The 118026-nt window shown below is 41.6% G+C and overlaps 6 protein-coding genes across 7 annotated transcripts; 4 read left to right on the top strand and 2 right to left on the bottom strand.

Moving 5' to 3' along the window:
* Window positions 1-1191: 1191 nt before the first annotated feature.
* Window positions 1192-37217, top strand: LOC139455240 (pre-piRNA 3'-exonuclease trimmer-like). The gene is made up of 22 exons (XM_071236786.1): window positions 1192-1314; window positions 1864-1915; window positions 2631-2704; window positions 3323-3359; window positions 4431-4506; window positions 5814-5861; window positions 7222-7316; window positions 11783-11883; window positions 12765-12853; window positions 13539-13615; window positions 24698-24758; window positions 25365-25434; window positions 26068-26153; window positions 27232-27296; window positions 28421-28488; window positions 29863-29916; window positions 31476-31518; window positions 32644-32743; window positions 33354-33443; window positions 34061-34149; window positions 34890-34988; window positions 35609-37217. The coding sequence occupies exons 1-22, from the start codon at window positions 1236-1238 to the stop codon at window positions 35673-35675; spliced, it is 1620 nt and encodes a 539-aa protein (XP_071092887.1). The 5' UTR covers window positions 1192-1235; the 3' UTR covers window positions 35676-37217.
* A 6998-nt stretch (window positions 37218-44215) lies between these two features.
* On the top strand, window positions 44216-63266 carry LOC139455238 (uncharacterized). 2 transcript variants are annotated; one of them, XM_071236785.1, is made up of 7 exons: window positions 44216-44348; window positions 48333-48369; window positions 48822-48971; window positions 60098-60214; window positions 61387-61539; window positions 62659-62775; window positions 63071-63266. In XM_071236785.1, exons 1-7 carry the CDS (start codon window positions 44322-44324, stop codon window positions 63082-63084), a joined length of 615 nt encoding a protein of 204 aa, XP_071092886.1. In that variant the 5' UTR covers window positions 44216-44321; the 3' UTR covers window positions 63085-63266. The 2 variants fall into 2 exon arrangements, with proteins under 2 accessions (XP_071092886.1, XP_071092885.1); XM_071236784.1 differs by having other exon boundaries at window positions 48333-48375.
* Window positions 63267-67130: 3864 nt separating this feature from the next.
* Window positions 67131-71841, top strand: LOC139455237 (uncharacterized). Its single transcript, XM_071236783.1, has 6 exons — window positions 67131-67226; window positions 67971-68124; window positions 68274-68390; window positions 69547-69705; window positions 70843-70959; window positions 71797-71841. Exons 1-6 carry the CDS (start codon window positions 67203-67205, stop codon window positions 71808-71810), a joined length of 585 nt encoding a protein of 194 aa, XP_071092884.1. The 5' UTR covers window positions 67131-67202; the 3' UTR covers window positions 71811-71841.
* A 2052-nt stretch (window positions 71842-73893) lies between these two features.
* Window positions 73894-79745, bottom strand: LOC139455236 (uncharacterized). Its single transcript, XM_071236782.1, has 6 exons — window positions 79701-79745; window positions 78449-78554; window positions 76514-76654; window positions 75633-75737; window positions 75018-75131; window positions 73894-73938 (listed from the first exon to the last, which is right to left on the bottom strand). Exons 1-6 carry the CDS (start codon window positions 79743-79745, stop codon window positions 73919-73921), a joined length of 531 nt encoding a protein of 176 aa, XP_071092883.1. The 3' UTR covers window positions 73894-73918.
* Window positions 79746-82986: 3241 nt separating this feature from the next.
* On the top strand, window positions 82987-92200 carry LOC139455235 (U1-hexatoxin-Iw1c-like). Its single transcript, XM_071236781.1, has 4 exons — window positions 82987-83067; window positions 84735-84885; window positions 87624-87740; window positions 92018-92200. The coding sequence occupies exons 1-4, from the start codon at window positions 83008-83010 to the stop codon at window positions 92128-92130; spliced, it is 441 nt and encodes a 146-aa protein (XP_071092882.1). The 5' UTR covers window positions 82987-83007; the 3' UTR covers window positions 92131-92200.
* Window positions 92201-92734: 534 nt separating this feature from the next.
* On the bottom strand, window positions 92735-107976 carry LOC139456107 (pescadillo-like). Its single transcript, XM_071237638.1, has 17 exons — window positions 107871-107976; window positions 107442-107521; window positions 106207-106360; window positions 104443-104552; window positions 104189-104316; window positions 103250-103293; window positions 102408-102497; window positions 101185-101304; window positions 100160-100231; window positions 99278-99364; window positions 98503-98636; window positions 97912-98037; window positions 96872-97056; window positions 95499-95699; window positions 95004-95053; window positions 93693-93863; window positions 92735-93295 (listed from the first exon to the last, which is right to left on the bottom strand). The coding sequence occupies exons 1-17, from the start codon at window positions 107889-107891 to the stop codon at window positions 93215-93217; spliced, it is 1854 nt and encodes a 617-aa protein (XP_071093739.1). The 5' UTR covers window positions 107892-107976; the 3' UTR covers window positions 92735-93214.
* Between the last annotated feature and the right edge of the window lie 10050 nt (window positions 107977-118026).

The following is a 118026-nucleotide window of genomic DNA, read 5'->3' as shown; positions in this document are numbered from 1 at the left end:
GGGTTAAGGAACTGGGGATATGAAACTGGGGTTGTGAAACGGGTTATGGAACTGGGGTTGTGAAACTGGGGTTATGGAACTGGGGTTATGGAACTGGGGATATGAAACTGGGGTTATGGAACTGGGGATATGAAACTGGGGTTATGGAACTGGGGTTATGGAACTGGGGATATGAAACTGGGGTTATGAAACTGTGTTTGTGAAACTGGGGTTATGGAACTGGGAATATGAAACTGGGGTTATGGAACTGGGGATTGGAAACTGGGGTTATGAAACTGGGGTTATGGAGCTGGGGGTATGAAACTGGGATTGTGACTGGGGTTATGGAACTGGGGATATGAAACTGGGGTTGTGAAACGGATTATGGAACTGGGGATATGAAACTGGGGTTGTGAAACTGGGGTTATGGAACTGGGGTTGTGAAACTGGGGTTATGGAACTGGGGTTGTGAAAATGGGGTTATGGAACTGGGGATAGGAAACTGGGATTGTGAAACTGGGGTTATGGAACTGGGGATATGCAACTGAGGTTGTGAAACGGGTTATGGAACTGGGGTTGTGAAACTGGGGTTATAGAAATGTGGTTGTGAAACTGGGGTTATAAAACTGGGATGCACATTCCTGACATTCCAAACCTCCTTGGAAGGAAAAATGTTACATGCATTTAATTTTGAGGGTGGCAAGAAACAAATGTTACATAAATTTTGGGGTGTGGGGCGGGATATCTGCAAAATATGATACAGTCCCAGGGTTAATTTCTATTTGAAATTCCCATTACAAATTTCCTTTCTGCTATTACTTTGACTGCCTGTTAATAACACACACATTGTACTATATAGAATTAAATGGCTTCTTTGTTTACCATGTTACTTCCCGATTATCTCATGAAATGTAGCTTGAGAAAAGTCTGAGAAAGTACGATTTTCTCAATTCACATTATCCTTCGATCATGCCACAGGAACTCATTATTGGTCAGTAAAAAGAAATATATACCCGCTATATGTAAGTAGAGACTTATATATAGGGGATATATATTTTTATTTAACGACCAATGACGAGTTCCTGTGGATCATACTCCTATCTACACATGTGCTGAAATATTATTGTCCGGATTTTAAATTGCGGGGTTGTCCAATCAGAAACAGTGTTACAAAATAGCAACAGCGCCCTCTGTAAACATGTGCTTGTAATTTCCCCGGTGTTTTTGAGAATTTATCCAAATTTAAATCTGTCAAAATGTGTGAAGTGACGAAAAGCAACTTTGAAAATTATTTGCCTCTTATAGAGAAGTCTGTAAAGCAAGCAGATTTCATTGGTATGAGTTTTTTTTGTGGAAAACGCCAAAGTAATACTCAACAGAAGCATGATGTTTATTTCAGCAATCGTATCTTGGTATCAAGCTAAACCACATTGTTTACAAATATGCAGACATACTAAGGCAAATGAAGAAACATCGCTCACAGTGACATATATACTAGAACACAGACCATAAACTGTTTCACACCCAATTCGCAAGAAATATTTACTCGTCAGACATATATGTAAAATATAACCTTCTCAATTCTTAGACAACAATACCAGAATAGCCAACAAATTATTAGGGTGGCGCTGGGGTGTGAGGATTTGTCTTAGGACTGTATCATATGTTGATGACACCCCTCCCCTCCTCATTTTATGTAACCAGTTTTCATGGCTCCTCCCGAAATACATGTAACATTTCCTCCATACCTACCTATTAAATTTAATTTATAATTGTTTTATTTGGAAGAATAGAACAGTGTCATGTTATCATGCCCACCTATATTATACCATAGCATTGATATACAGCTGTCTTTGTGTGATCAAGTTATGTCTTCCACTTCAGCTATTGACACAGAATTCACAGGCTTGACTGTGAATGACAGCATGAAATACAGGTATGTCTTCACCTTGTCCTCCTCCCAGGCTAGTCACGCCCTGCAACTCATGCTTGTTCCAGTAGAAAGACCATGTGACTATAATAAATGTCACTAACCCACACAACACAGAGACCACAAGTGGGGATTCAGTGGTCACAATGGTGGCTCAATATGGAAAATACTTGGCTCGTCTTGGCTGGACAAAAACCCAACATTAGCCTGCGAGTGTGTGAATGTCGTTTTAAGCCAAATCAGAAATATTAGTCTGGACCACAAAATCTAGTGACAGTATGGATCCTCGCCATTTCTGTCCGTCGACATGTAAACATCCAAGCCCACCCAGTCCCCGTTCTTGCCAACTCTTATAAGTGAGTGAGTGAGTATGGTTTTACGCCGCTTTATTCATTTAACCTAGTGGTTAAAGCATTTGCTCGTCATGCCGAAAACCCGGTTTCGATTCCCGACATTGGTGCAATGTGTGAGGCCCATTTCTGGTGTCCCCTGCCATGATGTTGCTGGAATATTGCTAAAAGCCTCGTAAAATCGAACTCACTCACTTACTCGCTCAAAGCGAACTTTTTACTGGAAAGACAGTATGTTAAGTTTTCAATAGATATTTTTAAAATTTATCATATTTCATCCGTGGAATAATGTAAGTGGTACAAGTTGTGCAAGGTTATGATTCTTATGTTGAAACTGGTTTCTGAATGATCTTTGTATTTGGTTATTTCAGTTTGTTTGACAGCGGAGGAGACAGATACAGGAAGCTGAGAAGTAGCATCTCCCAGTTGACTGTGTGTCAGATAGGTAGGTACATAGTAGCATCACCCAGTTGACTGTGTGTCAGATAGGTAGGTACATAGTAGCATCACCCAGTTGACTGTGTGTCAGATAGGTGGGTACATAGTAGCATCTCCCAGTTGACTGTGTGTCAGATAGGTGGGTACATAGTAGCATCTCCCAGTTGACTGTGTGTCAGATAGGTAGGTACATAGTAGCATCTCCCAGTTGACTGTGTGTCAGATAGGTGGGTACAGAGTAGCATCTCCCAGTTGACTGTGTGTCAGATATGTAGGTGCCTAGTAGCATATCCCAGTTGACTGTGTGTCAGATAGGTGGGTACATAGTAGCATCTCCCAGTTGACTGTGTGTCAGATAGGTAGGTACATAGTAGCATCTCCCAGTTGACTGTGTGTCAGATAGGTGGGTACATAGTGTGTATGTTTGGAGTCACTGAGATTCTGTTCCATTGTTTCAAATAAATACACACTCAGACACAGTATTTCGAGCACCAGACAAAGTAATAACAAGTACTATCTCTTAACGTCTTTTGGTATGACGCAGCCAGGAATTGAACCCCGATCTTATGCTCTCTGAGCATCGTGACACCTGCTCCAGTTGCTCATCAGTGTTTTCATATTGCAGGTGTGTCCGCCTTTGTGAAGCAGGGCACAGAGAACAGGTGAGGATATCATGCAGCCATGGGGGCACACGAGGTGTCAGGGCACACGAGGTGTCAGGGCACACGAGGTGTCAGGTCACACAAGGTGTCAGGGCACACAAGGTTTCAGGGAACATGAGGTGTCAGGTCACACGAGGTATCAGGTCACACGAGGTGTCAGGGTACACAAGGTGTCAGGTCACACGAGGTGTCAGGTCACACGAGGTGTCAGGGTACACAAGGTGTAAGGGCACACAAGGTGTTAGGGCACATGAGGTGTCAGGTCACACGAGGTGTCAGGTCACACGAGGTATCAGGTCACACAAGGTGTCAGGGCACACGAGGTGTCAGGTCACACAAGGTGTCAGGGTACACAAGGTGTCAGGGCACACGAGGTGTCAGGGCATACAAGGTGTCAGGGAACACGAGCTGTCAGGGCATACAAGCTGTCAGGGAACACAAGCTGTCAGGGAACACAAGCTGTCAGGGCATACAAGGTGTCAGGGAACACGAGCTGTCAGGGCATACAAGCTGTCAGGGAACACAAGCTGTCAGGGAACACAAGCTGTCAGGGCATACAAGGTGTCAGGGCATACAAGGTGTCAGGGAACACGAGCTGTTGGGGAACACCGGCTGTCGGGGAACACGAGCTGTCAGGGCACACAAGGTGTCAGGTCACACAAGGAAGCACTCAGAAAACGAACTTAATGACCAGTTCCTAATTAAATAATTTAAGGCAGCACCATTCTATTTTAGTCGCAATGTCGATTCTGACAACCATGCCTTTTCCATCCAAGAGGTAGTTCCGTCGAAGAAATGTTTGTGTAATCTGTGTTGTTATCTTTTGTTGAAACTATAAATTGTAGTCAAAGTGGTGAAGGAATGAAGGCAAATCATTTTAGAAAGCTGACATCTGATTGGCTCAAGAACTCATGCAGCCTTCATTTACTTTTGGCAGTCGGTGTTTGCTTGGGTTCCCCTGATCCCCAGTTCAGGGAGGGGCTGTCAGATTGTCATGCTGAGAGGTATTGTGTCGGAGTGAATGAGTTGATGAGATGGAAATTGACAAATGTTTTATTTTGTTCTCACTAGGTACTCCGTTCGCACATTCAACTTCCATCTGTTTCCCCGATCGTTTGGGCCTCACGATCCTCGCTTCCTGATCCAAGTAAGACGGTTTGCTGAGGTCTTTGTGTGTTTACTTGATTCATAGAATTGTAGCTCTCCTGAGCTTTCATACGTTTCATGGTGTCCAAACTGTTACATTTTCTACATCTCTGATGACCCGTTAAAAACCGGGTAAGCATGGTAAGAATAGGTCTTCAGCATCCCATTGCCTTACCAGGCAACTATGCTTGTTGTAAGAGGCGACTAGCCGGATCGGGTGGTCAGGCTCACTGACTTGGTTGATGCATGTCATCGTATCCCAATTGCATAGATCAATGCTCATGATAACAATCACTGGATTGTCTGGTCCAGACTTGATTTGCAGACCACTGTCACATAGCTGGAACATTGCTGAGTGCGGCGTTAAAAAACAAACAAACAAACAAACAAACAAACAACATCTCTACCATGAAGCTGATGTGCCAGCTGTGTGACAACTAAAGCTTGTTTCGTGATGCTTTCCAGTGTAAACATGTATAAGTTAATATCTCAAGACGGACACTTCTATCATTGAGTGGTGAAGTGGTCTTTTCTTGGGGATTACTGCATTAAACCAGTGTTCCCGCAGAGTGTGAAACTACCAGTCCTGGTGGACTGGCAACTCTACATTTTAGTCAGTCCCAACTTTCAACAAATAAAAAAACGCATGAAAAATACCTGGTTTTAATTCTTTCAACATGTTCAATGCCATGAGGTCATCTAAGAAGTAACTGAAGTTAGATCTACACGTCATACACACAAAGTTCAGTCACAAGTTTCTTTTATTTCTGAATATTTCGAGGGTAAGTCACTACAAATATTTATTTAACCTCGAAGCAAAGCAAAATGCTACTTCCTTGCACTAAAAATAGACAAGGGGAACCCTGATGAATTCAGACAAGTTCAGACTTTGTTTGAAACATATAATATCGCCAAGGTTTTGTTCAACAACACAGATTTATAAGGTACTTTATTTGCCAGTCGCAGGGACTGGCAGTCACATGAATTACCAGTCCAAGCCTAAATTGCCTAGATTTTCTGGTAAAAAACTGGTAATTACCTGTAAACGGGAACACTGCAGTAAACTGGGAACGCAATAATATAACCTCACACTATATATCCTCACACCCACGGGAACTGGAACTGGTCATAAGAGGCGACTTATTGGATCAGGTGGTCTGACTCGGTGACTTGGCATGGATCGTTGCTCATAACGTCAGTCACAGTCTTGCCGAGTTAAACATTAAGCAGCTACAAACAAACTGTAACTGACCCCAGTTGTCTCCCTTCGGCTTGTCTTCAGTTGATATGTTTTTCTTTCTTTTTCAGTCATCATGTGTTGAATTTTTATGCAGATACAACTTTGACTTTCAAGCCGTGAGTGTTATTGTTCTTGTGTACAGGGAATGAGTGCGTATGGTTTTACGCCGCTTTTAGCAATATTCCAGCAATATCACGGCGGGGGGCACCAGAAATGGGCTTTACACATTGTACCCATGTCGGGAATCGAACCCGGTGTGATGAGCTAACGCTTTACAACCCTAAAAACCTTGTACATCATCTTGGGGGGATGTACAATACTATTCAACCTTGTTCCCCACAGATGATGTACAAGGTTGTATAGTGTTGTATGTTCCCACAGATGATGTACAAGGGTGTATAGTGTTGTATATCCCCCCAGATGATGTACAAGGTTGTATAGTGTTGTATATCCCCCCAGATGATGTACAAGGTTGTATGGTGTTGTATGTTTCTCTAGATGATGTACAAGGTTGTACAGTGTTGTATATCCCCCCAGATGATGTACAAGGTTGTATAGTGTTGTATGTTCCCCCAGATGATGTACAAGGTTGTATAGTGTTGTATATCCTCACAGATGATGTACAAGGTTATATAGTGTTGTATATCCCCCCAGATGATTACAAGGTTGTATAGTGTTGTATGTTCCCCCAGATGATGTACAAGGTTGTATAGTGTTGTATATCCCCCAGTTGATGTACAAGGTTGTATAGTGTTGTATGTTTCTCCAGATGATGTACAAGGTTGTATAATGCTGTATATTTCAACCAGATGATGTACAAGGTTGTATAATTCTGTATATTTCAACCAGATGATGTACAAGGTTGTATAGTGTTGTATGTTTCTCCAGATGATGTACAAGGTTGTATAATGTTGTATGTTTCTCCAGATGATGTACAAGGTTGTATAATGCTGTATATTTCAACCAGATGATGAACAAGGTTATATAGTGTTGTATATCCCCCCAGATGATGTACAAGGTTGTATAGTGTTGTATGTTCCCCCAGATGATGTACAAGGTTGTATAGTGTTGTATATCCCCCAGATGATGTACAAGGTTGTATAGTGTTGTATGTCCCCCCAGATGATGTACAAGGTTGTATAATGTTGTATGTTTCTCCAGATGATGTACAAGGTTGTATAATGTTGTATGTTTCTCCAGATGATGTACAAGGTTGTATAATGTTGTATGTTTCTCCAGATGATGTACAAGGTTGTATAATGTTGTATGTTTCTCCAGATGATGTACAAGGTTGTATAATGCTGTATATATCAACCAGATGATGTACAAGGTTGTATAATGCTGTATATTTCAACCAGATGATGTACAAGGTTGTATAGTGTTGTATGTTTCTCCAGATGATGTACAAGGTTGTATAATGTTGTATGTTTCTCCAGATGATGTACAAGGTTGTATAATGCTGTATATTTCAACCAGATGATGTACAAGGGTGTGTCATTCCTGAATAACAGCCAGGAGGACCTGATCAGGGAACATCTCAGCAAGAAGCTGTTGTTCCAGGGACTCAGTAGGTAGGTAGCCTCCTCACGCAGCATGGCACTCTAGGGGTTCCTTGTTCCAGGGACTCAGTAGGTAGGTAGCCACCTCATCCAGCATGGCACTCTAGGGGTTCCTTGTTCCAGGGACTCAGTAGGTAGGTAGCCCTCTCATGCAGCATGGCACTCTAGGGGTTCCTTGTTCCAGGGACTCAGTAGGTAGGTAGCTTCCTCATGCAGCATGGCACTCTAGGGGTTCCTTGTTCCAGGGACTCAGTAGGTAGGTAGCCACCTCATGCAGCATGGCACTCTAGGGGTTCCTTGTTCCAGGGACTCAGTAGGTAGGTAGCCTCCGCATGCAGCATGGCACTCTAGGGGTTCCTTGTTCCAGGGACCCAGTAGGTAGGTAGCCACCTCATGCAGCATGGCACTCTAGGGGTTCCTTGTTCCAGGGACTCAGTAGGTAGGTAGCCTCCGCATGCAGCATGGCACTCTAGGGGTTCCTTGTTCCAGGGACTCAGTATGTAGGTAGCCTCCTCATGCAGCATTGCACTCTAGGGGTTCCTTGTTCCAGGGACTCTGTAGGTAGGTAGTCACCTCATGTAGCATGGCACTCTAGGGGTTCCTTGTTCCAGGGACTCTGTAGGTAGGTAGCCCTCTCATGCAGCATGGCACTCTAGGGGTTCCTTGTTCCAGGGACTCAGTAGGTAGGTAGCCACCTCATGCAGCATGGCACTCTGGGGGTTCCTTGTTCCAGGGACTCAGTAGGTAGGTAGCCTCCTCATGTAGCAAGGCACTCTGGGGGTTCCTTGTTCCAGGGACTCAGTAGGTAGGTAGCCCTCTCATGCAGCATGGCGCTCTAGGGGTTCCTTGTTCCAGGGACTCAGTAGGTAGGTAGCCACCTCATGCAGCATGGCACTCTAGGGGTTCCTTGTTCCAGGGACTCAGTAGGTAGGTAGCCTCCTCATGCAGCATGGCACTCTAGGGGTTCCTTGTTCCAGGGACTCAGTAGGTAGGTAGCCCTCTCATGCAGCATGGCACTCTAGGGGTTCCTTGTTCCAGGGACTCAGTAGGTAGGTAGCCACCTCATGCAGCATGGCACTCTAGGGGTTCCTTGTTCCAGGGACTCAGTAGGTAGGTAGCCTCCGCATGCAGCATGGCACTCTAGGGGTTCCTTGTTCCAGGGACTCAGTAGGTAGGTAGCTTCCTCATGCAGCATGGCACTCTAGGGGTTCCTTGTTCCAGGGACTCAGTAGGTAGGTAGCCACCTCATGCAGCATGGCACTCTAGGGGTTCCTTGTTCCAGGGACTCAGTAGGTAGGTAGGTAGCCTCCTCATGCAGCATGGCACTCTAGGGGTTCCTTGTTCCAGGGACTCAGTAGGTAGGTAGGTAGCCTCCTCATGCAGCATGGCACTCTAGGGGTTCCTTGTTCCAGGGACTCAGTAGGTAGGTAGCCACCTCATGCAGCATGGCACTCTAGGGGTTCCTTGTTCCAGGGACTCAGTAGGTAGGTAGCCTCCTCATGCAGCATGGCACTCTAGGGGTTCCTTGTTCCAGGGACTCAGTAGGTAGGTAGCCCTCTCATGCAGCATGGCACTCTAGGGGTTCCTTGTTCCAGGGACTCAGTAGGTAGGTAGCCACCTCATGCAGCATGGCACTCTAGGGGTTCCTTGTTCCAGGGACTCAGTAGGTAGGTAGCCTCCGCATGCAGCATGGCACTCTAGGGGTTCCTTGTTCCAGGGACTCAGTAGGTAGGTAGCTTCCTCATGCAGCATGGCACTCTAGGGGTTCCTTGTTCCAGGGACTCAGTAGGTAGGTAGCCACCTCATGCAGCATGGCACTCTAGGGGTTCCTTGTTCCAGGGACTCAGTAGGTAGGTAGGTAGCCTCCTCATGCAGCATGGCACTCTAGGGGTTCCTTGTTCCAGGGACTCAGTAGGTAGGTAGCCCTCTCACGCACCATGGCACTCTAGGGGTTCCTTGTTCCAGGGACTCAGTAGGTAGGTAGGTAGCCTCCTCATGCAGCATGGCACTCTAGGGGTTCCTTGTTCCAGGGACTCAGTAGGTAGGTAGCCACCTCATGCAGCATGGCACTCTAGGGGTTCCTTGTTCCAGGGACTCAGTAGGTAGGTAGGTAGCCTCCTCATGCAGCATGGCACTCTAGGGGTTCCTTGTTCCAGGGACTCAGTAGGTAGGTAGCCACCTCATGCAGCATGGCACTCTAGGGGTTCCTTGTTCCAGGGACTCAGTAGGTAGGTAGCCCTCTCACGCAGCATGGCACTCTAGGGGTTTCTTGTTCCAGGGACTCAGTAGGTAGGTAGCCTCCTCATGCAGCATGGCACTCTAGGGGTTCCTTGTTCCAGGGACTCAGTAGGTAGGTAGCCTCCTCATGCAGCATGGCACTCTAGGGGTTCCTTGTTCCAGGGACTCAGTAGGTAGGTAGCCCTCTCATGCAGCATGGCACTCTAGGGGTTCCTTGTTCCAGGGACTCAGTAGGTAGGTAGGTAGCCACCTCATGCAGCATGGCACTCTAGGGGTTCCTTGTTCCAGGGACTCAGTAGGTAGGTAGCCCTCTCACGCACCATGGCACTCTAGGGGTTCCTTGTTCCAGGGACTCAGTAGGTAGGTAGCCACCTCATGCACCATGGCACTCTAGGGGTTCCTTGTTCCAGGGACTCAGTAGGTAGGTAGCCTCCTGATGCACCAAGGCACTCTAGGGGTTCCTTGTTCCAGGGACTCAGTAGGTAGGTAGCCTCCTCATGCAGCATGGCACTCTAGGGGTTCCTTGTTCCAGGGACTCAGTAGGTAGGTAGGTAGCCTCCTCATGCAGCATGGCACTCTAGGGGTTCCTTGTTCCAGGGACTCAGTAGGTAGGTAGCCACCTCATGCAGCATGGCACTCTAGGGGTTCCTTGTTCCAGGGACTCAGTAGGTAGGTAGCCCTCTCACGCAGCATGGCACTCTAGGGGTTTCTTGTTCCAGGGACTCAGTAGGTAGGTAGCCTCCTCATGCAGCATGGCACTCTAGGGGTTCCTTGTTCCAGGGACTCAGTAGGTAGGTAGCCTCCTCATGCAGCATGGCACTCTAGGGGTTCCTTGTTCCAGGGACTCAGTAGGTAGGTAGCCCTCTCATGCAGCATGGCACTCTAGGGGTTCCTTGTTCCAGGGACTCAGTAGGTAGGTAGGTAGCCACCTCATGCAGCATGGCACTCTAGGGGTTCCTTGTTCCAGGGACTCAGTAGGTAGGTAGCCCTCTCACGCACCATGGCACTCTAGGGGTTCCTTGTTCCAGGGACTCAGTAGGTAGGTAGCCACCTCATGCACCATGGCACTCTAGGGGTTCCTTGTTCCAGGGACTCAGTAGGTAGGTAGCCTCCTGATGCACCAAGGCACTCTAGGGGTTCCTTGTTCCAGGGACTCAGTAGGTAGGTAGCCTCCTCATGCAGCATGGCACTCTAGGGGTTCCTTGTTCCAGGGACTCAGTAGGTAGGTAGCCCTCTCACGCAGCATGGCACTCTAGGGGTTCCTTGTTCCAGGGACTTAGTAGGTAGGTAGCCTCCTCATGCAGCATGGCACTCTAGGGGTTCCTTGTTCCAGGGACTCAGTAGGTAGGTAGCCTCCTCATGCAGCATGGCACTCTAGGGGTTCCTTGTTCCAGGGACTCAGTAGGTAGGTAGCCTCCTCATGCAGCATGGCACTCTAGGGGTTCCTTGTTCCAGGGACTCAGTAGGTAGGTAGCCTCCTCATGCAGCATGGCACTCTAGGGGTTCCTCTCTTGAGTTCCGCGCCGCATTGAACAATATTTCAGTAATGTTTATTCAATTCTGAAGTGCCGGTATAGGTGATGTGACTTTACACAGTGAATTGTAGCACCTTACATGACTGGGCCACCTGCCAGTCCAAATTCTGCGGTAAACTTGACCAAATTCTGCAGTAAATTTACCAAATTTCTGCAGCTAAAATTAAAACATTCTGAAGTAAAATTTTAACCATACCCCCAAAATGATAATACAAACTCTTAATGCAAACTAAATTTTTTCATTAAAATTTTTAATCTCTTGCATTTCAAGACATTAAATTATGCAAATACATATGCATTCATGTAGGATATCTATTTATGGTTCAGAGCTCAAGATAAGCTGCATATCTGCGTAAAATACGCATCAGAAATGCAGAAATATGCAGTAAAATAAATTCAAAGCGTATCAAATACGCAAAGAACATTATAGATATGCTACAAAAATAAAACTTGTGCGTATCATCAAAATATTGTGAAGTAACCCTGCATTTTTGATTAGCAAATCAGCAACTTATTTTGAAATTATAAATGGGCATTCCCTCAACCTTGCCAAACTCCATGATGACAGTTACATCGTGATCATTTGCCATCACATTTTCTTGTGGAAGTATCATGGTATTTTTGAGTCCTATAAAGCTCTAAAACCCACACGACACCAGTTTGCAGGGACTGGATGAATAGTGTTTTTTTATGTTGATTGTAAAGGGAGGTTGATGAGAGGGTTCTTCAGCAACTCTGTTCACAAGTGGCGGAGAAGTTTGTCACAGCGAAGGAGGGCGACATGTTCGTGGTCCACAAAACTGAAGGTGAGCAGGGAGGGCTCATTGTTTAGAAATTGATGTATTCAGAGGTGAGTTGGGAGGGCTTATTGTTTAGAAAATCATGTACTCGGGGGTGAGCAGGGAGGTCTCATTGTTTGGAAAATCATGTACTCGGGTGTGAGCAGGGAGGTCTCATTGGCTCATTGAAATATGGAGAGACTACTGTTTACTGCTAGATATTATAAATGTGCATGTCTGACTAATCCAATTGAACTCACAGATTGTTGCTTTATCAGACAAATTTGCAGACTACAGTATTAGAGGAAATGTAATCATTGCAATCACAGAAAATACAGAATTGGTTTTCCAAGCTTTTACATTCCATGTCAAATGCTGCGACTTGAGAATATGGATATTTGTCAGACACATGTGTACAGCGCACGGGTCATGATGTCTGAACCAAAGTAGTGTGATGACATCACTTGAGTTGACCTGCTCCTGTTTGTGGGGCTTGTGGTTGTGTGTACAGCGCACGGGTCACAAATCAGGGAAAGTTAAGTAGTGTTGGTCACGGAGAGTCCTTGGATGGGTGACCGTGTTTCGGCAGCTTGGCTCCTGAGAATTTCTAGGGCTTCGGTCCTGCCCCACACTGAAGCACATGTACCACATGTGGTGTCTCCTTGGGCAAGTGACTTTGTTCGAAATGTGTCTCTGTTCACCTAGCAGTGAATGGGTACCGGGTAGGATGAGATGACTATGTGGTTGTTAACATTCTAGAGCTTAAGAGGCAGCTTAGGTTGTATTCTCCCCAGGGAGCTGAGAAAGATTCTCGAGTGCACACTGATCCAGTAATAATAGCAATTTGAGAATGCCGCTGAGTGGTGTGGAAATATGGGCCAAATGAATGGTCTATTGTTATTCCCCAGAGGTCCAGAGTATCAGCGACTATGTTCTCCACAACGAGATCCGAAGCCGCTTCCCTGCAGTGTGGACCTCCACCGACTCCATGGGTAATGTACGTACCCTGTTACGAGATTATTTTCAAATTGAAATGCAGAAGTTAACTCAGAATTCACACAGCACTACATTGTGAAATCCTCAAATGCTACCAAGAGTACAATAAGGGTATCATACGTTGGCAAGGAGCTTGCTATGTCCATGTGCAAGGGCAGATAACTCTAATTCTCGTACAAAACCATTATGGTAAGCTCAACCCACTGCTATTGGCTGCACCTCAACTCAGGCCATGACAGCTTTTGATATGATTTATCAGTAGATGAATCATTTGCTACCACAGACAATTACTACATATAATTACCATGATTACATCAGTGTCTGCCTCCACTAGTGTTACTGCCTTATGCTTGTCGTAAGAGGCGACTATGCTTGTCGTAAGAGGCGACTATGCTTGTCGTAAGAGGCGACTATGCTTGTCGTAAGAGGCGACTATGCTTGGCGTAAGAGGCGACTATGCTTGGCGTAAGAGGCGACTATGCTTGTCGTAAGAGGCGACTATGCTTGTCGTAAGAGGCGACTATGCTTGTTGTAAGAGGCGACTATGCTTGTTGTAAGAGGCGACTATGCTTGCCGTAAGTGGTGACTAACAGGATCCGGTGGTCATGTGAGAGAAGAGGCACCAGGGTCAACTGGTCTTTGCCTGTGTCCTGTGTTTGAAGATAATAGTGTTGTTGATGTTGCAGTTGGTGGTGGAGGTGGTGACGTCAGAGAAGCGGCGCCAACTAGATGAGGACAACCAGGAGAGTCGAGAACAGCAGCAGTAGGTGACTGGGTTAAACTCCAGGGCCCCGTTCCACAAAGTGATCTTAGCGCTAAGTTGATCGTAACTCCCATTCTTTAACACTGACTTACTACAGTCGTGGTGCTAAGATCGCTTTGTGGAACGGGGCCCTGGATGTTATATGTATGTCATAGGGCTGGGACAGGTAACTCGGGTACTCGGGTCGGGTGGGTACTGAGTAGGACCCAGATACCCACAGGACTTCCCGGACCCGTGGTTAGTCACGTGATATATTGTTTAATGACAAAAATTATCTGGAACTTGATGGTTACACTACAAGTCACTAATATTCGCATTTCTTTCTGACTATGCACCCATTCCTTCTGACTTTTCATATGGTTGAATAAAGATATATCTTAAGTCAACTTCAGTGTATGAATGACCAGTTTGTTTAATACATGTATCTAAATACATTTTGCCAGGGCTATGGTAAAAAAATGCCCAATCGGACATTTTGTACCTATCTCTTGAGACCTACTTTGGGTAATAGGGGGGTGGGTACCCGGGTAGTATATTCGGACTCGTCCCAGCTGTAGTATGTTAGTGCTGGACAGGCTTGCATCTTAAACACTGGTAGATATCAGAGATTATTACCCAAGTGTGTTTGTATCATCAATAATATTAGGAATAAAAATTGTATTATGCAAGTTTTTTGTGAGCATAATACATGTTTGTTTGTGACACTGTATGATCCTTATGATATGTAAGGACACAAGGGTAAACATCTGATATCATTCAGCGTCATTCTGAAAGTTAAATTGACGTTTAAGACATATTTTCATTCTATGAAGTAGCTTCAGAAATTGTGTATGAATACAATGCCTGCGTGAACTGCCCCATTCATCATATAGTTCCATATAATCGGCAGCCATGTTTGTTTTTTTATTCAGCGTCATTCTGAAAGTAAAATTGACGTTTAAGACATATTTTCATTCTATGAAGTAGCTTCAGAAATTGTGTATGAATACAATGCCTGCGTGAACTGCCCCATTCATCATATAGTTCCATATAATCGGCAGCCATGTTTGTTTGTTTTTTTATTCAGCATCATTCTGAAAGTAAAATTGACGTTTAAGACATATTTTCATTCTATGAAGTAGCTTCAGAAACTGTGTATGAATACAATGCCTGCGTGAACTGCCCCATTCATCATATAGTTCCATATAATCGGCAGCCATGTTTGTTTGTTTTTTTATTCAGCGTCATTCTGAAAGTAAAATTGACGTTTAAGACATATTTTCATTCTATGAAGTAGCTTCAGAAATTGTGTATGAATACAATGCCTGCGTGAACTGCCCCATTCATCATACAGTTCCATATAATCGGCAGCCATGTTTGTTTGTTTTTTTATTCAGCGTCATTCTGAAAGTAAAATTGACGTTTAAGACATATTTTCATTCTATGAATTAGCTTCAGAAACTGTGTATGAATACAATGCCTGCGTGAACTGCCCCATTCATCATATAGTTCCATATAATCGGCAGCCATGTTTGTTTGTTTTTTTATTCAGCGTCATTCTGAAAGTAAAATTGACGTTTAAGACATATTTTCATTCTATGAATTAGCTTCAGAAACTGTGTATGAATACAATGCCTGCGTGAACTGCCCCATTCATCATATAGTTCCATATAATCGGCAGCCATGTTTGTTTGTTTTTTTATTCAGCGTCATTCTGAAAGTAAAATTGACGTTTAAGACATATTTTCATTCTATGAAGTAGCTTCAGAAACTGTGTATGAATACAATGCCTGCGTGAACTGCCCCATTCATCATATAGTTCCATATAATCGGCAGCCATGTTTGTTTGTTTTTTTATTCAGCGTCATTCTGAAAGTAAAATTGACGTTTAAGACATATTTTCATTCTATGAAGTAGCTTCAGAAACTGTGTATGAATACAATGCCTGCGTGAACTGCCCCATTCATCATATAGTTCCATATAATCGGCAGCCATGTTTGTTTGTTTTTTTTATTCAGCGTCATTCTGAAAGTAAAATTGACGTTTAAGACATATTTTCATTCTATGAAGTAGCTTCAGAAACTGTGTATGAATACAATGCCTGCGTGAACTGCCCCATTCATCATACAGTTCCATATAATCGGCAGCCATGTTTGTTTGTTTTTTTATTCAGCGTCATTCTGAAAGTAAAATTGACGTTTAAGACATATTTTCATTCTATGAAGTAGCTTCAGAAACTGTGTATGAATACAATGCCTGCGTGAACTGCCCCATTCATCATACAGTTCCATATAATCGGCAGCCATGTTTGTTTGTTTTTTTATTCAGCGTCATTCTGAAAGTAAAATTGACGTTTAAGACATATTTTCATTCTATGAATTAGCTTCAGAAACTGTGTATGAATACAATGCCTGCGTGAACTGCCCCATTCATCATACAGTTCCATATAATCGGCAGCCATGTTTGTTTGTTTTTTTATTCAGCGTCATTCTGAAAGTAAAATTGACGTTTAAGACATATTTTCATTCTATGAAGTAGCTTCAGAAACTGTGTATGAATACAATGCCTGCGTGAACTGCCCCATTCATCATATAGTTCCATATAATCGGCAGCCATGTTTGTTTGTTTTTTTTATTCAGCGTCATTCTGAAAGTAAAATTGACGTTTAAGACATATTTTCATTCTATGAAGTAGCTTCAGAAACTGTGTATGAATACAATGCCTGCGTGAACTGCCCCATTCATCATACAGTTCCATATAATCGGCAGCCATGTTTGTTTGTTTTTTTATTCAGCGTCATTCTGAAAGTAAAATTGACGTTTAAGACATATTTTCATTCTATGAAGTAGCTTCAGAAACTGTGTATGAATACAATGCCTGCGTGAACTGCCCCATTCATCATACAGTTCCATATAATCGGCAGCCATGTTTGTTTGTTTTTTTATTCAGCGTCATTCTGAAAGTAAAATTGACGTTTAAGACATATTTTCATTCTATGAATTAGCTTCAGAAACTGTGTATGAATACAATGCCTGCGTGAACTGCCCCATTCATCATACAGTTCCATATAATCGGCAGCCATGTTTGTTTGTTTTTTTATTCAGCGTCATTCTGAAAGTAAAATTGACGTTTAAGACATATTTTCATTCTATGAAGTAGCTTCAGAAATTGTGTATGAATACAATGCCTGCGTGAACTGCCCCATTCATCATATAGTTCCATATAATCGGCAGCCATGTTTGTTTGTTTTTTTATTCAGCGTCATTCTGAAAGTAAAATTGACGTTTAAGACATATTTTCATTCTATGAATTAGCTTCAGAAACTGTGTATGAATACAATGCCTGCGTGAACTGCCCCATTCATCATATAGTTCCATATAATCGGCAGCCATGTTTGTTTGTTTTTTTATTCAGCGTCATTCTGAAAGTAAAATTGACGTTTAAGACATATTTTCATTCTATGAATTAGCTTCAGAAACTGTGTATGAATACAATGCCTGCGTGAACTGCCCCATTCATCATACAGTTCCATATAATCGGCAGCCATGTTTGTTTGTTTTTTTATTCAGCGTCATTCTGAAAGTAAAATTGACGTTTAAGACATATTTTCATTCTATGAAGTAGCTTCAGAAACTGTGTATGAATACAATGCCTGCGTGAACTGCCCCATTCATCATATAGTTCCATATAATCGGCAGCCATGTTTGTTTGTTTTTTTATTCAGCGTCATTCTGAAAGTAAAATGGACGTTTAAGACATATTTTCATTCTATGAATTAGCTTCAGAAACTGTGTATGAATACAATGCCTGCGTGAACTGCCCCATTCATCATATAGTTCCATATAATCGGCAGCCATGTTTGTTTGTTTTTTTATTCAGCGTCATTCTGAAAGTAAAATTGACGTTTAAGACATATTTTCATTCTATGAAGTAGCTTCAGAAACTGTGTATGAATACAATGCCTGCGTGAACTGCCCCATTCATCATACAGTTCCATATAATCGGCAGCCATGTTTGTTTGTTTTTTTATTCAGCGTCATTCTGAAAGTAAAATTGACGTTTAAGACATATTTTCATTCTATGAATTAGCTTCAGAAACTGTGTATGAATACAATGCCTGCGTGAACTGCCCCATTCATCATATAGTTCCATATAATCGGCAGCCATGTTTGTTTGTTTTTTTATTCAGCGTCATTCTGAAAGTAAAATTGACGTTTAAGACATATTTTCATTCTATGAAGTAGCTTCAGAAACTGTGTATGAATACAATGCCTGCGTGAACTGCCCCATTCATCATATAGTTCCATATAATCGGCAGCCATGTTTGTTTGTTTTTTTATTCAGCGTCATTCTGAAAGTAAAATTGACGTTTAAGACATATTTTCATTCTATGAAGTAGCTTCAGAAACTGTGTATGAATACAATGCCTGCGTGAACTGCCCCATTCATCATATAGTTCCATATAATCGGCAGCCATGTTTGTTTGTTTTTTTATTCAGCGTCATTCTGAAAGTAAAATTGACGTTTAAGACATATTTTCATTCTATGAAGTAGCTTCAGAAACTGTGTATGAATACAATGCCTGCGTGAACTGCCCCATTCATCATATAGTTCCATATAATCGGCAGCCATGTTTGTTTGTTTTTTTATTCAGCGTCATTCTGAAAGTAAAATGGACGTTTAAGACATATTTTCATTCTATGAATTAGCTTCAGAAACTGTGTATGAATACAATGCCTGCGTGAACTGCCCCATTCATCATATAGTTCCATATAATCGGCAGCCATGTTTGTTTGTTTTTTTATTCAGCGTCATTCTGAAAGTAAAATTGACGTTTAAGACATATTTTCATTCTATGAAGTAGCTTCAGAAACTGTGTATGAATACAATGCCTGCGTGAACTGCCCCATTCATCATACAGTTCCATATAATCGGCAGCCATGTTTGTTTGTTTTTTTATTCAGCGTCATTCTGAAAGTAAAATTGACGTTTAAGACATATTTTCATTCTATGAATTAGCTTCAGAAACTGTGTATGAATACAATGCCTGCGTGAACTGCCCCATTCATCATATAGTTCCATATAATCGGCAGCCATGTTTGTTTGTTTTTTTATTCAGCGTCATTCTGAAAGTAAAATTGACGTTTAAGACATATTTTCATTCTATGAAGTAGCTTCAGAAACTGTGTATGAATACAATGCCTGCGTGAACTGCCCCATTCATCATATAGTTCCATATAATCGGCAGCCATGTTTGTTTGTTTTTTTATTCAGCGTCATTCTGAAAGTAAAATTGACGTTTAAGACATATTTTCATTCTATGAAGTAGCTTCAGAAACTGTGTATGAATACAATGCCTGCGTGAACTGCCCCATTCATCATATAGTTCCATATAATCGGCAGCCATGTTTGTTTGTTTTTTTATTCAGCGTCATTCTGAAAGTAAAATTGACGTTTAAGACATATTTTCATTCTATGAAGTAGCTTCAGAAACTGTGTATGAATACAATGCCTGCGTGAACTGCCCCATTCATCATATAGTTCCATATAATCGGCAGCCATGTTTTTTGTTTTTTTTTATTCAGCGTCATTCTGAAAGTAAAATTGACGTTTAAGACATATTTTCATTCTATGAAGTAGCTTCAGAAACTGTGTATGAATACAATGCCTGCGTGAACTGCCCCATTCATCATACAGTTCCATATAATCGGCAGCCATGTTTGTTTGTTTTTTTATTCAGCGTCATTCTGAAAGTAAAATTGACGTTTAAGACATATTTTCATTCTATGAAGTAGCTTCAGAAACTGTGTATGAATACAATGCCTGCGTGAACTGCCCCATTCATCATACAGTTCCATATAATCGGCAGCCATGTTTGTTTGTTTTTTTATTCAGCGTCATTCTGAAAGTAAAATTGACGTTTAAGACATATTTTCATTCTATGAATTAGCTTCAGAAACTGTGTATGAATACAATGCCTGCGTGAACTGCCCCATTCATCATACAGTTCCATATAATCGGCAGCCATGTTTGTTTGTTTTTTTATTCAGCGTCATTCTGAAAGTAAAATTGACGTTTAAGACATATTTTCATTCTATGAAGTAGCTTCAGAAATTGTGTATGAATACAATGCCTGCGTGAACTGCCCCATTCATCATATAGTTCCATATAATCGGCAGCCATGTTTGTTTGTTTTTTTATTCAGCGTCATTCTGAAAGTAAAATTGACGTTTAAGACATATTTTCATTCTATGAATTAGCTTCAGAAACTGTGTATGAATACAATGCCTGCGTGAACTGCCCCATTCATCATATAGTTCCATATAATCGGCAGCCATGTTTGTTTGTTTTTTTATTCAGCGTCATTCTGAAAGTAAAATTGACGTTTAAGACATATTTTCATTCTATGAATTAGCTTCAGAAACTGTGTATGAATACAATGCCTGCGTGAACTGCCCCATTCATCATACAGTTCCATATAATCGGCAGCCATGTTTGTTTGTTTTTTTATTCAGCGTCATTCTGAAAGTAAAATTGACGTTTAAGACATATTTTCATTCTATGAAGTAGCTTCAGAAACTGTGTATGAATACAATGCCTGCGTGAACTGCCCCATTCATCATATAGTTCCATATAATCGGCAGCCATGTTTGTTTGTTTTTTTATTCAGCGTCATTCTGAAAGTAAAATTGACGTTTAAGACATATTTTCATTCTATGAAGTAGCTTCAGAAACTGTGTATGAATACAATGCCTGCGTGAACTGCCCCATTCATCATATAGTTCCATATAATCGGCAGCCATGTTTGTTTGTTTTTTTATTCAGCGTCATTCTGAAAGTAAAATTGACGTTTAAGACATATTTTCATTCTATGAAGTAGCTTCAGAAACTGTGTATGAATACAATGCCTGCGTGAACTGCCCCATTCATCATATAGTTCCATATAATCGGCAGCCATGTTTGTTTGTTTTTTTATTCAGCGTCATTCTGAAAGTAAAATTGACGTTTAAGACATATTTTCATTCTATGAAGTAGCTTCAGAAATTGTGTATGAATACAATGCCTGCGTGAACTGCCCCATTCATCATACAGTTCCATATAATCGGCAGCCATGTTTGTTTGTTTTTTTATTCAGCGTCATTCTGAAAGTAAAATTGACGTTTAAGACATATTTTCATTCTATGAATTAGCTTCAGAAACTGTGTATGAATACAATGCCTGCGTGAACTGCCCCATTCATCATATAGTTCCATATAATCGGCAGCCATGTTTGTTTGTTTTTTTATTCAGCGTCATTCTGAAAGTAAAATTGACGTTTAAGACATATTTTCATTCTATGAAGTAGCTTCAGAAACTGTGTATGAATACAATGCCTGCGTGAACTGCCCCATTCATCATATAGTTCCATATAATCGGCAGCCATGTTTGTTTGTTTTTTTATTCAGCGTCATTCTGAAAGTAAAATTGACGTTTAAGACATATTTTCATTCTATGAAGTAGCTTCAGAAACTGTGTATGAATACAATGCCTGCGTGAACTGCCCCATTCATCATATAGTTCCATATAATCGGCAGCCATGTTTGTTTGTTTTTTTATTCAGCGTCATTCTGAAAGTAAAATTGACGTTTAAGACATATTTTCATTCTATGAAGTAGCTTCAGAAACTGTGTATGAATACAATGCCTGCGTGAACTGCCCCATTCATCATACAGTTCCATATAATCGGCAGCCATGTTTGTTTGTTTTTTTATTCAGCGTCATTCTGAAAGTAAAATTGACGTTTAAGACATATTTTCATTCTATGAATTAGCTTCAGAAACTGTGTATGAATACAATGCCTGCGTGAACTGCCCCATTCATCATACAGTTCCATATAATCGGCAGCCATGTTGGTTTGTTTTTTTATTCAGCGTCATTCTGAAAGTAAAATTGACGTTTAAGACATATTTTCATTCTATGAAGTAGCTTCAGAAATTGTGTATGAATACAATGCCTGCGTGAACTGCCCCATTCATCATATAGTTCCATATAATCGGCAGCCATGTTTGTTTGTTTTTTTATTCAGCGTCATTCTGAAAGTAAAATTGACGTTTAAGACATATTTTCATTCTATGAATTAGCTTCAGAAACTGTGTATGAATACAATGCCTGCGTGAACTGCCCCATTCATCATATAGTTCCATATAATCGGCAGCCATGTTTGTTTGTTTTTTTATTCAGCGTCATTCTGAAAGTAAAATTGACGTTTAAGACATATTTTCATTCTATGAATTAGCTTCAGAAACTGTGTATGAATACAATGCCTGCGTGAACTGCCCCATTCATCATACAGTTCCATATAATCGGCAGCCATGTTTGTTTGTTTTTTTATTCAGCGTCATTCTGAAAGTAAAATTGACGTTTAAGACATATTTTCATTCTATGAAGTAGCTTCAGAAACTGTGTATGAATACAATGCCTGCGTGAACTGCCCCATTCATCATATAGTTCCATATAATCGGCAGCCATGTTTGTTTGTTTTTTTATTCAGCGTCATTCTGAAAGTAAAATTGACGTTTAAGACATATTTTCATTCTATGAAGTAGCTTCAGAAACTGTGTATGAATACAATGCCTGCGTGAACTGCCCCATTCATCATATAGTTCCATATAATCGGCAGCCATGTTTGTTTGTTTTTTTATTCAGCGTCATTCTGAAAGTAAAATTGACGTTTAAGACATATTTTCATTCTATGAAGTAGCTTCAGAAATTGTGTATGAATACAATGCCTGCGTGAACTGCCCCATTCATCATACAGTTCCATATAATCGGCAGCCATGTTTGTTTGTTTTTTTATTCAGCGTCATTCTGAAAGTAAAATTGACGTTTAAGACATATTTTCATTCTATGAATTAGCTTCAGAAACTGTGTATGAATACAATGCCTGCGTGAACTGCCCCATTCATCATATAGTTCCATATAATCGGCAGCCATGTTTGTTTGTTTTTTTATTCAGCGTCATTCTGAAAGTAAAATTGACGTTTAAGACATATTTTCATTCTATGAAGTAGCTTCAGAAACTGTGTATGAATACAATGCCTGCGTGAACTGCCCCATTCATCATATAGTTCCATATAATCGGCAGCCATGTTTGTTTGTTTTTTTATTCAGCGTCATTCTGAAAGTAAAATTGACGTTTAAGACATATTTTCATTCTATGAAGTAGCTTCAGAAACTGTGTATGAATACAATGCCTGCGTGAACTGCCCCATTCATCATATAGTTCCATATAATCGGCAGCCATGTTTGTTTGTTTTTTTATTCAGCGTCATTCTGAAAGTAAAATTGACGTTTAAGACATATTTTCATTCTATGAAGTAGCTTCAGAAACTGTGTATGAATACAATGCCTGCGTGAACTGCCCCATTCATCATATAGTTCCATATAATCGGCAGCCATGTTTTTTTTTTTTTTTTATTCAGCGTCATTCTGAAAGTAAAATTGACGTTTAAGACATATTTTCATTCTATGAAGTAGCTTCAGAAACTGTGTATGAATACAATGCCTGCGTGAACTGCCCCATTCATCATACAGTTCCATATAATCGGCAGCCATGTTTGTTTGTTTTTTTATTCAGCGTCATTCTGAAAGTAAAATTGACGTTTAAGACATATTTTCATTCTATGAAGTAGCTTCAGAAACTGTGTATGAATACAATGCCTGCGTGAACTGCCCCATTCATCATACAGTTCCATATAATCGGCAGCCATGTTTGTTTGTTTTTTTATTCAGCGTCATTCTGAAAGTAAAATTGACGTTTAAGACATATTTTCATTCTATGAATTAGCTTCAGAAACTGTGTATGAATACAATGCCTGCGTGAACTGCCCCATTCATCATACAGTTCCATATAATCGGCAGCCATGTTTGTTTGTTTTTTTATTCAGCGTCATTCTGAAAGTAAAATTGACGTTTAAGACATATTTTCATTCTATGAAGTAGCTTCAGAAATTGTGTATGAATACAATGCCTGCGTGAACTGCCCCATTCATCATATAGTTCCATATAATCGGCAGCCATGTTTGTTTGTTTTTTTATTCAGCGTCATTCTGAAAGTAAAATTGACGTTTAAGACATATTTTCATTCTATGAATTAGCTTCAGAAACTGTGAATGAATACAATGCCTGCGTGAACTGCCCCATTCATCATACAGTTCCATATAATCGGCAGCCATGTTTGTTTGTTTTTTTATTCAGCGTCATTCTGAAAGTAAAATTGACGTTTAAGACATATTTTCATTCTATGAAGTAGCTTCAGAAACTGTGTATGAATACAATGCCTGCGTGAACTGCCCCATTCATCATATAGTTCCATATAATCGGCAGCCATGTTTGTTTGTTTTTTTATTCAGCGTCATTCTGAAAGTAAAATTGACGTTTAAGACATATTTTCATTCTATGAAGTAGCTTCAGAAACTGTGTATGAATACAATGCCTGCGTGAACTGCCCCATTCATCATATAGTTCCATATAATCGGCAGCCATGTTTGTTTGTTTTTTTATTCAGCGTCATTCTGAAAGTAAAATTGACGTTTAAGACATATTTTCATTCTATGAAGTAGCTTCAGAAACTGTGTATGAATACAATGCCTGCGTGAACTGCCCCATTCATTATACAGTTCCAAATAATCGGCAGCCATGTTTGTTTATTTAAGCCCTGAGGACCTCTACCTAAACATTTTGGGAACATAAGTCTGTAGATTTTAAACAAGTAGGCATCGCATTGAAGTACGGGACTTGTCGGGGATCAAATATCAGTTTGCTGCATACCTTCTACTACTGATATACGTTGTCTATTCGTTGTATTGAGGTTGTTGTATACTTACATTTCATGTGAAAATATATAGGAGATAAATAAGGGATTTTGTAACATATCCGTCTGTTTGCTCTATCAGCGATAGAAACTGGCACTAGTCCGATTCCGTTCTCTCCCAGTTCTACTGTATGTCAGTACTGCTGACTCAGCACCATTCACTCGCCCATCATCCTGCTCCAGATTCATCTTCTCCATCTCCATCCATTCATTCACCTCAGACAGTGGTGTTAATGGCACTTTTGTTTCAGGTTGTTAAAGACACTTCTTGGGTTTACGCGAGTCTTCAGGGTTTTGACTGAGTACAAAAAGGTAGATGTGAAATTGTTTTTAGAACTTATGCCTAAAATATTATCAGGGTAGTGATATTTGGGTACAGCAAATTATAAATACTGGTAAAAATATAAATTGGCTTAAGGGAGCTCAACACAAGAAAAATAGTTGTTCACTGGGCGTCCTGGAGGTGCTGACAAGTAATGTTTTGTGAAATATCACAAAAAAATTGTTAGGCTTCTTTCAGAGAAATATATTATGTGCCTTGAAGCAGTGAATGAAAATATGTTCTGTCGTTAACAAATATACCAGGCCACCACAAAGAGTATTACATTGTCGGTGTTTAATGTTGATCCTTAACTTCCTGTAAACTATGACAATAATCGTGCAGAGTTATACCCCTTTGATGGGCCAGGATGTACTGGTCATTGAAATATATCCCAGATTTTCCCTGATTAAGTTCATTGTTATATCAGCCATCTTGTAAGTTGTTACGCCAAAGTGACAAATGACTACGATAATGTCACACTGACCTCAAGTCACGGCATTTGTGAAATAGTGTTCAAGGCACTTACCCCACTCACTCACTCACTCACTCACTCACTCACTCACTCACTCACTCACTCACTCACTCTGTGTTGGCAGCCGCTGGTAGGACACAACATGTTGATGGACCTGATGTTTATGTATGACAAGTTCTTCCAGCCCTTACCACGTGAGTCTGCATGTACAGCGATAGAAACTAACATTTTCAGTCCACTCATACTTGTAATATCAAGGGCAAATTTCTACTAGTCCTTATGATACCTTAACTATTGGGCAGTTTGGCAAGGACTACAGGACAAATGCCAATTTCTAACACTGATGTACACTAAGTGAAACACTGCACAGTTTTGTCTACGTTTCCATACCAAGGGTCCTTAGGCACATTGGAAAAAATCAATGTTTTGTTCAAAATCAGGATTGTATTTTTGAAGTTCTTATTTTCCTAAATTCAGAGGTATTTTAACATTGTACTTGACATTGCATACAGTGCAATATTGTAAAACTAAGCTTTAAGCCCTTTCCTCCATATTGGTCCTGTTGGTAGTGATATACAAGTCACCTCTACAATGCCAAGACATTGCTAATAACTATAACAGCAGGAACTGGGAAATGTTTAATTCCTGTGTGGGAATTGTTACTGTCATTTGCTGCAGCCTTGGGTCCAAAAATAGCTAAATCTAAAAAGCTAAAGCCCAACTAACTCACTCAACCTTTAAGAGCACTGGTCTGGATCAACCTCGAGGTGCGAAGTGTGGATATGTTTAATATCTAAATACATCAGCAGCGACATTGTCCATTGCAGCCAAATACCAGGATTTCAAGAACAGCTTACATCAGCTTTTTCCTCAGATCTATGACACTAAACATTTGGCCTTCGTTTTGAGAAAGGTAAGCTTATGTTTCTTTGTTTTTGTTTGTTGTTTAATGGCCCACTTAACAATATTCCAGCTATATGATGGTGGTCTGTAAATAATGGAGTCTGGACCCAGTGATTGACATCATGAACATTGATCCAATGACATGCATCAACCAAGTCAGCGAGCCTTACCACTCGATCCTGTTAGTTGCCTCTTATGACAAGCATGGGTTGCTGAAGACCTATTCGAACCCGGATCTTCACGGTTTGGTAACATTATGACATTATGAGTAAGTGGTAATTGTTAAACTATACATCAGTAATCTTGTTTGTGGTGATGTGACAGAAATGTATGTCTGCCTTGCTATTTTTCTGAAACAATTGTCAAACATTGTGGTTACCAGAGCGAGAGTTTTGTAAATCCAATATGGCACACATGCAATATGATAATTATCAACACTTCATATAGTGAAGGTGGAATACACGTAGAGGAAAGTGTTTTGTATGTTGAAGATATTGTTAAAAGTGGCATCAAACTAGACCCACTCATTCACTCTTTCTGCATATACTTATGGCCAAAAGAAAAACTTACCATGGAAACATATAGAGAAGTATATATGTTAAGAAGAGATGTTTCCAATGTGTACCACTTAATGACAAAACTGACAATCAAGTGTTACCACAGTGTCTTTATTCTGATCATGATATCCTGCATGTAACTTCCAAACTTTACACGCTAATTCTGCATGAGACAAATGATGCATCTCGAGTCATGGATCTATTACATCACGTGATACGTTCATGAGCATCAGTTCACACAACATACCCGTACGTTCGTTGTACATTGAATAGCTCTTGAATGTAAGCAAGTCTTCACCTATTAACCAACATGTACGGTATTCGTGTTTCCTTCGACGGTGAGTACATATTCAGTGCTGGACACGTACCAATGTAGGGAATAGAACCCAGGCCTTCAGTGGGAAGAGTCAACGCTTTAACCACTAGACTATCCCATCAAACGATGTTACTTACACATGTTTGACCTTGTGTGTTCTTCCAGGACGGCCTCTTTGAAATAAATCATCACTATTAAATTTCTGTTTGTTTCAGACGTTGGAAGACAAAACTTTGGTTGAATCAACCTCGCTGCAAAGTCTGTACACTGCCCTAGACAGGTACGTACTCTATGTGTTATATATGCAAGGGTACATGATGTTTTATGAGTCCTGCATTACGTTTTATACCACGAGCGGGACGCAAGTGGAGTTTAACCTAACGAGGGATACATAAAACCCCATTTACCCCGAGTGATCCTGCTACAATGAATTTGTCTTACCGAAATGTTGAAATCTGCTGTTGTGAAAGAATAAAACAAATTCAAAATTGATAGAAAATAGCTGTTCGATTGTGCTGAGGTTAACTTGTGCTGTGTCACATGACTTTCATTGACTCGGAAAAAGCATGCAGCTTTTTGTTTTGGGTAAGGGATTTTTTCTTCCACTGAGAAATCCACATGCCGCCTGTTTTCTTACTGGCGGGGTATAAGGGATTTATTCTCCACACAAGCAGGATAATCATATTTTATCAAGATCCCATGAATCAATCAGATCATTCTGACATGGAGGCATGATAAATGTGTTTGTTGAGGGTTGGAATGTGACTGAATTTGATTGATTTGGTGACTGATGTGATCGATATGGTGAGAGATGTGATCGATATGGTGAGAGATGTGATCGATCTGGTGAGAGATGTGATCGATCTGGTGAGAGATGTGATCGATCTGGTGAGAGATGTGATCGATATGGTGAGAGATGTGATCGATATGGTGAGAGATGTGATCGATATGCTGAGAGATGTAATCGATATGGTGAGAGATGTGATCGATCTGGTGATTGCTTTGGCTGCAGATGGATCTGATGTGGTGAACGATTTGGTGTTCGATGTTACCAATGTGACAAGTAGCTTCCTGTTTTTCCAAGTGTAATATGTACTCTGAATTTGGAGACGAAACACTTGATCTGTCAGTGGGCTCCTACACAGACAATGTGACTGTAAACTAGTCTTTGTTCAATACCGATGACACATAAAAAAGGAGAAAGTTTTCTGAAATGTCATGGAAATGTTTTGTTTGAATATCATCATTTGATAAAGTTTGTCATCCAGATAATCGTATATTTGTTTAGGGATGTTTTACTTCATAGAGTTATGACAATTGTAATACTGAGGTCACCTAGTGATATGGAGACCTGATTCCAGAAACAAACAATTCCACTGTAACTGTTGTGTTTGTTTCCAACAGCACTCAAGGCAAGCAAAAGGTTCTCTACTCTCCAGAAATAGAACACGGCGCTGGATATGACCGATATCGTGAGTTGACATGATCATTCATTTGGGCAACATCTTTACCGTATTCGTCATCAATAATAGTTACTTGGTAATTATATACACCTCTTTGCAAAACAAAAAATATCATCTGAAATAATACATAGTTTTGGTCTTAGGAGGGAGTGCTTAAGAAGATTACTTACAGATTGGCCTAGAAGTTGGTTGGGAGGCGCTTAATACGGTGAATATGGTACTGTTACCTAATCTCCAAGACCCAAGTAGAAAGGTCCCCAGCACTTTGACACTTATTGCAGTAGGCGACTCAAGGGGATGGGGTGGTCAGGTTCATTTACTAGGTTGATAACAGGCAGGCAGGGTAATAACAAGTACCATCTTTTTAACATGTTTTGGTATTGCGCGGCCAGGGATCAAACCTTGTACCCTCTGCTCACCTGACAGACGCTCTACCAATAGACCACAGAGCTGGTCTTACCACAAACAAACGTAATCTCCATGGTGATGTCCGCTTCAGCTACGTTCAGTGTAACCGTAATTGATACAGACAGAGATCATCCATGCACTCTTCCTGTTACCATGACAACATCCCTGTGTGGATTCTTGGTTAGAAGCAGTCCCCAGGTTGTGGTTTCACCCTACCTTATAGTGAAACAATACAGTAGTCGGCATATGAAATGAATTCAATGACAGCGGGAGAGAGAAAGACCATGTGCAGCATGCAGACAACTGAAGTCATGACATGTAAGATTGAACATCCTCCATCACCTGCCGGTTTGGCTCAGTGGGAAGACAGTGGGGAAACTAAACGTGATATTTCAGGTTGCAGGTTTGATTCACCTCATGGAATTTTCATGTGAAAGATATTCTGACTTTTAAGAATCAACATTAGAAGCATATTAAATGGATGTTTATACAGTGCAACCATTCAAATGTAAAACCTCATGGCAGGTCTAATTGGAAAGTAGTTCCTCTCACAAGGCTAGTCTGAGCAAGATAACTTCTATAAAGGTAACACTAGTTTTCAGGGCATTATCATTTACAGAAGCAATTTACTGAAACATTTTACATTTGAAACATTTACTGCAATCAACACACAACAAATGTCACTGACCCACTTTTACAAATTTGGAAATGTCATTGAACAAACCAGATGAACATCAGTATGACGTCACCTAACAACTGGCGTGATAATGTTCCGTCGTCAAGCAATATGAGGGCATTATCAAGTTACAGTGGCCCGCTCATTTCTGATAAGATGTGGGCGGTTTAATGATAGTCCTGTGTGAGGTAAATAGACGGGGAATACCACAGAGGCTGTTGTGTATGAATATTGTTTACAGTGTTACAGGTAGTTTGATGGCCTGTTTGTCCCAACTGATGTGTGATGGTCTGTTCCAGGTGGTCAGTTTGTGCCCCACGAAGCAGGATTTGATGCCTACCAGTGTGGATATGGTGAGTTGGATATAGATGTGTCTCTTAGTTCACCTTGACCAGTGTGGATATGGTGAGTTGGATATAGATGTGTCTCCTAGTTCACCTTGACCAGTGTGGATACGGCGAGTTGGATATAGATGTGTCTCCTTGTTCACCTTGACCAGTGTTGATATGGTGAGTTGGATATAGATACATCTCGTAGTTCACCTTGACCAGATTGGATATGGTGAGTTGGATATAGATACATCTCCTAGTTCACCTTGTCCAGTGTGGATATGGTGAGTTGGATGTAGATACATCTCCTAGTTCACCTTGACCAGTGTGGATATGGTGAGTTGGATGTAGATGTGTCTCCTAGTTCACCTTGACCAGTGTGTATATGGTGAGTTGGATATAGATGTGTCTCCTAGTTAACCTTGTCCAGTGTGGATATGGTGAGTTGGATATAGATGTGTCTCCTAGTTCACCTTGTCCAGTGTGGATATGGTGAGTTGGATATAGATACATCTAGTTCACCTTGACCAGTGTGGATATGGTGAGTTGGATATAGATACATCTCCTAGTTCACCTTGACAAGTGTGGATATGGTGAGATGGATATAGATGTGTCTCTTAGTTCACCTTGACCAATGTGGATATGGTGAGTTGGATATAGATGTGTCTCTTAGTTCACCTTGACCAGTGTGGATATGGTGAGTTAGATATAGATACATCTCCTAGTTCACCTTGACCAGTGTGGATATGGTGAGTTGGATATAGATACATCTCCTAGTTCACCTTGACCAGTGTGGATATGGTGAGATGGATATAGATGTGTCTCTTAGTTCACCTTGACCAGTGTGGATATGGTGAGTTGGATGTAGATGTGTCTCTTAGTTCACCTTGACCAGTGTGGATATGGTGAGTTGGATATAGATGTGTCTCCTAGTTCACCTTGACCAGTGTGGATATGGTGAGTTGGTGTAGATACATCTCCTAGGTCTCCTTTATCATCAGGTAAAATGCATATATAAAATATCAGTAGTTTCAGTTATAGCTTTTTAGATAGATGCTCGCCTAAGGCAATGGGAGCGCATCTATCTAAAAAGCTATAACTGAAACTACTGATATTTTATATATGCATTTTACCTGATGATAAATATTACTTGCTAAACTATAATTATATGAAATGATGTATAAATATTACACCATGATAACTCATAAAAGCACTTGATGTGGATCTAATTATTATAGGATAACTTAGTATAAATGTTATACCATGATAGAATGAACAAATTGTACAACTTTAGAAATCAGCGATAGATCGAGTCTAAACTCTAAGCACCATTGTGTCAAATAGAGACCAAACAGGACTTGTAGAATGTTTTTAGTGCTGGTACTTTGGACCACTGACAAATTTTGGTCAGTGGTGTAGATCCTTGCTTTCAGTCATTGGTTTGCCTAGACCAGACTAGTTTACTTTAAAGTTGCCATGATATAGTTGGAATATTGCCCACAAACAGTATTCACTCTTCTACTCTCAAATAAGCTGTTAGTGACAATGTACTCGGAGTGTATCTGGATATCTTTTTCTTTCAGTGTTCCTGAGATTAACTCACATAATTACACTTAAAGAAGTCAGGTGAGCTAATTTTGAAGTGGAAGTTTACTTATTATTTAGCCTTATTACATGAAGTTTTGCATCGTTTAAAGTCTCCTTGTCAATTTTTTACTTATATTCTTATAGAAATATAGAGGGGGGGGGGGGGCGGGGGGGCAAAGGTGGCCCAGTTGTCTAATGCGCTGTGATTCGCTGTGCAGAGTTGCGTCCCTTGGGCACACCAGAAACCTATGATTGTGGGTTCAAATCCTGGTTCGCTCCTATTATGTTTCTAGGTTTGTCAGCACCATACCCATGCTCGTGGGTTTCACCGAAGTGGTAAACGTCCAAGACCTGCATCACTTCGGGCTTTCCTCCCACATTAAGCTGACACACCGTGATATAACTGTAATACTGTTAAAAGCGGCGTTAAACCCAACTCACTCTCACACTCACTCACACTATAGAAATAAATTTCATCTTCACACTCAATTAACTTTAGATTTCGTAATGACTACAGAGAATGGTGATTATTATTTCAAATCCTACTACCCTCATTACATAGATTCTCATGTTCACTGCCAAACTTGTGCTGGTCGTAAGATGTAGTGGACTCAGCGACCTGACTGTCATTGTACCCCAACAGCCAGGATCACTGCTCACGATGTGAGTCACTGGTTTGTCTGGTCCAGACTGGATGATTTACAGGCCTCTGCCATACAGCTGGAACAGAGTGGTGTTTAACAACAAACAAACAAAACCAAAGTTGTTCAAAATGTCACATGCAACCCTTATACAGACTTGTACCTGCCTAAAACATCTAAGGATTAAATTTGAGTGCCCTCAGTTAAGATTTGTTAAATCTCTTTTTCTTTTTCTGTAACCGCCCACTGTAACGAACTTGAATTGGAGGTTTTTATTAGGGTTTTGTTTACATTTATCTTTAGAGATTTTAATATCTGACTTGGAAATGCATAGAGACATGTCTGTAATCATGGGCGGATACAGCTTTTTTGAAAAGGGGGGTGCACAGTTAAGATCTATTTATTGTCTTTGGTGGAAATTTATACAGAAATAAAGATTTTTTTTCAAAATAAAAAGGGCGGGTGCTCACCCCCCTCTGTATCCGCCCATGGTAATACATGTTTGTTTCTTTGTTTGTCCCAGGTCGACGGAGGCGGGGCCTTGTTCCTTCACACAGTACACGTTTGCCTTGAAGAACTGTGTCAACCGAGTCAATGTGATCCGGGGCGCCCTGTTGCACATTGTCAGTTTATTGTTTGGTTATCTCTAGCATCTGAAAAGTTAGTCATAAGATATGGTGAAAAGCTCCTCCGAATCCAAAATTAATCCCACATAACAGTAGTTTTTTGGTCATTTCTGCTGCTTGTCACATGTCATGCATCTATACCTCTCATCACTTGGTTGTTTTCACTCCAGCTTGATAACGGTGTAAGACCCATGAAGATCCGGGTAGAATAGGTCTTCAGCAACCCATGCTTGCCGTAAAAGGTGACTATGCTTGTCGTAACAGGCGACTAATGGGATTGGGTGGTCAGGCTCGCTGACTTGATGGTGCATATCATAGATTCCAATTGTGTGGATCGATGTTCATGATATCAGTCACTGGATTATCTGGTCCAGACTCAATTATTTACAGACCGCTGTCATATAGCTGGAATATTGCTGAATACGGCGTTAACTAACAAACAAACAACATTGATAATGGTGAAAGGATCTTCATCGAAACGTCAAAATAAAACAGAAGTTCTTATCCATAAAGTTGTACGTTTTTCTTCTACTTGTTTGAGAGTGGTCCTGTGATTCCGACACGGCCTACAGTACAGTGAACCTTGGGTTTCCTCCCTCTGTTCCAGAGACTTGATGGTGCCGACCCTCCACCGAGGAACCCCGAGCTCCTGTACGTGAAGTCCCGCAGGATAGGCCACAGTCTCAGTGCAGCACAGGTGATAAATACCAGGAAGAGATATGTTGTAGAGACCTTTGAAGATCAGGGGTAGAATAGGTCTTTAGCAACCCATGTTTGCTGTAAAAGGCGACTGTATTTGTCGTAAGAGGCGACTAACAGAATTGGGCGGTCAGACTCGTTGACTTAGTTGATGCATGTCATCGTATCCCAATTGTGTGGATTGATGATCGTGATGTCAATCACTGGATTGTCTGGTCCTGACTCAATTATTTACAGACCACCATCATAATGCTGAAATATTGCTGATTGTGGCATTAAACAACAAACAAACATTTTTTGTAGATGTTTATTACTGTAACATCTTGAAGCATTTTAGTTTTTGATTCATATGATTCCTTGTTTTATGGATCTGCCAACATTAAACAAATCTTGAAGAAAAAATGAGTAATGTAAAAAACTTCAGATGATCAAAAGTGGAAGCTCAGAAACTCTTGTGGTTTGACCAACATACAATTCCTAAGAAATCTGTATTAAAAAAATGTTTTTGTTTCTATTTGTACATGAACCACCAACCCTTGTTTCAGGGGATTCACAATAAGAAGCCTTTGAACTTTAAGTAGCTAGATTGTGTAACAGATGATTGTTTTCTGCCAGCTGGCCCAATGGTTCTCTCCTTATGGTTCCGTGGACGTCAGGATGATGAGTGCACAGCGTGGGCTGGTTGCCACGGGAAACTACAGATGGTGAGTGACTGACAGAGTGGGCTGGTTGCTACGGGAAACTACAGATGGTGAGTGACTGACAGAGTGGGCTGGTTGCCACGGGAAACTACAGATGGTGAGTGACTGACAGAGTGGGCTGGTTGCTACGGGAAACTACAGATGATGAGTGACTGACAGAGTGGGCTGGTTGCCACAGGAAACTACAGATGGTGAGTGACTGACAGAGTGGGCTGGTTGCTACGGGAAACTACAGATGGTGAGTGACTGACAGAGTGGGCTGGTTGCCACGGGAAACTACAGATGGTGAGTGACTGCACAGCGTGGGCTGGTTGCTACGGGAAACTACAGATGGTGAGTGATAAGTGCACAGCATGGGCTGGTTGCCAGGGGAAACTACAGATGGTGAGTGACTGCACAGGGTGGGCTGGTTGCTATGGGAAACTACAGATGGTGAGTGAATGCACAGCGTGGGCTGGTTACCATGGAAAACTACAGATGGTGAGTGATAAGTGCATAGTGTGGGCTGGTTGCCACGGGAAACTACAGATGGTGAGTGATAAGTGCATAGTGTGGGCTGGTTGCCACGGGAAACTACAGATGGTGAGTAAGTGGATGTTAGGCTGAAGAGCACCAAATAGCTTGAATATTGCAGATTGCGATGTTAAACATCTGTCGCACAAACACTTCCCAGATGACAAGGGACACTTCATGTTTTGGTGTTTCTGCATTACGGACGACTAACTCATTTATGCATGTTTCAGTGCCAAAGATATCCTGGAGAATTTCAAGAAGCATGACAAGATCCGTGTGTGTTACTACAGTGTGTGGAGACATTCTCGGGTAGTCAGGGGGGCATTGTGGTAAGTACACCGAGTTACGAGGTTTCAAGATTCTTCAGCAATATTCTAGCATGATTGGGACCCCAGGCACCTCCGTATTGTTTAATGTAATCATGATATTTGTTACGTCTTTTGTTTAATGCCACTCTATATTCCAGCTCTATGGTGGCGATCTGTTACTATTCAACTCAGGACCAGACAGTTATTGACATCATGAGCATCAATCCATACGATTGGGATACAATGGCACGATGACATGCAGTCAACCAAGTCACAGAGACTAATCACCTGATTTAAATTGTTGCTTTTGTTAAAAATTTAAGAGCATGAATAACAGTTAAGCTGTTGGGTGTCCCCATGGTGCTGTTATGCTAACTTGATACCAATATACTTTGTGGCCACCCGAGTATGAAGAAAGCAACCCAAGGCCATGGTGACCACTGCTTTTGATTCCCCTCCAAATCTCACACATTGTTTGACATCTGCAAAAACTTGGGATCTGGTTCAAACGCAAAATTTGACTTGAAAAAAAGTTCTTTCATAACAGTGGTTAAAAATAATGAAAAACACTGAGAAATCTTAAATGTATTGAGCAATGGTTGCACAGCATGGGCTGGCATTGAGCAATGGTTATATTGCAGGACCAGTGTCGTGGTGTCCAGTGGCATCTGCTTGTGGGTGCTGTACTCCAGCAGCAGGAAGACATGACAAAGGATCACACATAGTGAACATCAGTCACAAGGACGATAGTATTATAGTCAGTGGCTGTGCAACTCTGCCCAGAATGGAATGGTCATCGACTGATTGAATAGATTGTTTTATTGTAGGAATAATATGAAATTTCATCTCTTAAACCTGGGGTGATGCAATATTAAAGTGAAGTTTTCAGAAACACCAGATCATTATCTGCATAGACAAACAATTTTCTCATTAAATCGCAAATTAATCCTTTCCCCACATTATTTGTGAAACCTATATACATGTATATACATGTCGTACTTAGTACGAAGCCAAGAAACAGCAGAAATGGGAAACATGTAATTCCTCGAGTTGAAAAAAATGCTAAAAGAAATTGGTTTCCCAAATAATATTTGAGGTCCCACTAAGCACATTTTTTTCATTCTCTCAAGGACCCTATTTTCGGGAAACAAAACATTTGTTTGTTTGTTTTTTAACATCGCACTCAGCAATATTCCAGCTATATGATGACGGTCTGTAAATAATCCAGTCTGGAGCAAACAATCCAGTGATTGATGTCATGAGTATCAATCCATGCAATTGGGATAAGATGACATGTATCAACAAAGTCAGCGAGCCTGACCACCTGATCCCGTTAGTCGTCTTACGACAAGCATAGTCGCCTTTTACTAGAGCATTGGTTGCTGAAGACCTACTCTAACCTGGATCTTCGGAAACAAAACGTTTCCAAATTGAAAGCAGTTCTGAAAATGCAGGAAATGATCTATGCCTCTGTACATTCAGATTCATTATGCCAAACTTGTCATGATTGTATTGTAATTATTTTAGCATGGAGAATCTAATTGATGGAAACAGTTAATCTTCATCAAGCTTTCAAATGGAGTATGTAAGGTTTCTCCAACACCAAGGACGTATACAGTTGCATTTCCTCGATGCCAAATGGTAATTGGCTCAAATCTCAAGCATGAACTTTGTGAAATGTCAATTGTCTAGATTCTTGTCTTATCAGTTAATTAAGCTGATGTGGTGCTCAGCAATATTCACTCTCACAGTTGATTAAAAATAACTGAAAATTGAATAATAAATATCTTGATGTATTCTACCTATGGAAGGTTTGAGAGGCATCTCTTCAGACTGTTTAATGATGACTCCATGCCCTACTACACTTGTAAGAGACAAAATAAGATGGTTTGATTTTGGGGGGTTTGGTTGTTTTTTTTACGCCACACTCAGCAATATTCCAGCTATATTACGGCGGTCTGTAAATATTTGAGTCTGGACCAGACAATCCAGTTTTTAACATCATGAGCATCGATCCACGCAGTTGGGATCGATGACATGCATCAACAAAGTCAGCGAGCCTGACCACCTGATCCCGTTAAGTCGCCTTTTACGGCAAGCATGGGTTGCTGAAGACCTATTCTACCCCGGATCACAAAATAAAATGAGGATCTGGTTAAAATTGGAATGTGCTCCAGAAGCGATTAGGTTCGGCAATCTGGATACTGATGAAATATTGCTAATTAAGTGAGTGAGTTAAAAGTTCATATTGCATTGGGGGCGGTCGGGTAGCCTAGTGGTTAAAGCGTTCGCTCGTCACGCCGAAGACCCAGGTTCGATTCCCGACATGGGTACAATGTGTGAAGCCCATTTCTGGTGTCCCCCGCCGTGATATTGCTGGAATATTGCTAAAAGCGGCGTAAAACCATACTCACTCACTCACTCACTCATATTGCATTGCAGAGCTCCAGATAACTCTTTGAGCAATTGAGTTTTTACTCAAAGGTTTCTATTTTAATTGGGTTATAACATTTTTCATTGGGTAACCAATATTTCTGCACTCATCTTTTCATCATTCTTTGGGGGTTTTGCCAAAATGAGTAAACATTTTGAGATTTAAAAAACAAGTAAAATAATGTTTTAGATGTAAGGGTTCTAACTATAGGCTTGACTCGGAAAGTAAACTAGCTTGTAATTGTGTTTTCAGAAATTAGCTCCATGGTATGCATGCTGGAAAAGCTTTATTGGGTATTTATGCATGCCTTTTTATTCATTTAATGCATGTGTTTCTGTATGTAAGTTAATTGAAAGTAATTGGGTTTTGAATTTTTTTTATTGGTGGGGGGGGGGGAGAGATATTTTACGCCTATACTCAGTTTATCTGTAGCTCTGGCAATGAGAGTATTGCAGCCATATATAGCGATGGCTAACTGTGCCAAACAAGGATATGAGTTTGAGCACAATAAATACATGGAAAATTGTGAAGCGGGCAACATTTGCTATTTTTAAACAGTCTGTTGAAGCCATGTAGCACCTATATGTGGATTCTTTTTCATAATGTAATTTCTCTGGCTGCAGAGATATATGTAACAGGTATACAGAAATAAAGATCAATTACAAAACAAAATAGTTTGCTTTTTAACACTGCACTCAGCTATATTCAAGCATGATGGCAGTCTGTAAATAAAGTCTGGACCAGACAATTCAGTGATTGTCATTATGAGCATCGATCTATGCAATTGGGATACGATGACATGCATCAACCAATTCTAACACATGCTAACCAACACGATCCTACTTGTTGCCTCTTACGGTAAAACAAATTTCCTTTAAGGGGGCAATACAATGATGGGGAGTAGGCTGTTTAAAGTGAAATTGGATGCAGAGCGAATGTGTTTGTTTCTTTCTTCATCAGTCTTATATATAAAGGAAGTGTATAATCATGCCAAGTTTTTAATGACAAAATAATCCACAATCAATGACGGCAGTGGTAGAAACTAACATTTTCTACTAGTCTTTATGATACCTTAACAATCGGGCAGTTTGGCAAGGAAAATAATGGTATGAAAACCAAGGGGTGTAGTCTTTAAGATATGCGATTCTTGCAAAGTTTATGCCAGTCGGGGAACAATCGAATCCTGTCAATCCAGTCGTTGCAAGGATTTACACGTAGTCAACTGATCATCATCGTGCCAACAACCGTCTCTGTGGTCTAGTGGTAGAGCGGAAGGTCCGGAGTTCAATCCCCCGTCATACCAAAAGTCGTTAAAAGATAGTACTTGTAACCCTGTCCGGCACTCTGCATTAAGGGGCTAAAACAAGGACTGGTCGCCTCAGAGTCAGTATACTGTGTCTGAGTGGGGTATTCATGTTAATGGTATCTCAGTGAGCTCGCACTAGTACAAGCAGCCACACTCACACACACACACGTGCATGCACGTCGCTATATACGTACAGTTATCTTGGACGCGACGTTAAACCCCATTTCACCTCACCTCACCTCATCGTGCCAACACACAATTCGCCGACTAATCCACAAACCCCTTTTCAGTAAATAGTTTATGGCAGAATCACATCAGACAAAGAGTTTAATTCATGGGTCATGGCTTGCACGACAGTACATGCCTCCCCTCACATTCGCCTTTAATCATCACGTGTGATGCCATAAGCAAGCTGGTCGTCAAGCCACCATGACGCTATTCGGATTGAAAACTAATGGTCACCGACGCGTTCGTTTTCCCGCCTCATGGCAGTCAAAAAACGCATTTGTCTCAGTTTGAAAGCATCTTCATTACAGCTGAACATAGCATGCCAACAACCAGCTGTAGAAAGAGATGCATGCGGGGTGTTTTGGGGTGTATGTTAAGACCATGTGCGTGTGTACGGAGAGAAAGACAGACGAGAAAAAGTGAAAGGAAACGACCTGACAACCGGCACTTCATTTAATGTCGTTAACGATGTGGCGACAACAAATTTGTATTATTTTGTAATTATAAGGATGATAGAAATAAAAACACGTGGTCCTTACGCATCGTAACCAAATAGTATACTGCATATATGTAGACGCCAGAGAGGCGGTATATTACGACAACTATGTGAAACTGGTACCGTAGCTCGAGTGCGTGGTCGCTGGCTAGACGGAAACCAGGTCTCTAAGTTCGGATGGCAGGTCGGAGAGAATCAGCGAGGGTCAAGCACACATTAGGGATAGCATATAGTATTAATAAGAATGTTTTCGTTTATCACAAAATGTTTTTTGCGCCTAACATCGATATTAACTCTAGAAAAATACATTAAGTCAGAATGCACATAGGAAGACTGGTATTAGTCACAGAGACTGTGAACTTGTCAATTGTAGGAAATGTAAACATTTATATTGTAACGCATGAACTAACACGTTTTTATGAAGAAAATAACACTATCAGACACAAAGTAATTAGCAGATTATTTGCATTCATTTTGCCTTGATGTTGACTTGTTCACCAAATTCGGCCCTTCTGATAAGAAGCTGTATGTGCTCTTTGTGCGTGAATGTTTTTTCGATTAAGAACTATACACTAGGAAAAGGTGAAGCAACCCCCTGAGATAATGAACTCGTCAGCTTTACTGGCAATAATGATTATGGTAAGAACATTACATCGTAAGAATGTGCCCGTTCATGTTTGCCCCTTCTTTTTATTATGCAGTATTTTCAGGCATCAATATTATTTATTTATATACGCTGCCTGTGAACATGGCACTAGGGACGATATCAGAGGTGGAAGATGGCAAGTACTCCAAATGCATTCCATGGGATTGTCCTTCCAAGCTATCGGGCGTCAACTCGGCCATCTACCAAGGCAAGAATGGAGACTAAATTTAGCCGGATCACTCGGGGTACATGAGGGTGTTATGCGGCTTTTCGCTTTGAAGCGGGATATAAAGGATTTATTCTGCCTCTCAGAAATCCACGTGCAGCCTGACTTGCCCGTGGCGGGGTATGAAAGATGTATTTCCCCGCTAAGAAATTTATTCCCCTCCAAGGAGGGATACAGAGTATGTTATCAAGTTCACGTGGACTAATCAGATCTCATCATTCTGCCATGGAGGTATGATAATACACTTTGATATGTGCTCGTGGACACTTGCATCGGGAAGAAGCAACTATGCTACACAGCTCAGTCATCAACCGTGGCTCCTTGTTTTTTGTATTATTGTGATACATAACGTACGTGTAAAAGTTTGGAAATAATACAGTGTTCGATCAATCATTGACCAGCCGTCAAGTGAGAAGTGAATGTTCACATTACTGACATCGCATTATTATTGTATGTTAAATAAGACAAAAAGATGGACGGAAACCATTGATTATTTTAGATAGGGTGTATCACGTGATTGCTTTGATTAATAACATGAAATGATTTTGAAAATACTTGATGATCTAAGTGTATTTTGAGCAACAAATAACCTAAAGATTAATGGTGACAAAACAAATGTTGGTGATAAAAAAATACTAGTTACGGATAGATATAATTTCTTAGGAATTACATTTGAAGCAAATGGTAAACTTAAAAATATTGCTAAACCTCTCCTGAAAAAGGCCATATGGCCTACCACAAGCTTCAGTCTCCATTTTTAACCAAGATATACCAACAGCTCTTTATCAAGACATTATTCTAGCCTGTAATCCTATATAATAGCGAAATCTGGGGTATAGAATCGATCCTCCTGAACAACTCTGATTCATTCATTCTCGAGAAACTGCAGCTCAGATTTTGTAAATCCATGACTGAAGGATTTACGAAGCATGTGTACCGCCATTTGGTTGTCGACAGATATTTTGCAAATCTCTTCATGTTCTTAATTTAGGTGCTCAAGTGATTTGATGCACTTCGCGTGGTAAGACCCGTACACTCATACATGTACAGCAGTCGTGGTGAACAGGTAACTCTGCTTATACACTGACATGCATATGCTGCTCCCCCTTGCGTCGGTATGTCTCTGACAGTTCTCACGGTTCCTTTTCAATGTTACGTAGTGCATCCCACATCTCCAATACTATACCTTTAGATTGCCGTTTGTATACATGACACCACCTCGAGGCGTGGGAAGAAATTTCGAATGTGATGCACATAACTTCAGCAAATATATGTCCAAATTAGAATATAGCTGTAAGCAGCAATGGCAGATTCCAAATGACGCGCGTACAAAAAAATATTCGGCCATATTCAAATCCTCAAATGGTTTGCTGGTACCAACGTCGTCAATAGTAAGGCACCACTTGCAGTACATCGCTGCTATGAAATTCGCGTATGCCGGAGTGTTCCAGGGTATTTATATCCATTCCCGACCTCGTCCATAGTCGAATCCTCAAATGGTTTGCTTGTACCAACGTCGTCGAAATGTCAGGCACCGCTTGCGCTGGCATCGCCGCTACGAAACTGGCGTGAGCCGGAGCATCCCCAGGTGTCTTAACCCATTTCAGACCTCGCCCATATTCAAGAAACTTCAAAGAGCACCGCGATTCGCCTTCATGCTAATACCTAAAATTAAAGAGACGTCGCCTACGTGCAAAAAAACCCCACCATACAACACGTGGCTGTAAAGGTCTTGGATAACGTTAGCGCTTTGGGAACAAGATGACGCCCTAGTGTCAAGCTATTCGGCTCTGATTGGTTAAATGGCTCCCGGTCGGATCTATGTATTATCAATCAGATCGTCTTGACTTGACGCCGCCATTTTGATTAACACAATTGCAAGTGGTATGAGAGATGGAATCTGATTGGACAATAGGAGGGACATTGAAGGGACATAACTCGTAAAAGCCATTGGTGGCGCTACGATCGAGTCTGGAAATTCCAGCCTAGTTTGGCAAGGGTGGAAACTGGACTTTTACAGTCAGTTAACTCCCTTGCCTACGGAAAATGTGAAAAAACCCATAATACTTCAGAATGCTTTTGCTGAAAGTACATCTTTGGTGAATAAAGGATAGTATGGGTATACACTTGGCTACATAGGTCCGTGGGTAAACCAACTCAATCTATTCTTAGAATAAAACAACAATATTATAAGTAATTCAGATTTCCTATTACCAACATTCAAAAAGACAATAAAGTCTAAATTAGACTCTCACTTCACACCTTCCCGAGGCAAGTGAGTTAACTGACTATAAAAGTCCAGTTTCCAACCTTGCCGAGCTAGGCTGGTATTATGGAGTAACATTTTGGCTGGACTAACGAGTCTATGCATAGTCCAATCAAAATCGCGCACCGAAATCGAATCCAGTTCGTGAAATTTCGTGCAGATTTCGGTCGATTGCAGGATTTGCAAAGCATGTGCACCGCTAACTCGATGTCAGCAGATATTTTCCAAATCTCTTCATGTTTTTAATCAAGGTGCTCACGTGATTTGATGCATTTCGCGATGTAAGCCCCGTTTTATCACAATATAGACCTTGATTATCGATCAGATTGCACTGACTGGCCGCCACCATTTTGGGTGAAGCAAACGCAAGTGATACGCGAGGTGGAGTCTCATTGGTCGATAGGAGAGTCTTAGAGGGGACATAACTGGTAATAGCCACTGATGGCGCTACGATCGAGCCCAGTAATTCCAGCCAAGTTCGGCAAGGGTGGAAACTGAACTCTCTTGCTTCGGGAAGATGCTCACTTCAAGGAAACTCTTCAGATGCTAATGCAACTAAAGGCACAGGAAACAAACTTAGGACATACAGGGCATTTAAAAATGAGATAAAATTAGAACCTCATCTCAGTCACTGTAAAATACGGAAATATCGATTGCACTTTTCTAAATTAAGATTAAGTAACCATACATTAACTACAGGACTTGGAAGACATACAAAACCTCCCTCCCCACTACATCAGAGGCCGTGCTCTACATGTTCAACCAACGGGTCAAGCAATGGGGAAAGCCTTGTTTGTATATAGTAGTAACCTGACACATTCTGTGACTAGTTCCATACTGAGAGGAATTTCTGAAGGTGGGATGTGTCATACAAATTACTGGATAACACTTTTACTGCTTTACCTCACGCTTCAGGCCGTTCCGTCATGCACGACAACACTCGAATATTTTCTAAGTCATCATCATTGTATCTGTAAAAGTACCTTTTTATTAGGCTAATCACAGTACCAGTTAGGATAGGCTAGATTAGATAGATTTGCGGTTTTTTTATATGTATGCTATTTTCATAGCTCCATTATTCTGTTTATTAGATGAAGCCAGAAAAGAATTTTTCTAGCATTTCCATCAGTACTTTACTCGCCTCTTACGACAAGCATATTATTTCTGAAGACCAATTCTGACCCGGATCTCCACGGGTACTCTCTAATGATGTAGGTCACAGTGCCGCTAGCACACACATTACATGTCAGGTAAAATCCTAATGACAAGTTGTTGACGAAGTCGCGCTATCCATGACCCTCCCCTGTTGACAGAAGCTTTTCCACATTACGCCGACATTTGTTGGGGACAGTCTCTATTTGAACAGCAAATAAGCAGTGATTCTTTGACAATTCACAGATTATAAATTGTGACATTTATCATAAGGTAGGGGGGATGAGTGTGTGTGTGTGTGTGTGTGTGTGTGTGTGTGTGTGTCCTCAATGGTTCACCAGATTGATTTTTTTTAAAAGTTTTTTTGTAAACGGGGCGCTAACAAGGCAAGACGACATACACAACAATTCACCTGAAAAGTTAAGATTGCCTTAGCCGTGAAATCACCCAACCGTTAAGCCCGACCCGGACAGACCATTTGATTGGCACGCTACCTGCATATACTCATTTCTGATTGGTTGACCTCTTATTGAAGTCCGCTAAATAGCCACCGGCGCAAAAGTCACCTGTATATTCCCCACTGTAACAGGCTCCACCACAATGCTGTTGTTGCCAGTTATTTCGCTGGTGAGTTTTTTCATTGTATTCTATAACACCTACCTCCCTTCTCGCTCGTATTGTAAACTGTTACATTGTTAACCGTTATAATAGTTCATGTGTTTTGGACATTAGTGTTAGAGTACAAGAATATAGAGAAATGAGGATGTGAGCAATGGATGTCAACACAATTAACTAATACGTTTACATGGTACAGTTACCTGGAAGCTAAGCATTACACAAACCGGTATTGTCCGTATTTAAGCCACGGGAAATACCACTATTTAATGTTCTATCCGAAATTAAGCCCAGGGATTAAACTCGAAAAGGTGAGGTGAGGTGAAATTGGGTTTAACGTCGCGTCCAAGATTATTATATAGCGACGGGCATGCACGTGTGTGCGTGTGGCTGCTTGTACTAGTCCGGACTGATGCCGATTTATAGTGCTAGCCCACTGAGATACCATGCCGCAGTTTAACATGAATACCCCGTTCAGACACAGTATACTGACTCCGAGCCGACTAGTCCTTGTTTTAGCCCCTTAATGCCAAGCGCCAGACAGGGTAACAACAAGTACCAACTCTTAACGTCTTTTTGTATGACGCGGCCGGGGATCGAACCCCGGACCTTCCGCTCTCCGGGCGGACGCTCTACCACAAGACCACGGAGGCGGTCAAACTCGAAAAGGAGGACTCAAGATACCAACATTAAACGTTAACAAGGAACGAAGCCATAAAGCTGACATCACAGCGACATAGTAACTTCGTACTCGTTTTAATCTTTATACTTCTCTACAATGCATCATAGTACATCATGATATCGGATTTCTTGTTTTGAATAAGATAATTATGTTACAAACTTCTTCACGTGCAGAATATTTCTATAAAGTAATCTGATTGTTTTCCGTTATCACGCCCATGGTCTTAATTTCGGATGGGCCTAAATACGGGAACCCCACGTAGCTGCATCAATTCTCCCAGCTACAGGCTGTGGAATCCGGGATGAAGTCAAAAACAGAGATCACATGCAACATTTTCTAGCGAAGCTTAATCCACAGAAGCCTGAAGTGCAAACAAACTGTTCCTGATCTTCAGTTCCTAAAATAAAAATTAGGTTGTGTTAATTGTGTAAATATAAAGACCACCTGCAATCACAGCTGTTGTCAATCTACATTTGACACAGTTTCTATTGATTATTACCTGCGAAACACATTTCAATTCGTCATCGCCAAAACCTTTTGTATTGTTAATTTTATCGTATATGCTGTGGTCCTCTAAAACTCAGTCTGTAGCTTCATCTGTCGGTCTAGCTGTCCATGCCTCGATATCTCGAACGTTCGGATATAACGAATGTCCGGATATCTCGAAGTTACAACCCTCTAGGTTCGCGATTTCGTAGATATATATTTATTGGTGTGATGCTTAGGTGTCATTGGTTGTAAAATGTTTATTGTCAGTGAAGTATTTATGAATTGTCAGGCTTAAGAAATACGAAGAAATACATTTACTTGTCAATGAGAGGAATAAGTCTTACTTTTCATCAGACGACTAATAACGATCGGTTGATTGAAAAGTGTTGCGATGACGTGGATGTTTTGGACAGTTGCTCATGAGATCAACCACTATTATTTGGCCTTGTCGAAACTTGATTACAAGAATACTGCTGATTACGTTTTAAAACAAAACTGGTTGGCTGGCTGGCTGATTCACTGACACACTGACAGATACACACACCTCAGTGAACTAAGGCAGCTAGTTATTCTGTACAGCCGAAACAACTAAAGATGACTATGTACAGTCTTTGTCCGTTTCACATCTACGCGATGTAAATCACGAAACTGAGACGCACTGTCTGTGATATAAAATGGTATGCTGAAAAGAAACCCCTAGATTGATATATACTCTGCCAAAAAAGAAACGCAAAAGTAATAAAGTCGTAAATATCCGACAGAGTGTTGCCGAAATCCATACATACCGAACACCAACAATGAATAGGTCATTTCTGCATGGATTGGGATTGATTTGTGTTGAAAGAATGAGGATTTTGCAGAAGTTTGGCGAAAAGAGGGGAAAATCGCAAAAAACACAACCACGTGAGAACCTGGCGCCGAAATACACCAACATGACTTGGCTATAAAAAAATGTTGATCGACCAAGCCATCGACCAAGCACCATTACAAGACTGTGGAACCGTTTTCAGACACACGGGACAGCACGGGACATCACTTGGTTGATGCATGTCATCGTATCCCAATTGCGTGGATCGATGCCCATGATGTCAGTCACTGGATTGTCTGGTCAAGACTGGATTATTTACAGACACCCGCCATATAGCTGGACTACTGCTGAGTTCGGCGTTAAACAACAAACAGTATTTCCAAAACAACATGAAAATATGTAGAAAACTGTCACTCAGGAGCCCATTTATTAAGGTTTCATACTGATACGTGTTTACGTTTCTACCAGTTACTCTCGCTGATAACACCTTTACTGGAGCTTGAGCCATCCACCTAAGTACTCTATAAACATAAACTACGTATTTAATTCATGTAGAAAATGTATTTATTTTATTATACAGCTACATTTTAATGTTTCGTGGTTTTAATATAATTTATGTTTTAATCATGTTTTAAGAGGTTTCTGGTAAACCTTTACCAGGCTGGATATTGTACATTGTATTGCTCAAATAACATGTTATATTTTTATTATGTACAATATGTGACACCGTGATAAAATATATCTATCTCTTCTCTGTTATATTCGAAACATTCCTTTAACGAATATACCGTGCGACTTTGACGGTAATGCGCGTCGCCATTATCTTGATACAATATACCTCGACAACATGTCTCATTATATACAGAACCACATTGCTTTCGATCTAATTATAACCGTACGAGCAAGGGTGCGGATACATTCGGGCGCGTAAACACACAAATGTCGTACTATAGCGTCTACACCCGACCGCGTTCTTTTCTCTTATTATTAGCTTGGGCTGAGATTGGTGACACGGTTACTGTGGACACCACGTATAACATCGTGAGAGGCGCCGGGTCTTCGTAACCTCATTCACAAAATTCAAGATGGAGGGGTGGTCAAGGGGGCTGCAGGTGTGTGTGTATGAGGGGGGTGGGGGGGGTGGGGGGGGGGGGGGGGTGGGGGGCTCCAGGTGGATGTTGATGTTGATGACACATAACAGAGATAACAGAAAAGGGGGATCAAAAGGGGGACCACAGTGTCTGTATTCTTATCACAATATGCTGTACGCGATTTTTTCATAACACGTGTGATAAGGGATGTCAAATGTAACAAATGTTATATTTGGGATAACACTTTCTGAGTAAAGTACAGATTCTCGTACTTTTTGGGGTTTAGTCTTGTTTGAACCCATACTGCCACAGTGAGGCACCTAATCGCCAGCACACAAAGTCGGCGATCTAACCCACTCAGCCACCGAGGCTTCTACAAAAATGAAAGTCCGACAACTGGTAGTCTAGATCACGTACTTTGTGTACCCCTCTGACAAGTGTAAATTGGCACGGCTCCCATGGCCGAAAGCTATGAATACACAATGCCATTTAGAAAGTGGTCAAATATAACTAATGTTATTTTGGTAAAATGTATAATTTCATGAACTCCTACCCCTGCCTTCATATAGCTGGACTATTCCTGAGTGCGGCGTTAAACAACAAACAAACACAAACACCTCCCTACTGTACAGATTTAATCATGTATGTCGCTAAAAATGAACAATCAGCATCTTACTTTTCAGGTAAGAAGAAGAAAGCTGTAGAACTGTATGCCAAAGGTGAACACACACGCATACCCACACACTAGTCGCTATATAAATACAATAAACTTCAAAGTGCACCGCGATTCGCCTTCCTGCGAGTACCCAACACTAAAAAGTCTCCTTTTAGCAAAGACACCGTATGCGGCTCTGTACCCCGGTATAAGGCTATGAACGGGCAACCTCCTATAACGCTTATAATGACCGTTCTGTTGTCTATTTCAGCTTCTGGTCGTGTCAATCACCGAGGTCGAGCTGCTGTGTAAGTGTGAGTGGAACATTTAATTAAACATGTTGTTTGTATGACAGTATTCTTTTATTTTGGTAATTTCAATTACTTGCTCGTTTTTACGAGGGATTTTATCTCTCTCGTAATTTCGATTATTTTCTCGTTATTTCAAATACTAGAAATTTCGATTATTTCTCTTCGCTTCGATTATTTTCTTGCATTTTCATTTATTTTCTCGTTATATCAAGTTTATTTAAAAAACTCGAAATTCCAAGCTTTCTCGAAATTATGACTTTTTCTCGTTACTTAGATTAATTTCTCGTTATTTCATGTTTATTTACAAAAAAATAGAATTTTTACGAAAATAATTAAAATAACTAGAAATGTCGATTTATTAAGAAAATTAATGCAACCAACGTGGCACCATTAGACATTCGTAGAGAGCACATTGTGACACTATAACGAGGTATCACTGCATGTTATAGCGAAACCAGAGAGAACTACCCGATGCAGATTAGGCTCCGACTGTGACGTAGACGAGTGCTGCGTTAGCACAGTCCCGCAAATCGGCAGGAAGAAGAGATCCTTATTCTCCCGTGGGGGAGTTTGTCAACACCTCCAGACAGTTGGCCAAGGTGAGTGTTTATAATAAACTGTGTACTGACGTTATAACGGGGTTTCATTGTTTCTCGCACACATGTGAGAAACACATTTGAGGTGACTGGTATTGAACGTGTGTGAGATCGAATTCCAATCCTGTGATTTGCTACTCTATGGTGATGACCTGGAGTCAAATAATGACGGACAAATGTCCTGATGGTAAGTCATTCATAACTTACTCATGTTTCAGTCGAATGTTCACCTACGTCTGTGTTGATCGTTATGTTTTTTTAGAGTGTAACAGCGACATACATATGTCCCTCCTCTTCAACCCTCATGCACTTCGTCGAATAAAATTCAAAATACATGAGGCAAGGGCGTTAACTGACTTTTAAAGTCCAGTTTCCGACCCTGCCGAACTAGGCTGGAATTCCTGGGCTCGACCGTATCGCCACCAGTGCTTATTACGAGTTATGTCCCTTCTAAGCCCCTCATATGGACCAGTCAGATTCCACCTCTCGTATCACTTCCATTTGTTTCAAACAAAACGGCGGCGCCCAGTCAAGACGATCTGATCGATAATGAAGATCTATATTGTGATAAAACGGGTCTCACATAGCGAAGTGAATCACGTGACCGGCATGCCCCCATCATCTTGCTAAGCTGCCTGACCACAAGAGCTAGATCGTTGAACTCTGATTTCTTAGGGGGGTAAGTTCATTTTCAAAAGCCGTATCCCCTTATCTAAGCAATATCTAAATGGCATTGAGTAAATATAACATTTGTTACACTTGACCACTTTCTAAATGGCACTGCGGTCGGGTAGCCTAGTGGTTAAAGCGTTCGCTCGTCACGCCGAAGACCCGGGTTCGATTCCCGACATGGGTACAATGTATGAAGCCGATTTCTGGTGTCCCCCGCCGTGATATTGCTGGAATATTGCTAAAAGCGGCGTAAAACCATACTCGCTCACACACTCACTCACTTGCCTCGGGAAGATGTTATTGGATAGCGTTCACAAAAAAAACACGTTTCACGTAGGCCGGTTATGAGACATCTATTGCATCACGTATATTTACAGCTCAGCTGCGATAAATGCATCACCGAATTCTTCATACATTTTAGAATTAAATGACAAATGGTCTTTGTCACCAATGTAATGCATATGAAATCAAGCGATTTCAGAAATGCTTTTGAAAACATTTTCTTCACGTGAATTTGTATGGTTTAGAAACGTTTAAGGAACAAATTCTGAAAAAAACTAAAGAAGGTATTAAAAAATATATATATCCAACTGAGACAATATTTAAGTTAAAATAACGTTTCTCAGTATTCTAACAATAATATATTTGTAGGTGTTTGGTGGAAACATATTTTAATATTCATTCAGGGGTAGATAAATGATTGTGGTAACTATAATAGCATAACACTATCATGCATCACATTCAATACAAAAAGTGGTACACCAGGAACACCCCAACCCACTTAACTGTCAGTGGCTGAGTGCAGATACAAATCCAATTTTTAGCAATAATTTAAAGCCAAAAAAAACACAAAAGGATATTTGATCTAGTAGCTCATGGTATTTAACAACAGTTTCTGCACTTACGTTTGCATCATTCACAGCTCCTGGTGTATTTGGTGTATTCCTCAATACATCCAACATTTCCGTGTGTATCTCCTAGAATGCTGTTGCCCCTGGCTGCAGTGAAAACAACAATGTTTCACATTATGACAAAGTTATAACTTGAACTATATTCAATAAGCATTATATTGTTAATCCAAAGATGAAATATATTATAAATAGATTCAATACATGTACATCAGCCTACAGATTAGTAACGTATAAAGCAAGTACCATAATCAAGAAAAAAAGATCTAACATCTTTTTTCCACATCCCACTCCTAGTGGTCTGTAAATAATGGAGCCTGGGCGAGTCAAACCAGTGACTGACAGTGAGAAACGTCCTATGAACTCAACGCACAAAGACACACAATCAACCTAGCCATTTTGTCACCTATTACGATAAACATGGATTAGGGTCTGGAGACATTCTAAACCAAAATCCAAAGGGGAATAGATGTATGAAACACGCGTTGTAACCTAGCTACGAATCATGCCATCATCGTGGAAAGTTATTAGCTCGACAGCAGTTTCGTAGCATTATAACCAGCTGGTAACCAGATTCGTTCAGTCTTTGATATATTTTTTCCTATCATTGTCAAAAAGCGTGAACCAAGTATATGAACTTTATTTGGTCCAACATTTATTGAACAGTGCCAAAATTAAGTTCAATATAATTCAACACGTCCCTTTTTAATTCTGGAAACCCATTTGTCTAGAAACTCTCCATGCTGTGGCAAGTCTAGGTCATTTACAAAATTCAACATGCTGTGTTCATGTGTACATACTAAGGAAGAAAAAATAATGTTTCGAAAACTCAAAATTTAAACTATATGCCCATGGGCCTGCCCATACACATACAGGCTGACATCGGCTTCGAAAACTAAATATCAAGTGGTGTGAACGTCCATGCGCAGCTACATGTTTTATCATAGTTGTTTACGCCAGGGCTGTTATGCATTGTGAACTTCATTTCAATGCCACATTTAATAATGTGACTATTACTAACAATGGATTGCAACGACAGATCATGTTTGAAAAGAAGTTGGTATCAAACAAACCATGACATTAACATTACCAGGCTGTGAGAAACACCTGGTTGTATTCCCCAACTTAAGTACAACAGTGTCCGTTACACAATGTGATAAGCCACATATTTCTGCATTCAACACTAATGTTGATGTGAATTTGATGATTGTTCAAGTACAAAAAGGAAAATATTTTCCGCATATGCACATTTAACTTTTCACTTCGTATTGTGTAGGTTGGTGTCTGGTGCAGTTGTTAGGCCTTCAGGACTGTAATTTTCTAACCACTTCAGACTGACAACTGGTAGTCTAGGGGCACGTTGCAAGTCACGGTTAGCTTAGAGAAAGCAAATTAATCGCTCATCCCGGGGTCTGCAAAACAGTTTGAAGTGCATGTGCACGCTTCCAAAATGGTGGCGCAGCTAGCGCTTGGTTGCTTTGAAGTAGAAGAACGTAATAAAAGAGGCTCTATGACGAGCTGGAGAAATTTATGACTACTTTGAAGATGTGGAGCAGACTGAGGATGATGGGGTGTAAACAACCTTCACTCATTTCTTCATTGATCCAGTCAAGAATTTCTTGTTCCGCTGTCAGCTGCTATTTTGGTTTTTAACCAAAGCAAACTCAGCCAGTGATTTTTTCGATTGCAAGCAGCTGATAGTTTGCACACTGTTGTAAGGCATCGCTGTACATCGCTTGCAAGCGATTCACGCTTTGCAACACGCCCCTAGATCACATACTTTGTGTAAATTGGCAAGACTCCCATGTCCAAAAGCTATGAGTGAGTGACTGAGTATGGTTTTACGACGCTTTTAGCAATATTCCAGCAATATCACCGCGGGGGACACCAGAAATGGGCTTTACACATTGTACCCATGTCGGGAATCGAACCCGGTCTTCGGCATGACAAGCGAATGCTTTAACCACTAGGCTACCCGACCGCCCCCCGAAAGCTATGAATACCCAGTGCCATGTAGAAAGTGGTAAAGTGTAAGAAATGTTATATTTACTCATTGCCATTTAGGTACTGCTTAGATAAGGGGATACTACTTTTGAAAAGGAACTTACCCCCTAAGAGTTCAACGATCTAGCTCTTGTGGTCAGGCAGCTTAGCAAGATGATGGGGACATGCCGGATAAAAGCACCCAAATTTTCCACGTGCCCTCCATTACCATAGGTTTCAATTTTTTATGGGAGCCACTTCATCAAGATGGCGGATGGCGGCCAACTTGGATTAAAAAATGGCCGCCATGTAACATCTATAAGTGCCAATTTCTCGTCTTCCTAACCCATTAGAGGGTCAATATTGGTGTCAAAATATACATTTTCTGGGGGAAGGAATGCAACAAAACTATTTAGTATGTCACTAGATGACTATTTATGCCAATAATCAATCAATATCTTTTAGATATATGTCTGTTTAGCAACTTGGGTATTATGCATTGTATGACGACAGCCTACTGCTGAAGCACACTGATGCCCTTTAAATGAACCTGGAACTGAAGACAGATCTGAGCCATATAAATCCTTCCTGGACAATGTGCATGCTTTGGGGAGCTAAATAAATTGCCAGCACCACTCACTTTTGGAAAAGACATTGATGTGGACAAGTTCGTCAGGCATCAAGCACAGTGGCATAAATCTTGTCACAAAAGAGGGAGAGAGCTGGAACTACCGAGAGCAGTGCTGCAGATATGAAACGACATCGACATCGCGAGTCCCTGGAGAAGAACACCTGTATTTTATGTAGAAAACCTGATGGACATCTTCATGAGTTCATAACTCTAAAGGAAGATAGCAATGTCAGGGTTATGACCACAGACCTGCAAGAAACTGAGTTATTGAGCAGAATTGAGGGTGGTGACCTCATTGCAATAGATGCAAAATACCACTTGTTCAGCTGCGAAAAAGGCTCTTCATCATGAGTGCCTTGGACAAGCTTGATCATAACCCATCAAGTACCACAGCCATATGGTCTGGCATCAGTCTCTTTCAGTTCCCCTCCAAGGCCCCGTTCCACAAAGCGATCTTAGCGCTAAGTCGATCGTAACTCCCATTCTTTAACACTGACTTACGACAATCGTAGCGCCAAGAACGCTTTGAGGAACGGGGCCCAAGTCCACTGTGGGACACTTCCAGGATGGAATATGCATGCCCTCTCCAGAAACGAAGAAGAATCATCGGTTGCCTGACAACTTCACCATTGTGCTGGCAGTTGCACTCAAGAAGGCCAATGTGGCTGTTCCAAATACACCCAATCCGATCAAAGCTGTGGATGGACACCTGGGGGGAGCACAAGGGGGACATTGTGGCCTGGTCAGCCTACCACCCTTCTCTACAAGGCGTATCAGATGATGTACTGACTGCTCTCACACAACTCTTGCCACTGTTCTTTGAGGAGGCTGCTACAACTTCCATGATCAAGCATTGGATGGATTACAGCGCGAAGCCACGCAGTTTCTGAATCCTGGATAGATCCCAATAATTGCTGTGGATGCACCACAGTACGCACTGGCCAAGTTTGTTCAGTGGAACTGGTCTCAAACACATGATGAAGATAATCATGTTTGGTGGTCTCCCTTCTGAAATGACCAATGTGGAACACATATGGGGAATACTTGGAAGCCTTTGGATGGACCATTGCACCGACTGAGGCCAGTATCGCATCCTCTGGCACAGCTGATTCCTTCCTTAAAGCGTCGCACCTCACTAGGACAAGTCATGCCCACAAAGTGAGCGCTCTGGTATTGACCAAGCTGCAGCAGGATGCCTTCTTGGACATGGTGACTGAGGGACCACATGATGAGAAGACCAAAGAAGCTTGGAGACAAGATATGATCACCAAGAGTCCAACATTCCAGTACTGGGATACTATCCTGAACATGGTTGGTTGGTTGGTTTGTTGTTTAGCACCGCACTCAGCAATATTCCAGCTATATGACGGCGGTTCCTGAACATGGAAATGCTGGGTCAGATATTTGTGCAGGCCCACAGAAAACAGGATTTCCCCCTGATGTGGAGTTACTGAGGGCTATCGTCCCATGGTTCTTCGCCCTTGGTCACCAGAACTATGCCAGATGGCTTCCTATTCACATCCGTGACATGGAAACCCCACTCGTGTCCATTCAGGAGGAATTTGAAGAACATGGTCATTGGGTTGTTCCCAAGACCACAAACAGATTCTCAAACATACCGATAGATCTGGCTCACATAAATACCATCTGCCATGCTCTGGGCAAAGATAAGTCCATTGCACTTCCCATGTGCCACTGTTACATAGGCTGTGACACAACCTCGTCATTCTGTGGGAAGGGGAAGAATTCGGCATGGGAGGCTTTGAATTCCTACCCCGAGGTCACCCAGGCTTTCAACTGCATGGCAGCGAATCCGCACACTCCTGTGACAAAAGATGCCCACCACTATCAGTGCTACACAATTATCCTTTACGACACGACAGGTGATCTGGAATCTGTCAGTGAAGCACGGAGACAGTTGTTCTGCCAAAAGAACAACACGATGGAACACATTCGACGGACTCAAGAAACCCTGCTGCACCATTCGAGCAAGTTGCCTATCAGACTGGGATCTGGGTGACATCGGAACTGGCACAGCAGTTGACACCCAGTCAAGAAGGATGTGGGTGGACATTGGATAGAGAAAACCGGGTCTGGCTTCCTGTGTGGAACATTCTGCCGATGGCTTTGAAAGCCTGCAGTGAACTGGTTAAGTGCGGTTGCAAAAGCTCGAGTGGCTGTGGTGCAAGGTGCTCATGCAAGAAAGCACACTGCAAATGCACAGAGCTTTGTAGTTGCAAATGTGAAAGATAACTTGATTAAACATGTGTGTAGGAACTGCATTACTTGTTGTATTGTATTATTTCATACAGATACATTTTGGAATCTAATATGTGTGGACACTTAAGAACAGAGTTGAAAATTATGTGGACACATTGACAGAATTAACATTATTGGCACAAATAACCATCTAGTGCCATTCTAAATTGCTTCATTGCATTGCTTGCCCCAGAAAATGTTTAATTTGAAGCCAATATTGACCTTCTAAGTGGTTTTAATTTTACATGGCGGCCATTTTTGAAATCAAAGATGGCCGTCATCCGCCATCTTGAGGAAGTGGCTCCCATAAAAATTGAAACCTATGGTAATTGAGAGCATGTGAAAAAGAATTGGTGCTTTTATCCGGCATGACCTCATCCTTCTCAAATCTGGTCCTAAGCTGCCGGAATATTGCTGCACAATGTCATTTGGATGTTGAGTAAACTTGAACTGATGATGGCGGGTGCAAAATATGACGTCATACTGTGTGTTAAAATGTTATATTAATGCGTTATCCCCAACGTTATGAAAAAGGAGTTTGCTAGCTGTTGAACTTGTGTTCAACTTTAAGCCGTTGGGGTCGTATTCGGTACTTGCTGATAACTAGCATAACATTTCTGCAATGTGTTGAAAACATTGCAATAACTGGTTATGAAACAGTATCGCCTATGTCATAGCATTATGTTCTTGAATAACGTTTTGAAAACATTTCAATAACATTTCATAAATAGTTTCTGGCATAACATTTCTGCAACGTGTTGAAAACATCGTAACAACATGTTATGAAATAATTTCGCCTGTGTTATTGGTCATGTTCTTGAAAAAAAGGGCGCACGGGTGGCCCAGTCGTCTAAGGCGCCGCGATTCGCTGTGCAGAGTTGCGTCCCTTGGGCACGCCAGAAACCTATGATTGTGGGTTCGAATCACGGTTCGCCCCGATTATGTTTCTAGGTTTGTCAGCACCACACCCGTGCTCGAGTGTTTCACTGAAGTGGTAAACGTCTGAGACCTGCATCACTTCGGGGTTTCCTCCCACATTAAGCTGACACGCCGTGATATGACTGGAATACTGTTAAAAGCGGCGTTAAACCCAACTCACTCACTCACTCTTGAAAAATACATTTTACAAACATTTCAATAACATTTTGAATAATTATAAAACAATTACACCTTATTCGGATGATTTTACATATGTGTACACAATGTTTTTAAAACATGATGATAACATTTCATTAAATATGTTCTGGCATAACATTTCTGCAACGTGTTCAAAACATTGTAATAACATGTTATGAAATAGTTTCGCCTATGTTGTAGCATCATGTTCTTGAATAACATTTTGAAAACATTTCAATAACATTTTGAATAGATCTAAAACATTTCTAAATGTTGATAAAATGTTTTGACGAAAATGTTTTTGAAAAACTACGATGAAACCTTTTGAAAATGTTTTGAAAATGTTATGTGTCAGCTGCATTTCTGACTAATTCTCTTGGTTGCATTAGAAAACATATGAACAATTAACAGTATGCAGATTGTTTCTGATTACTTACATGACACATTTATGTATTATACTTCCCCTCAATCAACGAAAATCCTCCTCTGAAAAATCCCGCGTACTGTTGTCAGTGATCACGCCATTTTGTAAAAGTCGGTCACCGGTAGATCGAGATCTAGATCTAGTGATGTCATGCGGAAGTAAACATTGTTGTACATATTTGTTCTTTGCGTTGTGTTTCATTATATATTTTGATGCGCCACTGCGATCATGAGAATAGACAAGATGAATCGATTCGATGCTAAAAAGCTGCGATTTTTGGGGGTGTAAGAAACAGATTACTGCACTCGTGCCTGTCAAATACCATTTATCTTACAACTCGATGTTTCAAAGCAAGGTTTTAAATCAACTCGTTGTGAGATAAATGGTATCTGACAGACACTCGTGTAGTTATCTCTATGTGTTAAATAGTGAACGGGTCAATCATTCGAGGCGTTCATGAGTTTTATACATAGATAATCATAATGCTTACTTCGGAGGAGCCAACATCCTCGTGTATCCAGGGTATCATGTAATATACATGTTAAGATTATTTTATTATTACTAAATATATACATATATATATATAATGGGTACTTTTCTCGACAGGATAAAACCAATGGATAAAAACGTTGTTTACCGCACAATGAAACACTGTACCTTTTTGTACGATAAACGACCAAGATATAGCTTATTCAATTATTACTAAATATATATGTTGTCATTGTTTATCGCACAATGAAACACTGTACTTTTCTCGACAGGATAAAAGCAACGGATAAAAAACGTTGTCGTTGTTTATCGCACAATAAAACACTGTAATTCTTTTGTACGATAAACGACCAAGATTAAGTATATGATGGGTACGTTTCTCGAAATACACTCTCTCAAAAAAGAAACGCAACCCCTTTATTTTCAAGATGTTTATCTCAATATTCAAGTTATTATAACACATTTATTGTTGAAGACAACAACATGAAATTTGGCATGGTGGCAGTACAGTTATGCAAGTTTAAGTCCAGGCTTCGACAGTTCTCTCACTAAGATTGACTTGACGCAAGGGGGCGTCTTTCTCAGTACCTCGTATGAGCGCCACGAGCTACGATCACAGCATTGCACCTCCTTGGAACAGAACGGATTAGACGCCGGATTCTTTCCTGAGGGATTGCTCTCCACTCCTCCTGCAGTGCAACGGCTAGTGCATCCAACGTCTCGCGCGGCGGTGTACGTGCACGTACTCGTCGATCCAGATAATCCCAAAGATGTTCGATTGGGTTGATGTCTGGTGATCGGGAGGGCCATGGTAAAACGTTGACGTTAGAATTCTGTAGAAAATTCACTGTAGCATGAACAGTGTGCGGCTGGGCGTTGTCGTGTTGATAGAGCTCCCTCTGTTGGTCGATAATCGGCAGAAGATGAGGCTGTAAAACGTCATTGATATAGCGCTGGGCTGTCAAATTGCCACAAATGATCACCAAGTCTGATCTTTGGTTGTAAGACACGGCTCCCCACACCATGACGCTCCCTCCACCAAATCTGTCGACCTGCCGAACACATTTCGGGGCAAAACGTTAGTTTCCTCTTCTATAGACACGCTGTCTTCCGTCACGGCGTTGTAAGCGAAAACGTGATTCGTCACTAATCCAGACGCGCCTCCAGTTTCTGAGGGTCCATATCCGAACGTTGGTGCACCACCTGAGTCGTTGGCGTCGATGTTCGTGGCGTAAAACAGGTCCAATAAGTGGTCTTCTTGCACGTAGACCGGCCTCTCGTAGACGGTTCCTAATTGTTTGTGCGGACACTCTTCTCAAACCTGGCACCTGTGTTGCAGTGACGGTAGGTGTGGCTAGCCGATTACGTAGGTGGGTGACCCGGATGAATCGATCCTGAGGTGGTGTGGTAACACTTGGCCTACCACTTCTGGGGCGATCTTCAGTTGCATGACACTGGGTGTATTGGCTTCAAAGTAGGGAATCGTTGTTTTATGAATATTGAGGTGCCAGGCAACGTTTCCAAAGCTTTGTCCGGCCTCAATACGACAAATTGCGATATTTCGATCTGCAGCACTCAACCGTGGCATATTCGACCTTGTCTTTCGGTGAAAATGATAGAGTGAATTGCCAATCAACACGTGCTTTTATAAACCCATACTTCTACTGCTCTTTCCATGAATTGCACGTGCATGAGGCTTTTGGCATGGGCCACGTGATAATTTTGCTCACTATGATAAAAGTAACAATAGAATGCCCTTGTGCACGAACATTAATGTGTTTAGGCGCTTACGTTAATAAACAGTGTACATGGTATCCGTGCATATCAGAAAAACTGTATTTAAAATCAACATTTTTCTTTTGGGGACTTTCTAACATTTTCAGACTGGGGTTGCGTTTCTCTCTCTCTCTCTCTCTCTCTCTCTCTCTCTCTCTCTCTCTCTGAAGGTCTTGTAGGGTCGACTTTCAGTGTTTACAAACAAACATGGCGTCGCACTTGTCATTCGGCGATCGCGTCAGAATGAACCATCGGGAATCTAGAGAATCTACTGGGATAATTGCTATCATTATTCAGAAGAATATTCAATATACCAAATACCAGTGTCTAACTGGGGCGTAGCTAAGGCACTTAACAGGTTTGGGCGACTTTGGAGATAGAAATTGCGAAATAAGGACACAGGCCTAGTGGGATCAGTTCCATATCTGCGCCTGTAGACCTCTGCAGGTTGGAACCTTTTCCCCAAACAGAAACAGTTGGATTTTGTCCGAATTGTTATCCCACTAGCGCACACACCGATGGATACAATAATTGTGTAGGCTATTGTAATTTTGCGTATACATTTATGTTGTTACGCCACTGTATAAGAAACAGATTTCAGTTAGAACTATATTGACTGTTGTCACTGTCCGACTGACACATCACTTACCTTCTAACGTTATATATATTAATGCGCACATTCCAGGAAAACTTGCAATGTTAAGGTAATGTTTGTGACAGATGGGAAGAAATTTTCAAGCACAGAATTGAAGAATGTCATTATATGAACAAGAGATTATGACACGTGTGTTTTTGGGGATGGTACAAAGCCTTGTTTAGAATATATTGAACTTGTGTATCATGTAAAGCAACTTAATTGTCTGTGTTACAGGATGTTTGACGAAGTATGACTCGGGTCAACCGAATGACATTGTTTCCCAGTGTCCTTGTGAAGCTAACCTTGAATGTGTCGGAAACGGTCTTTTCGTCGTACCACAGGGTGAAACAGGTGAGGTACAGACCGACAGAATATTTTATTATCACCTAATGCATACTCTTGCATTTTCATTACATATAACATAGTATTTGGTTTACAGCCATATGCCGGCGGTCTGTAAATAATCGAGTCTGGACCAGACAACCCACACAATTGGGATACGATGACATGCATCAACCAGGACAGTGAGTCTGACCACCCGATCCCGTTAGTCGGCTCTTACGACAAGCATGCATGTCGGAAGAGAAGACCTGTTCTTACCAGGGTATTCACGGGGCATATTTTTGGGTAATGCATAAGTCGTTCCTCGAGGAATTCTGGGAGTGTTTTGTTAATCAGACATATATACAATGATATGTTGTACACCATTAGCAATACAACAGGTTGCTAGGCCTGTAATGTGTAAAAACAGGTGTTGGCAGGTGTGTTACAGGTAGTGTCATATTGAACACGTGTGTGACATACACACCTGGCAGTTCTCAGTTCCATGGGATGTGAGTTACGTTAAACGCTGAAATAGTTACAATCTAGAAATCGAACACACAACCAGCGGGTCACTGCTTTTAACATTTTGTCAAAAAATAGTAAAAGAGTTGCTGCCAACGGCTGATGTTACTGAACTTAATATTTATTATATAAACATATATTTGCAGACCGCCTCCGTGGTCTAGTGGTAGAACGTTGGCCCGGAGAGCGGAAGGTCCGGTGTTCGATCCCCGACTTTATCATACCAAAAGACGTTTAAAGATGGTACTTGTTAACGTTGTTACCCTGTCTGGTGCTCGGCATTAAGGGGCTTAACAAGGACTGGTCGGCTCGGAGTCAGTATACTGTGTCTGAATGGGGTATTCATGTTAAACTGCGGCATGGTATCTCAGTGGGCTAGCACTATAACATCGGCATTAGCCCGGCCTAGTACAAGCAGTATGTCGCTACATAAGTGCAATAATCTTGAACGCGACGTGAAACACCATTTCACCGCACTTATATTTCGTGCGATAAATGTCAGGGGACAGGCGCGGATGAAATATATGCCAAAATGTTTATCAAATGATTGGTTGAATGGAAATTATGCAAATTATTAAAACGTCATTATGTCAAAGATTGAGTGCTCTGAAATAATGCTTGTCTCTTCAATTTTGAACGAATAATTGGAAATATACTTTTATTATTACATCTCACAGGCACCTGTCAAGCCAAGGAAGTAACGTGCAAATCTGGTGCCGACTGCGGCCCTGGCGAGTGTTGTAAAGGTAACGATCAGGTGAAGGGCAGGAAGAAGAGGCAGATTGGTGGCAGCGTCGGTGTCTGTACACCTCTCCAGACCAGTGGAGGAAGTGAGTATAGGGAGGGTGACAGCGTCGGTGTCTGTACACCTCTCCAGACCAGTGGAGGAAGTGAGTATAGGGGTGGCAGTGATGGTGTCTGTACACCTCTCCAGACCAGTGGAGGAAGTGAGTATAGGGAGGGTGACAGCGTCGGTGTCTGTACACCTCTCCAGACCAGTGGAGGAAGTTAGTGTAGGGAGGGTGGCAGCATAACACAGATGGAAAGCGGTCTTGAAACCATGCGTAAATACAAACCTGTAACGTCATGGTTGGTTGCACGTCCCCCGTCATTTTACAAACACATTGCTTTTGTAATAATTTGTTTTTAATGTGTATAGTTTCATAAGGTCGTCCAAATATGATTTTGTCATTTCACAGTAATGAGTGCCCCATGGGCACCCTCGCTTTTCAAGGAGCCTCTGCATAAAGCATATTGCTGTAGCGTCTGCCCGGAGTGCGGAAGGTCGGTGGTTCGATCCCCTGGCCGCGTCATACCAAAAAGCCGTCATATGATGGTGCTTGTTCTTACGGCATAAAACAAGGACTGGCCATCTCGGTATTCATGTTATCCTGCGGCATGATCTATCAGTGGCCTAATACTAAGTGAAATAATGTTCAACGCGAAGTTAAACCCCATTTGACCTCCCCATGTTGCTAGTAGGGATGGGTATTGGAAATTTAAAGTGTATGACAATAGTTTGCGATGCACAAGACTGTATTGCGATACGTATCACCATATAGTGTAAAATTCTAAATTGTGAATTCAGAAGCAGTCTGTTACATTAGGGTATGAATTGAAGTTCATAAATGGTCCAAACAAGATGCTGGTAGAACATAATGTTTACTTAGTTAATAAATACGCAGCTATCTTGTGGCCCCGGAAGCATGCTCCGAGGCAGCGAAGGCATTTGCCAAGTTGTTTGTTGTTTGTTTGTTTGTTTGTTTGTTTGTTTGTTGTATATAACATTTAACTTATGATAAAAATCGCTATTTGAAATCTCCCGATATATCGAGCATGAAAAAATGACATTGTGATACGTATCGCGGAAAGAATGAACCTCAATTTACCGATATACCGATAATACCGAACAGCCTTAGTTGCTAAAGTCTATATCTCCCTATCTCAAGGTTGTCTGACGCAATATGGTTCCGGCAAGCCAAGCTCAATTGTCCCAAGGTGCCCGTGTGTGACGTCCCTCACGTGCCAGTCAACGGGGGTGATCACAGTGCCCCTGGGGGAAGAAGGTAAGCTGCGGTCCGTCTCCCTCTGGGGAGGGGGTAGGGGGTGGTGTGACATTAATTGGGTAGTGTTCTCTTGGTTGTGATAATATGACGGCATGGCATGGTAGCAGAATGATGTGGTGGTAGTGTGGTGTTGAAGTAGTAGGATGGTGTAGTGTGGAAGTAGAAGGATGGTAGGAAGGTGGTGCGGAGGGTTGGTGGGGTGGTAGCAGGGTAATGGATTGATAGGATTGTTTAACTCATTTGTTTGCTTAAATCTATTTTCGCATAAATATCTCTATTTGTTTGTGTTGGACAGGTACCTGCGCCTGATCACTTTCCAACCAGAGTCCTCCGCCAAACAGCAGCAGTTACATACATTCAAGATGTTCCCTGTGTTTCTCAACGTTTCTCAAATTTCAAGCTTAAGATAAAAAAATATATATCTCTATGACCGTCCCGAGTGTTTCTGAATATCAGTTTCCAGTGTAGTATAAATGAATAAAAAAAGTCTGTCAGCAAAGTTTTTTTATGAACTCTATTACGTGTTTAACATTTCATTGAGCAAATATTTCATCCATATTACGTCGAACTGTAAATGATCGAGTCTGAACCAGTGATTGATATTATGAGCATCTTGATACGCCGTCGGGGAACCATGACACATTATCAACCAAATCAGCCAGCCTGACTACCGATGCATATGGTCGCCTCTTACAACATACGTTGGTTGGAACCTGTTCCACCCCGGAATCGCCACGATTTCCTCATTTCGGTTATTCGTTCAGGTATTATTTCAGGATCTCCGGCTGTTGCCATGGTGATTCCGGGTTAGAGTATGCCTCGAATGCCTCCTTTTGTTTTGTTTGTGTGTTTGTTTGTTTGTTGTTTAACGCCGCACTCAGCAATATTCCAGCTTGATGACGGCGGTCTGTAAATAATCGAGTCTGGACCAGAAAATCCAGTGATTGACATCACGAGCATGGATCCACGCAATTGGGATACGCGGACATGCATCAACAAAGTCAGCGAGCCTGACCACCCGATCCCGTTTGTCGCCTCTTAAAACAAGCATAGTCGCCTTTTACGGCAAGCATGGGTTGCTGAAGACTAATCCCTGGTGTTCACGGGTCCGAATGCCTCCTGCTTGTTGAAAGACTAAAAGTAGTATTAGGTATTGACAGAGTATGACGCTCTGTGTCGTCCGAAGGAGTGGATGTTTGGAGTGTCGGTCCAGATTCGAGTATTGACAATATTCTTTTCTCGCTATTCCGATTTGTCGGTCGGAGGGAGTGTGGGTTTACGGCCGCTTTGAACAGTATCATAGTTACATGACGGGGTGTCAGATTAACGTTGGAGGTAACCCTGACGTAATTCAGGTCGTATTATATCTCTGATAAAACCTAGGAGCACGGGTCAATTGCTGACAACCAGCGAATCTGAGATTCGAACAGACTACCCATTCGTGACCAACGTGTTATTCCGGGACAAGCCGAATAGCGACTCGTGCCCCTCTCATTCATTCGTGACCAACTCGTGTTATTCCGGGACAAGCCGAATAGCGACTCGTGCCCCTCTCATTCATTCGTGACCAACGTGTTATTCCGGGACAAGCCGAATAGCGACTCGTGCCCCTCTCATGCATTCGTGACCAACTCGTGTTATTCCGGGACAAGCCGAATAGCGACTCGTGCCCCTCTCATGCATTCGTGACCAACTCGTGTTATTCCGGGACAAGCCGAATAGCGACTCGTGCCCCTCTCATTGCTATTTTTGCGACCGGGTACCGTCTTAGCGCAAACAGGCATACCTAAAACAATTGTCAAGTCGTTGCGTGATGGATCACATATATTTCTCCATATATTATATATATTTCAGATGCAATAGGACATCGGGACATGCGGAATAATACAGTATGATTGAAGACATGTGTAAAATCAAAAATTATTTCTGAGGGATTCTTTGACGAAGAACTTAAAATCATACGCACATTCTGATTGGCGTGTCGTATTTTCGCACATGGCATTCATCGATAGGGGGGACGAGTCTTCTTGCAGGTTACGGAAAGGGGCGAGTGGTGACGATTGCAGACAACCATCAATTCCTGCCACGCTCAAAGGGACGCAACTCTGCATATCGAATTGTGACTTTGGTCAACATGTGCAATAAGCATACACTGATGAACTCCAGGTCAGCTTCTGATTTCAAATAATGGAGAGAGTCCAGTACTTTCAGGGCACATATACTGATACTGATGGACCGAGAGATGAATTAGATAAAAAAATATGAAAATAAATTTAATTATTTAATAAAGTGTACATCTACACTGGGCCAAATTTACACCACAAAGCACGCTTAAAGCGCCACATCATTATTCCGGTCAATGAATGAGTGTACACTCGATTTACATTCTCAGCTCCTTAGGGAGTATACAACCAGAGCTACATGTGTACCTGTGAGGCGCTAGAAGGATAACAGTCACATTTACAACATCATCTTACCGGGTACCCATTACGATGCCCTAGAAACTCTCAGGACTCAAGCTTGACCCCATTGAGGACAGAACGATGTCCTAGAAACTCTCAGGACTCAAGCTTGACCCCATTGAGGACAGAACGATGTCCTAGAAACTCTCAGGACTCAAGCTTGACCCCATTGAGGACAGAACGATGTCCTAGAAACTCTCAGGACTAAAGCTTGACCCCAGTGTGGGGCAGAACCGATGTCCTAGAAACTCTCAGGACTCAAGCTTGACCCCATTGAGGACAGAACGATGTCCTAGAAACTCCCAGGACTCAAGCTTGACCCCATTGGGGACAGAACGATGTCCCAGAAACTCTCAGGACTAAAGCTTGACCCCAGTGTGGGGCAGAACCGATGTCCTAGAAACTCTCAGGACTCAAGCTTGACTCCATTGAGGACAGAACGATGTCCTAGAAACTCTCAGGACTCAAGCTTGACCCCATTGAGGACAGAACGATGTCCTAGAAACTCTCAGGACTAAAGCTTGACCCCAGTGTGGGACAGAACCGATGTCCTAGAAACTCTCAGGACTCAAGCTTGACCCCATTGAGGACAGAACGATGTCCTAGAAACTCTCAGGAGTCAAGCTTGACCCCAGTGTGGGACAGAACGATGTCCTAGAAACTCTCAGGACTCAAGCTTGACCCCAGTGTGGAGCAGAACGATGTCCTAGAAACTCTCAGGACTCAAGCTTGACCCCAGTGTGGAGCAGAACGATGTCCTAGAAACTCTCAGGACTCAAGCTTGACCCCAGTGTGGAACAGAACGATGTCCTAGAAACTCTCAGGACTCAAGCTTGACCCCAGTGTGGAGCAGACCGATGTCCTAGAAACTCTCAGGACTCAGGCTTGACCCCAGCGTGGGACAGAACCGATGTCCTAGAAACTCCCAGGAGTCAAGCTTGACCCCAGTGTGGAGCAGAACGATGTCCTAGAAACTCTCAGGACTCAAGCTTGACCCCAGTGTGGAGCAGAACGATGTCCCAGAAACTCTCAGGACTCAAGCTTGACCCCAGTGTGGAGCAGAACGATGTCCTAGAAACTCTCAGGACTCAAGCTTGACCCCAGTGTGGGACAGAACGATGTCCTAGAAACTCTCAGGAATCAAGCTTGACCCCAGTGTGGAGCAGAACGATGTCCTAGAAACTCTCAGGACTCAAGCTTGACCCCAGTGTGGGACAGAACCGATGTCCCAGAAACTCTCAGGACTCAAGCTTGACCCCAGTGTGGGACAGAACCGATGTCCTAGAAACTCTCAGGACTCAAGCTTGACCCCATTGGGGACAGAACGATGTCCTAGAAACTCTTAGGAGTCAAGCTTGACCCCAGTGTGGAGCAGAACCGATGTCCTAGAAACTCTCAGGACTCAAGCTTGACCCCAGTGTGGAGCAGAACGATGACCCAGAAACTCTCAGGACTCAAGCTTGACCCCAGTGTGGAGCAGAACGATGTCCTAGAAACTCTCAGGACTCAAGCTTGACCCCAGTGTGGGACAGAACTGATGTCCTAGAAACTCCCAGGACCAAGCTTCGCCCCTGGTCACCCATCCACCTACTCGCCTCCACGACCTGTGACCTGTACCTGTGACCTGTACACAGGACAACGTGTAACCACGCCCACAAATCAATGTCACTAAAGTACGCATCAGTTACATCATTTGACGTTAAATTTTGGAAGTGAAATGAAATATTGGCAAAGTTTAACGTCAAATGATGTATCTTACAATACAAATATGTCAGGACGCTACACATGTTCATTTTTTTCGTTCAGCTTTATATCTTGTATCAGTGTGTCCTGGATTCCGGTCTGACGCTTGTGAGAACCGCCATGTTGACGTGTGATAAGGCCGCACCCGAGTTATCGGCCCTGATTTACAAACTGAAATAGACAATCAGGTTTCATTCATTTCATCACAACCTTTGACAAAGCATGTTACTCTTCGTTGGACTCATGGTAAATCTTAATTTTTCAATGTATTCCTTAGTGAATTATTCACAATTACATGACTTGGGGCGTCCGCCCTGAGAGCGGAAGGTCCGGGGTTCGATCCCCATTAAGGGGCTAAAACAAGGACTGGTCGCTCGGAGTCAGTATACTGTGTCTGAGTTGGGAATTCATATTAAACTGCGGCATGGTATTTCAGTGAGCTAGCACTATAAATCGGCATGCACGTCGCTATGTAAGTGCAAAAATGATGGCCTCGACGTTAAACCTCATTTCACCTCACCTCACCGCTGAAGGGGCGTCAGGTAGCCCAGTGGCTAGAGCATGTGCTCGTCATACGGAAAGCTCGGGTTCAGTTCCCATGTTTGGTACACTGTAGGAATCCGCTTAATTGGTGGACTAGTTCTTAAACGTTAATCCACCCTCACTCGCTTCACAGTCTCTAACACAAGACTGTATGTTGATCCTTGGTTTGACATAAATTAGATTAAAACAAATACCAGAATAACTATATTTGCAATTGACGTAACACTTTCAACGGAATTTCTACAAAAAGACCGCTAACATGGCTAAGGCCTTGTATCTAGGAGAATATAACCTCTACATGCAGTTAAAAATATATACTAAAATATATCGACATGGAGCCAGCACAATACCGAGAGCGGAGGCAATCTAGACTTGCCAAAGGAGACTTGAGTTGGTTAATTTCCTAATCTTGTCATGATTTTCTGACTCTTGAGTTACCTCCCGTAGATTGTGGGCGTGGCCGAGGCTGCTGTGGGCACGAGCTGTAGGTCTGAGAGCGACTGTGGGACTGATGAGTGCTGCATGGCTGTTGTCCCCATGAAGGGGAAACGAGCAACCTCGGGGCAGTGCCACCCAAAAGGGACGGAGGCCTCCAAGTCACGTGAGTAGACTCAACTGTGCCGAAATAAGTCACGAATATATATATTTTTCTGGAGCAAGAACTATGTTAAATATGTTGAAGTGATGCATTAGGAAATATACATATAAATTCCATACTCTTGATTAAACTTTCGGTTTGATTTGTTCCAGGGTGTTATGTTGAGAACCGCTTCTACGAGAATGGCGTTTACACAAATAAGTGTCCATGTGCCTCTGGACAGAAGTGCGAGTCTCTGGGATTCATGGATATGCCCATGGGAACCGTCGGTAGGAACACTCACGCCTCTTTGTCCTTGTGGCCCTCACTTGTAGTGATAAACAACTTGATAGGGGATACATCGACGTGGCACAATGCTCAGCAATACATGGGGGTGCACTGGTTAGCGCATTGTTTGTATATATATTAATATGTGAGTTGTGAGTGGTAATGTGTCAGAAGGTCACATTTGTGGGTGATACTCCAATTTATCACACTACTACTACCACTACTGTTACTACTACTACTACTACTACTACTACTACTACTACTGTTACTGCTACTACTACGTCTATTACTACTACTACGTCTACTACTACTACTACTACTACTACTACTACTGTTACTACTACTACTACTACTGTTACTACTACTACTACTGTTACTGCTACTACTACGTCTACTACTACTACGTCTACTACTACTACTACTACTACTACTACCACTACTGTTACTACTACTACTACTACTACAACTGTTACTACTACTACCACCTCGTCTTCTACTACGTCTACTACTACTACGTCAACTACTACTACCACCACTACTACTGCAACTACTCCAACTACTACTACTACTACCACTACAACTACTACCACTACTACTACCACTACCACCACTACTACTACTACTACCACTACTGCTACTACTACCTCTACTGCTACTACGACTACCACTACTTCTACTACTACTAATACTACGTCAACTACGTCAACTACTACTACCACCACTACTACTGCAACTACTACAATTACTGCTACTACCACTAGTACAACTACAACTACTACCACTACTACTACCACTACCACCACTACTACTACTGCTACTACTACTGCTACATCCACTACAACTACCACTACGACTACCACTACTACTACCACTACCACTACTGCTACTACTACTACTCAATATATTAATGATGCTCTAGATTCCCAACACAAGGGCATCCTCAAAGCGACACAAAGCGTTACCCCGGACAATGCATCAATGTACTCTAGAATGTCATTCTCAGTTCCCTGGGGAAAGTAATGTATCACAATATGGACAACACACCGAAGTTGCAACTCGATGAATCGTTTGTCCATCACATATAGATGAATAGTCAGATCTACAAATTAAATGTGACGGTTAAAATGATGAAGCAATACATTCCGTGTATTTCTACAGGCGCCTGTCGCCAGGCAACAAAGCTTGCGACCCCAACTTCCTGTCAGAGCGGCGCGGACTGTGGCCCTGACGAGTGCTGCAGATCCAGAATGAGGCCCCTTGGCCGGAGACAGCTTGGGGGTGGGGGAGTGTGCGAACCCCTCGGGACAACAGGCTCCAGTGAGTACGACACATTGTATTAACAAAAGCGAATGAGAACAGTGAGCCCTCGTTAATCCGGACGTTATGTTCCCGGTACAATTATCTACATTTACACATTTCTAGATTAACGAATCATCGGAACAGCAAGTGCAAATTATGAATTCGATAAATGTATACATCTAATTATTTAACCAGTGCAAGATTGGATTACAATTTGAAAATTTCGAGTACTGTTTCTCCGATTTATATTCGGTCCTAATGCATTGTGGAACATGGCGACAAAGATATTTCGAGATCCGTTTGTTCAGGAAATATCAAGTGTTGTGTTCACTGCAGTGTAATACCAAGTGTTGTGTTCACTGCAGTGAAATATCAAGTGTTGTGTTCACTGTAGTGTAATATCAAGTGTTGTGTTCACTGTATATGATTATATACAAAATCAACTTTTTATATTCTTGAAAGCTACGAGACCACTGTTGGAAGCTAAGGACTACACGCTGGTCAAATAAAAACACCGGTGCCTTGGAAAACGAACAGTCTAGATTGACGAGTTAAATGAGATGTTTACAGTTTATTACGAAACATTTTCAAGAAAATAACAAACGGCAAGAAGCGATATTAACTCCATAAATGACCATCTGTCATTATTTTGCCTTGTTAACATGGAACTTACTTAGAAAGAAAGTCAACAGTTTGTGTTCGGGTCAGCCACTTACGATAAAGGGAGACAATTTGCGGGGAGGTAACTCTTGTATGACAAAAGTTCCGCCAAGTGTAATGTTCAGTGAAATATCAAGTGTTATGTTCAGTGAAATATCAAGTGTTATGTTCAGTGAAATATCAAGTGTTATGTTCCGTGCAATGAAATATCAAGTGTCATGTTCACTGCAGTGAAATATCAAGTGTCATGTTCACTGCAGTGAAATATCAAGTGTTATGTTTACCTCAGTGAAATATCAAGTGTTATGTTCACTGCAGTGAAATATCAAGTGTTATGTTTACCTCAGTGAAATATCAAGTGTTATGTTTACCTCACTGAAATTTTAAGTGTTATGTTCACTTCAATGGAAATATCACTTTTCTCGTCTTCAGAAATCACAGTCTCTCACACAGAAGTATATAAATGAAAGGAAATACTTCATTGTTTTCGTCTAGGCTGCTTGGCGAGCTACCCATCAGGAAAACCTAAAGGTATGGCCTTCACCTGTCCATGCAAGACCGGCATGACCTGCTCGCCCAACGGACAGTTCGACATACCCCTGGGGGCGATGGGTACGTAAGACAGTATATGACGAATTATCATGTTGTTTAACGCCGCACTCCCCAATGTCCATGTCATGTGACGGCGGGCTGTCAATAGTCGAATCTGGACCAGACAGACTAATGATTGATATTATGAGCAACGATCCCCACCGTCGTAGCACACTGCCACTATGTCACAGAGCCTTACCCCGTCAATGTAGTCGCCTCTTACACGCAAAGTTACTGGGATCTATTCTAAACCTGAATCCCCATCAGGCGAATTATTGGACGATCTCTTCGGAACGAGTTTACACAAAATGTGAAATTATCATAGTAATATTATCACATTGTCGTTTTAGAATGTTAAGTATATTGTAGTGTATTTAAAGGGACAAACGTATATGAAATGGCGAGTTTGAAAATCAGTATAATTTAACTTCAGAGAAATGAGTTATGTTTACTGTTAGACACGTTCGGGTCGAAAACAGGCCATGGTTGACACTGTCGCCTAAAATCGCCACAATTCTTCTTCTTTTTTTAAAGTTGGGTACTTTAGACGTGTTGGGATCGGCCTCCAAGATCGTCCTGATTTTGACTTGGGTGATCCTTGGGTTACACCAATGTGGTCAACGACAATAAGATTACATTATTTGTGTTTAATAGAATGAGTGAATCTTGTTTTACACCGCAGTCAGTATATGTTCGAGTCTGGGCCGCAGAAACCAGTGTTTGATAGCATGAGCAACGATTGACATTGGAGTATGGTGACACTCAATCAGCCAGGTCATCTCTTGTGTACTCGAAATATACATCTTTTGACTTAAAACATTCACTGCTGATTTTAATATCAATCTGTTTCTTTTTCAGGTAACTGCAAGTAAATTGATCTCAACAAATAAACTTCTTTCTAAATCCACGCCTCTGCCTTGTCTATAATGGGGCTCACATTAACAAACGAGAAACCACTATTTAATGTGTGTGTATCGAGACAACGCCTCGTTATTACGCTAAGATAGCAAGGTTTTGCCTGTTAGTCAACGTGTATCGACCGTCTTCGTGACATCTTCGCGAGGCAAGGGAGTTAACTGACTATAAAAGTCCAGTTTCCACCCTTGCCGAGCTAGGCTGGTATTATGGAGTTCGAGTTTGGCTGGACTAACGAGTCTATGCATAGTCTATGCAAAATCGCGCAACGAAATCGAAATCCGGTTTGTAAACTGTCATGCAGATTTCTGTCGATTGCAGGATTTGCAAAGCATGTACACTGCTAACTCGTTGTCAGCAGATATTTTCAAACTCTTTTCATGTTTTTAATCAAGGTGCTCGCGTGATTTGATGTATTTCGCGATGTAAGACCCGTTTTATCACAATTTAGTCCTTGATTATCGAGCAGATCGTCCTGACTTGGCGCCGCCATTTTGTTTGAAGCAAATGCAAGTGATACGAGAGGTGGAATCTGTTTGCTTCTTAGGAGAGGCTTAGAAGCGACATAACTGGTAATAGCCACTGGTGGCGCTACGATCGAACCCAGGAATTCCAGCCTAGTTCGGCAAGGGTGGAAACTGGACTTTTAAAATCAGTTAACTCTCTTGCCTCGGGAAGATGCCTTCGTGATGTAGTGGATGGAGCGTCTGTTCGGAGAGAGAAAGGTCCGGGGTTCGATCCCCGGCCCCGTTCTACCAATAGATGTTAAGGAATGGTACCTAATGTTACCCTGCCTGGCACTAGGCCTTAAGCGGATAAAACAAGGACTGGTCTTCTCGGCGTCAGTATACTGTGTCTGAGTGGGGTATTCATGATAAACTGCAGCATGGTATCTCAGTGGGCTAGCACTATGAAACCGGCACTAGTACAAACAGACTGACGCACACACAGACACACATACACACGTGCAAGGTGATGTTAAACCCCATTTCACCTCCACTGGACTCACTCTACGGCATGGGCAGAGAAAATAAATGAAATGCTCATGTAGAACATGCACCCATGTGGTGTATTTCCGTCTTCTCGGGATCTTGGGTCTCCTTTCACGTCTTTAATGAAATTGCCAATGTTTGAAAATACGATATGAGAGCTGAGGTACGTATTATTTTCGAGACGTTGTGGACATTCCATATGATGAACATACACCCTCGTTGAATTAAACAACAAACTCTATATGTTAATAACCTACAGTGGCTGAAAAAATCCAAGTTTAACTATACCAAGGCTGAACCAAACACACAACCAGACAGCATGTTCCTGCAGGCGTGATTATAGGTATTCTCTCATGGCGACTATGGACAAAGTTCGCTACCGCGCTGTCATCCAGTATCTGCCACCGTTAGAGGTGGGGAGCGGGGTACAAGAGTGGAGGTGAGAGACTGGAAGATGGTCCAAGAGCTGGATGACTTTCAACTGCCACCACGAAGGCAAATGTTGATAAAATACATATTTTCTCAGAAAGTCCACTTCTCGAAATGGAACTTGGCACTGCACCTCTCCTTTTGGTATAGAAATCGTACCCCCAATTGGAAAATAATCCATAAAGTATTTTTTAAGTTATACGTCGCACAAATTTAAAGTTAATATATATTCTAAGTTCAAAACATGAAAATCATATATTTTCAGAAAACCCGCATATCAAAATTTAACTTTGCGCTTCATCTCTTCTGTTAGTATGGAAACTGTTCCCTAAATCTGAAAATAATCCATGAAGTAGTTTTCTAGTTATAGGTCGCTCAAGTGTTTCAGTGAAAAGATTCGAAGAAAAAACATAAAATATAGCTGTATATTTTCAGAAAATCCAAATATTGAAAACAAACTTAGCACATCACCAAAATTAACAATTGCTAGATATGCATGTGGTCCTTGCTGGGTTGTGTGCCGTAGGTGGAAATATGTTACATTCATGATGCCATAGCCGTAAATTAATAACAGACAAACAAGAGACAAGTGTGATGTGCATGATTTATTACAGGATGGGGTGTATAATGGTCGACAACAGTCTCTATGTGGGGCACCTTCCATCTGAAAATAAAATAAAAAAACATTAGGAAAGTAATCAAGCTTGAAGTGAACATCGATTGTTCCATACACAAGAGAGGGTGAACTCCCAAGTTTCGTGTATATGGACACATTTGGACCCTTGTGTTTGTGTACATATATAGACATTATCACACGAGCATGTGTGTCATACTGATATAACAAAACGAGTGTCAAAATCATGTATTTCTCGAGCGAGAGCTAGGGTATAGTTGATTTAGTATGACGCACATGCGAGTGTAATAATTTCTTTAGTACCCATTATTTCTGAATCCTTTTGAGCTCCCCTAAAGAAAAATGAACTAATGACGACCGCCGTTTAACAAAACCACAACTGTCGAATGTCCAATAACGGCGTTTGTGATCAGTGAATTTTTCCTAAGGGGAGCTCAAAAGGATAAAGAAATAATGGGTAATTTCGTAAATTCAGTATGACACACATGCTCTTGTAATAATCTCTATGTATTTACAAAGGTATGCAAAAGTGCTCATTAAAAGGTTTAACGTACATACGTATAATTACTAATTATTTAAATTTCAGGCGGTAGTGTAAAGGTATATTTCCACGTATGCATGTTTGTTTTAACTTTTGTAATATAAACGCAAAGTATTTCTGCAAAGTATTTCGATGTAGATTCTTACACCGTTAAACGCAAAGTATTTCTGCATACGTGATAATATACAAGGTAGTTACCATTAGAGAAGGATATTTACTGTAAAGAGTATTCTTCGTGTATACGGTGTGTGGTCTCCTGTAGTGATGTTTATCTAGTACATGTAGTATATCTTGTATATCTGGTGTATATCTAGTACATGTAGTATATCTTGTATATCTGGTTTATATCTGGTGTATATCTAGTACATGTAGTATATCTTGTATATCTGGTTTATATCTGGTGTATATCTAGTACATGTAGTATATCTTGTATATCTGGTTTATATCTGGTGTATATCTAGTACATGTAGTATATCTTGTATATCTTGTATATCTTGTATATCTGGTGTATATCTAGTACATGTAGTATATCTTGTATATCTTGTATATCTGGTGTATATCTACTCACAAGTGCCGGAGGGCGTGGTACAGACGGAATGGTCGCCAAATGCGGTACAACACTTCTTCTTGGGGCAATCACTGTGAGAGCGACATCCGTGAGTCAATGGAGACACGCACGTTCCTGAAATAATGCATGACATCAACAGGTTATGCATCTGTTATAATATATGTCTGTCTGTCTGATAACATATGTATACTTGTATAAAAATTCAATATTCAGTGTTCCATAATCAATTATGAATGTTCCATGGGCATTCTAGAAGTTGATGAGTAAATAAGTAAAATAAGTTTATGATAACAACTTCTTGTTTATTGCATACAGCGACGTTTTCGATGTAGATTCTTACACCGTTATCAATCTGGCGTGACTACAACCAGGTAATGTTTGTTTGTTTGTTTGTTTGGTTGTTGCACTCAGTAATATTCCAGCTATATGACAGCGGTCTGTAAATAATCGAATTTGGATAAGACAATCCAGTGATTGACATCATGAGCAAACGGGGATACGATGGCATGCATCAACCAAGTCAGCGAGCCTGACCACCCGATCCCGTTAGTCGCCTCTACGACAACAATGACTAAGCAATGAGGGGTGTACATTCATATCTTGTCTGCTACTGACCTTCATTTGAGTTGGGTGTGTCAGGGCGCTGTTTGCACGTGAAGCCCACTTCGCAAGAACACATGGCGACGAGGGGGTTGTTGGGGTTCGAGGTCAAGCTGCAATCTGAAATAAACATCATGTAGCAGTTAATTCAACTGAATGCACATCAAGTTATCATTTACCTCATCAGTTGTAAAATAAATGTGAGCGTGAATAGTTAAAGAACGTTTGAAGATTGGATTCGTGGCTTGGAAACCATAATATGGAAAAATGATATTTTTTCTCAGTCAAATATAGTGAGTGAGTGAGTGAGTTGGCTTTAACGTCGCTTTGAACAGTATTCCAACGGCGTGTCAGCTTAATGTGGGAGGACATCCGGAGGTGATGCAGGTCTCAGACGTTTACCACTTCGGTGAAACCCACGAGCACGGGTATGGTCCTGACAAACTTAAAGTTATTGTCAAACCGAACCGGGATTCGAACCCACGATTCTAGGATTCTGGCATGCCCAAGGGAAGCAACTCTGCACAATGCCGTTCCCAGTGAAATCGTTCAGTTTAACGTGGCATGTTCTTTGATTGCATATAATCGTTAACAGTAACCGTCTGGATTGCAGGATTTCCGGATAAACGGGGTCCGAATTAACGAGGTTTCGTTCTATTTGAAACCACGGGATAAATCGATGTCGACATGAAATATCGTCTTAATATCGTCAGTAATATATCCCCGATGTGATTAACGTTAAAAACACCATTTTCGGCATTCATTTGATTGACGGAGACATTGGATTTTGTCGGACCACCCGATCCCGTTAGTCGCCAAGCATAGTCGCCTTTAACGGCAAGTATAGGTTGCTGAAGACCTATTCTACCCCGGATGTTCACGGGTCCTCAACTTACTGCTTTTCTCGAGGCCGTGAGGTGCGCACACTCCTGTCACACTTCCTGGAGAAGTCTCCTTACAGCATTCGTGAGCTCCACACTGCGCCTGGCTTGTGCAGGGTTTAGGTGGGCTATTGCAGTACTGTGTGAAGAGTTGCCCTGAAACAAACGTTAACATTCATTAATCATTTAGCAAAGTTACGAACAAGGGATGACGCCATCTTACTTATTTCCCACAATGCTTTGATATGACGTCACGTGGGAATGGACCCTTGCGCAAACAATGATTATTGTGACATGAGCTAGCCACAGCATGAAACTGAAATGATATTACTGGGTAAGAACTATTAAAATTAAGTGCACCGATATCCTTCATCCTGTGCATCAGTGAGTGAGTGAGTGGGTGAGTATGGTTTTACGCCGCTTTTAGCAATATTCCAGCAATATCACGGCGGGGGACACCAGAAATGGGCTTCACACATTGTACCCATGTCGGGAATCGAACCCGGGTTTTCGGCGTGACGAGCGAACGCTTTAACCACTAGGCTACCCGACCGCCCCTTAAAGTGCATCAGATATCCTTTAGATCCAACATTTGGAGTCGTTCAGGTGAGAACTGATCTTAAGGCCTGGCGTTTGTCAAACAGGCGTTTTGAATACCTGTATACCTGTCCGCCATGCCCATGAAGCAGCCTGTACTCCAAACTGTCTGGGGCGGCCGGGTAGCCCAGTGGTTAAAGCGTTCGCTCGTCACGCCGAAGTCCCGGGTTCGATTCCCAACATGGATACAATATGTGAAGCCAATTTCTGGTGTCCCCCGCCGTGATATTGCTGGAATATTGCTAAAAGCGGCGTAAAACCATACTCACTCATACTGTCTGGTACATGACACATGCTGCCAGTATGTCCTCGGCATTCACAGTGGATAGTAAATGGCAGCTGCCATGTGCAGCAGTTGAAACTGATGTTTCTGGTGGATTCTGTCACAGGAACATCAATAAGGACCTTCGCTACGACTGTCTGAATGACATGTCCATAGGATCGTATGACGTCCGCAGGAAAATCCGCGGGAATATGTCGTGTCTGCAGTAACACGTTAATGTTTATCAACATTATGTAATGTTCACAGCAATTGGTCTCAATCCAGGAATTGCTCGAGATGTTATGTGGCAGTTTGGTATCAATTCCGTAGATGCACCAACTGTCTTGATGACGTGACGTCACACGTGGACGACCGGCCCGTGACAAGTCATAAGTGTTGATCTGTTGTAGATGACGTCTCTAAACACTAAAAAGACTGGTAATATTTTGCGCCATTCCTGTTTGCAGCATACCCACGTTGCGTAGACGTTGCGTAGACGTTGCGTAGACGTTGATTTTCAAAAAGCTGCGTCAATGCGTAAGCGTTTTTTACGATTGAACTAGAGTGTGTTTGCGAGAACCTGGGCCCCGTTCCACAAAGTGATCTTAGCGCTACGACTATCGTAAGCCAGTATTAAAGTAGTTGTTAACCATAAAAATTGTGTCTATCTTGTCATCAGTCAACTTCTGAGTAATGCCTATCAAACAATTTATCGTAAGCCAGTGTTGAAGCATGGAAGTTACGATCACCTTAGTGCTAATATGGTTTTGTGAAACGGGTCCCTGATCCTTAAACAAATATCGTTTGCTGTTGACATTTAAAAACCACAAGCGCTCAAATTGTGCGCCGTGCATGGACATGCACGTGCAATATTGTGAATCACGAGCTTAAAGTCAAAGAGATGTCTTCACGAATATGTATTGAAAGATGCATTTTTTATTTAAGAATAAATGATCTATCTTTATTGAACTTTATAAGAAGCACAGTTTCTCATTCCGTTAGCATATATCACGAGCACGGGTGTGTTTGTAGTGTAATCAACATGTGTGGCCATCGGTCAGTGGGAAGGAACATGTTTAAGGTCTACTCACGCAAAAGACAGACTCCTGTGGATGACCGCCATCCGCCACGGAAGCAGCACTGACCACTCGTACAGTAGGTGTCCGTCACACAGCCACCGGAGCCGGCCACGCCCTGCTGGAAGTCGGAAGGGATTCATATAGACATAACATACATACATACATACATACATACATACATACATACATACATACATAGGTATAGAGTGAGTCTGGGAGGGAATTACAATGTTACGTCGCACCGGCATTACTTTAGCCATGCTTTAGTTTTTGACATTTTCGCTTCACATTTCAGCGATTCAATAGCTATTTGAAAGACATGAAAGTACATTTTCCATGTTTTTGGTTGTTTTTATACATGATTTATCACATATTTGTATGACAAATTGTGTTAATTTGCAAAAGGTTACGATAAAAGTAAGTGAAGTATCAAAATATTGAAACACAGACTCCATGTCCCTTATGGGCCACCGTAGTATCGAGTGATATCTAATAAAGCATAAATAGTATGTACCTTAAAACATCTCAAGACTAACATCACTTCAAATATCACTCCCTGTCCACATGCGACATATATACGGTTACGTCACGAACTCGGAGGCAACAACATCCATCCGGAGAGCGGAAGGTCCGGGGTTCGATCCCCGACCGCGTCATACCAAAAGACGTTAAAAGATGGTACTTGTTGTAACCCTGTCTGGCGTTCGGCATTAAGGGGCTAAAACAAGGACTGGTCGGCTCGGAGTCAGTATACTGTGTCTGAGTGGGGTACTCATGTTAAACTGCGGCATGGTATCTCAGTGAGCTAACACTATAAATCGGCATCAGTCCGGACTAGTACAAGCAGCCGCACAAACACACACACGTACATGCACGTCGCTATATAAGTGCAATAATCTTGGACGCGACGTTAAACCCAATTTCACCTCACCTCACGTTTGCAAACTAATATTTACGAGTAACCCCGACATTTACAAATATTGGCTGTATTTCCACCACGATCTGGTACCAAGAAAACATCGGTCACTCGCACTTCGCCCTGCCGGTTCATTCTACGAACAACGTGCCAGCTAAACATCACCAACAACAATACAGGAATAAAATACCATGTCTCAATTCATGCTGCATCAACAAAACGTGTACGGCATTATTGACGAATAGCATATGTTCCAACACCACACCGTTAAATGAGTATCGGCAGAAAAAAATAAAATAGATAAATTTGATCGTCTCCAGTATCAGTTTACAAAGGTTCAACACTTACAATGGCGGCAAGAGCAACGATTGAGAGGACCGCGTAAAGTTCCATGTTGTGAAGTCTGGGATTGAATGACAGTCCCGACCCCCTTCATCTATATATCTACCCCTGGTGATTGATGGATCCCCGAGGGCACCTGTCACCCAGAGCTCGCTATGTGTCACGTTATCACACATAACACTTCTCAGGGAGTTATTTCCATATCGACCTTCCCATTCGGGAATTAATTACAGTGGGCTATAGTCAATTAGCTGAGCAGGGAAGTATACGTGTTAGTCATAATTATTATTATTGATTTATTACAGTTTGAAAGGCTTTAAATTAATTATTTTAGATGACGTTTCTAATGAGTCGAAATCTAAATGAAAATATCTATGAATCAATGTTTTGTTTTCTTTTAAAATTAATCCTAAATGAAATCAATATAACGTTTCATTATTCGTTTGGTGTTAGGAATAGTTTAATAACTTTCTTTATGAACAAGACTATCACTTGCACTGACTATTAATGTCCTTGTTCTGTATTAAAGGCCATGGGAATATGACATTGGTTACGATTGAAAAAAGACAAAATGTCATTTTTGGATAGGGACGCTGTCAAATGTTCCGAAACTTAACTGACAGGCAAAAGAAAGTATATACCTCAAAATTGAATTTGACCAAACAATTAGAAACGTTGTCAAAACGCTATGAGGCTGAAAACAGTCGCCGAAACACAGCACACTGTTCCCAGTATCATATACATCGCCATGGAATAACCATTTCGTGTTTGTTACATGGTTAACCAACAACCAACATGGCTGTTTACTGTCTTTGCCCTGTAGTTTATAGGCACACTGTAACACCCGCTTATAAATATGTGTATGCATGCTATTATATATGTTTTTGGCTCTCCTTGTCACAAAAATGTTCATTTCATCGATTGACTTGACGCAATTGACATTTTTCAATTTGTGAAGCCAGAGTGTCATAGAGGCAGACTGACAGAATGTCCGATACCCTCAAGTGAAATCAAATACATACAGTAAACTACGTTTATAACGAACACGCTTATAACGAACTGACGGATATAACGAACTTATTTTTAGTCCCGACCATGTGTTGTATATATGCTGTATGTATGCTTATAACGAACTACGGTTATTACGAACTAAAATTAGTGGTCCCCTCGAGTTCGTTATAACCGTAGTCTACTGTATTTGTATTTACTTGACAATGACGGAACATGAAGACCCGTAAGAAATAAATAACGTCACGTGTTAACTGTTGACTTTGTCGTCAGCAGATGAGATAAACATGTTATTTGACAAAGAAATATTATATTCATTATACAAATTGCTACGGATCTTCATGATATTCTTTGTAAACCACACTGTCATTGAAACAGACTGAAAGTAGATCCGGCATATCGAGTTATTTCACAGTGGGATATTGGTTTTATATTTTGAGAGGAAAGCTATTTCCTCACTGCATCCACAATATATGAGAATATTTGAGTCTGGTCTAAAAATAAATTTAAACATAAACTAGATTAATATTTATAAACGTAATGTCTGTTATGCCAACATGGTGTCTGTTAATTATACCCCGAGGGACTGGAGCCTCGGGCGAGACGACACAAAGCAGAGGACAGAGAACAAAAAGCACATTGCAACATAAAATAAAACGACGAAAATGTGTTAAGTTCGCCATTCATTTACACATGCAGGTCGATGACGTCATCATATTTTTAATGATACCTGAGACCATTAAAGGTTCGTCTTAACCTGTCATCTTGTTTACGTCAAGCTCATACACCTGTCAATCAAACGAGGTTGCCCCGGGCAACTGACAGTGACGCATGCTCTCGTATGAATATTGTATTACATCTTCACAAGAAAGGATGGGTTTTATACCGTGCAAACATCCGCTTCTGCATCATATGTTGGAAGTTTAGATTTAACATTTTTTAACGACCTTGTTGACACTTCGTATTTCTAGATAACAAAAAATTAAGTACGCTCCAAACTTGTGATTTAACAATAAATGTGGTTATCACTTCCGGGTTAAAGCTCATTCTATCAATGATAAGTTATTTCCGGAGCGGTTCATGTGCCCGATACAAGACGACCAAACAACTATGTGTTCAGGAAACGAAGAGCGTGTGCGAACTCTGAGACGTGTATCGAGTATTTGAAGTATCCAGCCATCGCAATCGTTTACAGCCTGATCCAAAGTCAGAAGTTGACATCGATGTCACACAAGACGTAGACATTTAAATGCTAAAATACCAATGGTATCCATTCAGAACGCTTGCAGAACTGTCTGTCTATTAGGCTGTATGTATTTCATTGCATTTCAAAACATTATCAATAACGCCATGTTAAGCCTGATTAAATCTGTCGTTGATAATCTAGTTGTTTTACTGTCCTTTGTTGACACATTTTTATATAATCAAACTGTATTTATTATTTTTGCACAAATTGGTCTCGTCACGATATGGCTGAAATATTGCCGATGTGACGTTAAATCTTAACTCACTCACTCACTCACTCACTCGGCAAGGGTACCAGATGGACTGCACGTGCACATTGCACACGTGTTCGGTGTGACGCTTTATCAATTGGGCAACACCCCTGCCCTGTTAAAAAATAATACAAATACTGTTTAAACAATGCTGCTTTGTAATTAAAGAAATCTTTCTGTGTTGAACTAAGCAAAATAAGCGTGTGTGTGTGCGGAATAATCCGATCTGCAATCTGCAAACAGGCTTGTGTTTTTTGAAAGAATAAATAACTAAATTTACATAAAGAAATTGAAAGTGATTCTGTGGCATTTGATTGGTTAACAAAGCAATGGGTTTTTTTGCACACAGAAAAATTAGGCCACGTCCACTAACGGACTACTGTTTCCTGATTGGCTGATAATAGAATGGGCGGGGCTTGTGTTGGACTATTGCACTGAATATTGTCGACAGTTTATTGTGTTAAAGAATAAATAACCAGTCTATGAAGTTATTATTGTTGACGTATTTATTTATATGAATTGACGCGGATTTATGCAGTATGCACACCTTTTTTCACGTTTCTATCTCAATATAAAACGCAAAAAAATATTTACGTCAATTCTTTTGTATATAAGCACACATTTATTATTTATTTGTTTTCCCGAAATCTACTGACGACCAAAATGAATATTATGAATGAATAACCGAAGCAGGAGTGTACGCCCAGGAGACCGTTCCTTGGTCGCGACCCCCTGACCCAGTTCCAATGTCTACACTCAAGACAGTTGTTATCAGAAGTGACGTCACACATGACATAAGTGCATGCATTATGCCACGCACGGGAAGGATAAACATCGCCATGTTGATGTTTGTTGTTCTCGCCTTGGCGGTAAGTTGAAGGAACAGCACCAGTTAATTATAAAACAAGAACTACATAACGTTACAAAAATGTAACGAAGAATGTCTTAAGATTCTTTCATTTTTTCATTTTTCAGGATTTTGAAAGTGTGAATGTACATTTAAATATATCATCTGCATGATGGGGTCTCGTACTAAATCGAATCCGAACTAGAGAAACTAGTGGTTGATAACATGAGCAACTATTTTCCCTTCCGCCCAAACCTTACGTACTGCATTTGCCCTGAAGTAACCATGTCGGGATTTTCCACGGGTTCTGAATCTCCTATCTCACTGGGGCTCCATTTCAATTTATATGGAGTTGTTTGTTTCTATCAAAATTACAAATTTTCAGAGACTAAGCGTAGTCTACTCTAACCCCATTACCGCCAGATTCCACCGCAATAAAGTTCGTAGGACAATGATAGTCAAAGATAATGATAAGCAAGTGTTTGCTCAACTGACAATCGTTATAATGTTTGATTTGAAAACTAAAGTTTATAGAAACACTCAAAATATTAATATAAGGTGTCACGTCTGCAGCTGGGTGCACGTGGTTTGTGTCACATGGGAGTCACGTACGCGAAATTCCGATATGGAATCCGAGATGACGTATCCGACATGACCTGTGAAATTGTAGCCTTGCTCCAAGTCTGTACTGAATGACAAGCCCACGGATGTACAGTAATTCTATCCTTACAATAGGCAAGTCTAGATAACGGACAGTATCTACGGACGCCAGGCTCTAATAGAGACAAATGTGTTCTTATTATTTATATAATCTAGAAATTTAGATGTAAAATAATAATTTTTGTCTTAGACACTTGTGCAAGTCTAGTGGGATTGGTGAGTACAGACACACCACCACTGATATCTTTGATGCTGGCATCTCTCCGTTTAACTTAAACAACAAAATCCCGCTGTATCAAGCCTTCATTCTACCATGAATGTGGAAAATACTCGATTCTGATTGGTCAATCTGAGGTTTCAAATCACAATAATTCAGCCCGGTTATATTTACAGGTAACCTAGCTGTACCTTGAAAACACACTGTTTATCTCCATATTAACTAATAGTTACATCAATCCCAAATGATTTATTATATTTTTAATGTTTCTTTAGTTTAATAATATCATTAACAAGGGTTGTACAGAACGGCCACAGAACAGAGTTAGTGACAGGTGATTATAACTGGTTTAAAACTTCCCAATGTTCCATGATGCTTATGTCTCGCTATGTTATGTAAGAATGGTGTTAGTACTGCCGGAGTTAATGACACGTGGGTGGATGAAGGCTTACTGGCACATTATTGTACTTATAGGTCTGCCTATCAGCTTGATGTGGGAGGATAGTCTAAAGTGAAGCAAGTATTAGACGTTTTCCACTTGAGTGAAACCAGTGAGAACGGGGAGATGCTGACAAACTCAGGACTATGATCGGGGCACATCTGAGATTCGAACCCAAGACATGTTCACAACGAATTGCGATGACTTGGTCGATTGGGCCACGCAGGCCTCCAAAACCATTAGTACAGACGCAGCTTTAGACACCAGACACTGGATGTCGGTTTAGACCGAGATTAGCGTAGTCCAGATACTAATGAATGGTTTTCCTCGTCATATAGCTCATCCATCACTGACTCATCGTGTTCTTCATCAGGTTGGGGCGAATAGCCAGAGCCAGTGTGACGTATATGGCAAGTGTCCGGCAGGCCAGTGTTGTGTGGTCATCAGCACAAGGCGATCAGCTGGGGTGGACATCAGAGCCCTGTCCCGAGGGGTATGCCAGCAGATTGGCGTCAACGGATCCAGTACGTATTGCAACTTGTGTGCGCCCTGTGGTGATTCCGCGTCAATATGTACCCAGTATCTAGGATGATTGTGTGTCTAGGATGATTGTGTGTCTAGGATGATTGTGTGTCTATAGGATGATTGTGTGTCTAGGATGATTGTAAGTCTAGGATGGCCGTTTGTCTAGGATGGTTGTGTGTCTAGGATTATTGTGTGTCTAGGATGATTGTGTGTCTAGGATGATTGTGTGTCTATAATGGTCGTGTGTCCATGGTGATTGTGTCTCTAGGATGATTGTGTATCTAGGATTGTAGTGCCTCTAGGGTGATGGTATGTCTAGGATAGTAGTGTGTCTAGGATGATTGTGTGTCTAGGATGGTTGTGTCTAGGATAGTAGTGTGTCTAGGATGATTGTGTGTCTAGGATGGTCATGTGTCTAGGATGGTTGTCGTGTGTCTATGATGGTTGTGTCTCTAGGATGATTGTGTGTCTAGGATAGTAGTGTCTCTAGGATGATTGTGTGTCTAGGATGGTCGTGTGTCTAGGATGGTTGTGTCTCTAGGATGATTATGTGTCTAGGATAGTAGTGTCTCTAGGGTGATTGTATGTCTAGGATAGTAGTGTGTCTAGGATGATTGTGTGTCTAGGATGGTTGTGTCTAGGATGACCGTGTGTCTAGGATGGTTGTGCCGCTAGGATGGTCATGTGTTAGGATGGTTGTGTGTGTCTATGATGGTTGTGTGTCTATGATGGTTGTGTGTCTAGGATGATTGTGTCTCTAGGCTGGTTGTGTCTCTAGGATTGTCATGTGTCTAGGATGGTTGTGTGTGTCTATGATGGTTGTGTGTCTAGGATGGTTGTGTGTCTAGGATGATTGTGTCTCTAGGCTGGTTGTGTCTCTAGGATGGTCATGTGTCTAGGATGGTTGTGTGTGTCTAGGATGGTTGTGTGTCTAGGATGGTTGTGTGTCTAGGATGGCCGTGTGTCTAGGATGGTTGTATATCTAGGATAGTAGTGTGGCTATGATGGTTGTGTGTCTAGGATGGTTGTGTCTCTAGGATGGTCCTGTGTCTAGGATGGTTGTGTGTCTAGGATGATTGTGTGTCTAGGATGATTGTGTGTTGGATGGTCGTGCGTCTAGAATGGTTGTGTGTCTAGGATAGTCGTGTGTCTAGGATGGTCTTGTGTCTAGGATGGTTGTGTGTCTAGGATGATTGTGTGTCTAGGATGGACATGTGTCTTGGATGGTTGTGTGTGTCTATGATGGTTGTGTGTCTAGGACGGTTGCGTGTCTAGGATGGCCGTGCGTCTAGGATGGTTGTATATCTAGGATAGTAGTGTGTCTAGGATGTTGTGTGTCTAGGATGGTCATGTGTCTAGGATGGTTGTGTGTCTAGGATGATTGTGTGTCTAGGATGGCCGTGTGTCTAGGATGGTTGTATATATAGGATAGTAGTGTGGCTAGGGTGATTGTATGTCTATGATGGTTGTGTCTCTAGGATGGTCATGTGTCTAGGATGGTTGTGTGTCTAGGATGATTGTGTGTCTAGGATGATTGTGTGTCTAGGATGGACGTGTGTCTAGGATCGTTGTATATATAGGATAGTAGTGTGGCTAGGATGATTGTATGTATATGATGGTTGTGTCTCTAGGATGGTCATGTGTCTAGGATGGTTGTGTGTCTAGGATGATTGTGTGTCTAGGATGATTGTGTGTTGGATGGTCGTGCGTCTAGGATGGTCGAGTGTCTAGGATGGTTGTGTGTCTAGGATGGTCGTGTGTCTAGGATGGTCATGTGTCTAGGATGGTCATGTGTCTAGGATGGTCGTGTGTCTAGGATGGTTGTGTATCTAGGATGGGTGTGTGTCTAGGATGGTCGTGTATCTAGGATGGTCATGTGTCTAGGATGGTCATGTGTCTAGGATGGTCGTGTGTCTAAGATGGTCGATCGTGTGTCTAGGATGGTTGTGTGTCTAGGATGATTGTGTGTCTAGGATGGTTGTGTGTCTAGGATGGTTGTGTGTCTAGGATGGTCGTGTGTCTAGAATGGTCGTGCGTCCAGGATGGTCGTGTGTCTAGGGTGGTCGTGTGTCTAGGATGAACGTGTGTCTATATACCTTTCCGGGGACATTGTCATGTTTCTGTTCTAAATAAATCCATTACCATCACATCCAACCGTTTTGGCTTCACAATGACCAAGTGCTTAGAGAAAGGGATTCCCAAAACTCTGCATTAAAGGTGTGTCTAGGATGATTGTGTCTAGGATGGTCGTGTGTCTAGGATGGTTGTGTGTCTAGGGCGGTAATGACAGCAATATCTTACATAATAGCTTACTTTCAAAATTACATGCATATATATATATATATATATATGTAGCTTAGTACCAGAGTCTTGCTGCAACCACTACATCAGTGCTTCTGACCACAAGTGCGCATCGACTGGGCACGCGTCTATATACAGGAATAGTCTTTTCATGTTGAAAAGACAAGGTATGATGAGGGCGCCGGCACAGTTTGGTCCATCGGTCATTTACACATGACTGAAACGTGACAGTGCTAAAATGAACAAACACTAATTCATACAAACACGCCCTTTAGCTTTCTTAATGATTTCTTTTTGTCAATTGTGCACAACACTTGGTCCAAAATGGGCCTTTATCATACCTTTAGACAGCCTGTTGACTGTCGGTTTAGGCTTATAGTTCTGCAGGTGAGCTACGGAGCCTATGTTTACACTGCTGTGTTCCTGCACTCTTCAGACTGTTTCATGGCGCCCGGGATCCGGCCTGACGGGAAGTACAACTTCCGGTGTCCCTGCGGGGACGACCTCCACTGTGTCTGGAATGGGTTCTTCAGTTCCAAAGGAGGAAGTACTGGTAATATCTGATAATCAGCTCTGTTTGTTTGTTTGTTGTTTAACGCCGCACTCAGCAATATTCCAGCTAAATGACGGCGGTCTGTAAATAATCGAGTCTGGACCAGACAATCCTGTGATTGACATCATGAACATCGATCCACGCAATTGGGATCGATGTTATGCATCAACCAAGTCAGCCAGCCAGCCTGACCACCCGATCCCGTTAGTCGCCTCTTACGAAAACATAGTCGCCTTTTACGGCAAGTATGGGTTGCTGACGACCTATTCTACCCCGGATCTTCACGGGTCTTAAGTATACTGGTGCATATTGGTGATACTACCAAGTACTGCGTGCTGGTCATATCGGTGCATGTGTGTCGAGGGGGTCAAGTCGTACTATAATGTTATGACCTCAGCTGTGAAATGTATCAGTCCGTCTACTGAAATACGGCGTCTTCCCTGTAACTGAACATCTGCTTGATGGAAATTACCATTACGGGGTCGAACCGTCCCCGTGGTTCAGTGGACAGAGCGTCTGTCCGGAGAGCGGCAGGTGGGTGGGTCGACCTCCTGGCCGCGTCAAACCGAAAGATGTAGGATCCAGGAAGGCCACTGTGTCTGGCTCGTCTAATAATCACAGCCTCCGTGGTCTAGTGGATAGAGCATCCGCCCGGAGACCGGTGGTTCGATCCCGACCGTGGCATACCATATGACATAAAAACATGATACTCGTTGTTACCCTGCCTGGCGCTCAGCATCAAAGGGCTCAAACAAGGACTGGTCGGCTCGGAGTCAGTATACTGTGTCTGAGTGGGGTATCCATGTTAAACCGAGGCATGGTATCATAACATGCCAGCACTATAAAGTCCTCGTCACTTGCAATAGAATCACGAATTATCTGGATAAATAATTAACGAAGATAGCTGCATGTATGCTAGTTATTATTCAATGTAAACGAGCAATTCCGGCGATAAGAAATATTATTTACAGTAATGACAATTTTCAAGAAATATCCATTTTGTGGGCGATAAATATCATTTTGATCACGTGGTTACAATCCGGGAAAGGTGACTGAGAGCGGTTATATTTAGCCGTGCATGCACCTGCATTAATTTTGACAGTCGGTATTGGCTATGTCAACTATGTGTAAGGATGTTGACACCCCGCCAGCATACTTCTGATGAACTGACTGATTAAGTGTCCTATCGAATGACGAATTGCCGCTCCTTGGATACGAACCACCATATACTTTTCCGGGGGACATTGTCATGTTTCTGTTCTAAATAAATCCATTACCATCACATCCAACTGTTTTGGTTTCACAATGTCCAAGTGCTTAGAGAAAGGGATTCCCAAAACTCGGCATTAAAGGTGTCCATTGACCGTTCATTCCAAGCGCTGCTTACGTCATCATCCTTTTAGCGTGATGCTTGTTTTTCTACACGTTCGATAAACGGTAGTTATACCACTTGTGAAAAAGGATTTCGCTCAATCTCATTAAAATAAGATCTTAGTACTTGCTACCGCTAAACAAGGATCTGAGGACATCCCATTACGTGTCACGTCAGACCGACCTTGCGCGAACTTTGACCGACCAATGGAATGTCCAATCAGAAGGCAGCTTTCTCGTGCTTTACAGCACTAATTTCAAATTGGCGACTACGCTTCGAAACATATTTTGACAAATTCTCGATTACAAATTTGAAACCTGAACAAAAGAACATTCTGGAATGGATAATATATGGGCTAGATTGTATGGATTCAGTCGTTAAACCCGTAATTATCGTTCGGAATAAAGTTTTCGAGGTTGCATGATTAGAAATCACATTCCGACTGTCACTTTCATATTCTGGTAAGCGACGATCTGATTGGTCGGATGATAGGTCGTTCTTTCAGATCTTTGATTAGCGGTAGCGAGAACTAAGGTCTGCTTTTAATGAGATTGGATTTCGCTGTAACGTTCTTGAGTAACGTCGTGTGCTAGGTAGGGTGTCTTAGGGTGTCGCTGGATGGTTTCCTCTACGGCTTCCCATGTTCATGAAGGATACACCCCAGTTTGGAGCAGGTCCCAAGAACCTCATGTTTGTCGCCTGAAATGGATCAGATTATCAGATTGTGGCTTGACTGATTGCCTTTCATCGTACTACGATGGCGATTGATCGTCACTCATTGGCTTATCTGGTTAAGACTTATTTAATTACATGCCTCCGCGATGTTGGTGGAATATTGCGGACAAGGCGGTAAACAACATACACACTGCGTGTGTGTCCCATGCTCCCAATAAGTGTCTGGATAGTTGCCAAGGGAAGAATGTTTCACTCTTCTGTAAGCGCATTGCTGAGTTCCTGTAGAGCTGCCGTAAGGGCAGTGCGTCGTGAGAGGGTGATCTGAAGCTCGTTCCACACGTGTTCGATAGGGTTGAGATATGGTAGCCCGGCTGACCACTCCATGCAGACAATGTTGTCCTCCTCTAAGTAGGCATGAACGACCCTGGCACGATGAGGTTGTGCGTTATCATCCATGAGGATGAAGTCGCATACGGTGCATACATACATATTCAGAATGTCATCCCTGTAGCGCACACCTGTCATCATGCCCCGCTGTAGGACATGGAGATCGGTTCTTCCACCTCTACTGATCCCACCCCAAATCATGACTGAGCCCCCTCCATTGCGGTCATGTTCGGCTTCGTTGGAATCCTGAAATCTTTTTTTCACGCCACCCTCGGGCACGACTATCCATGCTTTCTAGACAGTATCTCGATTCATCTGTGACAAGTTCTGGAGCCTAGTCCTGGTCTGTCCAATTGACGCGGCATAAGTGCGTTCAGTTGTTGCAATCCTCAGTAGCAAATGTTGTTGTGCTCTCTGATAATGATGTGCAACGATTCTGTCACGATACATCCAAACACAGTCTTTCAAGCACCTCGTGCACATCGTGCCCATGAGTGAGTGAGTGAGTGAGGTTTTACGCCGCTTTAGCAATATTCCAGCAATATCACGGCAAGGGACACCAGAAATGGGCTTCACACATTGTACCCATGTCGGGAATCGAACCCGGGTTCGGCGTGACGAGCGAACGCTTTAACCACTAGGCTACCCGACCGCCCCTTCGTGCCCATGACTGCATGCCTCTGTCCGTTCATCTTTAAAACTGAGGTCCAACAGGAGTCACCCAATCATTGTGTACCGGCATATTTCAATCTTTATTGTTGGAGATTTAATATCAAATCTTGATCTTCAACAAACTTTGAGTAGTATATATCAATAATAGTATATATCTTAAAACTCTGAGGCTTTCCCTGTAGACATAATTGATATCAACTGTTCATTTTACAGATGCAGCCTTACAATTGGAATAATCATACTAGGGCCGCCTCCACAAAGCGAACTTGATGATCGTAATTCCTAGACTTCAACACAGACCTACAGTTGTAGCACTAAGATCGCTTTGTGGAACAGGGCCATGGACACAAAAGGTTATAGATACCATAGTTTCTGTAGATAGGAGAGTAGTTTTCTATTCATGTTGATCAAGAAAATTCCTGGGTTTCTTTACACGACATTCCTCCATCACCCATGAGTGAGTGAGTGAGTGAGGTTTTACGCCGCTTTTAGCAATATTCCAGCAATATCACGGTGGGGGACACCACATTCCTCCATTACCCATGAGTGAGTGAGTGAGTGAGTGAGTGAGTGAGGTTTTACGCCGCTTTTAGCAATATTCCAGCAATATCACGGTGGGGGGACACCAGAAATGGGCTTCACACATGGTACCTATGTTGAGAAGCAAACCCGGGTCTTCGGTGTGAACGACCGAACTCTTTAACTACTGGGCTATCCTATCGCCTCTTATCACCCATGAATACATACTGACAACATGCGTATGGTGGTGGCGTGGATCTATTTCAGTCAGGTAATGTGTATACCTCACACAAGTCAGATGGACCCTACTCCAGGCATGGACTTTGTGCGAACCCTACCATGGCTTGACTTTGAAGCAGTGTGTTGAGTTGATGCTCAGGCTGTGGCAGATGTTGCCGATGTTATCTGAGCACTCATTGGTTTCCCTCTCGCTGGAACTGGGCCGTGGCTTGAATTGTTGGTTAAGAAGAGTGGATTTATGTACTCATGGACAGTAGGGAAGGGGTGTTTTCAAATCCATGATGTGTTGACGATGGTATCTCAAGGAAATTTTGATATTCGCAACATGACTGCGTTATAAAAAGAATATCCTAATGTTGTAAAACACATGTGAAGATGGGAACATCAACCTCTGCCCAATTCTTAAATCTAGGCAACTGTCGACCCGGGAAGGCGGTTCCGATGCTGACCCCTGACCTCAACCCGACAACCAAGCAGAGCACAACCCCACCCCCTTACGCTGTCCCCACCCTCATAATCGGCTAGTGACATCCTGTATCAAGTGACATCCTGTATCGAGCAACATCCCAGTAATAAAGGTGTTTCATATTGGAAATTTAAATCATTCTTCCGCAAAGTGTTCGTGACATAAGAAGCATAAAGTGTCTTTGTTGTTTAATGCTACCCAGCAATATTCAAGCTACATGGTGGCAGCTATAAAGTAGAGGAACAAGTTTCCAAGACAGAAACACAATGCATACCATTGAACGATAATGGACACTTTGTCCTTCTGTAGACAAAGTTAAGGAACTAGTTTCCAAGACAGAAACACAATGCATACCATGAATGCCTAATGGACACTTTGTCCTTCTGTAGACGAAAGTTAAGGAACTAGTTTCCAAGACAGAAACACAATGCATACCATGAACGCCTAATGGACACTTTGTCCTTCTGTAGACAAAGTTAAGGAACTAGTTTCCAAGAAAGAAACACAATGCATACCATGAACGCCTAATGGATACTTTGTCCTTCTGTAGACAAAGTTAAGGAACTAGTTTCCAAGACAGAAACACAATGCATACTATTGAACGCCTAATGGACACTTAGTCCTTCTGTGGAAAAGTAAAGAAACTAGTTTCCAAGACAGAAGCACAATATCTCACCTTTATTCAATATTGTACATTGTTATATACACAGAGGGTATCATCCATAAGTCTATCAGTGACATACCAGCACTGTCCTGTTGACTTGGACATTTCAATTGCATTTACTATGCAATAACTGAAAGTTCAGAAATAATTACCTTAACATGTTTAAACACACTGGTCTTTAGTTCCACTCCCTGTACTGAGTTGGTAATCCAGTACAAGGCATGACAACAACAGACACTCGATCCCATCCTTCCTGTATGCAAGCCTGACAGGATTCACCTGTGCACTGCAAGGATACACAGTTCACATCTCCTTGTATCAGCAACATTGTCATCTTCTGTTATTTCATAGGAGACACTTAATCTATTATTGACCAGGTAGTGGGGAGATATTCCAGTTACCAGCTCGGGAAGGGTCATTTTCCTTCCAATCCCATGTTTGTATTTCCAGAGAGAGTGTATAATCCGTGTGTAGCTGCTTCATGGTGTCTTCTTCTTCTTCTTCTTTTCCTGCTTTGCTGCCTTCTCAATCTTCTCCCTCTTCTCCTGGAGCACACGAGTCTGAAACAAAAACAGTGGATGAGTGGAGTGTTGACTAGACTCCTCTCCCTACATGGACCCCTCCTACAGACTCCAGTCCCTCCATGGACCCCTCCTACAGACTCCGACCCCTACATGGACCCCTCCTACAGACTCCGGTCCCTACATGGACCCCTCCTACAGACTCCGGTCCCTACATGGACCCCTCCTACAGACTCCGGTCCCTACATGGACCCCTCCTACAGACTCCGGTCCCTCCATGGACCCCTCCTACAGACTCCGGTCCCTACATGGACCCCTCCTACAGACTCTGGTCCCTACATGGACCCCTCCTACAGACTCCGGTCCCTACATGGACCCCTTCAACAGACTCCGATCCCTACATTGACCCCTCGTACAGCCTCCGGCCCCTACACACCTCCTGCTTCTGCTTCTTGCGCTTGTACATGATCTTCTGGTACAGCCGCTTCTTCTTCTTCGGGATCATCATCTCCGCCAGGCGGCGCTCCTCAGCCTCCTGTCTCACCAGCTTTGCGTTGACGTCCACGTCCTCCACACGGCCCCGCTGCACCGACATCGATTTGGCTTTCTAAAAAACACAGTCAACCGAGTGAGTGAGTGAGTCAGGGTTTTACCAGATGGAAAACTATATGCTTACAAATTTGGTTGGTTGTTTAACGCCGCACTCAGCAATGTTCCAGCTATATGACGGCGGTCTGTTAATAATCGAGTCTGGACCAGACAATCCAGTGATTAATATCATAAGTATCGATCCAAGCAATTGTAATACAATGACATGCATCATTGGTTGGTTTGTTGTTAAACGCCGCACTCAGCAATATTCCAGCTATATGACGGCGGTCTGTTAATAATGGAGTCTAGACCAGACAATCCAGTGATTGACATCATGAGCATTGATCCACGCAATTGGGATCAATGACATGCATCAATCAAGTCAGCGAGCCTGACCTACCGATCCTGTTAGTCGCCTTTTACGACAAGCATAGTCACCTTTTAGGGCAAGCATGGGTTGCTGAAGACCTATTCTACCCCGGAATCTTCACGGGTCTACAAATTTGGAATGGATGGGATAACTAAATTCATAAAGACTGTAGATTGCATGTTACAGATTATTGACATTTCTGTTCTGGCAAGAAATACACTCAAAGTTCAGTGTGTCAATGCCTGACTTTCACCTCTCTAACATCGAAATCCCCATCCAAAATAGGCTTAAGTAAAGACTTGGGAATCAGCATGCCACACACACCAACCTGAGACCAATTGTTTATGTCGTGCACCCCACAACATTATCACTGCCTGTCCCCTGGACTTGAAATGGTCCCAGCTACATCCCGGGTGGGTGAATCTTGTTTTATTCCAAAGTCCATAACAATTCAGCCATGTCAGGTTTGCCATTAAATACCGGAGTTTCAGTCAGGCAAAGTAGTCAATGAATGAATGAGAACTATCGGACGGAGATGACATACAATTAACCCAGTCTCACCATCGGTTACCTCATAGAGTGCTTGGGGCCTACAGAACAAGGGTTCTCTCTTCTGACAGAGTGAGACACAGTGCCATGCAAGTAATGGAATCTTTCCAGACAACCGTATTTCACAACCATGTCCAAGCACAGCATCCCAAAGGGGACTTTTTATCTGTTTATTGTTAAGAGATAAACTGGTAACCGGATGAGTGTCACTCGTGTCATAGTACAATCAGTACCAACCTTCACCTCCGGTTCAGACTTCTTCCTCTTCTTGGCCTGGCTCCGACTCTCTGAAACAAGGAGACCTCTGTTTGTATTGTGTTGAACAACTACTGTGGACAAAATGTTTGTAGCTAATGGCAACCATGCACAAATCAGAATGATTATCAATAGACTATCATGTCTACTCCACATACAAAAAAAGAAATTGAAGAAATTGATAATTTAGTCATTTGCATCGTAATTTCAAGAAACATGAGGACAAGATGTCCTCAACAGTTGCAATCAACTGGCTTTCATGAGGTAGTTGAAGCCCTGTTCCAATCACCCTAAAGGCGGATATGAACACACCATGCAACAGTTACTTCCATCATGTCCATTGTGTAATTATTGTATGATGGGAATTAAATTAAAACATACAATAAATTAATGATTGATTTAAGGCATTTGATCTGAATATTACGTGGTATGCCATATGCACCCCACTTTACCATGTTCAGTCTTGAATGACCTCACCTTCTTCCTCCTCCTCCTCTCCATCGTCTTCCTCCCCAGACTCTTCATCATCATCTGCTTCTTCTTCTTCGTCTTCATTGTCCTCGCCTTCTTCTTCTTCATTATCCTCACCTTCTTCCTCTTCATCACTTTCTTCTCCTTCTTCCTCCTCGTCGTCCTCCTCGTCTTCATCTTCCTCTTCTTCTGACTCATCCCCAACACCTGGACACACGGAAAGATGTTTTACTGGATATCTGGCCAAATGTGCACAATTAGATTCAGAGCTTTGTTGTTAATGGGCTAGGTCTGAATATTATCTGATAGTTATCACTGATCTCCTTCAATGTAAATGTCCACATGTCTCTTCCAACCAAATGCATATTGATCAAAATGAGCTTAAGTTAATGATTACCATGGCACTATCAGTATTATAGCATGACATTGGTCTTGATATTTTATTATATTACCGATACTTAAGGTTGTCATGAGCACGATCAGTTAGCAATATTCCAGCAATATCACGGCAGGGGACACCAGAAATGGGCTTCACAAACTGTACCCATGCAGGGAATCAAATCCTGGCCTTTGAGCAAACGCTTTAACCATCAGGCTAACCAACTGCCCAAAAGTTGTCATGAAGTCTGTGACTTAATTCCCCTGTAGGAAACCTGTGTTTAGTACAGCCCTGTAAGCTCAGGTAATCATACTGAAAATGATGCTTAAGAGCCATGTTGGGATAATAAATTCACTATGAAAGTCCAGTTTCCACCCTTGCCAAACTAGGCTGGAATTTATGGGCTCGACCGTAGCGCCTCCAGTGGCTATTATGATTTATGTCCCTGCTATGTCCATCCTATTGACCAATCAGATTCCATCTCTCATATAACCTGCATTTGCTTCAAACAAAATGGCAGCGCCCTGTCAAGATGATCTGATCGATAATCAAAATCCTTGTTGTGATGAGTCTTACTTTGCAAAGTGCATCAAATCACGTGAGCACATTGACTAAAAACATGAAAAGATTTGGAAAATATCTGTTGACGCCCAGTTGGCAGTACACATGCTTTGCAAATCCTGCAAATCCTGCAATCGACCGAAATCTGCACGGCAGTTTACGAACCGGAAGTCGATTTCGTTACGTGAATTTGATTTGACTATGCATGTTAGTTCAGCAAAAAAATAACTCCATAATTGCAGCCTAGTTCGACAAGGGTGGAATCTGGACTCCCTTGCCTCAGGAAGATGGCTTCAATATTGTGACCAGCAACCCTAACTATGTCTTTGCCATGCATGCAGTGCTTCAGTCAGCAGGAAACACAGCAAACATATACACTTTCATGCAGGCCTACCTTAAGTAGCTGTCACAAAAACTGTAGGAAATCCACACCACCTACCTGAATCAACTCCCTTCTGTTTGTCAAGGATCTTCTGTTTTTCTGGTGGAACATAGTCCCCTTCGTCTTCATCCACAAATGGCGAGAGATGAGGTGGTAACACTTCGCCAATAAAGTAGTCCTCAACGGGGAGCAGCATGCGTGCATTCACACTGTCGAACAACCACTGGGGCTGGATGTAGTACCTGGAGAAGAATACGATGTGAGTGAACATTAACCTGATGTAGTACCTGGGGAAGGATACGATGTGTGTGAACATTAACCTGATGTAGTACCTGGGGAAGGATACGATGTGTGTGAACATTAACCTGATGTAGTACCTGGGGAAGGATACGATGTGTGTGAACATTAACCTGATGTAGTACCTGGGGAAGGATACGATGTGTGTGAACATTAACCTGATGTAGTACCTGGGGAAGGATACGATGTGTGTGAACCTATTCTACCCCGTATCTTCACGGGCCTGTAAATGTGTGGATCAGACAAGGACGTGGCTGATATTATGAACAATGCCCTATGACATCAGGATACAATGATACCACGTTAACCAAGTCACCGAGCCTGAGTGAGTGAGTGAGCATTGTTTTATGCCACTTTTAGCAATATTCCAGCAATTTCTAGACTACATATGGTAGCACGTATATGTATGGAGTACATGAACACATTCGTATAATTACACAGTTTAACTCCCAAACAATTATTTGCAACAACTATAGCAGAAACAGATATACAGTCAGTTTGGACATATGCCGCTTTGAACAGTTTTTCACGTATCATGGCGTGTCTACTTGACGTGGAAGGCATGGACACTTACCAGTCTGGTGTACAAACGAAGGTATGTTTCTAATAAACCAAGAAACCAAATCAGGGTAAACCAAGATTCAAACCTATGATCATAGGTTACTGGCACACCTAAGGGAGGCAACTCTGCAGAGTGAATTCTGGCATGGGAGACAACTGGGCTCCAGAAATATTGCTTTTTAAGTTATGGGCACATACATAGTATGAGCATAAAGACAGCAGTTTACTCCTGGTCTTACCGAGACAAGTACTGGTTGTCCATCTTAGGTCTGTCAACCACCTGGTGCGTGATCGTCTCATCAGTCTCTTGGTAAGTAGCACCAACAGCGACTGAACTGAACCACGACACCTCGCCTCCAAAACACCTAAAACAAGAATCTCCTTAACATATCAACACAATAACAACCAATATTTCAAATAAATATTGTTAAAAAACTATCCAAAATTGTGAATTTTGTTCAGCTCATTCCGAGTCCTGATTCTAATTATGCCCAGAATTGGTTGTCATTCAATGCTGCACTCATCATTATCCCAGCTATCAGCCAGGTGACCTCTTGTTTATGCGGCTCTTCAATTCCCATAACTCTGTGTAGGAATTCAATTCGGCCTGTTTTGGTATATATGTATTTTAACACTTTTTGTTATCAAAGAAGTATAAACTCACAGTTGGCTATATGCCGGCCGCCTGTAAATAACTGCGTTTTTTATTGGACATCTATATTGGCATCATTATATTCGAACTGGTGGCAGTCGGTTACAGGGTATTTATGAAAAAAAGAATGGGATTGAATACATTCACTTTTACTCATTATAAATCACTGTGGATCTACCTTATAATGAATGTGAGCGTCTCCCTTGGCACCTCTCTGTTGAGGAAGAACTTGCAGCCCTTAAACAGACTCTGGAGCCTCTTCATGTTCTCTGCCTCAACCTGGGCCTTCTCCACCATGTCCGGGTCGTCCGACTGGAACAGTGAGGGAGTCAGTGTTGTTTAATGCCACAGTCACACAGAAGCCAACCCAAACAGATTGAATGAGTGAGATTTGCTATTGACATGGTCCAGGGACATAGTTTGGTGGGCTTCAGTGAAGTAAAGTGGGGTGAAGCCGAAATTGATCTTATTCTTTCGGAGCCCCATATATAAATTTATTTGATACATTGTCTAGATAACAAATCAAGTCTTTGAAAGGCATTTAGAAGTGATACACATAAGGAAGAGAATTTATGGATGTCAACTTCTTTATTATGAGGAGCACATAATGTCATAACCCTCATAATAAAGAAGTTGACATCAATAAATTCTCTTATTAGATAAGAAATGGTTGAAACATCCAGATTCTGATCATGTGTGCCATTTATCAGTTCGGTGAAACCCAAGGGCATGGGCAAAACAAGGATAACTTTGGTCGTGACATTTGAAACCAAAGTATGGTACTGACAAACCATGGCCCTAAACTAGGGCTAATATGGGATTCGAACCTTCAACCACCCAATACTGGCAGTGTAGGACTGCAACTCCGTCCCCAAACCCTTCATTTAATTTAAAGCAAACTAAACCTGGAATATGAGGACTCTCTTTGTGACCTGGCTGGCTAGTGTACTCACGACTGCTGTGGGGAAGTCATCGATCAGGTGGTCGTCCAGGTCTGGACTCCCGATAGTCTGCAGTGATTGAGTGAACGCTGCCAGACGCTGAAAGTGCATTATGGGAAATGTCAGATATTAATCTGGCGACAAATCAGAAATGAAAATATTTTATCGATGTATGTCCAGATTTGAGACGGTAAATATAGAACTGATAGACGCTTGTATTTCATGTGCTGCCTATATCATATTATTTGTTTGTTTGTTGTTTAACGCCGCACTAAGCAATATACCAGTCATTAGACAGCAGTCGGTTGATAATCAAGCCTGGACCAGACAATCAAGTGGCTGATATCATAAGCATCGATCTATGCAATTGGATACTATGACAGGCATCAACCAAGCCAGTGAGACTGACAACCCGATCTCGTTGCCTCTTACAACAAGCATGGGTTGCTATTCGTATTCTACCCCGGATCTTCACGGGTGTTTATGATATTAATTTGTGTGTAAATAAACAGCGATGTGAAAGGTATTCCATCTTTTTTTGTCATTCAATATTTCATGAGTGTTAGTTTGTGTGTTTGTTTGTTAATTAATGAACTCAGCAATATTCCATCTATTTGAAGGTGATCTATAAATAATCGAGTCTGGACCAAACAATCCAGAGACTGACATGAGCATTGATTGACGCACTTGGGATACGATGACATACATCAGCCAAGTCAGTGAAACTGACCACCTGAAACACTAGTCCTATCTAATGACAACCATAGGTTGCAGGAGACCGGTTCTAACCCAGATCCTCACAGGGGGACGAACAAAGTGTGGTGTAGACCATTTCTAACCAGATCTTCACGCTCGAGTTAATGCTATAGTAAGCAATATCCCAGCATGCCTCACCTCTTCCCGCTGCTCTGACTCCAGGCACTTCCCTTTTGTGTCGTCTTCATTCTTCTCCCCTTCCAGCGCCAGCTGAAACAAACACACACACACACAGTGAGACAGAGTACTGGATTGGCTACATCCGGGGCATGGGACCTGTCATCATTTAGCACTACCCTTATTATTAGTGTGCTTGATCATCAGGTGTTGCTAACAATGATGACTACAAATCTTGCCGATGCCAGTGACGTTCTTCTTCATCCTGCCTGAGCCTCGCATTCATGTGTGCATCTTCCCGAGGCAAGGGGAAAAAAAGGTCCAGTTTCCACCTTTGCTGTACTAGGCTAAAATTATGGAGTCTATGCAAGGTCAAATCAAAATCATGTCACGAAATCGACAACCAGTTCCTGAAACAACATGAATGTCAAAGTGCAGATTTCTGTCGATCGCAGGATTTGCAAAGGATATGTACCATCAAAGGGGCGTCGACAGATATTTTACAAATCTTTTCATGTTTTAATCAAGGTGCTCACATAATCTCATGTATTTTGCAAAGTAAGACAAGTTTTATTACAATATAAATCTTGATCATCGATCAGATCGTCTTCAATGGGCACCGCCATTTTGTTTGAAGCAAATGCAAGTGATATGAGAGGTGGAATTTCATTGGTCAGTAGGAGGGGCAAAGAAGGGACATAACTCATAATAGCAACTGGTGGTGCTACAAGATTGGAAACTGGACTTTCATAGTCATGTGCTAAACTTCTGTAGTACATGTATTCAGAGGACAAGCCACCAGAGTTAATTTACTTCTTAAGTTCCAAGCCTTGGCAAGGTACTTAATTCAACCAATGAAAAAATAGGAACAATTGTTTTAACGGTCAGTGAGAATTACTGCAAATATTTCACTTGTAGCCATGCCCTTATGGGTAATATTGCAATATATATCACAGTACAGCGGTAATATCTGACAGTGTTAACTCAGAAACCAGCCATGACAATCCTATCTGTAAGAGAGTTACTAGGACCTAAGGCACACCAACCTGTGGAGGATAGTGAATGTTGAGAGAGCTGTATAACTTGTAGTTGATAAATCCCAACAAAGTCGTGTAGAACTCCACGAATATCTGCATGATTTTGAAGTCAACATCTGGCACTTGACCCTAAAAATAATAAAACACAATGTATTAGAAGTGAGTGAATAACATTTTAAGCCCAAGTCACCAAAACTCCAGTTATATCATGGTGGCCTGAAAATAATCTTTTCTTGGTCTCGCAAACCAGTGGTCGACGGCAAAAGCAATGCTCAACACCATCTGTTCACGATGACACACAATCAGCCACGTGATACACTGAGAACAGACCTTCACTTCGGAATTGACTTCAATATGTTTTGTGGTTATGGAGGTATAAACTTAAAAAATGGTGTTTACACTGTATAAACCACACACAAGATTCCTGTAAAGTGTATACACTGGTTTTTACCTTTATACCTCCATTATGCAAAAACATCAGGCCTCAAAGTTTAAGTTTTTACCAAGTAGCCATATGGCTACAAGCATTTCTTTCCAGGTAGCCAGTGGTAAAATCAAGAAGTCAAGACAATATTGTTGGTAGCCAAAAGCATTGGAAATTATCTTTCATAAAATAACTATTAATAAGTACAAGTCATAGCACTAGTCGTGGAATTGTATATTAGTGGAAACTGTGCTAGACTTTTGTTACTTGTGACAATTTATGTTACTAGAATAGCATTGTCGACTGAAATAAAGTACTAATTACATTAATATTATGTATTTCGGTTCATTGTCTACTTTGGGAGGAATTATTTGCTAGTACAATTATTAACAGCCGTGTTTTCCCAGATCAGCTGTCGTCTATTTTTACAGACGTGTAAAACTTGTCTGCCATGTTGGACATTGTGGCAGGGGTGTACCAGCCTTACCTGGAAGCCCACTCTGTGGGGGGGGACCCACGTGATTGTCTGCCATGGTGGACGTTGTGGCAGGGGTGTACCAGCCTTACCTGGAAGCCCACTCTGTGGGGGGTGACCCACGTGATTGTCTGCCATGATGGACGTTGTGGCAGGGGTGTACCAGCCTTCCCTGAAACCCCACTCTGTGGGAGGTGACCCACGTGGTAGTCTGCCATGATGGACGTTGTGGCAGGGGTAGTACCAGCCTTACCTGGAGCCCACTCTGTGGGGAGTGACCCACATGATTGACTGACATGTTGGGACGTTATGGAAGGGGTGTACCAGCCTTACCTGGAAGCCCACTCTGTGGGGAGTGACCCATGTGATTGTCTGGCCCTGGAACTCCGCCTGGTAGTAGATTCCCTTGATAGAGATGAACACCTGTGGAATAACATCACATGTCTTCAGGAATACACTGACCACAACATAATCTGATGGCAACTAGTGGTAACCCAATACTCAGTGTAGCTAACGTGGTGAAATATGAAGGCATTATTTGTAAGCTAAGAGGAATCATGGTTATCCATTGGGACTACACTCGCTTCTTCTAAGCCTTGGTATGTGATATTCAACTCTAACTCAAGATACGAACAAATCTGAGATGGAACGATGTTATTCCTCACGTCTGTATCATATTGGTGTCTGTAGTTTTCTATTTTATAGTGTGTGTCTGTGTCTGTTCGCTTGTACTAGCCCGGACTGATGCCGATTTATAGTGCTAGCTCACTGAGATACCACGCCGCAGTTTAACATGAATACCCCACTCAGACACAGTATACTGACTCCGAGCCGACCAGTCCTTGTTTTAGCCCCTTAATGCCAAGCGCCAGACAGGGTAACAAGTACCGTCTTTTGACGTCGAACCCAGGACCTTCCGCTCTCCGGGCAGACGCTCTATCACTAGTACACGGAGGCGGTCCATGCACTGGTATGAGATGCTTGACAGTGTTTGACAGGATTATTCTATATGTACCCTAAGAAACATTGAAATAGTTTGGCATTGTACATTGTACATCTGCCCGATACAAGGATTTTACTTTAAACAAAGCAGAAAACATCACTTTGCAATACTGCGATACATTTCTGTATTCACTTCTGCTATTATATGACCCCTGAGACCACAAACAACGAACCTTCCTGAGGGACTTGGACGCAATCACGAAGTGCATGAACTCCACTGAAACAAAAACAACACACATCTTAGTCATGTTCTTAACACTGACGTATTCGGTTATTGATGATGGCTGCTGAAAATCTGAAGTGTCAGCCATTACCATGACTACGCAACATAACACTACCTTATTATCGCAAGACATATCATAATGCAATAGAGTGTCTAGTTCCACTCCAGGTCACACCAATGATATTTTCATTCAAGATTCTTAATAAACGTCTATGAAATATTTAAAACTGAGGACAGAGAACAATTTTACAATAAAAACATGAAAAATTGTGACATCATACCTTACAGTGAGTGAGTGAGTGAGTGAGTATGGTTTACGCAGCTTATAGCAATATTCCAGAAATATCACAACAGGGGACACAAGAAATGGACATCACACATTGTACCCATGTTGGGAATCGAACCTGTCCCTTTGGCATGATGAGTGAACACTTTAACCACTAGGCTACCCCTCTGCCCCCAAACCTCAGTGAGTGAGTGAGTATGGTTTTAGCAATATTCCAGCAATATCACGGAGGGGGACCCCAGAAATGGGCTTCACACATTGTACCCATGTTGGGAATCGGGTCTTCAGGGTGACGAGCTAACGCTTTAACCACTAGGCTACATGACCCCTCAAAGCCAACCAGCTTGTGTCAGCTTGTAATGGCAAAGTGAGATCTCAATTCAACAAAGCAATTTACTGCTACGACTACTGTAAGGAGTAACGATAGTTATATAGAGCTAACACTGATGTGTGAAACGGAGCCCTGGTCATGTTGCTATGGTTACCTGCGTCTCATCACACAGGGAATGACAGTAAAGAATTGGGAGTTACAATATTTATAGCCCCAACACTGCTTCGTGGAACAGCCCTTTTCACCTTGTACTGCCTTGTTACTATGGTTACCTGTGAGTCTACGGCAGAGCTGTATAAACTCAACGTGTGTCTTCGATGACTTGGGAAAGGTTGCGAAGAGAGAGCACATGGACAGACAGTCGTCCGTGTCCCGCAGCGCATCCACAAATGTTGGGTATCTGCAACATACACCATCTCGTCAAACAGGTGTGTATCCATGGCGACCTCACTACGAAGATATGTATTGTATTATTATAGTAATATCGTTGATGTTCTCGTCTGAAGTGTATTGAGGTAATACATACCTTTCTTTAACAACATGATCCAGCTTGTATTTTGGTCTGTTGGCTCGGATACGACGAACTGCATTTGAATTTTTCTTTTCAATAGCTTTTTTTAATCTTTTCACGAAGTGCTGGAAAAAATACAAAGTGTCAGACTTGCTTTGTTTTGTTGAGTCTGTGACTTGTATTGATATAGAATTTAGACAGTCTGAACATGGACCACTTTGAGTGAGTGAGAGTGAGTGAGTGAGTGAATATGATGTTTGTCATTTTGTTTGTTTGTTGTTTAACACAGCACTCAGCAATATTCCAGCTATATGACCGCGGTCTGTAAATAATCGGGTCTGGATCTGACAATCCAACGATTGACATCATGAGCATTCATCCATCCAATTGGGATCGATGACATGCATCAACCAAGTCAACAAGTCTCTCCACCCAATCCTGTTAGTCGCCTCTTACGAGAAGCATAGTCGCCTTTTACGGCGAGCATTTGTTGCTGAAGATCTATTCTACCCCAGGTTTTCACAGGCCGAATGAATATGAACAATATTTCATATATATCACACCATGTCTTTATGTTGGAGGAATGAGGGTGTAAGATTTTACAGCGCTTTTTGCAATAATAAAGCAATATTCAGCTTTACACATTGCAGCTATGTTGGGTATGGCCCCAGGACTTCGGCGTCATGAGTGAACGCTTTCACCACATGACTACCCCACCTCCCTTAATGTGGGGGGAAAGTCAAAAGATCATCATGATAATCATGTCAAATACTTGAACAGATGAGGCCAAATACTTGAAAGATGAGGCCAAATACTTGAAAGATGAGGCCAAATACTTGAAAGATGAGGCCAAATACTTGAAAGATGAGGCCAAATACTTGAAAGATGAGGCCTAATACTTGAACAGAGGAGGCCAAATACTTGGACAGATCATGTCAACTACAGTTGTCTTATAAGATATTTCCCCATTGCCTGTTATTCTGTAAATTTGGAAACAGATTCCTCTTGTCTGTTTAAGGATTTGTGCCGCACTCAGAAATATTCCATTAGGTCGCCTCTTATGACAAGTATAGGTTGCTGAGGACATCTCAGCCAGGAATCCTCATCTGTCTTGAAAACAGAATGCTGCATAGTCCGTGTACACGAGGGGAGGCGATGTGAAACAGGCCTAATGTTCGGGTTTGAGATGATTGCACTATTACAGAGATGTGTGGCTGCTTGTGCTAGCCCACTGAGACACCACAGTTTAGCATGGAGAAAACCCAATCAGACACAGTGTACCAATTAGTCCTTGTTTTATCCCCTTAATACAGAGCTCCAGGCAGGGGAACAACAAGTACCATATTCTAAGGTCTTTTGGTATGACAGGGGTCAGGGTTGAACCACAGACCTTTACTCTCCAGGCAGATGCTCTACCACAAGAGTGAGTGAGTGAGTTTGGTTTAACACCGCTTTTAACAGTATTCCAGTTATATCGCAGCGTGTCAGCTTAATGTGGGAGGAAAGCCCCAAATGATGCAGGTCTCAGATGTTTACCACTTTGGTGAAACCCACGAGCACGGGTATGGTGCTGACAAACCTAGAAACATAATTGGGGCGAACCGAGATTTGAACCCACAATCATAGGTTTCTGGCGTGTCCAAGGGACGCAACTCTGCACAGCGAATCGCGGCGCGTTAGATGGCTGGGCCACCCATGCTCTACCACAAGACCACAGAGGTGGTGACTATTAGACGAACCAGGCACAGTGACCTTCTACTCATGTGATCCAACACTCACCTTTGTCTCCCTGAACTTGGCCAGGATGGGCTCATGTGACAGGAACTGGATGTCCTTGACAAAGTAGAATGTTTTGGGCGCAGTGCTTCCTTTATTGGCCTTCTTCTTGTGTTTGGGTTCATGGGGGTAGATGCCCTTTAGGATACACAAGCGTCTGGAAAGACATGAATATCATCTGTCATCATCAGGGGTTACCATGGTTACTGGGTGTTTTAGCTAGGGTTTATTTATTTATTCATTTTTTCTACCAGTGAACCTTGGAATATAAAATATATGTGCAAGCAGGTTGCTATATTGAGAAAAAATGGAAATAAGTTTATTTCTTTGGATTTTATAATGGTAATAATGATATAAATTATAATCTACAGCTAACCTGAAACAAAACATATTTCCGGTATGCACTGCTATGTATCACTGAGTTACCTTCCTTCACTTCAGGATTGAAGTTCTATTTGTTGACGTTCATCAGATGATACAAACAGTGCCTCATGTGAGCAAATTCCATGATATGCGAAGCGCTTCATGGTAAACTTGCTCATGTGAGGCCCTGTCTTCATCAGAAGATGAACGTCAACAAATACAATAGAAGTGTTTGAAAACAGCAGAACTTTACAGACAGGGCAATAGAGATAACGCCTTTCATTGAGGATGATTGTTTTATCGGAATACAGCTGAAATGTATTGTTGAAGACATCACCTTGCGATATGAACACCAATTTAAGTTCTGATTTACTCATATCACAAAATATCAGCAATGTCAAAAACGGGGCATGCAAGGATACAATGTTCATGGCATTAAACAGCCCTACACCAAGTCTACAAATAAACTGGTTTACAGCAGTGAACTAGAGCTGCCATAGTTTGAGGAGCATATCTACCAGTAGGAACCTAGGATATATAACACTAACAATGACCATCACGCAGCGGACAAAAAAAATAAAATTGAGTCCAACGCCTGGATTCGATCCACAGACTTTTTTTTTATACTAGACCGGATGCTTCATCAGGTTCATCCACAACCAAAGAGGTTAGCGCTGCTATATCAACATGTAGCAAACATAACATTTCCTGCGATGGGATATGAACCAGTGGCCTTCTAAACCTAATGACCAAAGGGTGGTAACCCCGTCAGCAAGCTGACACGATAACGATGTCATCTGTGTGTAATGCTATGTCGTGTAACAGTATTCCAGGACAAGCATCTGTCTAAATAGTCTAATGAAGTCCATATTCACCTGAAGTCAGGCAGGCTGAGCTGTAATTTCTTGATTGCCTTGTTCCTGGACATGTAGGCAGTGGCCGTTCCGCTTTCATACTGAAATCATTGAGAATCCTACATGCAATATTGAGTAACGACTGGTATTGTGTAATGTAAGGTTTAATTATTATTTAGTCAATAAAATCTTTCACAATTAGAATGTTTCAATAAATAAACAGCATATATAATACATTTAAAGATCCAAATAATGGGTACATGTATATGTATCAATTAGAAGCGTGATCAAGGGCCATTTTTCACGATTAAAGTTCGAAAGCTGTCCCAATATTCGTCACTTAGGAATTCGACACTGAATCTACAGACCTACAGTGCGTTGTTTCATAACGTAAGAAAGATGCGTTGGTGAGTGTTACATCTTGTAGCCAGTGCTAGAGTGAACACATACCTTTCTCTTTCGGATAACCATTTTCTGTGTGTAAAGACGAGACGATCTTCTCGCGAATTTGTCAAAACACAAGCACGTGGATTCTACGAATAAGGGACGTTATTCACTTCCGGTAAAAGGCGAGGTGAGAGTTATTCCTGAGCTGGGCTCCGTCTATTCAACTCCGCAGGTTAATGACACACTGAAGGCACCGGGATGTAATTTCCCCCCGTATATTTTATAAATGTTAAATGGAGGCGGGAGAGAGATTGGTGTGTTCGGATTTTGGACTGAGGGAATATAGAAATGCCTTTTGCATTTTGACTAGAAGTTGCAACATCACATTGACAGAAAACAAAAGAATATTACCCATAGGGGCACTGGTATAGGAGGGAATATTGTCAGAAAATGCGCACTGAGCATTACGGGTTTTTGCTAAATGCTGATTGGCTATTCACGTCAAGTGTTCCATAACTGTCGTTGTAAATGAGGTGGCCAAATGCAACATTGTTTGTATTAAATACCCCAGAATATATATTCAATACACCAATCGCATCATTCCACTCGCCATATCTTCTACATCAGCCTATCCTTAAACGTAGTAAGGATAAGATACTAGTATATGGAAGAACAACTTCTTTATTACAGTAAGGAGCGACGTTTCGGTGTAGGTTCGAACATCGTTATCAAGCAATTGATGTACACAAAGATTATTACACGTATATAGCGACCTGTATATGTGTGTGTGTGTTAGTGTGTGTGTGTGTGTGTGTGTGTGTGTGTGTGTGAACGTATTGTATGTATGACGCGACTGGGCATCGAACTACAGATCCTCCGCTCCATGCACCACGTAGGTGGTCCGTAGGAAAAAGTGACTGGAGTTCAATACACTTATATATTTTTTGCGTTTAATCTTCAGTACTTGACGAAGGAATTTATCGAGACATTTAATGTAATGGATATTCTCGGCTGACATAAGTCTTAAAAGGGTTTCAGTTGTTGATGAGATGATTGGAAACACATTCGCTTCTCGGCGTGGATTGGATGTCACATATCAATAATACACGGCTCATGATAGAGCCACGGGTGTTGATAATATTCATTATCAGTTATTCAAACATTTACCCGAGTCATGCTTAGAAACATTATTAATATTTGCGATCATATCTGGACAACTGGGAATTTCCCTTCATCATGGCGAAATGCTGTTGTAATACCTATACCAAAACCTGGCCGTGATCATACTGATCCTTCGAATTATAGGCCGATATCGCTCACTAGCTGTGTATGCAAGACCATGGAAAGAATGGTAAATAACAGACTTATATGGTATTTAGAAACCAATATTCTTTTAACAAATATTCAATGTGGTTTTAGAAGAAATAGAAGAACCGTTGACCATTTGGTTAGACTGGAAACTTTTGTGAAAATGCTGTCATTAATAAACAACATGCGGTATCAATATTTTTCGATTTAGAATACCACCTGGAAACATGGAATTTTAAAAGATCTTTATGAAATGGGATTGAGAGGGCGTTTGCCAAATTTTGTATCTCAATTTTTAACAGATAGAAATTTCCAGGTTCGTGTGGGATCCAACTTGTCTGTTTTTTACGATCAAGATCAAGGTGTCCCACAAGGTAGCAAATTATCGGTAATGTTGTTTAGCATAAAAATTCTAGCACTTCACTGCAGGCTCTAACAGGAGAAATTCCATTATCTCTAAACTCCTGGGCGGCCGCCCAATCAAACCCTTTCATCAAAAACATTCTTAAAAACAACATAAGCGCCCCCCCCCAAAAAAAACAAACAAAACAAAACAAAACAAAAACAAACAAAAAACAAGCGCAAAAACCCACCACTAACCCCCATATCACAAAGAATAACAACCTACCTAAATGAATACAAACTAAATAATATATAGGATATAACCGTTGATGTTTGACGGAGATGCAAGAACGATATTTAAATTGGCTGTCTTGCATTGTTTTATCGTTCATTGTTAACATGGTATGAAGGACGATGATCAGAGGCAAAAGGATAACAAATAATTGAAACACATTCAGGAGAATGCCAGTTAAAGATATCGGGCATCATCATTTTACAGTGATCAGCAATGGCTCAGAAACCTTAGTCAAACAATTGTGGTGGAGAACCTTCCACGGTCAGAGCCTGCCTAGTTTAGTACAACCACATTTCAGCTCAAGTCGTTTTTCTTTCTTTAAAATGTTCGTATACGATTTTTAATTGGATCTACAGACATCCTGCCATCTAACTCTTGCATGTTATTTTTTTCAGAAACAAACAGTGTATACCGTGTGTGGACTGGTCTGAAACGAAGCTCAAAAACTGAGTTTAAATGAAACACGGGATCCACAAAGGTTCCCGCTTGGGGGAAGGGGGAGCCAGACAACGGCCGCGGTGAAGACTGTGGTCAGCTTGACAGCTGGGGGCTCAGTGACCTCTACTGCCACCTTCGACGCCGTTACATCTGTGAGATGTGTACATGAAACATCAAGGAGAAACCATCTTTTGGAGTGACTGAGTGAGTTAAGATTTATAGTCACATCGGCAATATTTCAGCCATATCGTGACTAAATCAAGTTGTACAGTCATAATACATAACTATAAACTATAAAATCTGTCGGCAAAGGACAGTAAAATAACTAGAATATCACAGCTATAAATATAAAACTAGTAAGTAACTATAACATTTGGACTAATCAATACAATACATTATAAGAGTTGGCTAGAGATCACCAGCAACCAAAGTTAGGCCACCATACTAGGGACCATGGGGACTTCCGGTACATATGCTTCCTGCATGGTACCCCTGCAGGATTTACACCATCCCTCTGGCCACTGGTGATTATTTGTAAGTTTAAGCCAAAGCATTTAAAAACAAACAAGTATTCTGCGATTAAAACCAAGGAAAATGAAAAATACTTTGAATGAAATAGGACTTATGTACCCTCTCAGGGGGACAATTATTTTACGTTACTTCAACCCCCTTTGAAGGTACAGCCACTAACAATCACAGTTATTAAGTCATTCTTCCAAATTAAAAATATACTTTTTACAACCATACATATCAAAATTTATCAAGCAAGTCTATTTCTTTTAAAAAACCAATAATTAAATGAGTACCTACATTAAAAGGATCCTTCATAGATGAAACCTGGAAATAATTATCCCTTGAGATGGAAAAATCAATACAGTCAAGCAGGACATGTTTGACTGTGATTCTTTCCCATCTTTTGGAATAAACGCTGAATCAACTGTTCCATTTGTGGAATATGTGCGTTCCTTGAATTTTTAACAAACATCAGGAACGTGGAGGAGATGCACACGCATGTTCCGGACACCCATCCTTCATGCTGCACACGATAAAGCTCATAGTTGGGTGAGACCCATAAGATCCGGGGTAGAATAGGTCTCCAGCAACCCATGCTTGCCGTAAAAGGCGACTATGCTTGTCGTAAGAGGCGACTAACGGGATCAGGTGGTCAGGCTCAAGATAAAACACGTTGTCGGATTCAAATTGCGTGGATCGATGCTCATGTTGTCAATCACTGGATTGTCTCGATTATTTACAGACCGCCGTCATATTGATGGAATATTGCGGTTTGAGTGCGGCGTTGAAAAACGAACAAAACAATTACAGTGAGGTGAACAAATGACCCTGTTTGCAGTTCATATGTATGGTTTGATATGGTTAATCCTCGAAATTGAATATCAAAGCAATCTATAGATATCGGAAATTGGACATCGACATCAAAGTTCAATTAAGGTGGGGAGACCAAGGGAGGCATGAGTGTTGTATGAGTTGTTTGGTTTATTTCAGTCACAGGAACTCGATGATAGCGTGTATAACACAATATATTCGGAAAGAGAAAAAAAATGACACCCCTCTATATACATAGAGACAAGGAGTGACACCCGCCATCTTGGTTCTTATTCCAGATTTCGCACTTGTTTCGTTTATTTTTATTTTTTTTTAATATTTTGTATTGTTTTGATTATTTGGTAATTATATTCGGTTAATTAGATCTGTTTTGACTAGGTATTTGCCTGGGGCTTTAAAGTTGGATGTGTTATTTAGTTGGTTTAAGATTTTTCTAGAGTTAACTCTGGGTTCAAGGTCAGTGTGTTTTGGAGTGTTGTTCTGTGTGTCTTATTGTGTGGGCAATGGATGAGTGCATGTTGCGTGTATTTTTAGTGTTTGAGTGAGTGAGTGAGTATGGTTTTACGCCGCTTTTAGCAATATTCCAGCAATATCACGGCGGGGGACACCAGAAATGGGCTTCACACATTGTACCCACGTCGGGAATTGAACCCGGGTCTTTGGCGTGACGAGCTAACGCTTTAACCACTACGCTACCCGACCGCCCCATTAGTGTTTGAAGGTGGCTGTTTAGTTGGTGTGACCTGTTTGTAATATAGTTATGGCCCCGTCGATGTTTGGGATGGGTGAAGAAATTTGTCTTCAGTTAGGGTTTTTTGAGTACTTTTTTAAGCTGACAGTTTGAGTTTTTATATTTTGTTTGCCAATTTCTGGAGATTTTTTGTTTTGTTATGCTTTTAATTTCTGACTTGTAAATTGACAGATTTAGACTTATTTCTGGGAGTCTGTGGGGATGAGGATGTTTTTGTGGGTTTTTATTTGTGGGTTGTGAAGGGCTGTGGCCATGCGCATGAGTTCGGCCGTAAAGATTGATTGATTACTGGGGAGTCGGTAAGATTTTGTTTGTTTTAGAGGTTGTGGGGTGTGGACACCAAAGCCGGTGTGTTTTGAGGACGGATCAGTCTTTGTAATTGTGGCACCAATTTGGCCATTTCTCGTGGATGTGTGCTAATAAATTGTTTTTAGCGATGTTTGGATCCGTTTGTTTGTTTAGCGTGGAGGCGAGTGTGGTGTCTATTTTAGGGGTTTGGAGTTTTGGTGTGTAAATGTTGGAAGGTTTGGTGTTTTGTCATAAATTAATTAGTTTGTATTCATTTAGGTAGGTTGTTATTCTTTGTGATATGGGGGTTAGTAGTGGGTTTTTGCGCTTGTTTTTCGGGGGGCTTATGTTGTTTTTAAGAATGTTTTGGATGAAAGGGTTTGATTGGGCGGCCGCCCAGAGTTAAGAGATAATGGAATTTCTCCTGTTAGAGCCTGCAGTGAAGTGCTAGAATTTTTATGCTAAACAACGTTACCGATAATATGCTACCTTGTGGGACACCTTGATCTTGATCGTAAAAAACAGACAAGTTGGATCCCACACGAACCTGGAAATTTCTATCTGTTAAAAATTGAGATACAAAATTTGGCAAACGCCCTCTCAATCCCATTTCATAAAGATCTTTTAAAATTCCATGTTTCCAGGTGGTATTCTAAATCAAAAATATTGATACAGCATGTTGTTTATTAATCACAAAAGTTTCCAGTCTAACCAAATGGTCAACGGTTCTTCTATTTCTTCTAAAACCACATTGAATATTTGTTAAAAGAATATTGGTTTCTAAATACCATATAAGTCTGTTATTTACCATTCTTTCCATGGTCTTGCATACACAGCTAGTAAGAGATATCGGCCTATAATTAGAAGGATCAGTATGATCACGGCCAGGTTTTGGTATAGGTATTACAACAGCATTTCGCCATGATGAAGGGAAATTCCCAGTTGTCCAGATATGATCGCAAATATTAATAATGTTTCTAAGCATGACTCGGGTAAATGTTTGAATAACTGATAATGAATATTATCAGCACCCGTGGCTGTATCATGAGCTTGCCCTAGGGCGGTATGCAGCTCATGGATGGAGAAAATTTCCTTATAATCCTCACCATCATCAGAATGAAAATTAATTGTCTTTTTTTCTTGCTGGTCTTTAAGTTTTTGAAATTCTGGTGTATAATTTGATGAGGAAGAATGTTTAGCTAAAGTTTCTCCTAGTTTGTTTGCTATGTCACATTTATCGGCTAATAGTGTATCACCCTCCTTAAGATGATGAACACCAGATTTTGATCCTTTACCCTTTGCACCATATTCCAAACCTTAGATATTGGAGTACGGGAATTGATTTTAGAGACATAACTTTGCCATGATTGGCGTTTATTTTGTTTAAATGCTCGACGAGCTTTAGCATTTAACATTTTAAATTTATTTAAATTGTGGACAGTAGAGTGGCGTCGAAAATATTTCTCTGCCTTTTTCCTCGCTTTTCTAAACTTGTTTACATTTGGTGTTAAACCATGGTTTACGTATATGTGGAATTGTAGAAGATTTAGGTATGCATTCGTCAGCAATTCTATTTTGAAACGTCAGAAAACTCCTGAATAGGATCAGGAACATCAGTGAAACATTCGGGTATAATTTTATTTAAGCACATTGTTTGAAATAAAGACCAGTTTGCCTTTGTAAAATTCCCTCTTGTAGAAGGTGGAACATCAGTCGGATTAACAGTTGATAAAATAGTTGGGAAATGGTCACTTCCACAAAGATCATTGTGGACGGACCAATCGAAATCGTTAAGTAGATTAGAGTCAGTAAGGGACAAATCCAAAGAAGAGTAAGTCCCGGTTGCTGGATGCAGATAAGTGTGTGTATCATCATTAAAGATACATAGATCGTTATTGGATATAAAATCCTCAAGTAATTTACCTTTAGTATTTGTGTTTATACCACCCCAGAGTGGATTGTGGCCATTCAAGTCTCCCATGATTAAACATGGCTTAGGTAGTTGAACGTAAAGATTTTGAAGATCAGACTGCTGGAGAGCTGACGATGGCGGAATATACAAAGAACATAATGTAAATGCAACGTGTCAAGTAAGTCGCACTGCAACGACTTTCAGATTAGTATTAAGTACAACAGGACTGTGGATAACATTCTGTCGCACAATGATTGAAGATCCTCCAGTGGCCTTATCACCAGGAGGAGAAAACGAATGATATGCTATGAACTGACGTAAATCAAAATTGTCTGTCTGCTTTAAATATGTTTCTTGTAAGTAGAATTCTGATGGATTAAGATCCTGGACTAATAGATGTAGTTCATTAAAATTAGTCTTTATTCCTCTACAATTCCACTGTACAATATTAGGTGAAGAAACTATCTTTTCGGGGGATTAACTGGGGATCTACCCCTCACCTTCCTTGAGGGTGACAAGCTATGTGTCCGATAATGGCTGTTGTCGGATACATCCATGTCTTCTAAGGACCCAAACTTCTTGAAAAGTTGTATCTGGTTGTCCCCTTTTGAGGATCTGGTGCTGAGATATTTTTGTGAAGATTCTGGTCTAGGTTTGCTTTTGCCTTTTGCAGTTTGTTTCAAATTTGTTTCTGATTTTGGTGCTTGAGCTAATTTAGGCGATTGTTTCTGTGAAAGAGACGAATCACCAGATGCCTGTGATTGAGTTAGGATTTGAGATGTAGAGGCTGTTTGTGAGCTAGAGGTCTCTTGTGGGGGCCTCATCTGGACTGCTGTAGACAGCAAGGCAGGGGCAGATGTCGTAGCTCACGTGTAGTCGGTTTGGCAACCAACAGAATGACATGAAACGTGTTTGTTCTTTGATGACTGCAGAGAAGCAGAAACAACAGAGGCAAAAGGGGGTCCTGGTTGTTCCTGAGCGAGAACAACCTTTTTTTGCATCGAAAAAAGAGATGTTCTGCTCATACTTTACCTCTGAAATTTTGGATTGTAATTTCCAGGTGGGACATTCTTTTGAAGAAGATGGATGGTTTCCAGAGCAGTTAACACAGTGAGGAGGTTTATCACAAAGATTACTGTCTTCACATGTTCCTGCGCACCGATGGCAGGCAGCTGGTACATGGCATGACTTTGATCCGTGGCCATACTTTTGGCAAGTATAACACCTTAAGGGGTTTTGTATAAATGTATCGACCCTTAAGCTGCAATAACCAGCTTTAAGTGCTTCTGGGCGCACAGGAAGACAAAATGTGAAGAGATAAGTATTTGTTTTAATGACTTCATTGTTCTTTTTAGCTGTGAAACGTTTAACAGTAGTAACTCCTTGTGAGTGCAACTCTGTAACAATGTCAGTCTCAGTCATATATGAAAGGCAACGTCCAATGTCACGGACAATGCCTTTACTCCTACTCACAGTCCAGTGATTTGGTTGATAACAGAATTTGAGAATGTGTTGGTTTTCTACATTCAATTAATAGAGAACCAGATCTTAGTTTTTTAACCTCCTTTACGTTGCCAGCCAAACCTTCAATTCCCTTTGCTATAGCAAACGGATTAAGTTTGATTGGACCACCATTTGGAGCAGACAGAACGAGAAATCAAGACCAGTAATCAGAAGGTTTTTTGTCTGGGGGTGCCATGGTAGTAGTAAATGTGATTCACCCTCCTAGCTCACCACCCACCATGGAGTGTCTACGTGGACGATGCCACACGTCTTTGGCTCTCCAACAGACGGCACCAAGGATACCAGGAGGGTATACTCAAGAAGTACTAATCGAAGATCAATAAATCCACCGGATTGGCCCATGAACCACCGCCTTCTGGCACTGGCATCTGGGCAAATTTTGAATATATCAAATAGTACAAAAATCAATATTCATGTATATTCACATATAACAGTTCTGTCATAAACTCAAACAATTCAATTATAGTTATAAATTTCCAAACCAAACAGTGAGAGCAGTGAGCAAAATGGAAGGTGCTCAGGGCTTGGCATGACCAGCCAATTGATAAGACCGGGCCCATCTTACCACCCGTCTAGGCGAAGTAAGGTTCGAAGTGGTGTATTGGACAAAGGAACGCTATTCCTGGCTCCAGTGCCCTCAACCTCCTGACTACCGTCCTCCGCCGACACAGGGACGCAACCCACGACAAACAGGTTGCCCAATTCGGTCGCCTTTTACGACTAGCAATGGGGTGCTGTGGAAATATTCTGCCCCGGTTCCACATGGGGGAAGAGCTATTAGCGCTACCCAGCACTCACCACGAGGAGGTTGCTCTTCATGAGTGCCGAAAGACTAAGAGCCATGAGAGCTTTTATTATGGTTTTAACATCATGTTACTGTACTTCATCTCGATATGGCTACAATATTGCCCGTGCGATGCAAAATGTTTACTCACTCACTCATTCATTCATTCACTGTACAGACTATTCTAAATGACACATTTTTACAAAATATACAAAATACCATATTTCCATGTGTATAACATTCAAGATATGAGTATATTTAAATTAAGAATATTTTCCTTGAAAATGATACGCCACATTAACTATTAAGAAATTTCAACAATTAGGAAAACAAGCTGAATATGAAAGTAAAGCGATAATCAATTAAGTATAGGGATAGGTAGCTAGGAAAAGCATAAGTATACATTTGTACTATATATTTCGACAAAGAGAGTTTTTTTAAACACAAGAAAATAAGGTATGAAAGCTGTTGAATTAGCTCTCTAAACATCTCAGGTTCAGTACATCTTTGCTTTGATGCTTCACCTCAACATTGTCACAACAGAGCAAAGCCTCTTCAATGTCACTTTCCTTCCCACAATTCAAAGTCTGGATAAATGATTTGAGAGAGTATCCTTCAAAGTTTTGCATTTCATAGAAAATGTGCACTTCAAGTTCATCTTCAGGTTACTGTTTTTTGTTCTCATTTGACAAGCGTCACATTTGAATGTCAATGTCTCGGGCTTTTTGGCCAAGACATTGTGGCAATGTGTACAGGCACATGATGTAAGTACCTGGACACTTTCAATGGATCCATAAGAAGTCGTCACGACCTTCTCAATGTCTGGCGTACACTCAAGATCACTAACTTGTCTGACTTCGGTCGCAGGGCTTGTTGTAAAAAATCTTTCCCCAGAAAACTCTTTAAGCACGACGTTTGAAAATGAATACGTGCCGTTGACTTCAACCTACTCACGCAGGTTTTCCCATAGTACAAGCTGGATGGATGAGGTTTCATCACAAAGAAGAACTTTCTTCCTTTGTTTTTGTTTTCCATACAATAAGCATTCGCGCTCAATGAGTACACAGCCAATCTTTCCAGTGACGTTTATCTAAAAAATATATGTAATGGTTTTAAAACAATGCATCAATCGATGTACCATTCCAGTAATGCGACAAAAGAATAATGTGTGAAGACTTACTCGGCAATGTGATATTTTCATTTTATTTTAATATAACATTATCAGCCCTGATA

Source organism: Haliotis cracherodii, unplaced genomic scaffold, assembly GCF_022045235.1.
Source record: "Haliotis cracherodii isolate W230 unplaced genomic scaffold, xgHalCrac1.p SCAF_11, whole genome shotgun sequence".
NCBI lineage: Eukaryota > Metazoa > Mollusca > Gastropoda > Lepetellida > Haliotidae > Haliotis > Haliotis cracherodii.
The sequence above is the reverse complement of the archived record's forward strand: the minus strand, read 5'-3'. Positions and strand labels throughout refer to the sequence as shown.

Bases quoted from the DNA above. Each gene is read 5' to 3' on its own strand.
- LOC139455240 (XM_071236786.1), top strand. From the start codon at position 1,236: ATGTGTGAAGTGACGAAAAGCAACTTTGAAAATTATTTGCCTCTTATA. The intron at 11,884-12,764 runs GTGAGCAGGGAG...GTTATTCCCCAG, and splicing joins CGTGGTCCACAAAACTGAAG to AGGTCCAGAGTATCAGCGAC. The intron at 26,154-27,231 runs GTAAGCTTATGT...TGTTTGTTTCAG, and splicing joins TGGCCTTCGTTTTGAGAAAG to ACGTTGGAAGACAAAACTTT.
- LOC139455238 (XM_071236784.1), top strand. From the start codon at position 44,322: ATGCTGTTGTTGCCAGTTATTTCGCTG. The intron at 44,349-48,332 runs GTGAGTTTTTTC...TGTCTATTTCAG, and splicing joins TGTTGCCAGTTATTTCGCTG to CTTCTGGTCGTGTCAATCAC. The intron at 48,972-60,097 runs GTGAGTGTTTAT...TCTGTGTTACAG, and splicing joins CCTCCAGACAGTTGGCCAAG to GATGTTTGACGAAGTATGAC.
- LOC139455237 (XM_071236783.1), top strand. From the start codon at position 67,203: ATGTTACTCTTCGTTGGACTCATG. The intron at 68,125-68,273 runs GTGAGTAGACTC...GATTTGTTCCAG, and splicing joins GACGGAGGCCTCCAAGTCAC to GGTGTTATGTTGAGAACCGC. The intron at 69,706-70,842 runs GTGAGTACGACA...GTTTTCGTCTAG, and splicing joins CCTCGGGACAACAGGCTCCA to GCTGCTTGGCGAGCTACCCA.
- LOC139455236 (XM_071236782.1), bottom strand. From the start codon at position 79,745: ATGGAACTTTACGCGGTCCTCTCAATCGTTGCTCTTGCCGCCATT. The intron at 78,555-79,700 runs GTAAGTGTTGAA...TCCGACTTCCAG, and splicing joins TCGTTGCTCTTGCCGCCATT to CAGGGCGTGGCCGGCTCCGG. The intron at 75,132-75,632 runs GTCAGTAGCAGA...GCATTATTTCAG, and splicing joins CACACCCAACTCAAATGAAG to GAACGTGCGTGTCTCCATTG.
- LOC139455235 (XM_071236781.1), top strand. From the start codon at position 83,008: ATGCCACGCACGGGAAGGATAAACATCGCCATGTTGATGTTTGTTGTT. The intron at 84,886-87,623 runs GTACGTATTGCA...TGCACTCTTCAG, and splicing joins GATTGGCGTCAACGGATCCA to ACTGTTTCATGGCGCCCGGG. The intron at 87,741-92,017 runs GTAATATCTGAT...TCTTAAATCTAG, and splicing joins TTCCAAAGGAGGAAGTACTG to GCAACTGTCGACCCGGGAAG.
- LOC139456107 (XM_071237638.1), bottom strand. From the start codon at position 107,891: ATGGTTATCCGAAAGAGAAAG. The intron at 99,365-100,159 runs GTGAGGCATGCT...ATGCACTTTCAG, and splicing joins AGTCAGAGCAGCGGGAAGAG to CGTCTGGCAGCGTTCACTCA. The intron at 93,296-93,692 runs GTGTGTAGGGGC...TTTTTGTTTCAG, and splicing joins GCAAGAAGCAGAAGCAGGAG to ACTCGTGTGCTCCAGGAGAA.